The 121,951-nt window shown below is 40.5% G+C and overlaps 3 protein-coding genes across 4 annotated transcripts in view; 1 reads left to right on the plus strand and 2 right to left on the minus strand.

The window, feature by feature from the left end:
- The window catches only part of QRSL1 (glutaminyl-tRNA amidotransferase subunit QRSL1), a 21,400-nt gene extending 12,279 nt beyond the window's left edge, over window positions 1-9,121 (minus strand). The window contains exons 1-5 of one of the 2 annotated variants that reach the window (XM_024208953.3): window positions 9,020-9,121; window positions 7,185-7,344; window positions 6,242-6,340; window positions 3,983-4,079; window positions 2,869-3,045 (exon numbers count right to left, since the gene is read on the minus strand). In XM_024208953.3, coding sequence (XP_024064721.2) covers window positions 2,869-3,045; window positions 3,983-4,079; window positions 6,242-6,340; window positions 7,185-7,344; window positions 9,020-9,043 — 557 coding nt within the window. In that variant the 5' untranslated portion in view covers window positions 9,044-9,121. The remainder of the gene's footprint in view (window positions 1-2,868; window positions 3,046-3,982; window positions 4,080-6,241; window positions 6,341-7,184; window positions 7,345-9,019) is intronic. The other variant, XM_024208955.3, reaches the window with a different exon arrangement.
- Window positions 9,122-9,408: 287 nt separating this feature from the next.
- Window positions 9,409-36,078, plus strand: RTN4IP1 (reticulon 4 interacting protein 1). The gene is made up of 9 exons (XM_024208951.3): window positions 9,409-10,111; window positions 12,252-12,403; window positions 13,209-13,277; window positions 15,591-15,715; window positions 18,670-18,718; window positions 21,778-21,914; window positions 24,216-24,399; window positions 26,450-26,542; window positions 35,306-36,078. Exons 1-9 carry the CDS (start codon window positions 9,811-9,813, stop codon window positions 35,420-35,422), a joined length of 1,227 nt encoding a protein of 408 aa, XP_024064719.1. The 5' UTR covers window positions 9,409-9,810; the 3' UTR covers window positions 35,423-36,078.
- A 6,087-nt stretch (window positions 36,079-42,165) lies between these two features.
- On the minus strand, window positions 42,166-102,527 carry CRYBG1 (crystallin beta-gamma domain containing 1). The gene is made up of 21 exons (XM_024208952.2): window positions 101,749-102,527; window positions 93,470-94,847; window positions 93,195-93,371; window positions 90,551-90,598; window positions 90,334-90,452; window positions 86,698-86,860; window positions 85,572-85,711; window positions 81,767-81,893; window positions 81,438-81,473; window positions 80,872-81,029; window positions 79,984-80,110; window positions 79,751-79,896; window positions 71,594-71,720; window positions 71,389-71,421; window positions 69,074-69,186; window positions 68,599-68,728; window positions 65,422-65,561; window positions 54,433-54,556; window positions 53,225-53,383; window positions 50,316-50,478; window positions 42,166-42,913 (listed from the first exon to the last, which is right to left on the minus strand). Exons 1-21 carry the CDS (start codon window positions 102,510-102,512, stop codon window positions 42,825-42,827), a joined length of 4,461 nt encoding a protein of 1,486 aa, XP_024064720.2. The 5' UTR covers window positions 102,513-102,527; the 3' UTR covers window positions 42,166-42,824.
- Between the last annotated feature and the right edge of the window lie 19,424 nt (window positions 102,528-121,951).

The raw sequence follows: 121,951 nt of genomic DNA on the forward strand, positions 1-121,951 counted from the left end.
CCAACCCCATGCCCTGAGCCCCCTCCTGCACTCCGCACCCCCTCCTGCACCCCAACCCCATGCCCTGAGCCCCCTACCACACCCCTCCTGCACCCCTTGACCTGAGCCCCTTCCTGCTCACCGCACCCCCTCCCACACCTCAACCCCCTGCCCCAGCCCTACATTCATGGCCCTGCATACAATTTCCCCACCCAGATGTGGTCCTTGGGTCAAAAAGTTTGCCTACCCTGTGCTATACTCAACGTTTTTAGTAGAGCTGGTTACAATTTTGACTGAAATTTGTCAGGAAAAAAAAATGCAGTTGTTGAAATCAAAATGCTTTGTGAAAACTTATTTCAATGAAATTTGATTTTTCAATAAAACTAGAAATGAAACATTTTCATTTTGAATTGAAATTTATTTTCTTTTCCAGTTTTTAAAAAGTCAATTCAATGTCAGTTCAAAATGAAATAAAATGCTCCTTTTCTTTTTTTAATATATCAGAAATTCGAAAATGGACTGACAAATTTGAATGAAGTTGCTCTGTTCAAAATTTTTAAGTTATAAAATTGAATTTTTGACCAGTTATAATTTTTCATAGTATGTGGCATTTTTTGTTTCATAGGAGTCAATTTCTTAACATGGTTGAACCAATTTAATACTGACATTAATGAGTGGAACTGTCTCAGCCAGTCAAAGTGTGAGGATGCTGTGTACAGTTACATCTCAATTCAAAGAAAGAAATACAGGCAGCACTCTGTTTCTTTTCCAGTTTCAAAGAGAAGCTGAAAAAAAATGGATGAACAGGTGACAAAATGGCTGGAAAAGGCACCTGACCTGGCAAGTGCTGAGCAGCCACACCCCCATCAGAAGTGAGCAGACTTCAATGGCAATTGAGGATACTACTGGGGGAATTCTGTGCCACTGCGCAATGCAGAATTTTGCAGAAATTAACACACTGTGCACGCAGAATTTCCTTTCCCCCACAGAAATGGGCTGCAGTGCTGCTGGCCACCATTAGGGCCCGCTGGACCTGGCAGAGCCCAGCTTGCACATAGAAGACACTGCTGGGGGGAGCGGGAGGGAACTAGAGGATTCCTGGCAGCTGCAGTTCCCAGCATGCCCTGAGGGAAGGAGATGGCAGTGCACAGGAAACTTCATGCAAGCCTGGGACCAAGGATCAGACTGTTTCTCCCTCTGGATCCCTGGGCTCTGAGGGGGAAAGAGGGTGGGCTGGGGGGGGGGGGGGGGGGCCAGCTGGGGCCTGAGGGGGGAGTATCTGGGCTCTGGACGGAAGAGGATGCAGGTATCTGGATGGGTTGGGGGGGGGGAGGGGTTTTGGGTGTATTGGCTGGGTGTGGAGCACTGTGGTTGGGCTCAGGGGTGGGGGGTTGTGGGTGTCTGGTCTCCCAGCTGGGCTCAGGGGGGGAAAAGAGGGGCACAGAGAAACAGGAACTGGGTTGTCATAAGTTTTTCTTTTTTTAAACTCTTTACTCCTGAGGGAATTGCTGTGTGTGTCTGTATTGTTACAGACATACTTGCTGACAGGTATTTTGAAATAAATTACCAAAATAATTGAAACTGGTGTGATTAAGTAGTGTTATTTTGACAAATAAATTTGGCAGAATTTTTAATTTTTTGGTGCAGAATGCCACCACGAGTAGGAGACCCAGCAATGTCTGAGAAAGCATCAGCACCTTGCTGGATCAGATCCTTTGAGCCCAGTCCAACTTCCACCGAAGTCAATGGGAGTCTTTTTGCTGACTTCAGTGGAAGTCCAGTTCTGCTGACTTCAGTGGATTCCATTTACAGCAGGTGTCAGTGAGATAACCCCAGTTTTTGCATGTAAGGGTGTAAGTGAGAAAAAAAAAAAGAATATAAAGCAAGCTAGGAAAGAAACAAGCCAATTTTAAAGAAAACACCTCCTGGGTACAACAAAATAAACAATTTTACTTCTTATAGGCAAACAAAACCATTAGCTAATGAGTATTCTTAAATACTGTAAATACAGCTGAAATCTTCTATACAGTGAGCAGACATTGCTACATAACTCTAAAAATCTTGCACAAATTACTGTTTTTATCCTCTTCCCATGCAAAAACTAAGAGAAATCTGATGTTTTGAAACTGCACACGCTTTGTAGATTCAATCTTACAACTAATAGTTCAATACTTCATGTAGTTAATAAATTATATCTATCTATATTTTCACACAAATGGGCTCCAACATGTCATAACAAACCAACATCGGCTTATACAAAAAAATCCCTCTTTTCAAATTTACATTTAAAAAAAAGATATTTTAAGTGTCTGTGTAACTTGGTTGTTTACAGTAAATCTGGATTCTGAAGGTTATTAGTCCCCAAATCCCACGTTTGAATTATTAGGTAACACTGACACTTAAATGAAGTATACGGGAGGAAGGAATATTACACTTTGAGAGTTGAGTTTTTTAGATAGAATCTTGATTCAATGTTTTCTCCTTTTTAGGGGAGAAAGTGGGGTGATAACTGAGGTGGTGGACATATAACGGATCCCATGATATTTTTAGCGAGAGTAGGTGCGAATGAGAACATTCTCTCTTTGTTACTGACACCATACATTTCAAGCAATGCAAAATGTTCATGTCAGCAAGCTGAACAATGCTCAGAATGAAATAATTTAAGCTTACTTACATGTAGTCACTTTTAACTTGTGTTATGCATTTCAGTATCTCTGTGTTCTTAATAGTATAACTAACTAATTCTTCAACACCAATGCAAATTATCCTACAGTTTCAAACAAAAACATTATCTTCCTTTCCCCAGGCACTACACTGTAAACTAGTCTTGAGGAAAAGTGCACACAACGTTATGAAGCATTTAATTAACAGTTCTAAAAAAGCTCTTACGCAAAGCATGTGAAAGAAGACACTGCAGCCGCGCTACCTCCTGAGCTTCCTCCTGTTACCAACCAATTGGAGTCTTCATTCTCAGTATGGGAGTTCTGCACAGATTTTTCTCTGTACTGCCTTGAATAACTCCAGGGGTTTCTAACTGGTCCAAATATTCCATCTGTGCTCCCAGATCTGGTGTGAGAAATTCAGATAGGATAAACACAGACAACTGTATTTCAGTTATAGACTTTTCATAACATAAATACAATGTTTTTCTTCCAATTCCACCTTTTACTCCTGGCCCTTCAGGCAAATCTGATTGTGATATGGAAAGGCTGGTATAGATTTACTTGTGAAGCTGACCCCAATACGGTTTTATATAGTTGCAGGAAATCATAAAAACCTATAGTTATAACTTCACTCCTTCCTTCCTTCTGCAGAGCAGACTGAGGACTAAATTCTCCTCTGACTCACCCTAATGTAAATTAAGTATAACTCCACTGAAGCCAGGGGACTCACACCATGTAAGCATCAGGCAAATCAAGTCATGAGTCTACTTCAAAACTAAGGTCTTGAAGCATGAGATACCCAAGTTTGGTAGTTTACTGTATAAGAAAACCACACAAGATGATCTCTTGAAGTAGCAGGTCATAAAAAAGAGTCACACAATGATGGCAATGTAGACTGTTCTGTAGAAAGCATAGTTCTTCCTGGAACATAAGAGGGTTTCCAAGACGAAGCAGATTGTGTGCAGAGGCAATGTGATAATACTCATGCTTAAGTCATGGATCAGAGTATAATTCAGTTACCAAGAAAAAAGCAACCTTGAAAAAAAAAATACTACTCAGTTAATCCCCTCAATACCATCCAGCCATGCACAGCTGCTACAGTGTCTGGCCCTCTTTTCTTTAAATCACACCACAATGGATATACACCATAATAGGATAAATATTCAGTGAGAAGTTCACAGACATAGCCATCATGTTCCATTAGACACCCCTGGAGAGTAAATATTTACCACCATATAACAAACATGCATAAACTCAGCAGTTAAGGATTAGAGATGGATCATAGTAGACACTGTAGTTATATTACTATGCAATGATATTAAATATTTAATATAACTTACCCCATTGCAAATTCATCTAGGTTTGTTTTTCCTAGAAGCACAGCCCCCTGATCCAATAACTTCTGAACTACGGTAGCACTGTAAGGTGGAATATAACCTAAAAAAAAAAAATCAGATTGGTTAAGAAATTATCTGATACCATCTGGAGGACTTTCAATAACTCCTCCTCCAAATGTTTCAAAGTAATCATCTCTGCATGGCAACTGTCACTGTGCAGTGCTACCAAGTTTCTTTGTGACAGTAGTAGTGATAATCAAAATTCACTGATAACAAACAAGGAATAAGTATTAACCAGCACATTTATTATTTCCTAGAGTCTTTCTCCTGAGACTGAACGAATTGTACAGTTAACTCAGACCTTGTTCATATGTGGATGAGAACAAGGCCAGTTACAAGAGCAATTAAACAGGGTGATTGCAGCCAGAGTTCTAACAGTTTCTCTGACCAATACTGATGCAGATATCTTTTTCTGAGAAAGATGTTAGAGCAGTGGTGGGCAACCTGCAGCCTGTCAGGGTAATCTGCTGGTGGGCCGCCAGACCGTTTGTTTACATTTGCACGGCCACCTTCAGCTCCCAGTGGCTGGGAACGGCGAAAGGCGGCCACTGGGAGCTGCGGTCTGGCGGCCTGCCAGTGGCTTCCCCTGACAGGCCGCGTGAGGCCCGCAGGTTGCCCACCACTGTGTTAGAGCCTATATTAGAGTTTCACCCTCAAGACTCTCACCCACGCTATCCCTGTCAATCACAACTGCTTTGCTGGCATGCAGAGGAAAAGGTAATTTGAGATAAATTGACCTTTGCTGTTCAACACGTATAGTCAATTTTTTCCCTTTCATTGTTACAAGTAACACAATAACAAATTGAAATAAATTAGTAGGATTTCCCCCCAATTTTTTCAGTTTGTTTACTTTGGTATTTGTCAGCACTTTTTTGTATCATCAATTTCGCTCTTTACCCTCATTAGTTAATGTTCCCTGTTTGTGGTGGTCTATTACACAGCAACATGAGTGAATTTTTTTCAAATAGGAAAATAATAGTGCTTTTATTAATAAAACAATGCTATGGACGTATAATGGAACTGCTAAGTGAAACAATGAACTATGGGTATTCAAAAGAAAAAAATAATCTTTTTATAAAACAAAAATCCAGAGAGCAGAATTGGAACTGATGACTCACATCGATATGAAAGACAACTGTTGAACTCAAGAACTAGGACCAAGTCTCTACGAACACAACAGAAACTGTGTTTGCATTTTGCTATATAGAAAGATGATTTAACAAACAGAAATAAAAAAAACACTGGTTTCAAAGTAGCAGCCGTGTTAGTCTGTATCCGCAAAAAGAACAGGAGTACTTGTGGCACCTTAGAGACTAACAAATTTATTTCAGCATAAGCTTTCGTGGGCTACAGCTCACATCTTCAGATGCATAGAGTGGAACACACAGACAGAAGATATTTATACATACAGAGAACATGAAAAGATGGAAGTACGCATACCAATTGTAAGAGGCCAATCAATTGAGATGAGCTATCAGTAGCAGCAGAAGAAAAAACTTTGAAGTGTAATCCAGATGACCCATAGAAGGTGTGAGGAGAACTTAACATGGGGGGAGGGGGGGAAAATTCAATTAGTGTAATGACCCAACCATTCCCAGTCTCTGTTTAGACCTAAGTTAATTGTGTCTAATTTGCATATTAATTCGAGTTCAGCAGTCTCTCTTTGGAGTCTGTTTTTGAAGTTTTGTGTCAGTTTTGCAACAAAAAAAATGGTTGGGTCATTACACTAATTGAATTTTTTCATGTTCTCTGTATGTATAAATATCTTCTGTCTGTGTGTTCCACTCTAGGCATCTGAAGAAGTGAGCTGTAGCCCACGAAAGCTTATGCTGAAATAAATTTGTTAGTCTCTAAGGTGCCACAAGTACTCCTGTTCTTTTTGCAAAAAAACCAACACTGACTACTCTCCAGTAACAGAGCAAAATGTAACCTGTTGATAGAATAGTTACATTTTAATGTATTGATTATAATTAATATTGCATTGTCTCATTTATTTACATTGTTACAATATTAATAGTTTTTAAATATATGACTGCAAAAGCCACAAAAATTTGGCAGATGGTGGCAAAGGAAGTGTAGTGCCTGAAAGTACTTTAATTCATTTTTTGAAAATGACTAGGTTTTAAGTAGGCTGTGCTGCTTTAGAGAAAAGGACCAGAGCTTCAAAATGGTGTTTGTTTTGCCTACAACGCACTACTTTACCTTTCAGCATGTTTGATGCACATGTTGTTTCAATACCAGCTGTGTTGAAGTTGTCTTTTACTGCAACAGGAATTCCATCTAAATCCCCCAGTATCTGACCTGTGTTAGGAATTGGTACAAGGACAACAGAGTAAAATTTAAGTATTAAAACAGACTGTCTACGTTGCTTAGCAATGACATTTTATTTTACTCTTCAGCTTCACTCTAACTTGGAAGTAGGAGTTGTACTCAAATGCTTTTAAGTTATATTTTCCAGGGCTTTGGAGCTGTGCTCTGGCTCCGCTCCAGCTCTGGGCTCCGCTCCAAAGCCCTGATATTTTCACAAAAGGTCTTTTGTTTTCAACTCTAACATTAAGGACTTTGTTCAGGCCAGATTTCCTCCCATACTGCATAGTCTCTGCAACTAAGGAAGTGGCTTCCAAACTAGGTAAATTATTCCAAAAGATGCTTACCACCTCAGTTGTGGCCATGTAATGCTTATTTCATCCTTAGACAGCTACTTAAATCTACTCCATTCCCAAGCCAGGAGTCATAGATTCTGCCTTGGACAAAGTCTTTCATAGCTGACTATTAGTTATCCAGAGAAGAATCTCAAAGGGAATAAATGCCTTGAAGCTGAATTATCCTAACTGGCATTTTGCTTAAGCAACGCGATGTTAGTTAGACAGAAGAGCAGATCTACCAGGTTGAAATTCTTCTCCTGCCCCCCACCCGCTCATTCCCCATCTTTTGTAAATGGTGATTACCTTGAGTGCAATCAGTATATGTCCACAGAGCCTTTAGTCTCAATAGGTCCTATTGTTGTTCCATACAAGCAAATCAAATGAACAGTAGACTTCACTTTCTTTTTTTAAAGTTACTGAGTCTAACAAAGGTTCCATCCACTACAGTCAAAAAAATTTATGGAAGAACAGCTATTAACTACAAATCTAGGGTTACTTACCTCTCCTATATCTCTCCTCTGATTCTTCAGCCTGTTTTAATGCTGTGTCTTCTGCTATAGTAATGTAAGCATTGAGAAATTTTGTAGCTTTGATAAAGGAGAGACATCTTTGACAAAGCTCTGTTGGACTCACTCGGCCTTCTTTCAGTGCTGCAGAGATCTGAAAGGACAGTTTCCATTTTTAAATCGCAAGTCCCTAGTTACAAATATTGGTATGACTTGCAAGAATTGTTTCAGTCAAGTTTCTAAAACTAATTCCTTCCCTCCCTCCACCCTTAATTTTGGGGATAAATTTGATACATGTAGTATTTTTATGATGGAATAAAAGCATTAGCTAAGAAAGCACTCTGTCAACTTTCACATACAACACTTTCAAAGCATTTCAGCCTCAACCAGCAATGCCAGTGCTATTCTGGTCATGTCCTAAGCAATTTCTAAATACAGTGGGAACATGGAACCCAGTCCTTCAAACTTTTATGCAGATGAGGAGTCTCAATGACATCCATCATGTGTACCACTGTTTACAGGATCAGGCCCATCATTTGTAACTGGTTATTGTGTATGCAAATACAAGTTTCGCAGCATAATTATGATTAAAGGTGGTTTTAAACACAGCTACAAAGCCCTACTGTGCGTAGGGCCTTAGTTAACTTGGTTTTGGCTGGTGAGAAAACTCACCAGCCAAAGCCTTGTTCCCAATAGCACCATCTCCCTCTTAATCAGTTAAACCGGGGTGGGCAAACAACAGCCCTCAGCCTGTGAGCCGTTTTAAACTGGCTTGTGAGCTCCAGCCAGGGCACTGGGTTGGGGGCCGCACCATGCGGCTCCACCCCGCTCCGGCGCTCCAGCTGGGGGCCACACCACACAGCTCCTGGAAGCTGTGGTCGCACCATGCCACTGCTTCCAGGAGCCGCTCAAGGTAAGCACTGCTCAGAGCCTGCACCCCTGAACCTCTCCCCATGCCACAGCCCTGATCCCCCTCCCTCTCTCCAAACCCCTCAATCCCAGCACAGAGTACCCTCCTGCACCCCAAACCTCTCATCCCCAGCTCCACCCCAGAGCCCACACCCCCAACTCGAGCCCTCACCCCCTCCCACACCCCAACCCCAATTTGGTGAGCATTCATGGCCCTCAATAGAGTTTCTATTCCCCGATGTGGCCCTCAGGCCAAAAAGTTTGCCCACCCCTGAGTTAAACACACACAAATAATAATCCAAAAAGGATTAGGATTTTAACCAGGCTGTATTCAGTTAAGGTGACCAGACGACCCGATATTAGGGGCTCTGTTTTATATGGGACCCTATAACCCACCCTCCACCCGTCCAGATTTTTCACAATTGCTGTATGGTCACTAGCTCATGGGTAATGCGCTGCAGTCTAGACAACCCTTGGAGAGGAGGTTTTTATTAAGAGCGCTGCTTGCTATGTGTCCTGTCAACGCCTCCCCCCGCTCCCAGCTGGGCCGCAGTGCCAGACGCAGGGCTGAGCGTGCACGGTGCTGCGCGAGTGCCAAAGCGCGTCTCCTTCTCGCTGCCGGCTGCACCACTTCTTGCTCTTGCAGGGTTAACACACTCCGCCGCCCTCCTGGCCTTTGCGCCGCCGCCAACAGGGGTTGGGGGGCGAAGGGCGGGAGCCTCGCGTGGGCAAAGCCGGGTCGGGCGCGGGGTGGGAAGTTACACCGCGCACACCGGGGACCCCGATACCACGGCGCGGGCTGGGAACGGGCCGGGCTCCAGGCAGCTGGTGCACGCATAGTTTGGGGTTCCGCTTCCACCCCGTCCCCATAGGCGGGAGCCCCCGAGCAACACCGGGGGGCGGAGGGGAAGGCCGCTCACTTCTCTGAGGGAGACGCGCAACATCCTCTCCGCGGCATCACTCGCCCCGGCCGGGGATCCCGCACGGTCACAGCCAGAGCGTCAGTCGCGGCTCGGCCGGGCATGGGCGCGGCCATCTTGGGCTGCACCGCTCAACATGGAGCGGCTCCATTGGCTCGAGTCTTCGTAGACTGGCATGATGCCGGGTCGCTATTGGCTGAGGTGGGATGAGTGAGCGTGGCCTGGCGGAGAGTGACCCTCAGCCAGTGCGCGCTGAGCGGAGGAGATTCAGGCCAGACGGGGACTCACTGAGGGGGGACGCGCTGGCCCTGGGGGCAAGGGCAAGGAAGGGGGAGAGCGAGGCGGGGGCTGTCTCACTTTGAGGGGGGGGCGGGGTCTTGTGGGTGGAGGCTGAGCTGATTGGGGAGGGGGCACTGGGATTTGGTGAGTTATAACGCGTTTGGGGGATCCCCCCTCCACGCTTTCAAACTAGGGATTCTCTGGGGGCTGTGATGCTCGTGGGGAAAAGCCAGTTTGTTTAGTTCCCCTCGTTCACACCCCAAAACCTGTGAGTCTTGTAGTTAAAAGTTGAATGTAGACACGCCCCTCCCCTATATGGTTGTAAAAGAAGAATTAGAGTAATAGGAAAAGATTTTAAAAAATTGAAGTTGGCAAACATACATGGGTTTGATTGGCTAAAAAATTATCTCTGTGCAGATGGGAAGCATTAGTGTGGCCAGCATGTAATTATTTTTACACATCTAGAATAGTAGCTAGAGTCATTAAAGATCCCACCTTATGCGTTGGCAATAATGTATTTAAAGATGCATCTGCTTAGTAGGAGAGCATACAGTGGCTTGCTTTTCAGTCAAGGTTCCATGGCAACTTGCCTTAGAAGAGGCAAAAGTTTAATCAAGCCCCGTCTATGTAGAAATATCAGCCTCTCCTGTCAGAGATATACAGTTATGGCATCGTGGATAATAGATAGATATGGGCGAAATGATGTGCTACGATTTACAAATAACATGACGTTCCCTGTAATACATTTTCCAAATGAAGTCATTATTAAAGTCCATGCTGCAAGTTTAAACCCTATAGATGTTAATATGAGAAGTAAGTGATTTATTTTGAGTAGGAATTATTATATTTTTGTGTATTTTAGTGTTGATTAAGTTCTTAACATAACATGGTTCATACTGTAAATATAATTTTATTATACCTGTATTATTCTTATTAAATTGTTGTTGTAAATAATAGTCCAAAATGTGCCTGTGGCTCCAATAGTTTTTAAACAGGGCGGTTTGGAAAGATATTCCATGATTATTGTGGGAAAATACTCTTGCAAAACTTTTTTTCTGTTAAATTGTCAGGGGAGAGTGGTGAATTTTAGACTATAGTTCTGCATCTACCAAAGCAAAACTAGGCTGGGTTGTAGCCCAAGTAATACAAGCAGCTGGTTGCTGCCCTTCACAGACTTAAAACTCATGATCAGAATGAGAATCAACTTGCAACCCAATTTTAAAGTGTTTTTCTTCTTCTGTTAGTTTGGTTCCTATTGTGCAAGGGCCCAGGCCTGCACTGAGCTTCCTCAACTCCCATGACAGTTGGCTCATAGAATTAATTCCCAAAAATGTTTATTTCTCATCTTTGTCCTAACTTCCTGTTGCATAGGTGCCTCAGTGGCTACTTTTATTGGACCAACTTCTGTTTGTGAGAGAGACAAGCTTTTGACCTTACACGGCTCTTTTTCAGGTCTGCTGTCCACTGAATTCAAGGCTTTGGCCAATCAGTACATTTAACTGATTGATCATTGCCATTTGATGTTTTTCTAGTCAGACAATTTTTCTCAATAGCAGGCTCAGAAATCTTAACAAAAACTTAAAATAACAGAAAATCTTATATTTCACTGTTTATTCACAGCAAGATGCGATCTTGCATTTCAAATTTTGATATTGGCCTTAGATGAAAATTGAAAGAACTTTCTATTTTTTTAAACAACTGAGCTTAAAATTTCAATGATAAAGCAATTACCGTATATACTCGTTTATTAGCACGTTCGTTTATAAGCTGACCCCCCCCAAAAAAGGATAAGTAAAAATAGCAAAAACTGTATGACGCTTTCATAGGCCGACCCTATATTTCAGGGGTTGGAAAACTTTGGCTCCCGGCTCGTCAGGGTAAGCCGCTGGCGGGTTGGGACGTTTTGTTTACTTGGAGCGTCTGCAGGCGTGAAGCCCCTCAGCTCCCTGTGGCCGTGGTTCGCGGTTCCCAGCCAATGGGAGCTGCGGGTAGTGGCGCGCCACTTCCCGCAGCTCCCATTGGCTGGGAATGGCGAGCCGTGGCCACAGGGAGCCAAGGGACTCCATGCCTGCAGACGCTCCAGGTAAACAAAACGACAATGTATTAGATATTCAATTCAATGATTCCATAGAGTTTAAAATCATCAAATTTTGGTGTAGACCCGTTTATAAGCCGACCCCTGCTCTTTGATGCGTCACATTTTTACCAAAAATATGTGGCTTATGAATGAGTATATATGGTACTTGCAATTTAATGCTCTTAAAAAGCCCTGATCCTGCAATGAGCTCCATCTTAGCAGACTCCTGAGCCTACACAGAATTCTGGATGGATCAGGGATCTGCCTGCACGAAGCTCCTTGTGAGACTGAGGCCTTAGTTTGTATTCTGGGGCCAAAACTACTCAAAACATTGCAGGTTGTTTGTTATAGGATTGTTTGTCCAATCATGCAACCCATACTCATCTGAGGAGGCCTACTGAAGCCAGTGGGATCATTTGTGGGATTAATGATTGCAGAATTGGCCCTGTCAATGCTCATGTACCTATCAAAAATAAATTAGACATCTTTGAGATAGTTGTCACACATGAAATGATTAATTGTTCTTATCGTGAAATAAATGTCTGTCAGTGTGATGTCTAATATCATGTTATAAGTAGCTAGCTGGTTTTATGATATTTAATATTTTTTATATGTATTGTGCACCAAACGGGACATAAGAAGAAATATTGCAAGACTTGTTGATACTTAGTTGTATAAGCTTTTTTAAAACATAAAATAATGTTCTGCTTGGTTCTAGTTCTTTAGAGATAACATTTTCAGAACTATAAAAAATCAAATTTCAGGGGTGTAAAGTTGCATTATGCACAGACTATAAACCTTGCTCACTGTCCAATTTGTGCAGTTCTATAAAAATAATCATTGATATTTCCTACTCTGTTAAACCATGTTTTATAGATGGTTATGGAGTAGCTGCTTTAAATATGAAACGTGATCCACTGAAATTGAAAAGCACCGGGAGTGAATTTCCTCTAACACTTGGTCGAGATGTATCTGGTGTAATTATGGAATGTGGGCTAAATGTGTCCTATTTCAAACCTGGAGATGAGGTGATGTAACTTGTCTCATTTTTCTAACTTTATGTATGTTGAAAATGTAATATGAAGTCAATTTTTTTCTTTGTCTTTGCAAATAACTATTTTTTCTTGCCTACCTGCAGCCTACATAAAAACTGGGTTGCAGTAACTTTTTTTGAACTTTTACTTGTTTTTTCCTGCAAAATATTCATATGGGCTAGTTACCCCCATTCGTTTATATTTAGGGTCCATTGAATTTGCATATGTTAAAATCCTGAGGTGGGGGTTTCTTATATTAAAAAAACAAAACACCTGAAGCTGCTTCATCTTGATTGAAACTAGAATTTTAACAGGAAATTTCTCTTGAGTAAACCTTTATTACCTTATAATACCAAAAACTATGACATAGTTGAAGAGCCAGCAAATTTCTGAGCCCCATACAAATCCTTATAAGACTTGCTTTTAACTTTTTTCAGTTTTACTGGAGGAATGTTTTTCTCTCTCAGGTATTGTACCAGCTCATGGCCTTCCAGTAAGATATGAACTGTTTAATGTAATCTGCTTTCTCCAAAAGTTTATATTATACACAGTACAATCCATCTTAGTTATATGGCCCATCCATGCTTCTATTAATCATTCTTCTGTAGTTTGTTTTAAGAGAGTAAATGAAATCTTTTTATAGTGAATTTAGATCTAGTGAAACTGATATTCTGTATAATTAATCTCTACTTATGCTACACTGAAGTTGTTCTGGAGGTTGGAAAATGACTTTTCTATGATATAGATACAATATTAAGAAAATAATAAAAGTTGAAATGTGTTTTCCCTTTGGTTTTAGGTATGGGCAGCAATTCCTCCCTGGAAACAAGGCACTATATCAGAGTTTGTTGTAGCTAGTGGAAATGAGGTAACCATACCAAAATTTCAATATAAAAACAAAAATTTCAGCAGACTCTGTTTCTTCCAAAATCTATGTAAATTGCTTTTTCACAGTTTTTAAATTTTATAGATTTTTTTAAAAAAAATATTTTTCTACTTATGTAGTCAAGATATTTTGAAACATGGAAAATTCAACAGCTGAGGTTTAGTATAGCTTGTTTAATTTGAAGCCTTGTGTAGTCCACTTGGTGGGTTGAGTTAAATCAGTGATTTAATTGTAATTTAAATTAGCAGGCAGGAAACCTTGATGTAAATAATAATTGATTTTAATCTTGTTTTATATTTATCTTTTTTAGTTATTTTCCTAAAGGAAGGTTGATTCTCACTGATTGGTAACCATTAAAACTTGTGGATTCACAACTAAACATAGACTTTATAGTAAATGTGGTTGTGACGGGTTCCCTCCGGGGTGCCACCTGGAGCTGGGGTACCACTGAGCCCCCCCCCGACCCACCAGCCTGGGCTTCCTTTAGACAGTATTGCTGTGACAAGCTCTCTCCAGTGAAAAACCAAGATGATGTCACTCCCCTACCTTATATAGCTTTTGAATATGGCGGGAACCCTTTGTTTCAAAGCTTGGTTCCCACGCCAGTCAGTGGAAAAATACTGATATACCAAGATGGAGTCCAGCAGCAGGTGACCTGGTCACATGTCCCAGTAGTGTCACAGCAGCCTTGACTCTGAGGCTGTCTGCAGTGTCCTCAGGAATGCCCCCAAGTGGGAGATAAGCTTCTTCTAAGGCCTATTGTTTTCTCTAATGGCCCTTCCCCACCCAGCTTTTCAGAATGAAAGCATCTTGTCTAGTGAGCATTCGCCAGGTGTAAACACATTTGTAATACAGATACATAGTCAATATTCCTAACCTCAGATACAAAAGTGATACATACATAAAAATAGGATAATCATATCAGGAAATCATAATCTTTTCAATGATATCTCACATGACTTATCTTGCATAAAAATACATCATAATTATGCCATAATCATATCATATATATATCATAATAGCTCTATGAAGAATATGGGGTGCAGTGTCAGTGGTACTATTTTTTGTTACACATTAGGAGAATAAACTATACACATGTATGTTATGCTATATATTTGTTTAAATTGTATTCAGATTCTAAATTTGTTACATTTTATTTTAGCAAATGTGAATCATACATTTCTTATTTAGTACATGATTCATCTTTTACTTATGATTTGTGTCAAGCTCTATTTGCATGGAAACTAGAGTCTAGTGAAAAATGCACAAAATCAGCATTAATTTTTTTAGTAGTTAAATAAAACTACCTTATATATGCTGAATACATAAGAAAAAAAGTTAATTTCAAATGCAGAACATGTTTTAATAAACTGATTTATTAAACAAAGTTGTTAGTGAATTGAATGGATTGTTTCTGGTCACCATGTCCTTCAAGATTCTAGAACTAGAAGATCTCATCCACTCACACTTAGTTTTTATTCATAGATTGGAAGAGGAAAACAAGCTTTCCCACTGTTTTCAGCTGCCAGCTGTTTTCTTAACTTTGAATGAATTAGCCATTGTACTGAACTAGTTCAGTAAACTGAAATTAAGAAAATATTCTCTCAGCACCTGCAGTCAATGCTCTTGCTGTCAAAAGCTGGGTTAGTAGCTTAGCAAACTCTAGTTCAGCGGTTCTCAAACTGTGGGTTGGGACCCCAAAGTGGGTCGTGACCCCGTTTTAATGGCATTGCCAGGGCTGGTGTTAGACTTGCTGGGGCCCGGGGCCAAAGCCAAAACCCGAGCCCCACTGCCCGGGGCCAAAGCTGAAGCCTGAGGGTGTGAGCCCTGGGTGGCAGGGCTCAGGTTACAGGCCCCAGCCTGGTGCTGAAGCCCTTGGGCTTTGGTTTTGGCCCCCCCACCTGGGGTGGGAGGCCTCAGGCTTTAGTCCCCGCTCCTGGTGTTGGGTAGTAATTTTTTTTTGTCAGAAGGGGGTCGTGGTGCAATAAAGTTTGAGAACCCCTGCTCTAGTTCCAGGTTCTTAGCCAGTGACTTCCTCCAGTTCAGTAGTATGACTCTCTTTAAAAGTTTTGCAGCAAACATTTACTGCTTAATATTATTTTTTATTTAATTTAAGTGATTTTAATAGATTATAGAGGTGGTTTATTTTTTTTAAATGAAAAATGTATTTAACTTAAATCAAATATGATTTTTTTAAAATTGAAATCAATATTAAAAACTTTATTTTTATCAACCCTGGTAGTCCACAAATATATTATTCATTGTGATTTAGACATGACTGATCTTCTACTTTAGATCTCTCACAAGCCCAAGTGTCTCAGTCACATGGAAGCTGCCTCCTTACCATATGTCGGTCTAACAGCATGGTCTGCAATGAACCAAATTGGGGGACTGAACCAAGATAATTGCAGTGGGAAACGGTAAGTAACTGGTCCTGGTGCTAATATGTTTGCATTAACTTTTGTGTGTTTATTTTTTGTATAGAGAGCTAACTGAATTTAATTTTTTAAGATAGGTAAAATAAAAAAATGAATGTGCAGAGTCATTCCTATATGCACAAAATGGTAAAGCCTTTGAATTTGCACTAGTATGGTAAAGATACAGAGATGACATAATGGCTGAAAGTTTACTTTCTTAATTCAGGGCCTGAACTGCTAACTTTTATTCTGACAAATAGTCCTATTAATTTCAGTGGGGCTATTTGCTTAAGTAAAGCTTGTAGAATCAGACCCTCAATTATTTTGATGGGGTCAGAGGTCTTCTCACCTCAGCTTCCTTCTAAACAGAAGGAAAATCCAACTTGGTCCTGATCTTATAAACACTTACACATGTTCTTAACTGCTTATGTGAGTAGTTCATTAAAGTCAATGGGACTACTCACATGAATAAAATTAAGAATGTGCATAAATGTTTGCAAGATCTTGACCTTATATTTTCTGACCTCCTGTAAAGGACATTGGATTTAATGAAAATCTTTCATCTACATCTTTGGGAGATACTGAAGTAACTGGCTGTTGTGTGCCATGGTAAATTTCATTATGAAAATATCAGGAAAATGTTTGTTCTAAAGGTCAACTATATTCTGAGAAAATAAATTATTCTGCTCTTAAAACTATTGGTATTACCCTGTAGTAAACAGTAGAACTTTACACTTATCTCCCTCTTTATTTTTTAAATATTTTAGATCATTTTTCGTTTTGGTTAATTTGTTGCATGTAAATGGGATTAATATCATTTAATGAGGTGCTTTTGGGTTAAAAAAAAATTTAAAATGCCCTACCTAGGTTACAAAACTTACCTAAAAGTGAAAGCGCTTTTTAAAAAACTTTTATTTATACTGTTTCTTTACTTTTTGCATTTGCTTCAGCTTAAACAATGAAAAAAAACTAGTGAGTTTTACTTTCACATTCTCAGTCACTATTTACATGTTCTGTTGTTGCTAATAATTACCCATATGCGCTTATAGATTGCTTTATAAATAGTGTAAATAGTTTCCAGTGTATAACATTTGGGTTGCAAACAGGCTGTGTGGTCAGCCTTTGGGTTGGGGGAATGAAAAAGTTTTTTGACTGCTTGTTTTGTTTCTGGAAATTTACTTAGTGCTCTTTGCTTCAGATGTGCAACTCTTGTACCATGCACAAAGAAGACCCATGTATCCTGGAGGCTTTTAGAATAAAAAGATAACCCTCACCAAAGCTGTTCCAAACTTCCACTGAAATATTTTACTTAGGTCACTCTTCAAAAGATGAATTTTCACCTCTTTAGCTATAGCTTTCTCCAAAAAGTTAGTGAGAAAATCGCAAATTTTAAGTTACGAAGAAAATTGGCAAGGTGTTTGGCAAAAGTATGTGCCTTTTTTTTTTTTTTTTTTAAACCAAAATGTTGAATCCAACATCCAGACAGTATACTTCGATCTTGAATTGCAAAAGCAATTTCCTTCATCCCCAGCATAGTGAGAGGATTTAAATCAGAAACATCCTTTGCTTGAAGATACTGAAACTTCAATGAAACCACCACGGGGTATCAGATATCTCAGAACTTCAGTCTTTTGAACAAAATAGTCACTAAAATTCTGACTTGAATATTCCTGCACTGGTCAGCAGATGGTTTAAAATTTACAATTCCATTTATAGGCTTCAAGTAACACTTTCTTATAAGTCTATGTATTAAAGATTTAATAGAAAGTATCTAGATGAAGTTTGTAAAACACCACGATTAGAGTGCTGTACTGAGGTCTCGTATCACTAAGACTAGATTATTTTAACAAAATATTCTGCAGTGTGTTTAGTAATATACTATGAGGTATTTATTACACGCAAGTAAAGTGAATGTACACTTGTCAAAATAAATGCAAAACGTGTTTTATGATGCAGTAGCTCTGATCTTTATCTTATTTGCTCATTCTCAACATTTGGTATTCTGTAATCTCTTCCAATTATAAATGAAAATTAGCAGAGTTCTGCTCAATTTACAGTAGAATTTCTAGAAAAGAAATGTATTTTGGTTTAGTTCAGCCTCAAAATTACTTTTGCCTAGTCTACTTCATGACATGTTTTTTTCTGTTAGCTATAGAGTTTAATAATGTGACTTACATTCCATGAGTTCTAAAATGTCCCAATACTGTAAATACCACCACTTTAAACAAATATTTTCTCTTAGGTTTACATTCACAATTGATTTTTCTGTTAAGGAAATATCGCAACACAAAACCAATGAAAATTTGGTGCATAAAGTATGGGTCTAAGCTTATGAAGTGCGAACCTTATTCAGTTCTTTTGGGGAGAAAGGGTGGAAATAGTGCTTCCTTTAAGTTGTCTTTTGATGAAAATATTATTGGCCTACAGTTCCACTTCTGGATTAGTGGAAAACTCAAATGAACAAGGCAAAGAGCTGCCTTGCTGTACTGGAAGATAGTGTTATTGTCATAGAAGCGTAAGTTGACAGCGTTACCTCACATTTTTAGTCATCTGAAAGGTTAACTGTCCAAAGGACCAATTTTGAAAGAGAAACAGAGCTGTTAATTTCACATAGCCTGGTATCTGAGACTGTAAGAGACATTGAAGTAGAATGTTATTAAAATTTTGCACTTTTTTTAAAGCTGACATGTTGGCACCTCCTCTAAAATATAACCCTAGGTATTTGTTATGATTGCTGCAATGCTATATTCATCAGACCTTTGTCTTAGCTGCCGCTTCTCTCCTACATTCATGTTCATCTCCCTGTTGTAATACTCCCCCTCATGTAAATAGGATCACCAAGGAATCTTTGTGTATATTGGGTATTTCATTAGTTTAATTCACGTGGATTCTTACATGGTGGAATTGTCTTGCTATGCAGTTAAGTTTTATCAATTGGAATTGCTCTTGTTTTACAGAATATTAATTTTCGGCGCTTCAGGTGGAGTTGGTACCTTTGCTATCCAGGTGATGTATTACAATAAGCCCAGTGTGAGTCTTTTATGAAAGTACTCTATGATCAAGGTTTAAGGGAAAGGAGGTGGGGGCTGTTGGTGGTGAATTAGCAAGCTACTGAATGATCTCAATGCAAGCCCAAAGGTAAGAGAGTTTAAAAATAGTTTGAGATTTATCATTTCCATCTACTTTGTTATTATCTTAGCCTAAGTTAGGAAGGAGTAGGCTTTAGGGGAAGAGAGGTTATGGGTGTAGGAAGTGAATGATTACACTTCAAGGCTTTAGTTACTGGGAAGAAGACTCCAATTTCCATGTGACTTGAAATCTGTTATATGTTTTGATTAGATTTCCTGCCTCCCTCACCCCCAAGTGGAATAAACTGGTATAAATTGATAATGATTTCAACAAACTGCTTTGTTTTCTGATGTAAATTCTCCTTAATGTGTTAATGTTTTTATGTGCATCAAATATAGTGTAGTGGCTTAGAATGCAATTTTCCCTCCCCACTTTTTTAATCTCAATTAAAAGGAGGAGGTGTTTTTTAATGAGCTATTCATCATGAAACTTGTTCTTAGTACATTTGCATTAAATTTGGGGCTTTTGATTGAAAGCAATGTCCCATTACACTCAAGCATCTTTGTCTTCAGAGTATAAACAAATACATTTTAGATGATTGCACCACTAAGTGGGCTTTTTTCAGATTTCAAAGTTGTAAATAAATGGAGATATACCTATCTCATAGAACTGGAAGGGACCTCGAAAGGTCATTGAGTCGAGTCCAGTTCAGTCCCCTGCCTTCACCAAGTACCAATTTTGCCCCAGATCCCTAAATGGCCCCCTCAAGGATTGAACTCACAACCCTGGGTTTAGCAGGCCAATGCTCAAACCACTGAGCTATTCCTCCCCGCATGTAATAGCCTTTAGAAGAGCATGGGAGAGTTTTCAGTGGTATGCTATCTGCCTGAGCCTTGATAAAGCAGGTTGCTAAATGAGTTCAGTAAGAAAGGTTGAGCCTGCCACTGAGTAGTTGTGATCGCTACCTGTCATCATGCAGAATAATTCATTCCTTTGTTAGGTTTATGGTTGGCAAATATCAAAGAAGATATTGCAGTGAAGAGTGAGAATAATGTATACAATAGAGGGTAAATTAAATAATTAGCAAAATTCCTTTCTGTTTGAGCAGCTTTGCAGACTATAAACTAACCAGCCACCCTCCCTATGATAAATTAGTGATAGTTTTGCTCTTTGAAGTTTGCAGATAGCCAGATTATTGTTTCTAGTGAGCTGATTTACAACCAAATAGTGTCTTTACACTAGATTTGATACATCTTTTTTATACCTAGGGTACACTATAACCATATATATCTATTTACGCATATTTATGTATAGATTATATAGCTTAGTACTTTCAGATTCTTATTAATTGTACATTCTTAGTATGTTAGAAAATGGTGAATGATATATTGCTTATTTACTAGATAATTAACTTTTTGCTCATGACTTGTGACAAGCTGCATTAGGATGGTAACTGGAATTTAATTAAACACACAAAATAGCATACAAATCTTATTTTTATTAATGAAACAAGTATTGAATAGAGTTTATGACCTTTTCTGATATATATTTACATAGCTTGAGCTCAAAAGTTAGATGTTTTTTCCCCTGATGCTTTTTTTTATCTAGAAAAAGAGCCTTTAACTTAGTTTTTGATAGAGGCTAAAGGATTTGGCATAGTTGTTTTTTTATTTAAATGTTTTAAGAGATCATAATTTTACATAACATAAACATAACATAACGTATTTTGTATTAAATTCAGATTTCATTTTAAACAGGTTTATTTTTAAAAAGAAAAATGTATTATAATTTAAATAAGAAAATAAAATTCTATTTGAATTAAAAAATCTGATTAAAAAATCATTATTTTTTATCTACCTTGATGGAAGGTGGTTTGCACTTTGTATATTAGCAGCCAAGTGCATACTTAGGTAGTCAGCAGCATCTGAAGAATTAACTGTCCAAATGGCCAACTTTGAAAGGCACACAGCATTTTACTTAAGGTAGCCTGGTATCTGAGATCTGTAAGAGGCATCAAAGTAGAAAATTATTATAACTGCGTGTCCTAAACACTGTTTATGGCAGGGATGGGCAAACTACGGCCCATGGGCCGCATCCGGCCCTCCAGATGTTTTAATCCGGACCTCGAGCTCTCGCTGGGGCGTGGGGTCTGGGGCTTGCCCCACTCTGGCACTCCAGCCAGTGAGTGGGGTAGGAGGCTTGCCCCACTCCATGCCGCTCCCAGAAGCGGTGGCATGTTCCCGCTCTGGCTCCTACGAGTAGAGGCAGCCGGGGGCTCCACACGCTGCCCCCACCCCCAGCGCTGCCGCAGCTCCCATTGCCCGGGAACTGTGGCCAGTGGGAGCTGCAGGGGCAGCGCCTGCAGACAGGGCAGCCCACAGAGCTGCTTGGCCGCGCCTCTGCGTAGGAGCCGGAGTGGGGACATGCCACTGCTCCTGGGAGCTGCTTAAGGTAAGTACCGCCCAGAGCCTGCACCCCTGATGCACTGTGCCCCGGCCCCAGCCCTGAACCCCCTCCTGCCCTCCGAACTCCTTGGTCCCAGCCCAGAGCACCCTCCTGCACCCCAAACCCCTCAGCCCCACCCCAGAGACCACCCTCAGCCAGAGCCCCAACCCTATGCCCCAGCCCGGAGCCCCCTCCTGCACCCTGAACTCTTCATTTCTGCCTCCTCCGAGCACGCACCCCCAGCTGGAGCCATCACCTCCTCCTGCACCCCAATCCCCAATTTCATGAGCATTCATGGCCCATCATACAATTTCCATACGCAGATGTGGCGCTCAGGCCAAAAAGTTTGCCCATCCCTGTTTTATGGAGTTGTGTGTTAAAGAGTTGCCCTACACAGTAACACAGTGCACCTGCTATGCTCCCTCTCTATTGCAGATGTTTATTTGGATTCTGTTGATAATGAGATGTTGGTCTTCTGAGGTATTTTCACTATTTAAATAATTTTTAAACCTTAGAATTTTTTATGTTTTTTTTTTTTTTTTTAAATATAGCTAATGAAAGCTTGGGGTGGTCATGTGACAGCAGTTTGTTCTCAGGATGCCAGTACCCTGGTGAAAAAGCTTGGAGCAGATGATGTGATTGATTACAAATCTGGAGATGTAGCAGAGCAACTGAAAATGTTACCATTGTATGTACTAAAGCAGTTAAATATTTATATAGTACAGTAGGGGCATAGGCAGCAAGCAGACTCCCTTGCATATACCTTTTGGGTTGCTCGAATCCAAAATTAGTCTGGCAGACTCCCTGCCTCTGGGGTTTTGAGCCTTCCTGTTTGCAAAGCCTTACTTTCTAAAGCAAGCTCTCTGCCTCCCCCCCTTTGAATGTGGCTGTGAAATGAGTATCATAAATACAGACTGCTCTGCAGTATTAAGTCAGAAAAAATAGGTTAAGTCAATGGGGAAGAGTTCACTCATTAAACACATTTCTATAATGATAATGATTTCCCTCCAAGGATCTCAAAACGCTTACAAACATTAATGAAAGACAAGGTGGATGAGGTAATATTTTTTACTGGACCAACTTCTGTTGGTGAGAGAGACGAGCTTTCAAGCTACACAGAGCTCTGCTTCAGACTTAACTGCTTCGTGCCTCAGTTTCCCTTTCTGTAAAATGAACTGTTGGTGTTGGCATACCTCACACAGGATTTGCAAAGCTTAATTCGGTAATGTTTGCAGTGCTGCTGAAGCAGGCCTGAAGAAGAGCTCTAGGCTCGAAAGCTTGTCTTTCTCACCAACCAAAGTTGCTCCAATAAAAGATATTACCTCACCCACTTTGTCTCTCTAATATCTTGAGACCAACACAGCTATAACAACATTGGAAACATTAATGAATTAAGCTTTACAAGTTTGTGTGAGGTAAGTAAGCACTAATAGTTCATTTTACAGAAAGGGAAACTGAGGCATGGAGCAGTTATGTGTTAAAGTCTGATAGCAAGTGTGCAGCAGAGCTGGGAATAGATTGAGCTTTTCTGGAAGCCTAGTCCAGCTGTCTCAGATAAATAACAAATGTTTCAAGATAAATACATTTATGTTTAAAATGTATTGTTTAGAGTTTTCCTTGAAATTAGTTGTTTGTTAGGAATTCCCACCTTAAGGATTTTTTGCTTGTTTTTTCTTAAAGAATTATTCAAATATAAATTGTGATAATTATATTTGAATCTAAATAGTTTGAATTTCAAACTTTCAAGCAAATATTGCTTGGGAGAAGAATGTGAAGCTCTAGAATATCTTGAAACTATCGTAAGGTGGGTCTACACTTGCAGCAGTATGTAAAGTACAGACACAGCAGGCCCAGCTAGCACGGGTATAAATAGCATAGGTGAGTAGAGTGTCCTACACATCTGAACCCTACATGCACAAGCAGTCTTTCCCCGTCTACACTGCTATTTTTAGCACTGTAGTGTCCTGCTGTCTCCCCATTGTGGGAGGCTTTTCCCGCAGTGAAACGCTCCAGCAGCTCCCCTGCCTCTCCCCTGACAAAGCCTTTTCCTCACTGCAGTGAAAGGCCCCAGCGGAGGGGAGCACTGGAGCCTTTCCCTGCTGCCTCCCTGCTGTCAGAGCCTTTGAGGACTACATATAGCTGCACACACCAGTGAGTGTGGACACAGCTTGCCTTTCACATACCCTATATGCTGCTGCATGTGTAGGCCAATGTAACAAAGTCATAGTGACTCTAAACAATTAGGGTGGTGTTCAGTTTAGCTACAGTGAGATTGTTAGTTGGCCCTGAGATGGTTGTATCCTGTCTTTAGTGAATGACCAGTAACATATAGGTACAATCTCTGTGTACAGTGGGGCTGGGTTATAATTGTCAAAGTCAGACTCAGGACTCACAATTTGTCAGACCACTCTGTTTATTAGCAAAAGCGCTCTGCTAATACACCCAGATAATGTGAGTGCCATGCAAGGCCCAAACTATCTTATTTATTCAGATAAAAAGGGCCCGAACTTAACAAGATGACAGAGGGAGCAGAACTGATAAGTTTACCTGGGGCTAGACACACACATTTTATTTCCTTATTAACTCTTACCGATCTCCTGTTAATGTCTCACCATCAGCTTAAGTGGACCCATTGTTCAATACCTTAATGTTTCTCTTCCTGTCAACTTTAGCTCAACATTCCTCATTCCTGCTTAAAGGAACATACAGCATTTCTTTAATCCATTCTGCTTTTACAATATAATTCATTCTACTTTCACATAGTGAACTAGGATTTAGTTGAAAGTCTGGGTCTTCCATGCTACATTCCTGTGCACAGATTGTTTCAATGCCTTGCATCTGTAAATGGACATTTCAGCTATAGTCAATCTCTGCTTAGAATCACCTTTTCTCTCAAATAAACAAGTTAATTACAAGACTGTTGGCCTGTTTCTGTATTTTTTTCAGTGCAACACCGTGCTTTCCAAACACATTTTTTCCCTGTTTCCAGGTTTGATTTCATCCTAGATAATGTTGGTGGACCCACTGAAAAATGGTCTCTAGATTTCCTCAAGAAATGGTCAGGAGCCACATATGTTACTTTGGTAACACCCTTTCTACTGAATGTGGACAGGCTTGGAGTAGCTGATGGCATGCTACAAACAGGAGTCACGATTGGAACCAAAGCTGTAAAGGTACAGTAACAAAATGGATGCTTTAACTCTATGTAATAAGGAGTTTGGATGCAGTTAGTCTCCTGGTACATGTTTTGGGTTTTTTTGCCTCATTCCTGTGTGCTTAGTTAGGCATGCTCATACTCTCCCAACTGTTTTTTTCCCTTTCCTCCACATACAGGGTTGGTGATAGTTGAGTGAGAACTGATATCTGTCTGGCTGATGTGGGAGTGTTTTGGGTGCCTCTGAGTTAAGATTTTTCATTCTACTTTTTTCATAGTAAGTCCTGTTGGTATGTCTACAGTAAATGCAACAGATGAAATCCTGGCCCCATTGCAGTCAGTGGGAGTTTTGCTATTGACTTCATTGGGGTCAGGATTTCACCCAACACATTGTTTGCTCCAGTGATGTGCCATCTTCATCCCTAAAGGAGAGAATTCCCACAGGACAGCTAAGAAACACTTTTTCTTTTCCTTTTTCCTCTCTTCCGACTCGTGTTTCTGGGTGGTGATATTGTTACCCTAATTTTTCTGTCTTCACTTTTTAAATAATTTCTTTCTGTCTGAAACAGACAGGTGAACTCTTTATTTTTTTTAAAGGCTTGTTTTTTCCCTGAACAGGCAATTCTTGCTCTCCAAAGGAGTGCTGTTTCAGCAGTTGCTGTGGCTGCATATTCGAATGAGACCCCAAGTCTAATACTGACACTTCAAAAGGGAGGCCTCCTGTACATAATGAAGTGAAGTACGAGCCTGGAAAGAAGGCTGTACTCATTGCTCAGTGCAGCTTTCTGCATGTTTACGTGAGAGGCATTTTGTGTTATGTATCACGTTTCAATTGGATTTGAAAAATCCAGGCCCTGATTCTGTTCTCAAACCAGATTTCCATCATTGGAGTTACTCCTGACTTGTATGACTTGAATGTGAGATCTTCCTGAAATTTTAATCAAAATCCCCTTTTTGATTCACCTCTTTCTCCTAGCAAAATTGGTAGGAGTAGGCCCCTGTTTGTCAGTGTCAGCCTTTAAAATGCAGCTATCTTCTGAAAAGCTACCTTGTACAAATGACACCATCTTTTTCAGCAGAACCTTTAGTTCGGTCTCTGCATGATGTATCCAAGAGTAAAAGCTGGCCTGCAGAATCTATATTACTGGCAATGAAGTTGAGCTAGAAAAAGCTGACTTTACTGTCAGAGCCCAGGTTGACCTTGTAGGGCTGCCTATATTTGTGTGTGTGTATAATATAGTTTCCTTTTTATATATATTTAACATAATTTATATATTTTAATGTATAATTTACTATACTTACTATACTATATAATATAATATAATTGAACAGCAGTGAATGACATTGGACTGACAGCTTCAAAGATGGAAGGTGGCTGGCTCTTCAAGGAGTGTGATGCGTAGCAGCGACGTTAGCTTTTTTCACATTGCTCCCCTAATGTGAATCAACCCTGCCTCTATGAGTGAGAGAGGGTACAAATAGCTCATTCTCTCTAGGTCTACTCAGTTCTTAGCCACTGATGCAACCACCAAGTGATAGTATGAGTATGCCTGTCTGCTGAGAGCTGGACTGAGACAAACAGCCCACTTCAAATAGGCCACCAACCAGTCATCAGGCAGAAATGATTTTCTGCCATCGCCACCCTGGGCTGGATTTGAACTGATTACATACAGGTGAAAGGCTCTGAATCCCCAGCAGAATTCATTCTCTCTGTGTGTGTGTGTGTGTGTATATATATATATATAAAATATATATAAAAAAAAAAAGTGTGACTTTGCACAGTTTACATCTTGTATAAGAAACAGTCCTGCTTGTCTGGCTGTGAAGATAAGGCTTTTATCACAACTAGCCAACTCATGCAGTTGGACTCTGATCTTATTGTGACGGCGCAACATCCATGTGCATACATCTAGTCCATGTGCTTCTGTGACATTTAGACGCCAGAAAATATTTCCCACATTTTTCTTAAGATACCTTTCTAGACTCTGACTCTCGTTTAAATGTACAGTTCACATTTTGAGTTTCTTTTGTAACTCTTTATGTGTGTTTGTGTGATCTGTCCATTTCAGCACCTCTGTAAAGGAATCCATTATCGATGGGCATTTTTCACACCGAGCGGCCAATCTTTGGATGAGATAGCAAAACTGGTTGAATCAGGAAAGGTATGTTAGAATCCGTAATTTAACCCACTGTATTATTGCTGAAATAAATGCTGCTTTGCCTTAAAAAGTGTATAATTCACAGTTAAGGAATAAAACAGGGGTTGGCAACCTACGGCACATGTGCCAAACACGGCACTCAAGCCGATTTTAAGTGGCACACTGCCGAGGTCCCAGCCCCACTCAGCCCCCCCGCCCACCGCTCTCCCGTGCGGGGGCAGGAGGCAGAAGCTTGGTCCTGTGGCAGCCAAGCTTCCCCCCTCCCCCCCCCCGCTTCTTCCCCCAGTGTGGTGTTTTCCTGCCCCTCCTCCTCCCGCTCCCTCTCCCTGCGCCGATCAGCTGATCGCCCTTGTGAGGGGGAGGGGGACGAGTGGCAGCGTGCTCCATGCTCCGTAGAGGAGGCAGAGAAGAGGTAGGGACGGGACCGTGGGCCCCGCTCAGCCCGCTGCCAGGCTAGGTGAACAGAACCCCAGGCTGGAAGCGGGCTGAGCAGGCTGGCGGTGTAAGATCAGCATTTTAATTTAATTTTAAATGAAGCTTCTTAAACATTTTGAAAACCTTGTTTACTTTACATACAACAATAGTTTAGTTATATAATATAGACTTAGAGAGAAACTTTCTAAAAAACGTTAAAATGTATTATTGGCACACGAAACCTTAAATTAAAGTGAATAAATGAAGACTCGGCACACCACTTCTGAAAGGTTGCCTACCCTTGGAATAAAACATTACAAACTGTTCAGTGAGAGGGTTAATTGTTGCTTTTCAACTTTTCCTTCTCACTTAGTTCTCGCCCAGTGTACAGAATGTAGACATTGGTGTTTCCTACTTTGTTAATAATAGGATTCTCCCCTCTTTTCAGACATAAAATGTATTGGGCTATAGGCAAAACGGGCTACTTTTGGCACTGGAAGTGATGGTTTAGCCTGAACTCTGACAATGAAAATGAAAAAAGGGTGCTGGGGTAGTAGGGACACTTGGTTGGTTCTTCAGTCAAAATGAACTTGACTGCTTCTTCTATCCATGTACCCAACCACCCCCAGACATGTACTAGAATATTTAGGGTATTACCAGTCACAGCTGACATGCATTGACAGAGTGGTGTGGGGAATCTTGTATGTAATTATTTCTCTCTTTAGGAGTATAAAATTCAGTGATACTTTAACATAATTTCATCAAGCTCCATTGTCTTTTAAATTGTCAATTGTCATGAAGTTTTCCACAGTGGAATCAGAAAAGGGTCATGATGAGGAAGGTGTACTATTACTTTCCTAATTTTCCCAAGTTTAAGAGCTTGTTACAAGTTGTCCCCAAGAGAGGATGGGGAGGCTCCTCCTGACAGTGTAATTCATCTCCCCTCAATCCACACATGCTGGGAGATGAGGTGCTGTAAGAACTGGCCTTGCGTCTCAGCACCTTTTGGGGACTCCCCCGCAGTGGGGAAATCTCCAGCAGAGATGCTATGAACAGTTTCCTACTGCCTTTGTGCTGTTGAAGCAGAACAAGGAAGAGAACCTGCCCCTGTGCTCTGTTGATTCTAGAACATGAATCTCCAGGCCATTTCACACTCCTGGGTCTAAAAGATGGGTCCTTTTCTAGAAGTGTGTAGGTAATCAAATTATGTCCCCATTTGGATTTCCTTTCTCTCCACTATATATTTCCCCCTCCTCTTCCAGAAACTGGTATTTTTAGTTTTGTCCTTCTTTTTTCCCAATTCCTGAATGATCTTTGGGCCACTTCATTGCTGCTATTCACCTTTTTAGTGCTGTTCAGGCCCACAGTGCACTTCCTATTCTGCCCATATACCCAATATGCCACCTCTGAAGTACTGACCAGCCAGTGGAAAGTCCCAGGATTTGTCTTCACTTTAGAATTAACTGAGGTGATTGTCACCCGGATATGAACACCCTGGTTAGCGTAGGCAGGCTCTGAGCAGCTGCCCTGCAAAGCGACATTTGAGTTGCTATGTCCACATTGCTGCTGCGCTCATCTGTGTATGTTCTAGGGCTTCTGGGGACATATCCCATGGTTCTCTGTGCTGCAATATGCTGAGCCACTATGATTCTTTCCTAGTGAATTATGGGAGTATTTGTCTGTCCTTCTTGGCGCATGGGGAATTGTGGGAAGGCATTGGAGGACTATCAGCCCGATTTGGGCTTTAGCCTACATCCCTAGATTGTTCAGTTAGCTTTGGATGAAGCAACCACTAAACTAAGGTCAGAGATTTTTGCGTGTGGAAGAAAGGGGGATTTCAGACAATACTTGGATAAGAGTCCATGTCGACTCTGCAGTGAAGAAGTATCTGCAGAGTCCATCCCTCTCCAGGCCAAGATCAGTTGGAAAGCTTGCCCGCACCCTGCCTAGCTTTGTATGTTTAGATGCTCTGTGTGGATATGCCTTGACTTTAATTAGCTTTTTGTGCTGGTTGGCTGGAAACCAGAGGTATTGATTTTTGAGAGATGTTGCAAAGACTTTCTGTTAAATAACCCATCTTTGTAGGGTTTTTTGTTTTGTTTTAAGAGAGAAAGAACTCTAGAGCTGCATTTAGCTGTGGCTGTGAATTCTGTTTTATTAAAACCCATCTGCTCCTCTCTTCTCAGATAGTATAGCTTGCTCACTATGTTTATGAAAATACTCAGTGCTTACATTAATACAATTTCCATGAGCAAAGCTAACACAAAATGTACACTCTTTACACAGGTGTTGGACTTTATTTGAATATTCAGATTCACATAAATCAGGATTAGACCTGGAACCGTGTAAGCAGATACCAGACACTTACTCAAATGTGTTGCTCTCTCTCTTGGTTAGTCTGATGCAGCTGTGTATTCTGTGGTTAATCAGCACTGACTTTCAGGGATCTTGTCTTCTGGGGCGGGAAAATACATCTAGATTTACCAAAAATAGCTACAGTAGAATGGGTAAAGGTGGTGAACAAAACAGCTTCTGAACATGGCGTGGAGTTTTGTTTTCTCAGCCCTTGCCCCTAGGAGTGTGCAAACCACGGGGAGGGCAGAGTTCTCTAGTAAGGGGAGAACCTTGACAAAAGCAAACTCAGGTAGAGGGGAAGTATAAATAGGAGCTGCAGCTGCACAAACAGTTCTCCCTTCTTGTTTGTGTGGGATTTATAACACCAGTCAAATTAAACTAACAATACAAGTGAGTAACACTGAAGAGCGTGTGACACAATATAGAACAGCTTCCACTGCCTGCGACTAGACGAGAGAGTTCTACAAGAGAAGCTGTCCATTAGAGCCTTTCTCTGCATAGTCCAGTGTGTTTAACGTGGGGTAAATTAGCTGAATCCAGCCACTCTAACTTGTATTGAGGCGAGCCTGGCCTGGCAAACACAATACGCTTGGGCTGGCTCCAGTCTCTTCTTCCTCCTCATTGTGCTGGAAACGGCTCCAGCTGCTCCAGTTAGTGATGCACAGGCTGTATTTGGTCATTAAACCCCCAAACATAACTGGATTCACTTGGACTTCGCTGTCAGAATTTTATTAATCACATGTGTTACTCTGTCATAACTGCAATTAGACAGGAGCAGTATATTGTTTTAAGACACATAATATGTCTGTTTTAATTCTTTAAAAGATACCAGAAGAGCAGCTAGTGTATATGACGCAAAGACACCCTGTGAATTAGGTATTGTTACCATTTGACAGATGGAGAAACTAAGGCAGAGAGAGAGGTTTGTGACTTATCTAGGGTCTCATAAGAAGTCCTTGGTAAAGCTTTAAATAGAATCCAGAACTTCTCCCTCCCATTCCTGGGTCTTTACCACCAGAGCATGTGTGTTCATATTTGATCATTTTTCATTAGGCATTTCTGACGTTCCACTTACTTTAAAATCAAGGCGAGAGAAGTCAGACTCTTCGATATATTTTTGTGTACATAATACTCATATTTTCTGGAGATTCTAAGCTTTCATTAAGAAGAAAAACCCTGTTTCTAGCCTTTGGGTTCCAAAGCTACCCTTGAATATGTGACACGAGTAATCACAGCAACTTCAAACAGTGCCTCCAAGATGTGTGAACTTTCCTCCCCCATTAATCTCACTATGTTGTTAAATCTAGAGCCTATTGATGACACTTCTAATGTCAGCATTAACTATTTCATTGCATATCATTTCAGTGGTGAAATGGAGAAGGGGGTGGGAGAGAAGGCCATGGAAGGTGGGACTTGAGAGATGCAGCAGGGAAAGAAATGCAGATATAAGAAAAGAGAGAAACAAAGGCATGGAAGAGGGAGAGAAACAGAAAGGTGATGGGGAAGGAAGAGAAACAAAAGGCAGAAATAGCGGTGTTCCTAAAGGTGAGCCTATTTTCTACTTAGTGACAATAAAGTACCAAACAAAAATGAAATTTTTAGTTGCAACATCAAAGCCAATTCAACTAATGATCTTTGTGCAAACTTCTCATTGACATCAGGGGAGATTCACTGTGGATGCAGGGAGGGGAGTATTGAGTCCTACATTTATACCTTGGCTCATGAACCATAGTTACAAATGGAATTTGGCCCTTTCCACAGAACGAGTGCCCCTGATCTAGGTGGTACTATGCTTTCATGTCTCAAAATCACAGTGTGTTCTTCATTTCAACCCAAAATACATATTGTGTAAAGTTTGTGGATAAATATGCATATTTATATGCAGTGCATTGTTAGTAGTAAACATTTATATTCATGTCCAAAGGCCCTACTCAGGATCAGTGTGCTGGGTGCGGTAGAAACACAGAAAAGAACCAGTGCAATATCATTGCTTTTGAGTTATGGGGTTTGATTCTTCAGTTCTTGCTCCTAGGGAGTTTTACCTGAGTAAGGACTGCAGGATTTAGGCTCGTCTGTTCACTTCAGAACTGAAAGGGCCAGTGCATCTCTCTTATCAGAGAAATACAGACTGGCAAGGAAGGATTCCGATTGGCCAAAAGTTTGAAAATTATTACTACTGAGTGGACTCCTAATGCTGCGTTTCAGTCATAGCCTGTTGAGTTCAGAGCTGGGTTTGGTACATTTCAGACTCTTAACTAACATTAGCAAATAGGTTTCCTCTCTCTCTCTCCTCCCCCTTTTAAAACATGTAAGGAGCTCAGTGAAGAGCCCAGGGATCCATATCTATAATGTTCTGCGCATTGTTAAGAACGGAGAGCAAGAGAATATTCAAACTCAATCTGTTTTTTCAGATAAACAATTCTGTAGTGGTGGGTGTAATCCCTTCTCTCCCCACCCTTTAGTATTTAATCCTGTTTCCCTGAACAAGTAAGTGTCCACTGGCAGGGGGCTGATGTGTGGCTGTAAAAAGACAGTGTTTGCATTATCCAGTTAATCTCCACTTATTATCATGTATTCAGCAAGCAGGGACGCTCCCCCCAGCCCGCCTGCCTGTTCACAGGAAGAGATTTTATCTGAGTCAGTTGATTATAGTAAAGGCCAAATGACTCATTGTGCAGTGATATGGTCAGCCCTTTCAGGGGTATCCAGACAATGGACTAATCAGCAGGCCAGAGAAATTTTTTAATGCTTTAGATTGCCAGGATCATCAATTTAGTATTCATGTCTCTAGAGGGGTCAGTGTTTAACTCAGACCAGAGGTTTCTAACAATGGAGCATATGAGCTGTGAGCATTTGGTGGCAGTGATATACGCAGTGTTTTGCATTCTATCAGGTTGGGCTAGGGATTCCTCTGAATCCCCTAGAGCACTATTTTTAAAATGTGCTGTGAACTTTATGTAATATATTGAGAACCTAAGACATAGTGTTATAACCTGATACAAGTGATCACAAGTAGTTCAAAATGTATGTTGGGTCTATGGAGGGTAATAGTCATTTTTGTTCTGAAATCTTTATATAACCAGTGTTGGTGTCTGGAATTATCCTTATTGTGCCTTTCCTTGTAAATGGCTCTTCTGTGCTTCCACCTGGGGATCATATCTGAGCTCCAACCTTTCCTGATCACTATTCTGATAGCCTCACCCTGCCACAGGCCACGCTCACCCTGGGCTAATCAGTGGTTTTCTCCTGTGTACTGTGCGTTTCTGAACAGTCTACCTCTCTTTGTTTTAAACTGAAGTGAAGCTCAGCAAATAGATCTTGTTATTTTAATAACTTTTATAGGTCGTTCAGGTTCCTCAAGTCACGCTCTGTACAAACAAGTTAGTGAATTTTCCCTGCTCTTTCCCCCCCGCTGCTGCTGCTGTAGCAATGGAGGACAGTCAGTGCTGTTGATGCTACATTTCCCTTGCAAATAGTCACAGCATTTGCTTGATCCACCCCAACAGTATAGCCAAAGACACTATTGCTTTACCTCCCTGTCCCTGATCAGTAGGGCAGCACTGATTTTGACCAGCGTAGCAAAACCAAGTCAGAATTGCTCCAATTTTGGGTAGTATGAGTGCTATGCAGCATCTGACTGCCCCCTCCATCACACTGCAAAGAAAACATAGATTGTGTTGCTCCCCTTGTTCAGCCAGGTAAAACTTACACTCCAGAGTGTGGTATACAGTGTTGTAGCTGTGTCAGTCCCAGGATATTAGAGAGACAAGGAGCGTGAGGTAATATTTTCTATTGGACCAACTGGTGGTGAGACAGACAAGCTTTCGAGTTATACAGAGCCCAGACCTGAAGTAGCTCAAAAGCTTGTCTCTCACCAACAGAAGATATTACCTCACCCACCATGTCACTCCAGAGTGTGCATGCTTGATGCAGCTGGCGAATATATATTAGCAGAATGGCTTTAGGGGAGAATCAAATATACTAATTCTGATCCTTTCGTCCAAGTTTTCTTTTGTGTGGGAGCTTACATCTCAGTCATGCATGATCTTCCACTTAGCACTGCTGATTTGACTTCTGAGTCAAAAATCATTGTGACTTCTTGAAGAGAGCAGGTGACTACTGTGGCATAATAGGTTGTTTTGATTACTAATGTCCTGGCTTTTTGTAGTCATACAAATCAAATAATAGAATATCAGGGTTAGAAGGGACCTCAGGAGGTCATCTAGTCCAACCTCCTGCTCAAAGCAGGACCAATCCTGGACAGATTTTTATCCCAGTTCCCTAAATGGCCCCCTCAAGGATTGAGCTCACAACCATGGGTTTAGCAGGCCAAAGCTCAAACCACGGAGCTATCCCTCCCCCATTCTTTATTGCAGCATTTGGGCTTTGCTGTAGGGTGTTTAATATCAATAATATGAACTGAAAATATGCAGAGGAATGAGTGAAGGACCCTATAGGAGGACTTTCAGCTACTATAGTGGGGTTGTGCAGCTGTTGGGGGAATATATTATGTGGCGAGTTTTCAAAACCTTGCTTGGGAAGTGCATATATGGAACCCTTCACTGGTAGATGTGCTATGCACTCATTTCCTGGGGTGTGTTTCTGAAAATGAACCTTTGCAGTTTGGTAAAATTGGGGGTGAGAGAGGGGGGCTGTTTGCTTAGAAGCTTGAAAAAGAGCCACTGCTTCTGAAATTTGCAAGCTGCTTGTCTTGTTGCATTATGCCTTTGGCATTGAGATATTTGAATAGTATGGTAACGTGAGAGAATAATTATGAATTTTTAAAGTTTTGGGCTACAGGGGGGGGGGGGGGGGGAGAAAATGAAGAGCAGCTTCTCCCCGAGGAGAGTTGTCATTATCAACAGGGTGTTATAAATGACAAGCATCTTTCTAGTATAATGTTTAGGGCTTTATTTAAATGCTGATCACTGCAACAGTTAGATGCAAGAACCAGCTAATGTTAATCTTTCTTTCCATAAAGATGATAGAGGCCAGCCCAGTGCTGCAGGAATATTGCATCAAGGTGTGAGATCATCCTCGGGATAGTGTTCTTGTAGAGCTTGTTATCTTGGCCTCTGGGAAGAGGGCTCAATATGTGACACCTTTTCTAGCACTCTTTTTGGCTGTCAATGAGATATGTTTTCAGAAGAAGCTAATATTCCCCCTCCCTGGGTACAGATGGAATGTGACCATTAGCAAAAGCCAGGGGAGGAATATGTATAAATAAGAGTGAAGCAGTGCTGATTTCCACACTGTGATGGGGACAGCAAGTGTGGTTGCTTCACCTTATTTGGAGATGATATGAAAACCGTGCATAGGATTACTTTGCAAAATTAATACGTCAAGATAGCTGTTAGATCAAGAAACAACTTGTACCATATAAATTATACATCGATTTTTAAAGGTATGGATTTAAAGGGTGGGATTTTTAAAGGTATCTAGATGCCTAACTCCACTGGTTTAAAGGGGAATTAGGTACACCTTTTAAAAACTAGCGCAAAGTGGCTTATGAGAACAAGTATGGGGCTTGTACTCTTAAGGCATTTTTAAAGGTGGGGGCTTAGTAAGATTTTCAAAAGCACCTAAGTCCCACTGACCCCAGTGGGAGTTAAGCACATAGATGCTTTCAAATATCCCCAAAGGTGCCTAAATACCTTTTAAAAATCTGGCCCTGTGGAACTTAGAACCTGGTGCGTGTGAGTTGAACATGAAATAAATAATAAATGTCAACAATGAAGAAAAGTGTGTAAAACACTTCTCTTCCTCCAAATATTAATGTATGGAACATAAGATAGAATCAGTGTATCCATCTGCTTTCTCTGGGTCCTGCAGATGAGAGCTTTGAACAGTAGATGACTATATTAGTGTTCAAGGTTAGATGTCACTGTATTTTAGTTACTTATTACATATAACTTTGAAGTGCAGTAGGGGAGAAGCTGTTAGGATCATGCTCAGTCATTTGATCCCTGCCAAGTGATCTCTGTTTTTGTTTCATAGATCCATCCAGTTGTTGACCAAGTCTTCTCTTTTTCTGAAGTTCCAAAGGCCTTTCTGAAGCTAGAAGGAGGACATGCACGTGGGAAAACAGTGATCAATGTAATTAATAAAAAATAACATCTACAGCCATTCTGTTTTGCTTGCAGTTTGTGCTCGCTGATGGATGGCATTTGAACATAGACTTGAAGGCGTAGTTCACTACCATTTCCTTGCAAGTTTCTCACAAATGGTGTCCTAAGGTTAAAATGCTTCTAAAAGTTTTATAGGCCATGAACCTCTAGGTACTAAAAGTTTAGTTTTTAAAAAGTTATTGAATATAAAATTCCTAATATAAAAAATTGGTTGAGTCCTTTCTACACCAGTTTTGTGGTTTGTTAAATTTATGAAACAGAGGAAACGCTAATGCCTTTTCTAGGTTGGCTAGATTATAGCCATGTGTGAAGAGGATTTGTAATTCTTCATGTGGACAGTAATACCTATCATCCTGATGCCACTAGCTAAGTTGACAGCTCCATGGAGCAGTTTGTGCTGTATGCATGTTTTAAATAAGTATCAAAATGCCTTGTGAATGATGACTTTGCCCCAAAGGAAGCACTGGCTGTCCTTAGTTGCAAACAAGTGTTGAATTTCAATCTACTGTTTCTTGATCATCTGTATAGTAACAGCAACAGAAGTCATTAGTACAGACACAATTCTTCAGGGATCTTGTCTTTGTATGTGTTTACACAGCACCTAGCACAAAGCTGCTTAATGCTACTGCAATATAAAATAATTAGGGCTGTCAAGCAATTACAAAAATTAATCATGCTGTTAAATAGAATACCATTTATTTAAATATTTTTGCATGTTTTCTATATTTTCAAATACATTGTATTGTGTTGTAATTGAAATCAAAATGATCACTTTATATTTTGATTATAAATAGGTGAACTGAAATACTTTTTTTTACAGTGCAAATAAGTACTGTAGTGTAATCTCATCATGAAAGTTGAACTTACAAATGTAGAATTATGTACAAAAAATAACTTATTTTTGAATGCAATGTAAAACTTTAAAGCCTACAACTCCCCTCAGTCCTACTTTTTGTTCAACCAATCACTCAGACAACAAGTTTGTTTACATTTGCAGGAGATAATGGTGCCTGTTTCTTGTTTACAGTGGCACCTGAAAGTGAGAACAGGTGTTCGCATGGCACTGTTGTAGCTGGCGTCGCAAGATATTTACGTGCCAGATGCGCTAAAGATTCATATGCCCCTTCCTGCTTCAACACCATTCCAGGGGACATGCGTCCATGCTGATGACAGGTTCTGCTCAATAACGATCCAAAGTAGTGCGGACCGACGCATGTTCATTTTCATCGTCAGAAAGTTGATTTTCTTTGGTGGTTCGGGTTCTGTAGTGTTTGCATCAAAGTGGTGCTCTTTTTAAGATTTCTGAAAGCGTGTTCCACACCTTGTGCCTCTCAGATTTTGGAAGGCACTTCAGATTCTTAAACTTTGGGTGGAGTGCTGTAGCTATCTTTAGAAATCTCACATTGGTACCTTCTTTCCATTTTGTCAAATCTGCAGTAAAAGTGTTCTTAAAATGAACATGTGATCATCTGAGACTGCTATAACATGCAATGTATGGCAGAATGCAGGTAAAGCCATGGAGCTGGAGACATACAATTTCCCCCCAAGGAGTTCAGTAACAAATTTAAGTAACGCATTATTTTTTTTTAACGAGCGTCATCAGCATGGAAGCATGTCCTCTGGCATGGTGGTTGAAGCAGGAAGGGGCATATGAATGGCACATAAATATCTTGCAATGCCAGCTACAAAAGTGCCATGTGAACATCTGTTTTCACTTTCGAGTGACATTGTAAATAAGAAGAGGGCAGCATTATCTCCCATAAATGTAAACAAATTTGTTTGTCTTAGCGATTGGCTGAACAAGAAGTAGGACGGAGTGGACTTATAGGCTCTACAGCAGGGGTAGGCAACCTATGGGACGCGTGCCAAAGGTGGCACACGAGCTGATTTTTCAGTGGCACTCTCACTGCCCGGGTCCTGGCCACCAGTCCGGGGGACTCTGCATTTTAATTTAATTTTAAATGAAGCTTCTTAAACATTTTAAAAACATTATTTACTTTACATATAACAATAGTTTAGTTATATATTATAGACTTATAGAAAGAGACCTTCTAAAAATGTATTATTGGCACGTGAAACCTTAAATTAGAGTGAATAAATGAAGACTTGGCACACCACTTCTGAAAGGTTGCCGACCCCTGCTCTACAGTTTTACATAACTGCACTCAAACAAAACAATGTAACAAAACAAAACAAAAAATCTACATACAAGTCATACCTATCTCATAGAGCTGGAAGGGACCCTGAAAGGTGATCAAGTCAAGTCCAGCCCCCTGCTTTCACTAGCAGGCCCAAGTACTGATTTTGCCCCAGATCCCTAAGTGGCCCCCTCAAGGATTGAACTCTCAACCCTGGGTTTAGCAGGCCAATGCTCAAACCACTGAGCTATCCCTCCCCTCAGTACTTGTATGAGGTAAATTGAAATACTATTTTGTTTATAATTTTTATAGTGCAAATCAAAAATATGAAGTGATCACTGTACACTGTATTGTGCTGTAATTGAAATCACTATTTGAAAATGTAGAAAAAATCCAAAAATATTTAATAAACAACAGAATATCAGTTGAAGTTTAACAGTGCGATTATAACTGATTAATCGTGATTAATTTTTTTTGAGTTAATGGCAATTAATCACCAGCCCTAAAAAAAATCCACAAAAGAAATAGCATTTTTTGGTATTTCACCTCATACAAGTACCGTAGTGCAGTCTTTATTGTGAAAATGCAACTTACAAATGTAAAATTTTTTTATGTAACTGCACTCAAAAACAAAACGTAAAACTTTAGAGACTACAAATCCACTCAGTTCTACTTCTTGTTCAGCCAATCACTCAGACAAACAAGTTTGTTTACATTTATGAGAGATAATGCTATTGTTGTTTATCAAAAAATATAAAGTGAACAGCGTACACTTTATATTCTATGTTGTAATTGAAATCAATATATTTGAAAAGTAGAAAACATCCAAAAATATTTAAATAAATAGCATTCTATTCTTGTTTAACAGTGTGATTAAAGCTGTGATTTTTTTAATGTCACGACTAACCAGGATTATTTTTTTAAATCCTTTGACAGCCCTAGTTAAGACATACCATCTAGTTATGTTTGTTTATAATAACGAATGGGGCAGATAATGGTCTAGAAACTAGTGAAAAACGGGTAGTGTGTTAAGTTTAATACCTGCATTTTCCTCAATTCAAAACCTACATCAAGTTCTTCATATTACTTGAAACCTTTGCTTAAGATGCTGCTGTATCAATTTATAACACACACATTGGCCCTTATTCCATTCTTTTGCCAGACGCTATAATCAAAGAAACACTTAAATATTTAATTACAGTTTCCATTCCCTGGGATTTTTTTAAAAACATCATCTTGCCCATAAATTTTCATTCCAGTAGGTTTCTCTTAAGCCTCCACTATCAATTATCATCATATGCATATTCACCATCTTATGGTACTTGTATTTCACCTTTAATTGCCCCCTAACACTGAAGTCTTGGGTTTAGGCACTTAAGTCCCAATTTTAGGCTCCACAGTGGTCCATAAAACTCCCCGTGAATCATAAGGATATGCCTGCACTGTGATAAAAGACCCGCAGCACAGCCATAGCTCTCAGAGTTCAGGCCTGAACATCCACTTTGGAATATTTTAGCCCTGCACCCTAGTCAGCTGTTCCAGTCTCTGAGACTTGGTGCTGCAGGTTTTTGTTTTGTTTTTTAAATCAGTGTACCCAGAGGAGCCTTTAGCAGCACCTAAGCTTCTGCCTCACCTGGGTGTTTGGGTCTCCAACCTGAGCCCACAAGTGATCCCTGACCTGGGGGGAAGATAGGTATTTGCCTGCCTATTGTGTGCACAGAATCTGATCGGGTAGTGTTCTCACAGGCTGCCTACAGGATCAGGTCCCATTCAAAATATGGTCACTGAAGAGGGAGGCCCTTCAAACTGGAAAAGGAAGGGGGTGATGGGAGCACCTACCTCATAACTTTAGCCCAGTGGCCACTCACCTGGGATGGGAGAGACCCAGGTTCAATTTGTCCTTCCCCCCCCCCTCGCCCCCCGAGGGGGAGAAAGGATTTGAAGAAGTTACTCCCACACCCCTGCACATAGGCAGCAGGGGAACCCCTGCTTTGGGGAGGTTAGCCTACTGGCTCCACCCAAGGCCCTGCCCCCTCCCCAAACAGGAGAAACCCTGAGGGGCTCCAATCCACCAGCCCCCCTACCCCTGAAGGCCCTCCCCAGGCCGTCGCTGACCCCCGCAGCCCTAGCACCCAGCCGAGCCTCCTCACTCCCCCACCCGCCGCTGGCTCTCCGCATCCCTCCTCACTCCCACATCCCCCAGGAGCAGGGCCAGCTCCAGGGTTTTGGCCACCCCAAGCAGCCCAAAAAAAAAAAAAAAAGCCGCGATCGCAATCTGTGGCGCCAATTCAGCGGGAGGTCCTTTGCTCCAAGGCGGAGTGAGGGACCGTCCGCCGAATTGCCGCCGAATACCTGGACGTGCCGCCCCTCTCCGGAGCAGCCGCCCCAAGAACCTGCTTGACAAGCTGGTGCCTGGAGCCGGCCCTGCCCAGGAGGTAGGACGCAGCAAGCAGCAGGGACCTCCGCGAGGGGTGGGGGTGGAGGAGACATGGCAGGCAGGCAGCAGCAGGGGCCTCAGGGAAGGGGTGGGGCCACCACAGCCCAGGCCAAGCCTTCCCTGGCCCATTATACCCACCACCCATACCCCTGCAGGAGAGTGCTTTAACCACTGGGCTAGTGAATATTCCAAGGTAGGGCTCCCACAGTCTCTGCTGTTTAAGCTGTCCCACTGTGGATGAACAGTGAAGGAGTGATTGGGGGGAAGGAGGATGACTGCTACTTTATAACGATAAAGGAATCAGTTCCCACTCACTTATAGGTATTGGGCCAGAGTGTGTGAAAGCGGGCACCACCAAGTCCCCCTCTGTGATTTTGCAAGGCAAGCACCTAACTTAATTCCTGCATGAAACTACTTAAGAGTCTAAGCCATCTGACTCCAGGCAAGTAGTTCCCATCCGTGGATTGCTAAACAGGGAGAGGTGCTCCCTGCAGCCTGGACTTAGTGCCTACCTGCATGAGAGGAAAGGTTTAGGACACACACCTATCATAAGCATCTCCTCTGGTCCTGCCTCCGGGGCTGACTTTATGGATTGCAGTCTTAAGGCGCTCATTTCTCCCCATTCATTGTATAGGGAGCCTAGCTGATTTACTCAATGTTGTTCCTGTGAGGCGCTTTAGACCACAAGTCCTTTTGTAGATTCAGGGCTCAATGCATAGGTTATTGGTTTGACCTGAAACAAATCAATAGTACTTGAGAGATAAAACAAGAACTTAATACCCTGTGTAGAAGTGATCTTAGTGCATTTCTTGTGTCACAGAAGCAGCAACTACCTCCACCACTTTTACATACCTTGTAGGCAATCCATGGTAGAAAAACTAAGGACAGAAGACGACAGAGCCTGGGTGATCTCTTCACAACAGACTTAAAGCACAATGCGTGAGAAGCAGGCAGCACTGCACCTGTACAAAGGAGCTTCACTATAGACATGTAAACAGGGAACTTTGCAGATAGTTTCACTAAATCAGATTTACCTGAAGAAAATTTATTTGTGAAGTACATGTAACATACTGTGATACAATAAAAAGGTACAGAAAAATTTGCCAGAATTACCACCTTGGAACCAGAAGTAACACTCTTTAGAAAGGAATAAAAGCAGATTACAACTGTACAATTTTTAAAGAGTAAGATGTATTTGAATGTTGATTGTTGCAGTTGTCTGTACAGCAAGTGAAAAAACAACACCACACACTTAAAATTAGATTGAAGGCACTGACTTTCCCACAGGTAATGATAAAAAATAAAGCACCAGTATCCTGCGAGGCAACAAACAGTAAAGAAGAAAGTTACATTCTAATAGACGTCTAACAAGTGCCCCCCGAGGCTACTAGGAGTGGTTTGTAATAACACTGGTCTAGGCAAGAATGAAATACAGCAGCATGGTACAAAAGTTTACATTCACTGTTCTGCCAGTGACATAAAATAAAACCACAATTTTAACATTGGGCCAAGGGAGACAGTAAACCATTAATGCACAAGAACAACCTGCTACAAGTTATTTCATATGCCTCTCTTGAAACAAGCTCTTTGCTAAGGTGTGGTTCCTATCCTAAAGTATGCATGGAACTTCAAACTTGCTTGACAGGTAATGTATCTAAGTTCTTATATGGCACTTATCATTGTGGTATGAATGTCTCAAAGTTTTCTTCCCTACCTCAATGAGCTTTTATCCTAGACTCCAATGCATTGCTGTGACAGCCTACCACCATTGACCTTGCCCTCCTCAACTTCACCTGAGATGTTTGGAGCATACCAAGATCGTAGTGGGTTAGAACGTAATTAACTATGGCTGGTGGCAGACAGTAGCTGGGACAATGTCTGGAGAGATTTGGAACTACTGTGACTAGTGATGCTTTTTTAAAATAAAGGAGAGAAGTATTTTAAATTAAATTCTGAGAGCAGTAATGAATGCACTTAATGGAGCTACCTCTAGGTTTGACGTATTTGCCCCAAGCAGAGAAGTAGATAATACTTTTTACAAATTAAAAGTAAGGCAGCTTTTTAAAGTAGAAGCAGATAGAAAATGGGCAAATTCTTCACAGCTGACACACCCTTCTTGCTGCCCAATACTTTTGCTAACAAACATCTATAGATTTATACGCTCTGTCTTTCTAATAGAAAAACTAGAAAATAGACTGCTTATTAAAATACATCTGCACATATCCTGTAGTCATTTTTTGGTAAAAATTCTCCTAAACAAGTTTCAATAGACTGAAGTTCTTTTTTGTACTAATGCATTATTTACATGTTAATTTTCAGGAGATGAATACTCCAATATACTACTATAAAGCTCAATCTATTTTGCATACCCCCCGCCATATGTTGCACTTCAATCTTTTGTGGGATAAGTTTATCTAATTATCTCTCAGCATAATAGTTTATACTATTTTCCTGATAAAAACATCTGTAGAAATAATTTAAAATTACACTCTAATATATTCTGGATTAGCAATTAATCACTGACATGAAATTGCTGCTTGGGAGGGGGACTTTAACATTTAAAAAAATTAATAAAAACAAACAGTAGGGAGCAGTTACAAAAATTGGTCAACATAGTTGTAGTGAGTTAACATCCAGTAAAACACACAAACTTATGGAATTAGTGTTTAGAGCTGAATCTAGTCTGTCATTTGTGCTTACGATTATTGTGAAGGCAGGATAGAGATCATCTCTCTTCTTCAAAGACGGCCACGTTAGTTGGATTGTCCAGAATGTTGTTATAATTTCTCTCCAATTGACAGAACTGTCTGGATTTACAGAACTAATGCTTCCCAACACTGGGCTGGCTTCTGTTCATTGACCGTGTTAACAACAACGTGATTTTGATCATATTGTGTGCCCCCTAAGAAGAAATTTAAAAAGAAAATGAAATGTGAAAAATCACTGAAACTGTTGGATTGAGACTGCTGCATCAGTATTGTAAATGTTTCAGAGCCATTTCGATGATACATGCCGAAGACACATAAATCACATGCACCTTTTTAAACAGAGGTCAAGTAGAGGAGTATATTCTCATCTTCAGGACTTCCGCCATTCCTACACTGCCTCCTCACTCCCTTAGGAACTGCAGAAGAACAAGCCTATCTGCCTCCCCACTTGGTGCCTCAGTCGTGCACCTCCTGCTCCTGTTGTGTGTGAAGGAGAGAGTAGGACAAGGATGTCAGGTGAGAGTGACTGGATCAGGACTCTCACCTTCCAATAATCAAATGCTGCCCCACAATTCCCATGTGCTAGCCATCCAATGATTAACTGGCCTCCAAAGGCTAGCTAAGGAGTACTCAGTATAAAAGAAATGCTGTTGGCCAGCAGAACACACAGCAATTTCAGCATAGACCACTATAGCCTTTATGTTGTCAGTATTCATAAATAACCACAGGTAATTTGCCCTCAGCTGGTGCACTCATACTATAATGCATTTAAACACATAAGAATGGCCATCCTGGGTCAGACCAAAGGTCCATCTAGCCCAGTATCCTGTCTTTCGACAGTGGCCAATGCCAGGTGCCCCAGAGGGAATGAACAGAACAGGTAATCATCAAGTGATTCAACGCTATTCATATGAGTGTATATATTTAATGTCTCCACCTCCACTACTCCCAGTCTAACTGCGAATTGCATCACAAACCATGCCCCTACAGTTGCACTATTTCAATGACACCGGACATTATTTTCTCTCTCCTGAAGTCAGTAAATGGACAGATGTAGTTGTCTATTACATAAGTGGTCACTAATACAGATTATCAGTCTAGAGCTCCCACTGCTGGGAAGCCTCAGCCTCTAGGGCAAGGAAATTTCTCATCCAAAAAATGAAATCGGTCAGTGACTAACACAGCACCCAAGCATTTATTTCTTCATGCTGTATTCATATAATGCCACAGATCTGTCATTAGTGGGTATTTGAGTGGACTGTTAGCCAAAGAAGAAAATGTTCATTCATTCACTCAAGAAAAGTCTATTCTTCCTATTCACAAAGATGCATTCTTCTAGTGAAACAAACGCCTTCAGGCAGTTGCATGTCAATTTCTATCTCCTTAGCAAGCGCCACATATTCATGGCCCTATGCTTTCCACAGCAGTGCAATGTGGAGAGAAGCCCAAGCTGGTGGAAAGAGCTGGAGCAAAGAGCAGGTACACAAAAGTATCCTATGCCACGGAATGCTCTCTCCCCTCAGCAATCACTTTGTGGTAGCTGAATTCTGTGTGACAGGGCTGTCATCCACTGCTCACTGTGGCATGTTGCCTTCTTAGAGAAGCAGAACTTACGATAGGAGAAGAACAAGTTTCTGCCTTCTGGAGCAGCAGCAATTTCCCCCCACCCCAGCTAGGGTGGATGGCATGGGACCAGCCAAAGGTAGCACAGCAGATATAAGACTTGTACTGCCAGTGCCAAGGGAGACAGTGGAGAAGTGTGGTCAGGTTGAGATCAGTGAAAGGACTCTGTTACTGCTATGTTATTTCTGTTGAGACATAGGACGATCTACCCAAAAAAAAAAAAAAAAAAAAATCAATCTTGGCCATAGAAAATAACTAAGAAGAATTAACTAAGAAGTGCTTCTAAAGTACAGTTCATAAGGAATCATCATGGCAAAATATTCTTAAATTTATGCATGCTGGAATGTAACTGTGTATGAGACAGTACCTGAAATAGAAGGAAAGCCAGATATTTAAAAGTATAAGTGTGTGGTTATTAGGGGCAAATATCACTGCCATGCACTATTTCATTACACCCACAAGATGGCACCATTATCACACACTTTGAACAAGTACCGTATATACTCAGTCATAAGCCGAATATTTTTGGTAAAAAAGTGACGCATCAAAGAGCAGGGGTCGGCTTATAAACGGGTCTACACCAAAATTTGATGATTTTAAACTCTATGGAATCATTGAATTGAATATCTAATACATTGTCGTTTTGTTTACCTGGAGCGTCTGCAGGCATGGAGCCCCTCGGCTCCCTGGGGCTGCGGTTCGCCGTTTCCAGCCAACGGGAGCTGCGGGAAGTGGCGCGCCACTACCCACCACTCCCATTGGCTGGGAACTGCGGGAAGTGGCGCACCACTACCCGCCGCTCCCATTGGCTGGGAACCGCGAACCACGGCCACAGGGAGCTGAGAGGCTTCATGCCTGCAGACGCTCCAAGTAAACAAAACGTCCAGGCCCACTAGCAGCTTACCGTAATGGCCAGGAGCCAAAGTTTGCCAACCCCTGAAATATGAGGTCAGCTTATGAAAGGGTCATACAGTTTTTGATATTTTTACGTAACCATTTTGGGGGGTCGGCTTATAAATGAATGGGCTAATGAACGAGTATATACGGTAAGTTTATTTGCTAAAGAATGTGTTAGGGCTGAAAAATAGATGGTTGATTATTTGGCTTTAATGGTGGTTCAGCAATGTGGAAGGACTAGAGACAGTTTTTATTAAATTGCCTGGACCAGCTACACTAAACCTATTCATTTTTCAGATACAGTATACATAAAATAGGTCCTTCCACAAAGCACATGTACATCATGTAACAACAAATACTTGGGGAGGAGACAAGGTGGGTGAGCTTGTCTTTCTCACCAACAGAAGTTGGTCCAAGAAAACATATTACACCCCATCCACCTTGTCTCTCTAATATCCGGGACTGACACAGCTACAACAACAATGCATATAACAAATACTTGTAACTTCACCTTTTGTAGGTAGAAAGGGAAAGATGACTCCATTATAAACAACATTCCACAGTCTACATACCACCTCCTTGGGCAAATTGTCTGAGAAAAGAGAGACAGGCTTTGCACTGTGCCCTGCAGACCAGTATAATCTGTCTCTGTCTAGACCCTGGATGGAAGCAATTCCCAGAGTAGATGACCCCCACCCCAGAACTCCCTGCCACTGGAGACTGAGCTCAAGCACCTCAGCCAACTTCACTTGCTCCAGCAGACCATCATGATAAATTTCTGTGTCTTTGGACCAATTCCAATTCAGTGTAATTCCACTGCAGTTTCTCCTGATTTAAACCAGCATGGGAGGCTACTTTACCCAGGTTACATTTTATTACTACACCTCTACCCCGATATAACATGACACGATATAACATGAATTCTCATATAACGCGGTAAAGCAGCGCTCTGGGGAAATGCTCGAGGCCAAAGCAAGTTTGATATAACACGGTTTCACCTATAACGCGGTAAGATTTTTTGGCTCCTGAGGACAGCGTTATATCGGGGTAGAGGTGTATTTACAATTGTCAGAGTTGCATAAACAAACTAAAAAGCTGAGTATTCCTCCTCACATTTCATCTTAGAACTTTAAAAAAAAAATGTTTAGGATCTCTGCCCTTCTACTCTTGAGCTTGGAAGTTTAAATCCGAAAGAGAACAAACAGATAGATATTGTATTTTCTAATGCGAGCTAGCCGGTTAGATCTCTGTCTCGCTAGATCTACATTTTCCCTTTCGGAGCTATTCAGTATGGTATTCTGCAATTAGGCAGTTTTCAAGTATTCACTCAAAGTACATTACATGCTTTTTAAGATATTTAGTTGAAGATGAGTGAGTATACTAATATCTTTTGTCTTTGTCTAGTGGCTCAATTAAAATTCAAAAAATTCTGCACTGTGTAGTTATTAAATAAAGACACTTCCTGATAAACTTGTAATTAATAATCCCACTTTTCCTTGTGGGGAACAAAAATTCCTCCTTCTGGCTGTAGGAGGATTAGGGATTACACAGTTAAAATTGTGAGTTAATTTTAGTACTCGTGGAGGAAAAAACTGATCACTGCTCTACAGCCAAAATGCTTCTGAAATAAATGTAGTCAAACTTTACTAATTCTGGGTCACTGAGAATGAAAATGATGCTTAAAATGTTGATTGGCTCTAGTTTTCAAGATATGCTATTGGGTCAGTATATACGACCCTTGACTTGGGAATGGCGGAGGATAAGTGAGTTATAAAGGGAAGGGATCTCAATTTAAACCAGAAATGACTAAAATACATCTTTGACTGGATCTATGAATAAATCTATGACTGGGTTTGGACAGTACTTGCTTTTTAGGCAAAACAATGAATGATGCACTCTGAAGCTGGTATTGCATCATACATGATATGAATTGCATCATGTTATTCCTAGAAGTCATGGATAATGCAATCATAAGGAAGCTTACATCACTCTGCTGAACAAATTGCCCTATATCAGCTCTAGAAATCATACAGTGTTGTGCTCTCTTATTTGTCAGTGTTTGATTTTACAAAGGGACACATTTCTGTTTAGCCAAAGTGAGCAGAGATGCCTCGTACTTGTGTGAACAGTGCAGATAACTTCTGCTATGTTTGTGGTGAAGTGACTTTTGCATCACAAAAGCGCAGTATAACCACTATGGTTCAGAAAGCCTATCACCTTTATTTTGGCTGCAAAATTGGAGATCAGGACAAGAGGTGGGCCCCACACATATGCTGCAACACTTGTGCAACAAATCTTCGCCAGTGGTTGAACAGGAAAAGGAAATCTATGCCTTTTGCAGTGCCAATGATTTGGAGAGAGCCAACAGATCATACCAGCAATTGTTACTTCTTCATGGTGCCTCCAGTTGGAAAATGTGTGTCAAAGAAGAAAAAGTGGACTGTGCATTATCCAAACATTCCATCAGCTATACGCCCAGTACCCCACGGAGAAGGACTTTCGGTTCCTGATGCACCAGAATCATTCTCACTTGAGTCAAACGAGGAAGAGGATGAAACTTCTGGTCCTGAACCATCAATGTCACAGGACCCACATTTTCTCCCATCCTCCTCCTCTGAAGCACACCTCATAACACAGGGTGAACTGAATGACCTTGTCAGGTATTTGGAACTACCCAAGAGTAAGGCAGAGCTGTTGGGCTCCAGACTACAGCAGTGGAATCTCCTGGCAGGTGATGTTAGGGTTTCCATGTTCCATGACCGTCAAAAGGATCTTGTCCCATTCTTCTTCATGGAAGGTGATCTTGTAGCCTGCAACAACATCGATGGTGTGATGGCAGCCCTCAACATCGTTCACGATCCAGATGAGTGGAGACTGTTCATTGATTCACCGAAGACGAGTCTTAAAGCTGTTTTACTGCATAATGGCAATGTTTTGCCATCAATTCCAGTTGGTCATGCAGTCCATATGAAGGAAACCTATGACAACATGAAACAACTTTTGAGGTGCATAAACTATGACCAACATCAGTGGCAGCTTTGTGGCGATTTGAAGGTTGTTGCTCTCTTGCTTGGTCTGCAGACTGGATACACAAAGTACTGCTGTTTTCTCTGCGAATGGGATAGTCGTGCAAGAGATTCCCACTACATCAAGAAAGATTGGCCCACTCCGACAGTCATTGGAGCCTGGGAGGAAAAGTGTTCAGCATCCACCACTTGTTGAATCAAGGAAGATTTTGTTACCACCCTTACACATCAAGCTGGGTCTGATGAAGAACTTTGTCAAGGCCATTGACAAAACACAAGCAGCTTTCAAGTACCTCCGTGGAAAATGTCCAAGGTTAAGTGAAGCTAAGATAAAGGAAGGTGTCTTTGTTGGTCCTCAGATTCGTGAACTTCTTCGAGATGATGCATTTGACCATGCACTGCGTGGCAAGGAAAAGACGGCATGGAAAGCCTTCCAGTTAGTGGCAATAAATTTTCTCGGAAACAACAAGGCAGACAACTACAGGTTGTTGGTGGAAAACCTCCTCAAGGCATACAAAAGCCTTGGTTGCAACATGTCATTAAAGATACATTTTTTGCACTCTCATCTAGATTTTTTTCCACTGAACTGCGGAGCAGTGAGCGACGAGCACGGCCGGCGATTTCACCAGGACATTGCAACAATGGAGAAACGCTATCTAGGACAAATGGAGCCCATCAATGCTTGCAGACTATTGCTGGACAGTGACAAGAGATGCTCCATTTAATGAATACAAGAGACAAGCCAAGAAGCGCCAAGTAGACACTGAATAGGACTAAACTATGTACATAATAGTTTTTTGCCTTTTGTTTCATAATAAATTTTATTTATATAACCCTTTTGCTGATTTTTAAAGTGTTACATAAACAGGACAGGTGAAATATTATCATGTAAAGCAACCATAAACACATGAAAAGACCTAGGTTTACAATTTATGATTAAAACTCTACTATCTACACAATATACATAGACATAAAATGTAAAAACTTAAATATCTTAGAAACAGTAGCCAATCAGTTGTTTTAATTGTCATATTTGAATTCAGCACATCAAAATACATAATAAATAGCACATTTTATCTCTGAAGCAGACGACTTCTCAAAAATTGTAGACCAGTGTAGTGCTCGTCTGCGACAGGAACTATATAGGCAAACATTGCATAACCCTGTTGTCACATTTCTGCCAACACTTTCCATGTTTGTCTCAATAAAGCACTAATAGTTTACTCAGGTCATTTTGTATTTGTAACGGCTCTTCCGATTAATATCACAGCACTATTTCAAAATTGGTTTTAAATGAGTAAAGTTAATGAGTGGTGTTTTGGGGAGATAGTATTTGTTTTAAAAGAGAAGTAATGTGAGTAAACTCGAGAAAACTAGTTATACTGGATGAGAAAACACAACAATGGTGAGCTGTTAGTTCTGCTGCTTATCATACCTGTGGGTTTACTATGCAGCCTATGAAATCACAAGGACAGAGCAAGGATAACATCTAAATGAAACAATCTTAAAATGGTATAACAAAAGCAGCTGCAAAATATATAATAAGGGATACAGATCTTAGGTTGGTCTAATATTAATCATGTTTTAGCTTTAAAGGAATAGCTATTTTTAAATTATTTGTCCTTTTGTATTGCAAGTCTGCATGTGTTAGAAAATTCACTCCATACAAATGAAAACTAAAGAAAAACGTGCTGAAGAAAAGAAATCACAATTTTATATTGAAGAAGTGTTTTATGTATATCACTAAGTTAAATTAGTAAGAACAATGAGGGGTTTCTGCATACTTACACATGCACGTAGGGGCCATGAAGAAACACAAGACAGATAAAATCCTGTTGGCTATTGAGCTAGATATCTGAATAACTGGGTGACATCCTATATTCTTTGTAATGCATGAGTTCAGACTAGATGATCAGAACAATCCCTACAGATCCCAGATTAAAATCTATGAACTATAAAGCCATCTTTAATCTATAGGAACACTTTCAGCACATAGTTCACCATAAACGTTGTGTAATTAAAATCATACCGAAAAGCAACGGGTTCTTACCTTTGATATCTAAAACTAATGTTGGTTTCATTTTGCTATGGATCCTGCCATCAGGATTAACACACCAATATTGCTTGTCTTCATTCTCCTCGAGGGATAGGCCTAGTTTAGAGCCAGGAGTTATAAGGTTTCCTACAATTGTCAAGCAGCAATCCTCAGCCATCTGTATAATTGAAGAGACAATAGCAGTTATTCAAGGGGCCTTGTTTCTACATCTACACTAATATCTGTACCCCAGGTTTTCTGGTCATGGATGGAGGGCATAGGCAGGAGATTGTGGTTCTTGTCATCACTCTCCCTCTGTTGGTAATGGAAAAGGTTTCACCTACATTCGACTCTAGGCTACTTATTTTCCCAATGATCCTCTTTCTGATGACAACCTCCATTGTGATCCTTTTCTTTTTACTATAGAGGACTAGCAAAACAGATTCATTTGAGAGAAACGTTGAAGCTGTTTTAGACTAAGCAAAGAGATTTTTGAAAATGGGCTACCACAATTCTTTTTGGGGTGTGACCTCTAAAGTTCTCCATTTTTACCAGCATCTGGGTACAGCAGCACTCTTGCAATATTCCTTTCCTTCCCCACCCACTACATCACCAGCATTTGCATTACTGGCCACAAGTCAATACTAGGCAATAACAATGCCGAATACGATACGTTATTTTGTATAAACAATGATTTCCAATGTTGAAGATTACCATAAAACTCCTGTAGATAGCAAATTACTTAACATGTGGTCCTGACAACATGGATTATAAACTACTTTACTTTCAGAAGCTAAGAATAAATTGCAGGTCTTGGAATATATTTACTTCATTCTGTACCTCTGAACTTCTCACCTGTACTCTAATCTACTAATTTCTCCCTGCTAGGCCAGCAAAGATTCAACACTCACACAGAAGTTGCACTAAACCACCATTTCCTTCTTTCTACTCTGCCAGCCAGGGAGTGACTCCGTAAAATACTCCCCTGCTCCCTCCAGCTACCACAGAATGAGTCTTACAGCAACTCACCAGTTGTCACTTAGCTAGCTAGGAAAGTCCTGAGCTGCTTCCTGGATGCCTAGGGCATGGCTCGTTATTGTGACTCAGGGTATAAGGCAACCTGGCTTTACAGGAACTCCCAAACAGTCCTAATAAAGTCTTTTTTTATCCTCCTTTGTTTTTCAACATATACAATGTGTCAGAGCACACTGGCAGTATGGTATAGAGCTTTTGCACTTCTAAAGAGCAATGGCATTATTGCAAGTAATGTAGCCATCCTAAGCTTTTGCTAGTTAAACTACATGACTGTAGTACAGCACAAGCTGCATCCCCATGAATTCTCTATGCACCATAAGTTTTATTTAGAATAAATCAAATGCGTTGATTATGTTGAAATGAGAGGACTGAGAACACCCATCCATAGCCATATTGCAACACTGCCCAAGTAGTAATATCTTCAGTTTGAGACAGAACTACCATCATGAGGAAAATATTTTGCACGTGATGTTGTTAAAACTGTTTGCTCACTTGGCCTCATTTTTACAGTCTACATAATTCCTTTTTACGAGAGCGTCTATTCTGTGCATGTCCAAACAGTACCTCTGTTAATTGAAAAGAGGAAGATTTGTCCCTCAAGCATAATTGACACAGTTATGGAGAGAAATTGCTCCCTTTACAAAATGGCTCTATTGAATTTATACAACCTTATGAAATAGGTCACATGATTCTTTGCACTCAAGCAGATTCACCCTATTAAATTAATTTGATTCACTTTAGACCCCAATTCCTGCACAGACTAATGCACATGTTTTACTTTATGCACTATCAGTAATGCCACTGACCTCAATGGCACTACTTATAGTGCACAAAGTTAAGCACATGCTTAAGTCTGCAGAGGGATCAAGGCCTTAGTCAGAAGCTAAAATCTATAGTAATAATTTGCATCAGCAAGAAGCTTTTTAGGGCTTTGCCATTTCATCTTGCTGGAATGCCAAATACCTTAACCCCTGAGTATAACCTTCAACACAATACTGTCCAAATACTAACTTCTGCAAACAATTTTAATAAGGGTGTAGTTCAGAGGGTCTCACTTTTTTACTGGTGACCCCATTCACATTGCAAGCCTCTGAGTGCGACCCCCCCCCAATAAATTAAACACACTTTTTAATATATTTAACACCATTATAAATGCTGGAGGCAAGCGGGGTTTAGGGTGGAGGTTGACAGCTCGCAACCCCCAGTTTGAGAACCCTGGTGTAGTTGAAAAGGGAAATTATCAGGAAGGTCCATATTTTAAAAGCTTTCCCTGTTTTGATATTTTAATTCACATTTTTATGGAGGGAGAAAGAGGACACAGATGGAGGGAAAACAATGCATAAAGACATGATGTTATGGACTCAATTGTATGTATAACCCGAATGTTCTTCAACAAGCAGAAACACCCAAATCAAACATGCTGGACTCAAATATCTAGTGTGTTTTAACTCAGTTAAAGAAAAATGGAATATACTCTTATTTGTGACCATCAGCTGATACACTGTTTGTTGTAAGATGTTTATATCACCCAAAAAAAGGATGAGTTTGAGGAAAAGAAATAAAAAATATGTTTCAGCTGAACTGGAGAAGAGTGAGACATGGCAAACAAAGAAGAAAGGAAGACAGCAGAAATTAATTTTGGAAAGTCAAAAGTACATGGTGTGTTTAACTAACTAAACTAAACTACACTACACTAAACTAATGTTCATTGGGAACTTTTTACTATTGAAGTACACAAAATATTTTTAAATGAAACAAAGATTCTATGTTTCTGTCAAGCCTGAAAAAGATTCTGATTCACAAAATCTTATCAGATGTAATGATTATCTTCAAGAAACATCAGTCTGGATGCTTAAAAACAACATCAATCAACTAAGTTTAAACCTCACCCTGCATTTGATGAATCCGTCTTGATAAACCCAGATCTGGTCATCTGATCTACTATCTTCTGTAACTCGTATTCTGAGAAGACTCAAATCATCCACATTTCCATCAGCTGACATGAACTTCCCAGTTTCCTTGTTTCGAAGCCTGAAGTATACACGTTTCTATGAAAACAACACAGCTCTTTAGCTACACTCTCGAATGCAGGAACACACAGTGCTTCTGGTTAACCTCAGAGTAACCACTACTCAGTGGTGCAGTTGGGGCCTTTGTCCCTTAGACTCTGGATTTCCTCTGAGGGCATTTAAAAAAAAAAAAAAAAACACATTTCTAAGGAAAACCAGATTCTGAAAGTTCTCTATCTGCGTCAGTACCTTAGAGCAATCAAAATGCACTTATCCTCACTCTGCATAATGCTAAGCAGTTCAGAAGCAGGCCTGAACAAGGACAGTTCTAGGAGAGGGAGCCAATACATTCATTATAGGTACAGGGTACGTCTTTAATTTCTAGCCCAGTTCTAATAATTCAAAACATAAGTGATTCATGAACTACAGAAAGTTATTTCTCAATAAAAACTGGTTCAATATGGACCACTGATGTTAGCACATGACAGGATAGTCTAAGCAGTTCTGGTACTTGCCCTCAAATTAGCGAATACTTCCAAAAAAACATGACAGTACTCTATACTATAAATCAATTTGCGCATTTAAGAGTTTATAATATAAACAGAGAATGGATTTGGTTTTTTTTGTTTTTTAATATCAACACAGATGAAAGTGCCTCTGGCTGAAGTATCCAAAAAACTAACAGTGTCATTTCCCAAATTTCTGAGACTAGCACGACAGTACAGATATCAGAATGCTTGTGACCAGTGGGAAGTTAATCTTGACTGGTTGTTGTAATTCAGTCAAAGTAAGTTGCTCAAAAATAACATATTTAGTTTAATGTGTGCATAGTAGACAATTCAGACTTTGGGAGGTAGTATTGTGAAGCCAAATGGCACAACCAGCATCAGCATTACTGAAGATAAAATTTTGAAGAGAACCTCCTTCCATGTTTGCTATTTCTGCTGTTTAATGTTACCTTTGACTGTGCAGTACCAGAAACAATTACTGACTATGAGATAAACTTGGCAATAAAAAAATACAGAAAGTCTATAAAGAGGATTTCATGCAAACTCTCAGGCCCCAAAGTAGACCACAGCCTCTCTCACCTGTAATAAAGGTCGTAGAGAACCTATCTGGTGACAGCCACTTAATTTACGCCAGTCTGGGATTTCATTTGGTGACAACAACATCTGACGCCCTCTGTAATTACTGTATTCATAGATTATCCACCTGAAAAAACAAAATATACTTTCATGTTTATTAACTGTCAAGCATCATCTGTATTAATGTCAACTAAATACTGCTTCTGAAATTGTAAGAAGTGATATTTTAGATATAAATTTGTGTCACGAAAAAGTATTGCTTAAATTGGTAGTGCTAACAACCAGGACCATATTTTTTTTAAGTGGTCTCCAAAATAATAAAATTATCTCCTGATTTTGAGCATTAGTAGATTTGTGCTCAAATTTTAAAATATTTTCATTTACAAATCACACACCAAAAAGAAATAAAGCATTTTCATAGGTTAGAGAGAGCACGAAGTATAATATTTTTATGTATAATGGCGCCATTTCAGGAAACACAGAGTGTGGCCAACCAAAATGGGTGTGTAAATATGCTGCAAAAGCAGTCGTGTTGTGTATCTTTTTACTGGCTTGCAGGAACTCACTATCCACAACACATGCAGGTGAGAACTGCTAGCAGAGGGCTTTGGGTTAAATAGGGACAACTGCACTCCGGGGGAGTTGTAAGCACGAACACACACGCCTGTCACCTATGTCCTATCTTAGGATGTCCCTCTCCAGGATTTTTATTTTTTATTGGCAGGGGAAAGGTGGAAAGTAGGAGAGTGCCAGGACTGGGATGGAAAAGTTCTGCCTGGTGCTCTACAGAATGTGCACAGATTTTCTGGCAGCCTTATATTTGCAGTATCCTGCCAGAATTTGCCCCTGTGGCTGCAAAAATACTGTATCAGACAAAACAGGAGGTGTGAATGTGTTCATTATTTTGTATTACTCTGAAATGGGCCAGAGTGCAGGGCAGTTGTCTAGTTCCCTTTTATGTACACAATTCCCTGCACTCTGATTAGCTGGGAGCATGAGATAAGCATACATTTTCACTAACCTTACAGTGATTATGTAGATTTCTCTGTACCGTCTGCCTGAAAATCTCTCCCTCGTGACTGGCTCCTCAGTAGTCCCCCATGACATGCCTACAATACATGTGGTCGCTGCCTTAATTTCTAAGCTCCTCCCCAGCCCATCACTCATCTACCCCTAGATCATTTAATTTTAAAATGAACCACTCTGATGCCTGGTCTACACTAGGAGTTTACATCGGTATAGCTACGTCTCTGAGGGTGTGAAAAATACGCAGCCCTGAGAGAGGTAGCTATGCCGACCTAACTCCTGGTGTAGATGGCGCTAAGTCAATGGAAGAATTCTTCTGTCCACCTAGCTGCCGTCTCTCAGGGAGATGGATTACCTATGCCAGGAGGAGAACCCTCCCATGGGCATAGGTAGTGTCTGCACGGAAGCACTACAGCAGCTGTAACATTTCCAGCGTAGACATACCCTTTCCTGGGGAAAAGGAAGGCTAAGCCTCTGTTCAAGGGGCAAGAAGGAGCAGGGGGAGGGAGATATTGAGAAACCTGGCGTTGGTGGGAAGTGGGGGATCAGCAGCTGACACAGCCATTTATACAATGTATGGCACCTGGACAGGAAACACAGAGGGCTGTGAACATGCAGAACAAAGGGACTTAAGTAACAGATTAGGAAGCACACATATAATTGAGGGTATACTTCCACTAACTGAACAACCACCACATTCTTAGTCAAGAAACAAATTTGGCGTCAGACTATGTCTTGTAAACAGAAAATGAGAAAAAGCAAATCGATCCATTCTGATTGGCTAATTCCATTCCTCAATCAATCAAAGTGCAAGTATTTGAATATTTTTACAAAGAAATGACCGTCAAGTTGTTATGGAAATCTGACCCCTCACCTAGCCATAATTAAGGGAGTTGCATAACAGACATAAGTGTCAAGTTATGGGTCTGTAATTATACAGTATCCATTGGCTCTGAGTGACTGAGACAATTCCTTTTCACTATAATAATGAGGTACCTTCAAGTGATCTTTTAAACAAACAGAACACCTGCTCCTGTCCTTAGGACTTGTCTACACACAGAAGTTGTACTACTTTAACTATCCTGGTACAATTATGAATAGAGGCAGTAGGCTGGACGTGCTTCCCAAGCTATCTACTGCCTGAGACTACTTCCAGTCTTTTTCATAAAATGAGGTAGTGCTGGACCAAGATGTTTCCCTTGTCAGCCTTAAAGGCCCAGTGCATCATATTACAGTTACAGTGTAGTCCAGAGTCAGACACCATTTAATGATCTGTGGATACACAGAGATGCCACAATCTGCCAGCTAGATGGAGGTAAAGACTTGCAGCGAGAGCTGGTTGGAAAAGCTTTGATGGAACTACTCTCCAGAGAATGCAGTTCCAAAGTTGTAACACGTCACAACATTGTGTCAATTTTATACATTATATCAGAAAATATAAAATAAGGCAAAAGAGAAACAAAAAACATTTCAATAGACCTGAAATGAATTCCCTCCCCCCAAAGAAATGTACAGATTTCGTTTCTAAAACAAAAACAAATGTCAAAATCCTTTGTTACATGGAATTCCTATCCCCTGTACAGCTCTACTTATGACCTTTAATTTCAAACCTCTACCCAGTGAGCTAAAGAAAAATCCCTACTAGCTCAGTCAGATGAGGGTGATTGAAGAAGATCTGACTTAACCCATCTAGTTGAGGGCAGTGATGAGCAAACCACAAGCTGGGCTACCAGAGTTTGCGATTTTAGCTTAAAAAAACCAACTATTTAAATGCAAGAGATCCACATTTTGGAAAAAGTGATTCACTAAATCAAAAAAATTAAAAACTAATTATATGTTTTAGGCGAGTAATTTGGAGGTGGCATTAACATTAGGACAGGCACTAGACGAGTAGTCTTTAATTGTAGTGATCACTTACAAACATCAAAGGATGGCTTTTCAAACCACCTCAAGCCACCTTCTAATTTTGTGTGCATGCAAATTTTGCACAACCAATTATCTGCATATGTTAAATTAGAGAACTCAATTTTTTTAAAATGACCTAAGTGTTTTACCTTAAACTGACTAAAGAAATGAAATTCATAACTAAAGAGCTGATCCTACTACTGCTCAAATCAATGGGCGTTTTGCCACCAAGTTCAGTAGAAGCAGGCTAATAATAAAAGTTGTCATTTGTCCTTACCTTATCCATAATGCCTAGATAATACAGTAAATACAGGAGACTTACTGAAACCATTCCCTGTGCACCGAGATAAGAATAGTACATCCCATTCATAAAAGCTATGAACAATATACTGTGCAGTGGAAGCCTTAACTCAGATTTGGTTTAATCTGATGGATTTGTTAGACTGCTATGTAAGATCCTCTTCCTGCAAGCTGACGTTGATGGGGCTTCACATATCAGCTTCCAGGATCAGGGACTATTTTAAAAACAGATTATAGTAGTTTGGGACCCAATGACAAATGACATCATGGTATCCTCTTGCACTGAGGATACCTCTTTAGGTGAGGGGACCCCTGTTATTAGAGACAGATAATAGTAACGACGGATTCAATTATTAGGAATACAAATACAGTGGAACCCTGTTATAACACGATCATTGGGGTCCAAAAAATTCAATCGCGGTAAATGCGGGGTCGTGTTATAGCGGGGTTCCACTGTACTTGTGTCCAGTTTCTGCGCCCTGGCTAGGGGGAGGGAGGGAGAGAGAGAAGGGGGGCAACCAGGGCTTCCTTCAGCTGGGGCGCTGCAGCTGGGGTCGTGGGGCTGCGGGGCTGGCTGCGCTCCGGCCGGAGGTCCCGCCGGGGTCGCGGGGCTGGCCGCGCTCCGGCCGGGAGAGCGGGGCCGTGGGGCTGCTGCGCTGCAGCCGGGGTTGCGGGGATGCTGCGCTCCGGCCGGAGGTCCCGCCGGGAGAGCGGGGCTGGCCACGCTCCTGCCGGGAGAGCGGGGCTGCCGTGCTGCAGCCAGGGTTGCAGGCTGCGGGGCTGCCGCGCTCCGGCCGGAGGGAGAGCGGGGCTGCGGGGCCACCGGGCTGCCGCGCTGCGGCTGGAGCTCCAGCCGGCAGAGCAGGGCCGTGGGGCTAGCCGCGCTCTGGCCAGCGCTCTGGCCAGGGGATCGGGACCCCCGAAGACGACCGCCGCCGGCCTGCTGCGCCGACTGCCAGGAGGGCTCCGCGCCACTCTGCAGCCCGCTCCCAGCAGGGCGCTCCCCTCCTCTGCGCTGCCGCCCCCTACATCGGTCGGCGGGGAGGGAAGGACGCGGGCTGGAGCCGGCCCTGCCGGGGACAGAGGCGCGCCGGGGCTGCAGGGAGAGTCGCTCCTGCTGCAGCCGCTGGGGTGTGGACCCCAAACGCCCCGCGCCTGCCAGACTCGCCCCGCGCCTGCTGCAGCCGCCGGGGCCAGACTCGCCCCGCGTTATAAACGAATTCGTGTTATCGCTGGGCGCGTTATAGCGGGGTTCCAGTGTAGTAGGGTTTGTGATGACTGGGAGAACCGCATGCTGAATTGCCTGCTGGGCACAAAGGTTGCAGACCTCTCGAGACATCTAGACAGGCTTATGTGCAGTGCTGGGGAGAAGCCAGTGGTTGTCGTATATGTAGGTACCAATAACCTAGGAAAAGGTAGGAGAGAGACCCTGGAGGACAAATTTAAGCTGCTAGGAAAGAGTCCAGGACCTCCATGGCAGCATTCTCCGAAATATTTTCAGTTCCACATGCAGGGCCAGTTCGACAGGCAGAACTGCCGGGTCCCAATGCGTGGATGAGATGGTGGCATTTGGAGGAGGGATATAGGTTTATTAGGAATTGGGGAACCTTTTGGGAAAAAGAGGAATCTATATAGAAAGGATGGGCTCCACCTAAACCAAAACAGAACCAGATTGTTGGCATGTAAAATTTAAAAAGTCATAGAGGAGTTAATTTTTAAGCTAAGGGCTGGGGGGAAGTCGATAGATATGGAGGAACATGTAGTTCAGACAGACACATCCCTTAGGGGAAGATTAATTAAAGGGAATACTCTATATCCTAGTAAAGAGGAGAGAATAGATGTTGAGAAACTACAAGTAGGAACTGAAGACAAACAGTCAAACGAAAAAAAGTCCCATTCAATTATATCACATGAAGGTAGACAACTGAATATTGACTAATTTTATAAATGCTTATATACAAATGATAAAAGTCTCAATACTTAGATGCAGGAACTGGAATGCCTTGTATTAAATGAGGATATTGATAGAATAGGCAAAACTTGGTGGAATGATGACAATCAATGGGACATGGTAATACAAGGATACAAAATATACAGGAATGACAGAGTAGGTCATGCTGCTGGAGTGGCACTATATGCGAAAGAAAGCACAGAGTCAAATATAGTAAAAATCTTAAATGACTCAAACTGTACTATAAAATCTCTATGGATAGAAATCGTAAGAACATAGAAGTAGAATATACTATTGACCACTTGACCAGGGTGGTGATGGTGACTGTGAAATACTCAGGGAGATGAGAGGCTACAAAAATAGAAAAACCAGCAATAAAGGGGAATTTCAATGACTGAGAACACATCTCCTCAGAGATAAAATTTCTAGACACGATTAATGACTCTTTCTTAGAGCAGCTGGTCCTGGAACCCACAAGGGGGCAGGCAATTCTTGATTTAGTCGTAAGTGGCGCAAAGAATCTTGTCCAAGAGGTGAATATTGCTGAACCACTCAGTAATAGCAATCAAAATGGAATTAAATTTAACATCCTTGTAGGGGGAAAAATACCAGAGAAACCCACCACAGTAACATTTATCTTCAAAAAGAAGAACTGCACAAAAATGAGGCGCCTCGTTAAATAGAAATGAAAAGGAGCAGTCACAACAGTGAAAAGTCTGCAGATCCATGGAAACTTTAAAAACACCATAATCAATGCTCAAACTATCTGTATACCCCAAATAAAAAATACAAAATAGAAAGAGGACCAAAAACATGCCACCAGGGCTAAACAACAGAGTAAAAGAGGTAGTTAAGAGACAAAAAGACATCTTTTAAAATTTAGAAGTCAAATCCTACTGAAGAAAATAGAAAGGAACGAACTCTGGCAAGTCAAGTGTACAAGTATAATTAGGCAGGCCAAAAAAGAATTTGAAGAACAACTAGCATAAGACATTAAAATAAAACTTTGCTGTTAGTTTTCAAGTACATCAGAAGCAGGAAGCCTGCTAAACAATCAGTGGGAACACTGGACAATTGAGGTGCGAAAGAAGCACTTAAGGAGGACATGGTCGAGTTGTGGAGAATCTAAATTAATTCTTTGCATTAGTCGTCGCTAACTGGTATATAACCTATCGCTTAAATCAGCCTCTGTACCAGATGACTGAAGAGTAGTTAATGCAATGCCAATTAAAAAAAAATGTTCCAGAGGTGATCCTGGCAATGACAGGTCGGTAAGGCTAACTTCTGTACCAGGCAAATTGTGGTGCGGGGTTTGCAGTAAATGCGGGTGATCAGGGTGCTCATTGTGGAGAACCAGTCTGCTGGACGGAAAGCTCGTGCAGAGACAGAGTCCAGTCTTGCCCCATAAAGTTTTTTGTCTCCCACAGAGACGATACTGACTTGTCTTTGTTTACACAGACCCATAAAGAGGCGAGGAGGCATCAAAGAGACTGGATCACAAAGAAAACTTCTTGCCATGATTGCCCCACTAGTAGCCAGTCGTGCAGGTAAGGGAATGCCAAATATCCCTCATGTCTCATCTGGGCTGCTATGACCGTGAACACCTTCATAAAAATCCCTGGTGCTGTCGCTATGCCGAAGGGAAGAATGTGAAACTGGTTGTGTTGGTCCCCCACCTTGAAGCGGAGGAACTTCCTGAGAGACGGATGGATGTCCTCATGGAAGTATGCATCTTTCATGTCTAGAGCCACAAACCACGCTTCTCCTGGAGGGAGGGAATTATTGATGCCAAAATAATCATCCAGAACTTCAGCTTTCTGATTAATATATTTAGCTGACCAAGATCCAGGATGGACCTCCACAGGGAGGAGGAAATAAGGGGAGGCTGGACGCCCTCTATCGCACCCTTGAGGAGCAAGGAGTCTGCTTCCTGCTGAAGAATCAATTGGTGGGTTGGGTAGGAGGGCGATAAGAAGGGGGAGGGGGATAGCTCAGTGGTTTGAGCATTGGACTACTAAACCCAGGGTTGTGAGTTCAATCCTTGAAGGGGCCACTTAGGGATCTGGGGCAAATATCAGTACTTGGTCCTGCTAGTGAAGGCAGGGGGCTGGACTCGATGACCTTTCAAGGTCCCTTCCAGTTCTAGGAGATAGGATATCTCCATTAATTCAAATTCAAGCTCTATGGAGTATCCATGATGGATGATCTCCAGTACCCAACTGTCTGTGGTGGTCTTCTCCCAACTGTGGGCAAAGAGGGCAAGGCAGTCGGCAAAGATGACGGGCAGCAAGATAGGTGGCATTGAAGGTGGCTCATGGGTGTTGACCCACATGTGAAAAGTGATCCTTGGCCTGCAGGTGGGAGAGGATCACAAAGGTGTCACTGGCCAGAGCTGAGAAGCGGGCCCTCTGGGACCTCCATCGTTTATGGGGGAGAGAGGGGAGTTCTGGTGGCTGTTGACAGTAGGGTGGGTAGGCGGCTGTTGTCTAAAGGGCTGCCTCTGGTGCTTGCTACTGGGAGCTGGGGTGTAGATACCCAGGGACTGCAGAATGGATTGGCAATCTTTCAAGGAATGCAGAGACTCACCCGTCTGGCCATTAAAAAGACTGACTTCGTCAAAAGGGAGGTCCTCGATGGTGTTTTAGGTCTCCCTCAGGAAACCGGAAGACTGGAGCCAAAAGTCTCTGCGCATAATGTCATGGAACAGGATGCAGTGTCAGCTGCATCCTCCACAGCCTGGAGGGCCACCTGAGCCACCAATTTCCCTTCATCTACCAAGGCCTGGAACTTGGCCGGGTTGTCCACAGGGAGCTTGTCCTTAAACTCTACCAGCATGCTTTACGTGTTGAAGTCGAACTTAGCCAGCAGTGCCTGGGAGTTAGCTATGTGGAACTGTCGTCCCGACAAGGAAAAGACCTTCCTGTCCAGAAGGTCCAACCTTTTTGACCCCTTGTTTGGTACTTCTGCAGCTATTGATGAGCCTGCTTGAACAGCCAGTGAATTAGGGGCTGGGTGCATAAACAGAATATTGGTCCCTTTGGCTGGCACAAAATAGCATCTCTCAGCTCTTTTTGAGGTGTTAGCACATGTAGCCGGTGTGTGCCGAACCAGCCTGGGCAGTCTAGAACCAGAGTAGCCTTGTTTATAGGAAGGGCCACCCTGTGGCTCAAGGATCTCCAGGAGACGATGTTGGGGATCCTGGACTTCCTCCAACGGAATTTGCAGGTATTGGTAGCCACCCTCTGTAGAAGGTCTTGGTACCGCTGGTGATCATCCAGCAGAGAGAGCATTAAAGCATAACCGCCTCATTCAGTGACAAGGAGGCTCCAGCTGGAACCGGTGGTACAGATTCCAAGTCTTTCTCCTCATACACTGACAGAGGCTGGCTGGCGCATGGGGGAGGAATGATAAGACTGGCAACGGTGCCGGATGTCTGTGGTACGGATCCCAAGGGCTCCAATAGGGCCAAAATCTAGACCAATGGACCCCCAAGGAAAGCAGTACCAGGCCTCCCTGAGGGGGTCATGGCCGGGCAGATAAGGGTGCCTCGGCTCTCTGTCTGGGCTCCTGCAAGGCAGTGGAGATGTTGGTAGAACTATGTCCTGGGACACCTCTGAGTCAGATGACGGCTCTGTCAGAAACGGCAGGACCGTCGGTAATGGAGGGCCCCAATCTGATGGATGGGGAGAGGGCCTCTCCTGTAACAGCAGTTCATCCTCAAGTGTAGCAACGTCCTGCAGAATGGATGGGCTTGAGAGGAGAGGAGACTGCGAGTAAGGCAAGATCACTTCCTCCGGCGTCAGGAATGTCTCTGTACGTCCTGGAGTCCACAGGATGCCCATGGAGACTCTGGAGGGACCAGGTTTAGTCATCGGAGCTGGCCAATGGGATATGCAAAGCCACACCCATAGACAAGCGCTCCATGCATCCGGGTACTGAGGTCACCAGTGGGACAAATGGATCCTACTTCTTTGCCTTACCCTCCAGGCAAAGTGGGAGGTCCCTTTCGGCGCAGGTTCCAGGGGATCCACACGCAACATCGCACACGACCTGGTATGCCTAAGGAAGGGAATGCATCTCTTATGAGCAGTCCTCTGCAGGGATGTGCTCTTATGCTCTCTAGGGTGTTTCTTACTGTCCTGGTAGGGCTTGTCCTTGGGCTTCGGTACTGGCGGCTCTGCACCATGTCTCATGTTTGGGAGGCAATACCAGTTAGAGGAGGCCGCTGTATGCGGGGGTCTCCCTGGCCAGGATCAGAGTGAATCTGGGGCCTCCTAGTCTCCTCCATCAGGAACTTGCAGATTCGGCGCTCCTGGGCCTCTATAGTTCTGGGTTAGAAGGACTTACAGATGCCGCACTTTGCCCAGATGTACATCTCACCCAGACAGTAGAGGCAATGTTGATGCTCGACACTGATGGAAAAGGAACAAGGGCAGGAGACACAGTTCTTGAAGCCTGGGACTGTGTGCATAGTCCCAGGTTAGAGAGGGGTTGTGTCCCCCGACCGGGGAGGTTCTGTACTAACTAGACTACACTACACTATACTAAACTATCTTAACTAATCTATAAAACTATGGAAACACTATTTACACAAGTATACCACAACTCTCTGATCGAGATAAGAGCGAAGGAGGAATTGGGGTTCCTACTCAGGTCATGTGGCAGTAAGAGGGAACTGGAGTGACATCGACGCACACTGCCCCTAATACCCTCTCTTTGGGGCACAAGAGGACATGCTGCGCATGTGTGGGTCAACAGAAGTTGGGAGAAAACTTCCGGACTCAGGTTCATGGCGCGCATGCGCACCCTCATGTGAAATACACATAGGGACCATCACTCGAAGAAGAAGAAGGGACAGATAATAAGAAAATATCATAATGTCACCATATAAATCCATGATACACCCACAGCTTGAATACTGCAAGCAGTTCTGGTTGCCCCATCTCAAAAAAGATATTAGAATTGGAAAAGGTACAGAGAAGGGCAACAAACGTTATTAGGGGGATGGAACAGCTTTCATACAAGGAGAGAATAATAAAGACTGGGACCGGTCATCTTAGAAAAGAGACAAGAAAAGGGGGGATATTATAGAGGTCTATAAAATCATGAATGGTGTGGACAAAGTGCATAAGGCAGCGTTATTTACCCCCTTAACATAACACACGAACCAGGGGTCACCCAATGAAAGCAATAGGTTGTAGGTTTAAACGAACATAAGGAAGTACTTCTTCATACAACATACAGTCAACCAGTGGAATTCAATGCCGGGGAATGTTGTAAAGGCCAAAAGTATAACTGGGTTCAAAAAAGAATTAGATACATTCATGGAGAATAGGTCCATCAATAGCTATTTGCCAAGATGGTCAGGGTCGCAACCCTATGTTCTGGGTGTCCCTAAACCTCTGACTGCCAGAAGCCGGGACTGGAAAAAGGGGATGGATCACTTGACAAATTGCCCTGTTCTGTTCATTCCCTTTGGATATTCTGACACTGGCCACTGTCAGAAGACAGGATACTGGACTAGATGGACCATTGGTCTGACCCAGTATGGCCATTTTTGTTTTCTTATATCAATATTTTATATGAACTTAAAGCCTGCTTCCTATAAGGGGCAGAGCACCAGTCCAACATAGTCTTCTTGTAGTAAGTAGGCCCCGAGACTCTCTCGGCTCAGTAAATAGAAATGAGGATTACAATGTATTGCAGAGCAATACTCCAATGGGATATCACTTATCTTCTATTATAAGTATTTTTTGCATTATTTAATGTTTAATTAATTTCCAGAGAAGCAAAAAGTAAATGTAACTTACATGCCACCAAAAACTTGAACAGAGGCTATTCGAGGATTGTATCCTAGAAACTGGAGATTTAAGACTTCTGTAGTAAACTCCATTTTCTTCCCCTTGAAACCTTTCTTTTCAAAGAGGGCTATGCTTGGCTCAGAAAGCTCCTATATTAAAAGAAAGGGTCCTATTTAATACATGTACATCACTCCAGAACATTAAGCCACAAAGACTCTTTGCACTCTTTTGCTTCAAGATTTGAAGATCAGAAATTCCACAACCATTCTTTCTGACCGGCAGCAGCTTACTAAAAAAAAACCCAACCCCCACATCACCCATGCACACAGTTTTTGCATGCAATAGACAAGTCTATCCTTGTGACAATGCATATGCACAAATGTGTATGTTGCTATGCACACATCAGAATTATGCTTTCAAACAAATTTTAATTAAACTTATTGGATCGATCAGTTGAAAATCACTGGGGAATTCTGATTTTCAAACCCACAAGAAAAAGCAGCTTTAAACTGATCTTGAAGGCCTAAAATGTTGATAGAATCCCCAGCTCTCCCCATGATGCACTGTCTCTCTCTCTCTCTCTCTCTCTCTCTCTCACACACACACACACACACACACACCTACCTGTCTTGTTTTTAATTCCTCTCATAGGACATGATGCTTTTAATCATTCACTGGACTAAATCCTCAAGATTAATGTTTCTGGGGTCAAATTCATGGCATTCACCCCTTTCCACAGAGTTGTGCTCCAGAAACTAAACTTTGGGGAAGGAGTTGTTTTAGTTATTATATATCTAGCTCTTTTGATTGCAGGGAAAACTTCAAAAATACAAATAGAGTGTAAACCACAACAGTGAGAACTGCCTGTGTCTGCAGAGAGCTGAAACAATAGCTTTGAGAGCTGTGCATTGCCCCATTCATTTCAAACAGTGCCCTGTGAACTCCATGTTTCCGTGGTTTTTCATGACTCAGGAGCAGCCACAATTGCACATACCCCCTATGAGTATAAGAGCAAGCAAGTCAGCTGGAAGTTTTTAAATCTAACACTCTTACTTTATTGTGCTGTACAAAATCAGCACCCAAATCCATGATAGTTTACACATGTACACATACATCTAGATATGTCACCGAGTTACTAATTAAAAATTATCTGACAGCACCCAATTGTGTTTACACACTTCACAGTGGAAGAAAGAGGACATGGTCCCTTGCCCTAAAGAGCTTACAAGGTCAGAGATGACACCGGAAGGGCATCAGAAGATGGCTAGGATTTACTAATCAACAATGCATTATTCAGAAGATGCTAATGCACAGCATGATGGAGCAAAGATTTTTTTGGATAAATAACTTTACTGACCTACAGGGAAATTTTCAAGAATAGCTATAGGATTTAAGAACACAGGGCTCAGTGGCTTTCAAAGAGGATTGTGCTCCAAAATCCCTTAGATGCTTTTGAAAATTGGCCCCTTATTTCTTGTATGTGTCTCATTAGAAGGCATTTGAATGAGGCAAAGGTAGTGGCCTGATGCATTAGGTGCTACGTGTGTAGAAGTTGCATGTGAAAAAATGTAGAGACGGTTATGGGAGAAGAAGGCAAATGGGGTATTGAGATGAACTGGGATCACTGGAAGCGTGGCAAAAAATATGACCAGAAAAATAAATACCTGATATAGAAATCTTAAAGCTTTGCAGAATTATGAAAACAAGCTTTACACAAACACACATTTTTGTCTGTTGCTTTTTACTCTGTATATTGGTTTGCAATAACACAGATACTATCAAGTAGAAAACTGATTGCCTTGCCCAGCTCATCATCCCATCAATGAGCTAACCTCTATGGAGAAGTAAGCAGCAGCGTACGGAAGCAAATTATAAAGCATGGAATTGCTTTATACTTATCTGCTAAGCCTCACATGACCTTTGGTAGCACAAACCTTAGTGGTGTTTATGAACTTTAACAATCAATGGCTACCATTTGTTTGTTCTGTCAACAGAACACCACTGTTCTTCACAAAGTACAAATTTCCAAGACTGAGTTTAACCTTCTACGGTCGAAACAGGCATATAAAATACAACGATAGCTTACACTGCCATGTATAAAAGCTCTCTACAGACTAGACTATTTTAATTAAAGGTTGAGAACAACCATTATGCATGTCCAGGACCACTCTTTCTTTATTTTTAACAGTATCTGCATCAGCAGCATGGCAATGGAGTGCAGAAAGTATGGCACATCTGGGGGAGGCTCTTTTCCTGAGTTTATATTGTACCTCAAAAGGCACCATAGGGACTAGTAACGACAACTAATACTGGTTCTCTTTAGAGCAATAACAATATTGTCAAAGAGTTACGTGAGTATAATAATAGCCAAACCCAATGAAAAGGAGCAACAGTTTACTTTTTCTCTTCTAAAAATAGTACAAACAGCTGGTAGCAGTAGTTCTAGCCTATCATTGGATTCTTGACTACATTTTGTTTAAATTTATGTTAGCTTTAAAACGTATTCACATGATTCTGCAAATGATCTATTGTAATGATCTATCATAGGACTGAGTAAATTCATAATTGACCCATTAAAGGGTAATGAATGCAAATTAAAATGACATTTGATTTCTCATTTGCTATTAAAATGTTATTTCCTATTTGCTGGCACCAGAATAATAATAATTAAAAAAAGCTTATAAATTCCATATTGCCATAGAGATATAGAATTCTGATTTTTGAATACATGAGGTGCTGAATCTTCTTTGGAAGAATGAACCATTGAGTGAGTGAACAGGAATGGAATTTTCATGATTATGACAACTGCATTTTATAAATTAATTTAGTTCTGAAGTTGCATGGTTGAATTCCACTTTTTATGCACATACAGCATGGACAGCAGCAGGGAAGCTTCTCCACATTGCCCCACCAACATGCTTGAAACCTAACTTGGAGATGAACAGCAGCAAAAAGTAGCAATTCAGTTGCTCTGCCTATGGCATTCTTGACTCCTTTACTACGACTGCTATCAATAATGATGGCAGTTTTTGGTTCATGCTCTGAGACCCATAAACTCATTACGCATAGCTACTGAATAGTAACAACTTGTCCCTGTGCCATTTGTACTTCACTATCCTTTATATGGTTGCAAAAATGAGAAGTTAAATACTCCTACTATGTGTGTATTTATTCAGTTATCCTTACAATGTTTATAACATGTAGAGATTTAAGTCTTGTTTGGGGTGGACATCCCATTGCAGACAGATTAGAATAGGTTCCTTCTTCTAACACATACTGATTACCAGAGAAATCTTCTTTATCATATGCAATCCAACTGCAGGAAGAGAAGGAAAAATCTGATAACTAAATATTCCACTCATAACCAAAGTTCTGTCAATGCTTCCCAATATTCCTTAGCATGTAAACAATCATTTTAATCACTCTTTGAAATATTTTAGCAGAAGTAAGCTACTGAGAGAAACATGACAAACTTCAGACGTACTGGAGAGTTAAAAATTCACATGATGAATTTCAAAACTTTTTTCCTTCCATTTAACTCCACAGTTGGTATGTGAAACTGGATCCTTCACCCATTTCCAATTTCAGAAAGTTGTAATATTTTTATTTTAAAAATTTTACCATTTCAGTGATTTTGCAATAATCATAATTCCATGCTTACCTGCCGCCCAAAACTTTTGAAGACTTTGTAGCAAATGAATCGTCAATATAATTGGTATTCTTCTCAAATATTTGGCTGTTACCTTTGAATTCTGGCTCTGAAAATAGCTGGACCTTTAAAATTATAATGTATATATTAAAAGGATATTGTATAATAATGCATTCAGCACCCTTTAATTAGATAAGTCAAACATTATTTCCATCCATGGTTATATTCAAATGAATTAAAAAACCCAGAATCCTTCAGTTTTGCAATATTAACATATTTTATTATCCACAAGTTACTTTTCTGAAAGACTGCCAGGTAACCAGATTGAAAAATTACTTTCTGCAGTAAATCATTCAGCAACATACAAAACAGTTCAACAATTACTAGTAAACAGAGATAGACTGTTTAAATATCTGCCAGAGTAGATTTTTAAAACTTCCTTGTAAAGCAAGATGGTAAATGGTCTATCAAACTTATCTGTCCTGGTTCTTTAACCAATTTAATCTTAGAAATACATATTCCCTTCCTCATCCATATCATACGACCTGATTTCTCAGAATATAAAAGTGTTGTATAAACTTTGTAAGGCACTCAGATACCTCGATGATGGGTGTGGTATAAATTCCCAGATTAGACAGATAGTATTTGTACTGCTAGGGCTATAGTTGTCTCACCACATATATTACAAACCCCTTTATCTTGTTTAAAATTTCACCCTAGGCTGAAAGCCACACACACATTTGTTGGGGGTTCTTTCATATTCATTACTGTAGGAGGATAGTTGATCCAATAATTAAACCTGATCACACAGAAATAATCCTTATAATAATAATTATGCCAAATTTATTCACACTTAAAATAGGTACATGTCCAGGTATGTAGAGATTTTCCACAACAGGAATATCACGTACAACAGAATATATCCCCAAACAACACATAGGTTCAGTGTTTCTTTTTTCACTTAAGAATCTGTTTAGATATATATAATATGCAGGTGTAGACAATTTTTCAAAAATATGCATGGGGCTGGGCAATAAACAGCCTTGAGGTATTTCTTTCCCCAAAAGCTACAGACAGCTATACTCAGCAAGGCTTTGGCAAGGCACAATATCAGTTAAGGATGCAAATCATATTAAACAAGGCTTTTTTCCCCACAGGCTCATAACTTTGTGCTATATTTACCAATTTAGGCTGAACTTTTTCAAGTTTCATCTGTGCATGATTTTTTTTTTTTTATTAAAGGAAGGATGAAAACACACTTCCAACTGTAAAAAAAAAATCTAAAATCTGTAATCTCACTAAACAGCTAAGTATCTTCTGCATATTCAGAGTCATATCTCCTTGCATCAGTGACAAAAAGTAAGATTTTAGTACTCTTCAAACCATGATAGCCCTATAGATCTATGAGAGAGAGTGACCTAGATTCTCTTGTAGCTTGCATACCATCAACAGAGCTGTTAACTAAATTCTAATTGCAGGGCTATTTCTAACCTCATTACCCTCAGATTATGGTCTGCTACATCTGTATAACTCCACTGAGGACATAATTTGAGAGCAATAATTTGGAGGTTGCAAAATTGTGAATGAGGGTACTAATCCATCACGCTATTTTCAATGCATACTTTCAGGATGCTGAAAAAAGTTGAAACACACAAGTAGCAAAGGAAGAGTTAAGACTGATCAGGCATATTACCTACTGCCAAAGGCAAGTTTCTTCTATGTTCAACAAGCAATATTAGCTAACACTATACTTTATTTATGGATAGAAGGGGTTTCTATTTAATCTCCACTTTTTCATTCACTTCTAATATTTTTCTTTTGAAGTTTTAACTTGGTGGGCGCTGAATCCATGAGATGAAACGGTGTTAATTTCTGAATATTAACACTGCATTAAGTCCACAGAAATCAGGAAATGCTGTATTAACGCTGCATTTCCTGATTCCTTTGCTTAATTTTTAAACATTTGATATTGCAACAATAACCCCTTGGCTCCTGAAGTTTTTAAATGCTTGAGGGTCAGGAAATTGGGTAAACAGCAGCAGGGTGGATGAGCGGACGGGGAAAGCTAAAGCAGAGATCGGGAGCTGAAGATAATGGAGTCACAGAACATCAACTACTCCCATAAAAAGGAACACACTGACACAAAACTATTAGTATTTATTGAACATTACAGGTTTTCTTGAATTTGACAGGATGTAGTAAACACCACTCCATTCAATTATTTTGGCATCTTAGGCATTTGCTCAAGAATGACCGCTTTTTAAAAACGTATATACATTATACACACTAGAATATATTTGTTTTACAAATTTAGAGAAGGGCCTTACCTTGAATTTCCCCATTTGGCTATTGATGGTATCCTAAAAAGTTTGGAGAAAAAAAAATTAAGAGTGATGAAATAATGCAAAAGCATTCAAAACCTTACAGCTTTAAGAACCTAAGCAAATCTAAATTTCATTAGAAAACAGGAGAAATAGCTACAATCATTTGGCAGAAATGTATGAAATGTAATAACACAAAAAGTTTCCTTACCACAACTATGGGCTGAACTGAAGAGATCTTACTATTCTTGCCTCCCCAGGCCTCAATGCTGGGATACAGTCCTTTATCAAGGATGTACTGTTCTCCTGTAAAGTCAGGATTCTCATAGACTACCCACCTGAATAAACAGATATCAAAAACTTTTTCAAAACACTGGTGAATATTCATTATTGTCTTAATGTAAGTTTTAAGAACATAAGAACGGCCATACTGGGTCAGACCAAAGGTCCATCTGGCCCAGTATCCTGTCTTCTGACAGTGGCCAATGCCAGGTGCTTCAGAGAAATGAACAGAACAGGCCATCATCAAGTGATCCAAGAAACAGTTAATGTTACTGATATTTCCAAAGAGCAAATGTATGCCTAGCACACTGTTAAAAAACAAAATTAAAGAAATAGTACATTGCATCAACAATTTTAGCCCCCCAGTACCATTAGGTGCTCAGCCCCTCCTGCTACCACAGGTTTCGCTGAGAGCGGTGGGTGTTCAGCACTTTGCAAGCAGCACTCGGAAACGTACAATATGGGGGCCTGATTTTGCAACAGGCAACTCAAAAGAGCCATATATGGTTTGCACTTCAAAAATCTATAGTCATAACAGTCATGCTTTCGCACCATGGATATACTGTTCATGTATCAAGATTTTGGGGAAAACAAAAAACAGAAGAAATTTCAACACTCTCTTCAAATTAGCTACCACAAGCCACATGAGGTTCTATGTATTTTATCTGGCAAGATGCTCATTTGTTTTGTCCCTGATCAGAGAGAATATTTTGAGGTGTTTCAAATCTAAAGCTTTTATTATGTTACTACGTCTATAATTTTTATTTATTAGCTTAGCTTATTTATTTCTTAGCTCTTCTCTTGTAAAATGTGAGGATGTTTGGAAACAAATTTTTGCATGATGAACAAAGCATTAAGGATACTCTGCTACGATAACATATTATGCATTTCATAAAAATGAACCTGATTGAAGAGGATTTTTTTTACATGACATCACACCTAAACAAAAACATTTGGCTCATTTGCAAAAGTCTGCTAAGGTAAAGTGTCCTTCCTGCTAGGAAATATGCCACCAAAGGGAAGGACTTTTTCCCCACAAAACTAAATGCTAAAACGAAGTGAAATATCTTAACAGATTCAAAGGTTTTAAGGTTGCATGGGATCATGATGAGTCCAACCATATGCATAGAAAAGACCATAGAATTTCTACATCAAGCCCCTAACTTCTAGTTCAGCTAGAACATATGTTCTAGAAAGACATCCAAACTTGATTTAAAGAATTCAAGTGATGGGGAATCTACCATATCCCCAAGCAAGTTGTTCTGGTGGTTAATTACTCTCACTGATAAAAATGTGTAACTTATTTGTTATCTGAATATATTTAGCTTCATTTAATCTTGTTATGCATTTGCCTGCAACATAAGGAGCCTCTACTATTAGATGTCTCCCCACGATCTAAGTACTTTCCGCTCTTAATCTTCTCTTTGCTATAAGCTAGATAGATGGAATTTCTATAGTCTCTCTCTGTAAGGCAGGTTTTGCAGACGTCAAATAATTTTTTAACTTTTTCCTGAACCTTTTCCCATTTGTCAATATTGTTTCTAAAGTGCAGAGACCAGAACTGGACACAATATTTGAGTAACAGTCCCACTAAAACTGTATGCATGGATAACAACATTGCCCTACTTCTATCAATATTCTCCCTTGCTTATACATCCCAAAATTGCATTTGCTCTCTTAGCCATCTCATCACACTGAGTTCATGCACTGAAACCTACTTATAGGTAAGACTCTCCTCCCCAAGAATTTCACCATTTCACAATGTCCAGAACAGCAATTTTCATACCATAATGCGTTAAAATAATATGGAATTTTCATTTTACTTCACTGTAAATCAACTTTCACTATATACAAGAAGTTCACCATAAGAGGACATCCCTGGACTGAAGAACAGATTCTATTGACAAGGTTATTATTCAAAGCACAAGGAGCCTGATTCTCAGCAGCTGTAAAGTGGGACAGCTCCACTAACTTCAATGAAACTTCAATGATTTATGCCAGCTGAGGATCTGACATGAGGAGTACAAAATTCATTAAAATACATAAAACTGGTACTCAAGCTTTGTATGATTTGTCCACTGTGAACACATTCTTATAATCCTTCATGTTACCTCTCCTTCTGAGTCATGTATAAATGAGTCTTTTAACATGTTATTCACTAATAATTTAAGGCATATTCCAGAACACACACCCAAGTCATTTTAAAACTACTTAATCAAAATGACATAGGTATGTATGGTAAACTAACCACAAAGTTAAAAATGTTTGACGTGTGCATACTATACCTGTAGGTCACACATGCCAGAAGCTTTGAAAATGAAACTCTTTCAATTATACAAACATCTGGATATCACTAAACTTCATGAATAATCCTACCAATTTTTTTTAAAATGACCTCAAATTATATTTCAATTATTTCAAACTATATTTACTACCATGAAAATAAATATTTGTGATATTAAATTTAAGTGAGAGTGTTAATACATGCCAGATCCCCCTTGAGCATCTCTCTCCATACTATGCAACACCACTCTATCTCCATCCTCCACCTGCTTAAAGAGGGCTGTATGCTTCAGCACATCAGCGGGTAGCACTACCATGGTATCACATGAAGTATCCAAGAACCATAGTCCTAATTCAAGAAAGCATCCCTATTCAAAGCAGCATTTTATCATATGCATAAAGTTAAGCACATACTTAAGTCCCAATGAAGTCACTGGGACTTGAGCAAATAGATGCTGTCCTTAACAGGAGAGGACTTATGCATGTGCTTAAGTGGTTTTCTGAATCAGGGCTCATTTGTGGCTTTACAGATCAAAACCAACAATTTTAAGATCACTCAGAAACCAGCTGGAAGCCAGTGCAAACAACTGCATGGGAGTAACATGATAATAATTGGAAGTACTTCTACAACCATATTCTGTACAAGCTGAAGCTTGACTGGTCTTCAAGTATATCATTCTGTAAAGTGCATCACAGTAATCCAGACTCAAAATAACAAAGACCTGCATAACTGGGACAAGGTCTGTGTGCAGAAGAAAATGTCACAACCTTGTTTCCAAGCACAGCATGAAAGAAAGTACACTGCAGCTACTGTATTTGGATAGCCAGAAGTAGCTGGGGATACAACATGAACCTCAGGTTGCAAACCTGAATGAAAAAATGAAGGTACATACTCTCTCAACTGGAGGAGCTAAAAATCTCTACCAGTTCTGGTTGCTTTCTCCACTCCATAAGCTGTCTTTATTTAGGCTGAGCCTCTGCCAGGCAGCTTTCATTCCAGCCCCAATCTTAGCTAGACACTGGATATGTCAAATGGCACCATCCAAATCAGATGAAACAGAGACCCAGGGAGGGGTATCATCTGCGTACTAATGCTATTGCAGCAGGCAATACCCCATATCCCTAACAGCCTCTTACACACACAGTAGGAAGTGTGACAAAACAAAATCCTGTGGAACCCCAAAAGAGACCACTTGGGACAGATGAGCCACTGAAATGCAACTCCATCTACTCTTGCTAGTGTCTGCAGTCATGTCAACAATACTTTTGGGGCCAACAGATGATCTAAAAGAACCATAATGGATAAATGAATGAGAATTGTGGATACCTGGGACAGCTCAGGATTAGGTCCTATATCCCTACAACAGTCTGTAATAAAAACCGCTTCTCAGTAGAACTAACCACTTCTTAAGCCTTCTTGCAAGTTCATTTTATTCGGTAAAGAAGGTCAGATCCACACTGTACAGTACATTAATTACTTGAAAATTAGGAAAAAGTAGTCAAATTAAAGGAGCACAGCATAGTTAACAAATGTTTATGGGAACTGGGACTGGGGGAGTTTTTGTCTAAATTAAACAAAGGACCAGAACCAAATTTACTCTTGGTCAAAGACCCAAGGTCAAGTTTAATGCAATTAACGTTTGTATTTTGCAAAATAAGTTAATTTGATTATTTCTTAAAACAAATAGTGATTGAGCTTGACAAGTAAAAACTAAGCAGGAAATCAGAAACACTGTACACTCACAAGAAGCTTCTTTTAGTATTTGTTTAAACTTGTTTTATGGGTGTTACCTTTTGCCACTAAATGCTTCCATTTTCTGACAATTGAAAAGATGCCAACATGGAAGTAGATATCAATGCTGACTTAAGAAAGCAAAGTGGCTCTTTTCGTTTACAAAGATTTTCCTTTTTTCAAATGACAAAATAATTTCCTGGATTTTCTAACAAACTATGCTGGGATGGTTTCTGGAAAATTTCTGAAGAATGAAACTAGTAATGATTTGTTGTAAAAGTATGCAGTAAATGGTGATGTTTTATTCCAATTTGTTTACAATACAATATATGCAAAAGTGAAAGTAATCCTTAGAAACAAGCATGTAGTGTTTGAAAATAGTATAGCTAAAAACACATTATGTAATTCTTGAAAAAAAGTCACTGAATTGTTCACATCTTTGTTAAAAATTTACATTTTAATCTAAAAAGATATCAGATGAGCTACGTAAAAATTTAATAAACTTAAAAATTTACTGCATCTATGGCATACCAGCCTATTTAATGGTATTTTGCAATCTAAATTGTTCAGAGAATTGCTAGTTGATAATGACTGCATCTTTAAATGGGGGTAGAGGGGCACTGTCTGGCTTGCTGGTGAAGAGCCAATAGCTCTTTACGGCCAGGAGCAGGAGCAAGGAACAGAAGCTGCTGCAAAAGGGGGAGTGGGTCAGTGTGGCGACGCTGACTCATCCCCAAGGAGCGGAAGGGCTGGGAAGTTCAAAAGGGGCAAGTCTGGCAGGAGAAGCCCCTTTTCCTCAGACCAGGGGAGCAGCACCCACTCTGCCTCCCCTTGAGGGGGGCAAAATACCAGGTTTGGTCAGGACCTGCTGTGGGCATCGAGCTAGCCACTCCTTTCTAAGGGAGCTGGGAAGGAATTTTTCCCTCACCACCAGATTGGCCTAGGTGTAGTAGGGGGGTTTCCACCATCCCCACAGCCGGTTCCAGGGGGGCTTTGTCAGGGTGAGTAGGGAAGTTAGGCTGTGATGTTGCAACTCATTATACAAGTGTGGGGAAGATGTCTAGTGCAGATGCAGACAGGGAAGGGACAGAGTGACCAGATAAATGGCTTGGTAAAGGACTTAAAAAGGAGGTGTTTGTTAAAGGAGTGGAATGGGGAGGTGACTTAAGGGCTCCCACATCTGGTATGGCAGGGAGCCAATCCCTTCTCTTATAGTGCACCTTAACCCTTGTTTGGGGGAGAAATGGTAAGGTCCCAGCAATGGGTTGGCTGAAGGACAAGGATGGAAAAAGATGGGGGCTGGCAGAAGCCCCCAAGGTAGATAGTGAATGAACATGGAGCTACCTGAACTGTACCCTTTTATCTGCCGGGTAGTCCCAGACATCGAATAATAGAGTTGCGGCCTGATTAAAATCGTATCAAGTGTTTCCTGACATTCTCTCGGTATAGCTGGACAATGGGGTCTTTGGTTACAGATTCAAATTTGGAAGGGGTTCTTGACTGAAAGCTGTTACTATTTACTGTCTGTTCAGTGGCCTGTGTGAAATGAAATGGTAGCTGTGCATTCTTAGTGGGCAAATGTCCTTATCTTTGCAAATGACACCTTAGTCTGCTGTCTCAACAAATATATTAAGGATTCAATGGGCCTGGAGACTGAACAGCACACTCTTCAATTAAATGGTGTGGTTCTTCCAGGTTTTCAGATCTCAGGCAAATGAGTAAAAGTGTGTGGCGCTTGTACTGCTGCTGCCCAGCTGTAAACAGTTCTGCGGGGTAGGACAAGTTGACTTTCCAAAGCAAATAAATTCAGCAGCTTTCATGGACCCCGTATTTCAGCACCTTACACACCACCACCATAAAACAACTGATTTTTTTGGGCAAGGGAAGAATTACAATTTGTGCTCCCAAATACATACCTAACACTTTACAGAACAAATATTCATTACAAATATGGTTTGGTTTACTGAATGTTATTTTTTATAAAAATTTCTGCAATGTCCTTTTGTAATATTAATACTTTAGCAGTTTAAAGAATCCTGTGGACACCATATATCCCATATGAAAAAATATGAAACACTACAAAAATAAAATGGTAGTCCTTTGGTAAGAGCCCATGCTACCTGAATTAACTGTTCATTAGTAGGAAGCATTTATTTAAAAGAACGGAACATGCAGGGGAGAGATTGCAGGAGGAGGTGGCAGCAACTAGACACGATAAAAAAAATTAACTTATAGCTACCCCTGCCAAACCATAATTCTTCCCTTAAAGTCTTCACATCTGAGGTCAACAATATTATTTTTTCCCCAAGAAAAATGAGTAACAAAAATGGTCAGAAGCTAAATATCCGGAGTCCCTGCTTTACTGTAACAGAGATCAGACTTGCTGTCCCAATGGTTGGGGAGAGGCTGTGATAGGAGGTCTTCTCCCTGTCTTCAGCCAGGTTACGGTGGGAGGAGACTGCCTCCCATCTTACTCCCCTATGTACCCAAGAGTACAAAAGGGGCTCAGTGGATGCAAAGACTGCCATGTAAAAAGGGCTGCCTTAGGAACAATGTTTGCAGCTAAGTCAGTGAGTGTGAACCTGCAGCCCTTACTCTTGCAAAACTTGCACTGAAATATCAATAGGAGTTCTGCCTTCATAAAGACAGTGCAGGGTGAGGTTTAGGGTGGGGTCCTTCAATGAGAGTTAGCTATATGTTGTGGAGGGAGAATCAAGCACCAAAGTGTCTGAAATTCCTTCAGTGCTATCACTCACATTAATTCTGTGTATCTTGGAACATGCTGCCTAACACTTGTCTGTCTTTCCAAAACAAACTGCTGTAGAAAATACCAGTCCTAGCAAGGGTTTAGCCTGAAGGTCTCATCACAGAGCAATTATATCTTCAGAGGAAACTTTGGTTCAAAGTATCATTCTGTACTAGCAAAAAAGAAAAAGCACATCAGAGTGAAAATAAATCCTAATGTAATTTTTATTTTATTCTCACTTAGCAACTAAAATCAAAATATTTTACTTAAGCTACCAAAATGGCTCTGAGCCTCCCTACAGTTACATGTGATCAGTCTGAGTAGGAGGATGTTTAGAATTTGTCATGCTACTTGTTGGGCTCAGAAGCCTCATGAGGAAAATCCTCCCTGTAGCAAGCCCCAGTGAAAAATATCTGGAAAAGATGAGGAAAAGTAGCAACTCAGTAAAGGAAGCTAGAGTCAGGCTTTTACACATGCCATTGGAAGTACCACATGCTTTCTGAATCTTCAAGCATGCATTCACTAACAGATGATTTAGCTACTAGTCTCATTTTAGTGACAATATAATATTAACTCATTATGTAGCACCACAAAATTAAACTGAGTCCTCTAAGCACTATATGAATATGTTTGATAAGGATTCATAATAATCTGAATTGCAAGTAGATAAATTTACCTTACGCATACCATAAAGAAAAACAAAAATCCAAACTGAACAGGATATTTCCCAACAAAAATAAAATATTTATTATGAAAAAGTATCCTGTTCCAAAGATGTGCTAAAAAACACAAATCTATTATGGCCCATATCACAACATCACACAAATGCCTTCCAAGTATTTATCCTCACAACACACCTGTGAACTTGGTAAATATTATCCCCCATTTTACAGATAGGGAACTGAGGGACAAAGTGATTACATAATTTGCCTCAGGTAAAACACATGAAATTTTGGTCAGAATAGCAAATTAGTCCCAGAGCAATTCTGCTGTAGAACAGCTTAAAAAATTCTACAATGGCATCCTATTATGTATCCTCTGATGAACAGATAATTTACACACATTCATCATTTGCAAATCAATAGGCCAGTGTTTCCTAAGAACATTCGGTCTTGTTATAGGAAGAAAATAAATTTCATAGTACATTTATTTACAAACAGCCACATTCTTCTTTGTCCTGTGTAATCACAGATAGGGAATTATATTCGCATAAGGATTTCTTCACAGATATTAAAAGCAGAGAGCAGTAAAACATTAAATTATTTGCTAATTTATTCTAAAAAGAATCACTAACAAGGAAAAATGTAATTAAGAATATCACTTACACTCCACTTAAAACATGTATGGATTGTGTCCTCAGTCCATATCCAGTGTCTCTCAAATTGGAAATAATTCCTAATACATTAATACTGGAACCTTTAGTCCCAAAGTCTTTTTCACTGTACATTATCATGTGGGGGTTTGTGAAATCCTGTTGAAGCAAACAAAAATAAAGGAAAATGTAATAAAACGTTTCACTGCACTCAAGTAGCAAATATTAGATCTTCTTGGAACTTACACCTAGAATAGGTCGCAGGGACTGAAGCTCTTCACTGTAACCACCCCAATCTTTCCATTCCTGGTACGCGCCTTCTTCCAGCAAATACTGATGACCTGCAAATCCTGGTTTCTCGTAAGCAACCCAACTAAATATTGGGTGGGGGAAAAAAGCACATGAGAATGGAACCTTGCCACTAAACACAGAGCTGAATTTATCCCATAATCCTTCAAAACAACAACAATACTGAGCTAAGACAGGTGAATTATTTTTAGAAATATAAGGAACTCCTGAACTTTGGCCCTGTTGAAAGGAAGCTGTCTTTTTAATCAACCCAGACGGAAAAGGGTAAGTGAGATAAAATCTGAATAAAATAAAACCTTTTCCTAGGATAGATGAAATGAGGAGCCTTAGGTTCAAAGTTCACCACAGGGTGACTATTTGCTTGGCACACCAGAGAGGGAGGATCCCTTGTTCTCAGGGTGTACATGTACAGTACCTAGTGTAGGTTAGAGAAGCCTGTGGTGCTGCTCTAACCTACACCGACTGGGGGAGTGCGTGCTCTAGCAACTACCTCCTTTTTACTTATGGTGGAAATGGGGTAAGGTGGCAGCACAGGTGCTGGGGGCACCAGCCCTGCACAGCCAAGAGCTCCCCATACCAGGGGAAATCTCAGCTAGCCAGATCTGGCTGCTTTGTGATGACAGAGCGCTCCTAGAGGTCTAGAATGCACCACAGAATCTAGTTATTTGCATTGATCTAATCCAATGAAAGAGATATGAGGACAAAGACAGCAACTGTACATTGCATCTTATCTGGTGCAATTTCCAACACTGTGGTGTTATTATTTGCACCAGCCTTTCCTTCATTCTGCAATTAGAACTGTTTGTGGCATTTTCCTCTACTTACACTCCTTCCAACACTTTTATGGACCCCACTGATATAAGTGGCAGTGTCTTATTTCCTCCAGATTCTTCTTTTTGCTTTTCTTCCTCAATAAGAGTGAGTATTTCTGATTCCAGTTTCATGTGTTTCCCTTCGAAGAAAGGCTTCTCATAAATTATTACCTTTAGCAAAGATGAGATAAAGTGGCAGTTACTGAAAAAGTGCATTAGTTACAAGTTTTGACAGCAGATTGACTTTAGGTGCAAAGCACAAAATGAACGAAGGATCAGACTATGAAACTAATCGGTGGGTCTCTATACTGGCTCAGGGGTCTGCCCTAATATTTATTATCCAGTCACTGTATAAGTGAGTGCTGTGCCATCATACACGTAATTAGTGACTGGTAATCAGATATGACAAAAGTTGCAGTATCACTGTGTTTCAGCACCATGCATACACAGCCCAGCCACCATAGCAGTACTCATGACATCACTACGGTAAATTAGTTTGTGTGTGTTTGGTTGCCATGTTTAAAAGAGCTGGTCTCATAGTGATTAAATTAAATGTAATATATCAACTGTTTTTTTTACCTTTGGCTCTTCAATGGATTCAACTTTGCGGCCACCCTAAAAAAAATTACAAAAATAAAAACTTGTTTGTAATAAATATACATATGTATAACTATTTTACAAAAAACAGTCTTCTTTAAGATGACTTTTTTCAAAGTCCACAATATCAAAGTCAAGAAAATTAAACACTGATGGGTGCAATTAAGGATAAGAGTCCAAAGACCTTTAAACAGCACTGTATACTACTTTGAAAGTCATTAAATATGATGTTTTATAGTTTATTTTTGTGAATCTTGCAGAGTCTTGTGACACTAATGTTATTGTTAACATACTAGCTCTAATTATTTTACCATTTTCAAGGGTTTCAAGGACCTAATGTATGCTTCCTTCTTCTCCCAAAATGATAAGTTAGAATATTCACCAGGCTCCAACATTAAAGGGATTCCCTGGAAACCAGGTTCTTCAAAAATTAGCCATCTAGATTAAGACCAAAAAAAGTTAAATAGTTCAGTGTTTCTGAATTACAACAAACATCAATGTAATGCTCATACAGTATCTTACAACAGAGGCCATTACCCATTAAAAGAATGTAAATACAGGACCACATTTATCATCATGCCACCAGCCTGAAAACAGATATGTTACCACACACTTCTATGACTGTGCAGAGTCCAGTCTGGTCTGCTCTGGTCTTCTCCTGTCGACATAGCTACCACCTGTCGGGGAGGTGGATTAACTATGCTAACAGGAGAGCTCTCTCCCATCAGTGTAGAAGCGTCTTCACGTAAATGCTACAGGGGTGCAGCTGTACCAGTGCAACTGTACTGATGCAGCGTTTTAAGTGTAGACCTGCCCTCCCAATGGTTCTGCGCTTGTTTGCAGGATTAGGGCCTAAGGAATTTTCACAATAGTTAACATATGTTTGGGGATTTGACCCTGTGTTGTGTAACAGGAGTTTCAGGCAATGTCTGAAGTCTGGAGAGTCAAGCCTGTATTATTGTCTATTTATTGGAGACATATTTTTGTATTTAAAAATAGATTATATGGGTACAGAATTGATTTTTTTTTAGTGGGTTAAAGAAGATCCTCACCAACCTAGAGCCAGATTCAATGCAAATGCTATCCAGCTTTCATGACATCAGACAACTGCAGATTTTGTTTGTTTGTTTGTTTTGGTTGGTTTTATTTTCCCAACTATTCATTAAGAAGTTCAAATAGCTCAGAAACAAGAACCAAGTATTTTCACAATCAGCAGTTTCTTGGTTCCAAGCACAAAGTAGCTTTCCTGAATTTTGCCACACAGGACAAGTGACACGGATTAGTGAATGTTTTGTGGCACAGAGGAGTTCTTTACCAGTAAATGCAATCTCAGGTCTAACTGCAGATAACTGAGAAATTTTGGCTATTTGGCTCTTTACGTCTTTCCCAAAGTAGAGTATCTATACTGTTAGATTTGTCTCTGCTTTATTGCATCCTCTTCAACACTTGGCATAGAAAGAATACAGCATAGATTGACCACCTTCTTGTCCATTATTTGCATTTTTATAAAACCATTAATCATCACTCTCAGACAGTCTAAATGCAAGGCTTACAAGGATGCTTCCCCAAATTAGGTGGCGCATACTAACTTTGATATTTTAATACAGTTGCTGAAATATGATTGAAACTCTGGTCTTGATATGCTGCTGAAAGATCAAAACCATTATATGTCATTATTTAGTGGCATGTTTAGGGCACAGCTGGTTCGAAAATGATCCCTCCCCCCAGGAAAATTTCAACTGTTCAAGGTTTACACGGTTTTATTTTTGTGAACACCAACAACTTTTGGCTAAAAACCATTATGGGAACTGTAGTCCAGTTGGTGAAGCCAGCCTTTACAGCAGAATTCAGGCGTGAGGCACAACAATGGCATTTCCAAATAAAAACTTTTCGTTTGGGTTTTTTTTTTTTAATTTTTTGATGAAAAGTCAAAATTTTGCACAGAAAATTAATTATTTTTGAGAAAATGCTCATTTAGTTGAAAACCGGATTTTCCACCCAAAACAGTTTTGAGGGGAAATTTTTGAGCAGTCATAGTTTAACCCATAAAATCATGACCCATAAGTGTTAAAGATAATGAATAAATATCTTTAGTTTAGTGTCAACTTCATTTTAGAAATTCCAGTACATTTGTCCACAAAAGGTATAACATGGGCAGCATTACTATAAATGTGTGACCACACTTCCCTACCAATGTGTTTCAGTCCTAAAGTCAGAGTTCAGAAACTCAATCCTCGCCTTCTCACTGGGTTTACAGAAGAAGCTGAACTTATTGGCAGAAATCTCTCCATATAGGCCTGTCTTTCTTATGTGAAGTTGATACTAATTAACATGGGGACCATAGCAGGAAATTGGACTCTTCCATGACACACAAGAAATGACATGAAGATTGGGCACAGAATGAGGAAAAATATGACCCAAGCTCAATTTAATAAGGAATGCCAGCTCATAAATTTAAAAATGTAGGAAAATATAGAAGGAAAATGCAATACACAGCTTTAAGCTTTGTGATGCTTCCTAATATTCCTAACCCTTGAAATATCTTTAGTCATTGAGCTTCTCCAATGCATGTAGCCTGAATGTGTGTTAAATGGGAATTTTTGCACAGGAGCAAGCTTACAGGAGATTTTACTGACAGAATGTTCTTGGCCAATATTCTTCTGTTTTCCTTGGCTTGTATATATTTTAATAAAAGAGTTAGCACTGTCTATTTGCTCCTCCTGCTTGATCATGCAGTAAAGCTGAAGTCATGTTCAGAATATTATAATTTACCGCTATTGAAAGATCTTGACCCAACAGGTTACTCCACTGTAGGATCAAAACAATTTCCTACATATATGTATTGGGCCAAATTCTACCCTCAGATTGCATCTATGCACAGCCCCGTTTGGTTCAAGTTGGAGAGAATTAATAGTTTTCTTCATAAATTAAATCTAATGAATAGCATTCTTTAGTAAACGCTTTAAATAACTGAAGTGGAGTGAAATAGGTCCCCCTCAACACCAACACCACGCTACAGCAACTATTGCTCGTCTCACACGATTTTTCTGTTGGTCTTGCTTTCCAAGCTTTCCTACTTAGCCAGAAGACTCACTCTTGGGAATTAACTTTGCAGTTTGTCGTTGAGCCACACTGGACTGATACCTTCAGGACTCCGATCATAAGGATCCTATCAAGGAGTTGACTGGTATGCAGTACCTGGCTTGTACTGAAGTTTCCTTCAAAGTACCACAGCAGTCAGCGATAGTCATATAGCGCCAAACCAACATAGTCACACATTCCTATCAAGGACAACTGTACTATGTTCAATAATCTAAGACTAATAAATGTAGTCTTATTCATGTTCTTAAGGTATAAAATTAATGGTATGTTACAGAGATGCACTGACTTCAATAACGCAGTTAATCCCAATACTACAATGATTAATATAGTGTGTATATAGAGAGATACACACACGTTTGATTGCTTAGTACACGGGTTCTCAAACTTCATTGCACCGTGACCCCCTTCTGACAACAAAAATTACTACATGACCCCAGAAGTGGGGAATGAAGCCTGAGACTGCCCTGGGTGTGGGGAGGGAAGGCAAAGCCAAAGCCCAAGGGCTTCAGACCCGGGCAGAGAGCCTGTAGCCTGAGCCCCACCACCTGAGGCTGAAGCCCTGGGGCTTGGGCTTTGGCCCTGGGCCCCGGGCTTTGGCCCTGGGCCCCAGCAAGTCTAATGCCAGCACTGGTGACCCTATTAAAACACGGCTGCGACCCACTTTGGGGTCCTGACCAACAGTTTGAGAACAGCTGGCTTAGTATTTATATGTAGGATAGCCTTTCAAACAGATAACCTTTTAGTGCAGTGGTTTTCAACACTTTTTCATTTGTGGACTCCTAAGAAAATGTCAAATGGAGGTACGGACCCTTTTGGAAATCTTCGGCATAATCTGCAGACCCACAGGGGTTCACAGACCACAGATTGAAAACAAATGTTTTAGTGAGTGACCACATCACACCACGTGACCAGAAGTAAAACTGTATGTTTGCATGTCTGACTGCTATAACCAACAATTTTAAAATAAATTCCTTTTATATCAGTATATATACACACATAAAACTGTATACTTACATGCCCCAATGTACTTTTATAGAACAAGTCTTCTGTGTTGTGCCAAATATACCGGTTTCCTCAGTGTCATCAAAAAATGAAGTTACAATTCCCAGCCCTTCTGGTCCTGTATACAGGTCTATTTGGCAAACCCTGTAATCCTGGAAAAATGGTAATTCTGTAATTGTAGCATCATTTTTTATTGTTCTCATATAATTTATTGTAACTAAATCAGTTTTTAAAATATTTCTGCTGTTCATAAGCCATTTACCCTATTCTATCTCACTTACAGCTGTATGGATGCCTGTAAGTGAAATGTGGTGTAGTTGGTGGTTTTTCCTCTCTCCGTATGTTGAAATCTCTCCCAATGATTCTCAAATCTAACTTTGCATTCCCGACTTTTCTGACACCTGTGCAGGCATGCATCTCCCTTGGTCTCTTCTATATTTTGTCTAATTAAATACGAGGATAACACTAAAGAGAAAATTCTTTAACAGAACCCTAATTTTTTAAAAAGCCTATTTACAAATCAAGCATGCCTCCTTTTCCCTTTCTAACATTGTTACAGCTTATAGCCTATTTTGGCAACCTTCAAATGGCAAGACTTCTGAATGATATGTTAAAACACACATAAGAAGTTGTGTATGCTAATACCGTGTACATGAAAACCCACAATTTGTGTGGCTATAGATATTTGTTAATGCAAATCTGGGTTTGTGGGTGTGCACTAGAATGTGTGTAAATTGGGTGCACACACAAAAAATGTACGTTAGATACTATGTACTTACTGAACTTTGGAGATTTTATTTTTAATCAATTTGCAAGGCTTATACTGCATTTTAAATTTCTACTATGTTTTGAGGGATTAAGTAATGATAAATATCAAGAAGTAGGGTCTCCTTTCTCCCCCACCCTACTAGTGCACACTATCAGAGTTGCTACTGCAATACACCACCAATTATTTTAGTAACAACCCACAGAATCATTGCATAAGCTCAAATGTGTCTCAAACACCCATACTTTAAGTAATGATATGCTTGGTGTGTTAATAAATCAGTTTCTTGACATCAGAATTATTTATGCCAATAGAGGAAACAAACTCTGAAAAATATTTAAGAATTGAACAAGAATAGATTATAGTACTTGCCTTTACTACATGTTTAATTGAACCAATCACTGCGGGCTTAGCTGAGTTATATTCATCTTTCTCTTCAGAAGTATTTTCACCCCAAATATTAGCGAGTTCCAGTTCTCCTTCCTCCAGAGGAAAAGAGGGTCCTTCAAAATTTGGTTTCTCATATAGAATCCAGCTAAAGAACAGAAAATTTTCCCTTTCATACTTTTCATGATGACATTTTAACTAATCATGATTTTCTAAAAGATATGCTCTAGTTCAACAACAGCTATTGGACTTGAAGGAAGAATTAATTCAGAGAAGTCATATGTCCTGGGTTATGCAGGAGATCAGACTAGATTATTCCTTCTGGCCTGATAACCTATGATATATTCTCATTAGTATAGAGATTTATATACAATGCTGCCCACACTTTTTACGTCCAAATGTTGTTTATGTACAAAAAGCTTTCCCCCCAAAATATAAAACATTGCCCATGAAAAAGTCATTTAGTAAACATAAAGCAGCCATGAAACCAGGGTGAATAAAAATCAATGATTTTTTTTTTATTTAAATCGGATTTTTAAGGAAAAATCCTATCTAAAGATAGTTTTAAATTAAGATACATTATAGCTCAAAGATATCTCATCATGGAATAGGGATTATAAATTCTAATTCTATAGTATGAGACAATATATTCATGTAACGTTTAAGAAAAGTTTTGTAAATGAGTTCCAATAGTTCATGGATTAGGGACCCAATTTTATGGGGTTCCAGGGGCTTCTGTATAGATTATTTAGGTTCATCTTTCTATCTACCCAATGGGACTCAGCGCTAAGTCTAGAAGATACCATCAGAGATGCTTAGTTTTGCAGTTCTCAAACTGTGGATTTGTATCTCCAGTGATAACATGCTTGTTAACAGCAAAAATGTTTTTAAATAAACAGTATAATATATAGAGGTGAGAAATAACAGACCTCAACCCTATTGTCCCTCTGCAAATTTGTGTACACAGAGTCAATCCCTTACCTCTCTCTAAAAGTGCAAAGTTTCAAAAAGTTCAATGAATAGATGATTGTGGGGGGCACAATAGATCTGGACAAGGAGAAGAAGTCTGGAGATAAATATGAGAAGGGAGGGACAGGCAGTAGAAACAAAAGTGAAACTGTTTGAGCAGCATATTCCAGAAGTCTTGAGGTCTTTCTGAGTGTAGCCTTCATTGATTTGAGATCTACCATACCATTCTCTCACTAGAAGGGAAAACCTATAATGGCAGCAGGCCGTTTGGTTTATCTCATCTGTCTCTGAGTTGTGAATATGTATTAAGTTTATAACAACCAACAAGAATGCACTTTTATGTAGAAATCCATGATTAAATCGAGTCTTCCTGATTAGTGATTTAAATCAATTTGATTTAAATCAAATCCACCCTGCATGAAACACGAGTTTTCTATCATGCTGGGCTGCATTTACCAATTCTCCACTTAATAAAAGCTTCTAATAAAGCATCTGATCTAAGGGTACGTCCAGACTACCCGCCGTATCGGCGGGTAGCGATCGATTTAACTGGAATCGATATATCGCGTCTCATTAAGACGCGATATTTCGATCCTCGAACGCGCTCCCCGTCGATTCCAGAACTCCACCGGAGCGAGCGGCGGTAGCGGAGTCAACGGGGGAGCCGCGGCCGTCGATCCTATGCCGTGAGGACGGGAGGTAAGTCGGAATAAGATATGTCGACTTCAGCTATGGTATTCCCGTAGCTGAAGTTGCATATCTTACATCGACACCCCCCCCAGTGTAGACCAGGCCTTAGAGACTGAAATCTGGAGTAGAAACTGTTTATACTTCTCTACCTCTACAATACCATACCCTTAAGCATCAGCTTCCCATTGCAGTCTTGCTTTACTAAGCTATGATATGTGCTATCCTAACATTTACAGTTAAAAACCACGGTGCTTTCTATAATTAGCTGTTTAATAAAATGTTAATGCAATCTTCAGTCTGTCTTAAATAATCAAATGCAAAGAAATGCACATCATACTATTATGCCTAGGCAAAGCTGAGGCATGAAAACAATGGTGATCTTAAATAAATATACTAAATACCAAGACATAACAAGAGTAATAGTTAAGAAAGGACAGAAGCATTAACTCTGAAATTCTTTCCCAAATCAACTGATCAACTGGAGACAGTAAATACACCAAAAATTGCTGACATGCAAGTTACTGTCCTGTGTTCGTTTTTAATGTTTAATGTTCTTTTAAAAATACAAATACCTATTGGTGGCATTGCAATTTCATTAGAAAGTGCTTGACACTTTTATATTGGTGCAATCTGGGATGGTAAGAATACTTGCTTTAACACAACACTTTCTAGGTTCACACCTATGCCAGAACTTGTCTGAACCTCTAACTATGTGAAAAGATGCATTTTATTGTCTAAACTCCTCACAACATCAATTTGGTAATAAAATATAATGAAGCAATAGGATCTGATGGGATATGAAGCTTCTGTCTAATAATGCCACACTTACCATAAGGCGTGTTGTGAGGCATGAGGACAAAGATTGAGTGTCTTCTGTCATTGTGTGTGATGATATAGACAGAATGGTCATTTACTGAAGTTATTGCAAAAGGATTTGGTTAAGAGAAAATTATTTTGTAGAGGAAATTCTAAGTGCTTTCTAAGTGGTTTCCAGGACTCCACATCATGGCTACACTATATCACTGTGGTGTAGGGGTTTTTTTTATGAACAATGAGATAACTACTTTTGCATATGCTATGTAGAAAGGGATATTAAAACGAAAAAAGGAGGACTGCATGAATTTTATAGCAGAGTTAAACTGCCCAAAGGCTTTTATATTTGGTAATTAGTCCAATGTGTAAACTAAAGTATGCAAATTAGATTGCTTTTAAACACGGATTAGTGGTGTAGAAGTTGGCAAAAAAAATACGTAACTTGTGAATTACATATGTGTGACATCAAAAACAGCTAAAACTATTAAAGAAGAATTTGTTAATGAAAAAATATTGCATCTTGGCTGTTAGTGTGCCAAGTGTCCGTCTGGGAAACTTTAAGCAGACTGAGTTTTAACCTCTCACCTACAGTACTCCCCCCTTGAGGAAACAAAGATTTAAGAGCAATGCACACAGATTTTTAGCTGAAATGATGTCACGCTTTACTATGATAACCCCCCTCCCCCAGCTCTCAATACTGCAATTCACTCCAGTCAGACAGACCCTTGCACACTCCTGGAACCCCAGCTGCCTGCAGTTAATTCCATGCTACATATCATTGGCCTCAACCAATGGTGGGTGCAGAGGTCTGCCTTCAGGGACATGTAAAGACCCCGTCTACTCTGGATCAGCAATCATGTTTGCTAAAACAGTTGCATATATGGTATAAAACCAGCTCAGGCTAACCCAGTTGGCTGGACAATGGGCACAGTTTAGAGTTTAGAAGCCATGTACTAGCTTAGGAAGGGTCTAACATTAGAACACTGTTTCTTGACATGGTTTGGCCAAAATATAATGGACAATCAAAATATGGTTAAATTGACAGAGCTGAAATAGTACTGCAATGGAGTTACAAATTGGTTCTGCTCCCTTTGTTCCTAGCCTCATGGATATGGGGCAAAATCACATGGAGAAAAATTCCCATCTTACCATCCTCGGATGACTTTAACTAAAATCACTGATGACAGCACCCAAGAGCTGCAATCCAAAACATCATTAAAAACTTCTATACCATTCTTGTGAGAGTTTGATTCACTATATATCACCATCTGTATTAAAAACAAAAAAAAAACACCACAGGAGCATTATATGTCACCATTTTCAATCTAATAGGAAATAGTAGAAAAACAGAAAATATAAACCTTACCTTGCCAGGTCTGGGATTGATTTTATTTTGGCTGTTTCCTGAAAATGCCTGATAGACAGGGGAGAAAAAAATATATGAATAGATATTTCATACAGTGTATAATTTTTCCATTACAAAACAATAAAATAATTGTGTTCTCATTTGGTATTATTTAAATTGATTTTAATTTTGTTTCAAATTTCTCCTACTGTAGACCACTCTGTCACATGTACACAAATGTCATACTAGTTAAAGTGTTGCCTGTGGACCAGGTACCCTTGAAAATCCATCTGGCCAGCTTTCCAGATTTTCCAAAGGTGTTCCCACAGACCACTTAGAAAATTGGGGTTGTACTGGAATTACAGAAGTATATGCTCTACAATTAAAATGTTTATTCAATAAAATGTAAAATGTTTTTTGTATAGAGATACTATGGAAAAAATGCAACAAAAACTATTTTTTAAAAAGTATATACAAATATTGGAAAGATTAGATATGCTGACATAAAAATATACATTTAAAATAATCAGCACAATCAATTTTCTTATGGACATCTTTTAGTTATAAATGTGGATTTATAAAATTACAAGAATATGTGATAACACGAGTAGACTAAACAAAATATGCCAGACAAAACAGTCAAACTACACTGAGTTAGAAAACATACAATTTTAAAAGCAAACATTTTAAACCAATGTTGAACTAAGTGATAGAGAATATGCAATAAAGCTGTGGTTATATATTGTGTTTCTAAAAAACAGAAGAAAATGTTAAATATTTTTATTTATTTATATTGCACTAGTACCCATGGACCAAGACCCCATCATCTTCAGCAGTGGACAAGCAAAGAACAAAACGACACTCCCTGCCCCAAGGAGTTTACAATCTAAGTAAAAGACAGCACACTACAGATGGATACCGACAGACTGCGAATGCAAGGAAACAATGGGACAATGCTGGTGAGCATGACAGGCATTGGTCTCAAAACACCAGCTGCCTAACGATTGCTCATTTTTATAGGCATCATCGTAATGAGTTGAGACTGCTACTGCAGGACTGGTTTTCTAGCTTCTGATTAAATTCCAGTCAGCACTTGCCCAGTTTTTTAAGGTCATTGTTTGTTGCTGTCCTTATATTCCTTTCCTTTACGATGCTTATTAACTTTACTATCAAGCTTAGTCAAGAAAACATGTATAATAGGTCCACTTCATACAAATAAAACAATTTTCTCTTCCTCTCCTAGGGAAGATAAAGTAAAAAAGGCCCCAGTCTTTCAAAGGGAGAAGTATGGAGTCCTATGAAATCCATGGGAGTAAGTTTCATTTTTTTGCAGGATCAGGACCCTATGCTTGTCAAAAACATTTCATTTAACCCACGGGCAGCAGAATAAACACGGATGGGTAAGTAACCATTGAAATATCTTTAATCATTGAGCTTCACAATTTATTTTTGAAATCATCCCATTAGAAAAGATCAGAGCAAGAGCCCCTTCTCCTCACAATGTAAATCCAAACTATTGCTACACTCAAACTAATCTGCAGTCTTGAAACATTTGACAAAAGTCTCAACTCTGGTGGGAAGAACATGCAACCTTAATAGTGCAGGACAGTGCTTTCTGTTTCCTTGGGAGAGGAGAAAGAAAAACAGCCTTCCAAATGTCCCAACCTACTATTTTTTTAAAAAAAGATTAAGAACTGTGGTGGATACACCAAAGGGAGCAGAAAAATTATTCAGTTTTGAGAAGTACTTCCTGGTTTTCTGTATTCTCCCTCAATTCTATACACCATTTTGAGGGGATTATTAAATTTGGGAGCTCACAACTCCGCTACTCTCCTTCTTTCCTACCACCTACTGAATGTACTTTGCTTTTTTGATATTGGTGGGGAATATTTTTGAATATTAGAGGTCTGTAGCAATAGAAATAGTTGTACATTTATTCATAGTTCAGACAGCAGTAATGTGAGTTGATCCTAACATATAGTGCAACAGAACGTTAGTCAGGGAACAAGCAGGTCTGCCCTTAAATTAACTTTAAAAATCAAGTTAATATTCTGTGTGAATGCTTCCCATGAACACCCACCTGTGAACAGACAAAAGGACTTCAATATCCAGGGTTATTAATCAAGCATCTTTCACCATCACTACCAGACCATTTTTAAAGTCTCCTTAAAAATTATGACTACTGCCCTAAATATGAGGAGTAAGGAGGAAAAGTTAAGGAAGCCTGACCCATTATCTCGGCAGCAGTGAAATGGCCCTGAGTCTTTGGGGAGGGAAGCAGTGAATATCAAAAGGAAGTGTATGTCTTCAAAAGTCTACAGAATTGGGCAAGAAAACAGGAAGTGTTCTACTTATTTACAGATGTAAATCAGAACAAGCTTTATTTAAAAAAAGGGAAAGTGAGGATTCAGAACAGAATGTCTAGTGTTTGATTATTATTTATTAAGATTCCTAGGATAAGGATACATTGTAGAAACATCAATAAGGGCCACACACACACACACACACACACACACACACACTTCCACATTTACCCACTCTTCTAAACTCACAATTTATGTACTTCGCTACGTGGAAGGAAAAACAAGTCAAATTGTGTGTACTGAAGATAACATGAAAGCTGAATAACTTTTCAAACCAGTTAGAAGAATTGCAACATACTCACCTCTCCATCTAGAAAGCCAGAACGGATATTTGGTTCATATGAGCTAGACTTTAACAAGCTTGAAAAATTTTTGTCAGTGCTTCCATAGTTTGGCATTTGTGAATTTAATTCTTCTTTTGCATCTCCTGTTTGCAAATATTTTTCCATGTAATTTGGAACTTTTAAACCTGAAAGAGACTGAATTGCAAAATCAAAATGAAAGAGTTTGTTTTGTTTTTTAGCAGCCAAGCAGGGTTTCATAAGGTTTAATTTTCTGAATTATTTAGTTTTATTACCTCAGAGTTTTGAGGCATGTCAAATGGTCTGGCTGCATCAAGTTGTAAAGCAGGCATCCTTGAGGAGTCAGTTGCAAAAGTTGTTGTGATAGTATTTACTGAGGTTACAGAAGGAGTAAACACCTTTCCTTTAGCTGTAGATGACAGCAAGCTTGAGAAGACAGCGCTTTTTTCCAGACGGGACCTCTTAATTTCACCATCCGTACTATCCCTGTTCTGCATTTTAAGTTGTAGGGCTGGTGCTAGATCTTGTGTTTTTCCTCTCTTTATTCCCAAACCGAATGTAAATACACTGGGATCAAATACTTTCTCTAAGTTGTCTTCATGAATTGGAGGCATTGCAAAATGGGGTGCAGGGGAATTTGGAAGCTTTGGCCTTTTCTTCTTCTGGGGTATGCAAACTGAGCTGTCTAGGTTTTTGATAGTTTCAGTAAACTTTTTCATGTCAGAAGGGGAATCAGAAATACCCTCATCTTTACCAGGAGAAATATTACCAGTGTTACTTGGGCTTTGCTGCGTATTGGTAATATTTTGCTCTAATGTTTGTATGTTTTCTAAATTGCCTTTGTTACACTGCATGTTTGTAGAGATTGGCTCTACTGTTTCTGTCTTTTTGCCTTCATTTTGTATCTGAAAAAGCACATTCTGCCCTAATTCTGATTCTTTGGAAACATCAGATTTTAGGGGACATTTATCATCTTTACAAGGAGATGAGATTTCTATGTTTGATAACAGTATTTTTTCGTCACTTTGGTGGGATTTTGAGCTTGCATTCATTGCTCTATTAGCATTATCTTTTAAGATTTCATTTTTGTTGAAGTCTTGTAAAGAAGTCATAGGTAACAAACTGTCTTTATTAATAGTGGTAGGTTCTACATCTGCTTGTCTTAAAGAGCAACCATTAGCATCTGCTTTGCTTGTTTGGTTAAACAGCGATCCTGCAACTTTTCCTTTCTTAAGTTCTGCTGCCTTTTCAACCTCCTCATTACCTAACGTTCCTACTTGAGAGCCTTCTTCAGGTTTGGCCTTTATTTCTGCTGAGCCTTCTTTCACCCGTGACACATTTTCAGGTAACTTCTGGTGATTGTTTTGCTTATTAATTATTTTATCAGTTTGTTCATATTCCTGGGGTTGTTTTCCAAATTTCAGCTTTGCTCTACCAACAAATGTATTTGATACGGTGTTATCTTTCAAAGCAGGGACATCAGAGGGTTGCTGGCGCTGATTAGCACGTTTATTTTCAAACAAGGAAATTTTGTTGGCAATGCTGCTGTTAATTTTATTAACTGGCTTTTCAAGAGAATTGTGTTCATTTTCTAGGTCTTCAAGACTTTTAGGAGCTTTAAAATTCAGTTCTACATTCTTGGGTTTGGCAGGACTGCAAGAAGCACAATGAAAGTTATTTTGCAATGTATTCTTAAGTAGAATCATTGTACTAATTTAAAAATAAGAAATAAAACACAGTTTCATAACAATATATTTTTCCAGAATCAATATTCAGTTTAAGTTACAATATTCCAAAAGCATTTCATAAAAAGAAAGGAATAATAAGTGTGCTACAACAGTAACCCAAAGTCAGGAACAATGTATTTCACAATGTCAAACATAGGGTTGGGCTGGTCCAAAAATAGCTGACTAGTCAAATATTAGTCAAACATTGTCAAATAACATCAAATATGGTCATATATTTGAAAGCACGGATTTATTATAATATTAACAAAAAAGAGTAAGACTTTATGATCTTTAATAGGCTTAGCTTTAGATAGGTACTTATGCCTAATTACGAAAAACAAGTTATTTAACAGAGTTAATTTAATTCGGGGAAAAATGAGAAACGCAATGAAATGAAGTTCTGAAAAATGCAAGAATGGCATTATGATGCAATGAAAAAGGTAGGCCGACACTTACATCAGGGCATTCTTGCTGGAATATTGGACGATATTTGACCATGGTCAAGTAATAGTCAACTGATATTATTTGACTAGCTTACCAAACTTAGAAACACCCCCCCCACACACACACAAAGTTCCTAACAATATTTCGTAGATAAACAAAACAGTGTATCAGATAGCCAAACACTGCAGAGGATTTCAACTATTTACATATCTCAAAAGTCAAAGTTTAACAGTGGAGACAATTAATTGAATTCTTTTTTATAAGTCAGATACATTTTTAGTGTAAACCGAGGTGGGCTGTTGAAGAATTAATTTATTTTACTATTTTCCTTTTTAAACTTGGAATACATTGAAAGAGTCATTTCACCCAACCTTTTTTAAAATTTGAAATCAACCAAAATTATTACTTGATACCCAAAAATCATATTTTCTGATTTATTTCTCCCGTAAATATACCTGTTAAACTGGGTAGTAAGAAACATTTTCGCCCAATTATGAATTTTGTTTGGTAATTTACAGTGATGTCTGAAAAGTTTTGTTAACTTCTGTTTCTAAACGCAAGATGACAAATTTGCAAGGCCAGATTCTGAGGTGTGCTTCTTAGGAGGTGCAGCCTGGGCAGTCGAGAGCAACGGCTTTACATCACCTTTCTGACTCCCAAATTCTTGGTTGGTCCAAGGCCCCTTGATTATGTTGAACTTTCTCTGGGGCTGGTCTAATTCATGGAAGCTTCACTCAGCTGTCTATGGGCCATCCTGCAGCCCAGAACAGCCAGAGCCGAGTGCTCTGGTCCCACTCCATCCAGTGCACTCTACGTAAGGGACTGCAAAGGAGATGGCATAGGGCTGTTATGCTGGCAAGGAACCTCTTCGCAAAATAGAGGAGGGTGGGGAGAGAAGGAATTCCTGGCAGGGCAGGGGGAAATAAGTCTGTTTTCAGGCCCTTTTATGCTGCAGGAGCAATGTAAAGAGGTCAGAACACAGCAAAGAATTAGGGCATAAATCTTCAAAACTTGTCAGAGTGGTATATTAAAGTGTTAACTGACCCATTCTCCCCTCAATGATTGTGATCTGTTCCCTAAACATTACAGGGAGTTACACGTATGCACTGATGAGAGAACACACAGTGTGTGTAAATGCACTACATGAAGTCTGGCGATTGTGGGAGACCACCGATCAGCTCCCAGCAGGCTCTTAAAAAAAGACAGGTGAGGTCTATAGATGATAGGTTGGCATACACTCATGCTTATCTGTTGGGATAGAATACTATTCACTAAATTGAATAGGAATTGACAGAGGTGGGAGTATAAATGAGTTTATGTGGACAGCCTATATAGCACAGCAAATGTCATCTCTTTTGTAAGAAGTCCCTCTACCAACACAGGCATACTGATGACAGAAACTTGTTCAAATATGATCACAACTAGAAGGTACATAAGTTTCATCACTGTAGACTCAGACTTTAAGGCCAGAAGGGACCATCATGATAATCTAATCTGACCTCCTGCACATTGCAGGCCACAGAACCTCACTCACCCACTCCTTTAATAGACCCCTAACCTCTGGCTGAGTTACTGAGTCCTCAAATCATGATTTAAAGACTTCAAGTTACAGAGAATCTGCCATTTACACTTGTTTTAAACCTGCAAGTCACCAATGTCCCATGCTGTGCAGGAAGGTAAAAACCCCACAGGGTCCCTGCCAATCTGACCCAGGGGAAAATTCCTTCCTGACCCGAAATATGGCAATCAGTTAGACCCTGAGCACGTGGGCAAGACCCACCAGCAAGATACCTGGGTTAGAATTCTCTGTAGTAACTCAGAGCCCTCCCCATCTAGTGTCCCATCACCGGCTGGTGGAAATATTTGCTACTAGCAGTTGATGGTTGCCTACATGCCATTGTAGGCAGCCTCATCATAGGGATCATGAGAGGGAGAGATAGCTCAGTGGTTTGAGCATCGGCCTGCTAAACCCAGGGTTGTGAGTTTAATTCTTGAGGGGGCAATCTGGGGATTTAGTTGGGGATTGGCCCTGCTTTGAGCAGGGGGTTGGACTAGATTACCTCCTGAAGTCCCTTCCAACCCTAATAATCTAGGATTCCCCTCCATAAATTTATCAAGCTCAGTCTTGACGCCAGTTAGGTGTTTTGCCCCCACTGCTCCCCTTGGAAGGCTGTTCCAGAACTTCACTCCTCTGATGGTTAGAAACCTTCATCTAATTTCAAGCCTAAACTTGTTGATGGCCAGTTTATATCTATTTATTCTTATGTCCACACTGGCACTTAACTTAAATAACTCCTCTTCCTCGCTATTTATCCCTTTGATGTATTTATAGAGAGCAATCATATCTCTCCTCAGCCTTCTTTTGGTTAGGCTACACAAGCCAAGCTCTTTGAGTCTCCTTTCATAAGGTTTTCCATTCTTCGTATAATCCTAGTAGCCCTAATAGAACATTTGGCAAGCAGAGAAAAGAAATGGTTAAAACTTAGGGACCATTCTAACTGCCCCCTAGGCAGGCCGTATTTCAGCAAGAACAAACTGAAACCATGAAAACCACTTGGGGCTTGTCTATGGTTACAGCACTGCAGTGGTGGCGCCGCTGTAGCGTTTAGTGGAGATGCCACCTACGTTGACAGGAGAGGTTCTCCCACCAGCGTAGGGAGTCCACCTCTGAGAGGAGACAGCTATGTCAACAGGAGAAGCCCTCATACAGCTTTATAAGCAAGATTCTCCAGATATTTAAAGCTTGTCTACACTGCAAATTAAAAACCTGCCGCTGGCTCGGTCTGTGGGGCTGTTTAACTGCGGTGTAGACTTCTGGGCTCAGGGTGTAGCTCAAGCTCTAGGACCCGCCTATCTCGCTGGATCCTAGAGCCTGGGCTTGGACACGGCAATTAAAAAGCCCCACAGCCCAAGTCAGCTGTCACGGGCCAGCCGTGGGTGTCTAATTGCAATATAGACATACTGTTAGACACAGTTTTTTGCTTGCCTATAGCTAGTGTTTCTTAAATGTTTGAAAGCTGAGTTCCCCTTCAGGAAAAGGAAACCAATAGTGCCCTCACCTCCTGCAATTGTTGGAAGACTAATTTTAATGTATACATCTTCCATGTCCCCCTCCCCTGGCCAGTGCTTCATTCTCACACCCTACACTTTGGGCACTTCTGGTGTAGTTTTCATAATATGATCCTTCCTTTCCTTTCTTACATGCTTTGATCAGCACTCAATTTTGACATTTAAAGTATTATTGAGCACATCTGAGTTAGAACCCATTGAAATAAACAAGGCAGTTAACTCCTCACAGGTATAACTGCAGGCTCACTGCAATTCAGGCAAATACCTCTGCCTCAGTTAACTTTCAAAATGTGAAGCATGTGTTTCTTCGCAGCAACAGGTAGAAACCTCTCTTTTAAAAAATGAAAACAGACTCTGCAAATAATTAAGAGGTCTGTCTGTGCACCCCACATCTGAACTTTTGAGAACCCATTCCCCCAAAGAGGAACGTTCTGTACTTTGGGAAATGCTGCCTTAAAACATGAGGCACCAGTTAAGGTATACTTTGTATTAAAATGGGACAAACAATGCCATACGTAGCAAAGGTAAAAAAACCAAAACACCTGGCTCATTGTTGGTGTGCTTGAAATATATCCTTATGTGGGGAAGAGTGGAAGATAGATTATCCACTCTATCATGTAAACCTGCCTCCTACACTCATTCAAGTCTGGCTAATTCATACAATTCACTAAGCAGTGCAACGCAGCCTGGAATTCACTAAACCTGCAAACTGTCTGCTTGCCAAGTGTGAGCAGGTATAATGCCTGGTCTACACTAGGAAATTAAGTTGGTATAATTATGTTGCTCAAGGGTGTGAAAAATCCACACCCCTGAGTGATGCAGTTAAACTGACCTAAACCCCCATGTAAACAGCACTAGGCTGATGGGAGAATTATCCTGTCAACCTAGCTACTGCCTCTTGGGAAAGTGGACTACCTACCCTGACAGGAGAAGCCCTCCCATCGGCGTAGGCAGCGTCTTCTTTGAAGTACTACAGCAGAGCCACTACAGCGTTTTAAGTGTAGACAAGCCCTAAGATGAATACCGGTGGATTCCCCTTTAAAGATGACATACTGTCTACAACAGAGCAGTCAGCCTGAAGCAAGCAGTTAGACCTCCCCCAATTTAGCCATATAAGGAAGGTGACTCAAATAGGCAACATACGGCAAACATGACAAGCTTCACAAATTACACTGATGCCAGAACATCAGAGACTGACACAAGCAAAACAAAATTGTGTGACCACAGACCTGGCTAATTTAACAAATGGACACAAATGCAGGCAGCTACAAACCAATGTTTGAACATCACCTATGAGAACTGAGGCCAAGACTTGCATTAAGAATATCAAATAATTGCAAGCCTCAGGTCTTATGCTCTGATAGTGATGTAGTATCATCCTAAATTTAGCTCTAACTTCATTAATGGTAGACTCAGGTCACTTGGGCCTCAAATTATAGCACCTTTTAAAAGGTGCTATAATAGAATAAGGAAAGTATCCTAGATTTTAAATATCCATATTTTGTAATGTGTGGAGATGGGGGGTGGGGGGGAGGGAGGTTAGCTACCCTTGTTTGCCAAAACAATTTAAAAGACAAAAAATACTATCACTACTTGTATGGAACTGTCAAATAAAAAAAACCAAACACACAAATGTTTTTGCTATCTGTAATGCTTCTATAGCAGCATTTAACTATTCCCAAATCTTTGCAGACTTTGAGCATAACGGTGTAAAAGCAAGCATGTTTTGGCATTATAAAATACAACTATATTGCTAAGGTTTAGTTTCATTTGATAGGTCAGGGGAAGGTGAATGTGTGAAAATAACTGCGGTTAGTCAAATAGAAAGGGATAAAAAGTAAACATTTAAAAAAAATACTTCATGTCTTATTAACTTTTAAAACTAAAAACACAGCCCTCTGAGCTATGCAAGGTAAGTTTCTTCTTCTGTCTAATGTAATGTGTGGGAAAAAAGTCTCTTTGTAATGAGATTGCCAATCTTTTTTTCCATTACACATCAGTTTGATACACGCCTAGTTTTACAATTTGCATGTTCTGATTGGAACATTTTCAAATTATGACCTGATGAATCTCATCTGGTATCTTAACTATCTCAGCTGAAGTCAGCTGCCTATATAAAGTGTAACATTCACTTGACAGATGCTGTTACAGTAATGTATAACTAACAGCAGTAGTCAACAATCTCACTATAAGGCCATGTCTATACTATCACTTATGTCACTCAGGGGTGTGAAAAAACACACCCTCCTGAGCGACATATGCCAGTGGTAGTGTGCACAGTGCTATGTCGGTGGGAGAGCTTCTCCTGCCAACACAGCTACCGTCGCTCGTTGGGGGTGATTTTATTATGTCGACGGGAGATCTCTCTCCTGTCAGCATAGAGCAGCTACACGAGAGATCTTACAGTGGCACAGCTGCATCGATACAACTATGCCACTTTAAACTCTCTAGTGTAGACACAGCTTAAGAAGCACAAGAGACTTGATCTTGCAGGCTATTGAGCATGTCCTACAAGACACTGAGCACCTTTGATGTCAGTAGAAGTTAATGAGAGTGGCAGGTGTACCATACATCACAAAAATTAGGCCTTAGGTGAGATAGCTCAGGTTATTCATTCAGCAAACCTGAATATTTATCGATTAGAAAGCACACTCATCCCCATCACCAAGTTCCAATCAACAATAACCAAGACAAGGTGTTTTGTTACCCTGCTTTTTAATGTCAGGGTCAAATTCTGACAGTAAGCATTGTAGGAGATATTTTACTTTTCAACACCTTGAATTCAAATTAAGCATCCATCTAACTGTAGATTTTGCTTTTCTATTGCTCTGATACAAGAGTGACTGTCACTTCATAATATAATATGGGACACTGTCAACTTGACTTTTACTTTTAATACTGACACTTTTAAAAATTCCACTTTTTGACAGTACAATTTTTAAACAGTATTGTTTTTTCACCTCTCCAGCTGATGTTTATAAGGGTCTTTCACACAAAGGAGAAATTAAATGACTATACAGTAGCATGCAGTGAAATGGACTACACACAAAGTTGTCAAAAGCACAAAGAAAAACTGAAAAAATACCATTTTTAATAATTGTTTTAAATTAAAGTAATCCGTAAGTGTTACTTGTTACTACGGTCCATACAAAATTTGATAGAAATGCATGATTTTCAAATTCTCAGTGTCATTTTTAACTGAGAATAATCTAGATATTTAGATAGATATTTAATAAGTGCTATATGAAAATGTATTGATTTTGTCAAGGTAAAAGCTACAATGAGCAGTCAAATTAAAGTATAAAATTACTTACAGGCTAATTTTTGTTGTAACTGTAGATCTGGAAACATCCAAACATAAATTTCTCAGCTTTGTGCTGTCTAAATCAGAATTTGCTTGGTTTTCGGTGGATTTGCCTAGTTCTCCATTCTGAATCCCTTCAGTACGCAAGAGCGCTCTTCCCTCAGAGCTATTTACACGTTTTGCTGCCTTGGATTCAGTTTTCCTTTCAGAAAGTAAAGAAATAGTGTTCTCTGTGTCATTGGGAGAGGAAACTTTGGAGGTCTCTGCTTTGTTTTCACTAGTAGGTGCAGATACCGCTCCCTTTTCCACTGAAGTACTTTTTGTTGTTGGGTTACCTTCTGTTGCTGCCACAGGTTGTATAAACTGCTTTTTCGGTAAAGAATCTTTTACCGGACTCTTCAAACTAGTGGGAGAAATAGGGACTGCATCAGACTGGTTCTTTTTAAATGATCTTCTCCTGAAAGGGGATGAAGTTGGGAGATGCTGTTTGCTTTTCTCAGATTCGGTTTTAGGCAGTCCCTTGTGGTTAGATCCGATTTTTAAGTCCTGGTTACTCAAGGTAGAAGAGTTCCGTTCAGAAGTCTGTTGAGGAGATTTAATTTTTCTTTCTGAGTTGGTTAGCTTTTCTGAAACCACATCAGAAGGAACATCACCAAAAGCAGAATCTTCTTTTGCAGTATTCTCAGTCTGATTTCTCTCTCCATTTAGAGTCTCACTAGATGACTGAGATTTTCTCCTCTGTCTGGATCGCCTAGTAACAGATTTTTTATCCATTGTGTCTGTGTCACCCCAAACTTCTCCCGACAGAAAAGTCACAGATTCATTAAAAGGTGTTTCTTCTGTTTTACTAAGATAGATATCTAATGTTAGAACTCTAGCAGGATGTACGTGCTCAGCTGATTTGGATTTCAAACTGTGTGGCAATTCCTTTGACGCTGCATACTCAGGTTGTGCAGATCCTTGCACATTCACTAGTGGTTTATGATTTAATATGTTCTTTTCTAAGTCTTCACTAGATAAATTATTCAAACTTCTGATGAAATCCGGTGTTGTGGAATTAGTAATGTCTACAACAGGCTCTTCTTCTAGTTCCAATGTCTCCACTGTAAGGTCACTTTCAGAGAATGTGTTTTTTATTGTTTCGGTGCTACTGTTCCAATCAGGTGACCACTCAATATCGGAAAAGACTTCCTTGCCGCTCCATGCTGTAATAATATCGTGACTCAAAGGTGTTACTTTCTCACAATATTCTTGTGTCTCTGCAAGATCATTCCAACTTCTTTCCTCCTGCACTTGGGGAATTGTACATTCTTCTTTCTTTAGGTCTTCACTATCTATTGATTTCAGTGAAGCTGTATCCTTATAAGGAGAAACTGATTTCCCACTTTTAATATTTGGACTTGTAGAGGGTTCTAGTGAATTTTTGGCATTTTTTCTCCTCCCTGTACTAAACAAATTTCCAAGCTTTCCCAATACCGGTTTTTTTTTGGTCTCTTCTTTGGAAGACTCCGGAGACTGTGTTTTGGACTAAACAAAATCAGAAAGAAAAAAAAAGTTTGATAATGTGAAGGTATTTCTTCAAACATATTATTAATAATCATTTATATGTTCCAAGAGATAGCAAAGAGGAACTAAACTGTTTATTAAACAGTAGGTCTTCTTAGAAAAGAAATGCTTTACTTTTGTTTTATATATTGTTATACAATTCTTTTCTAATTGCACACATCTTGCTTTAATTTTATTGGTAATATAAGTCTTAAATCTTCAAACACTTGTGCACACACTTTCAGTTTGTTCATCAATGTGAAGATAGGTTCATAGATTTTTATGTCTGAAGTGATTTATTTCCATAGCAATTTTGCAAAGGAAGTTTAAGTTATTACACAGGAAAAATATTACTAGCTGTGTTATACTGTGGTCCAAAATGTACCCTCTATTAAAATAGTGCCAGACCATTGAGTTCAATGCATATTAGTATAAGTGACCGAGGGCAGATTTTAACCCTATGAGTTAAATTTTACCCTATACGTTCAAATTAATTTATTTCCTGTTTGACAGGTTATCTAGAGAATTCCAGTATATTTACAATATCTGTCAGTAAGTTACAAAGAATATAAACACTTTAAAAAGCAGGCATAATGCACTGGAAAAATTTCAGCAATCAAAATATAACAAACATTTTAAATAATATTTCCTGTCTAAACTGATTAGTGCTACACAAATCAATTTTGTTTGCTGAAAAATTAGAACAAAATAAACAAAGACCCTTTCACAATATTAACATAATCTAAATCTTTTCACAGTAAACTGTGTATATTTTATTTTTAAATAGACTAATATTTTCTTTATAGCTAGCATTGGAAGGATTAGATTTTTATCATTTAATGTTGATAAACATTTATTTCACCATACACAAACAAGCTGATGAAAATATTTCCATCGATAATCAAAGTTTACAGATAGGCAAAATAAGAAAAAATGCTGCTTGAGAACTTAGAGTTTGATTTAAGGCTATTTACCTTATATATTTTACAATTTATGTTTTAATTGTTATAAAGTTTTAACTTTTTGAATCTCAGCATCTACTGCCAGTAAATAATTGTCTGACCTCCCCCCATGATTTCCCATAACTGAAAAATATGGATTAAAATAAAAACAATTTTTAGCACATGATTCTGTGCAACTGTGAAAATTTAAATCAATAAACATTGAAAAAAATCTTAACAGCAGCATCTGTCAAAATTAAACAAAAAATATAATTCTGACAAGCCTATTCATAGCTAAGTAAAGTATACATACACTCAGTGAAAAATGAGGTTGCTCTGTGGCTATGCAAAGTGAGATGTCAAGCATTGTGAATCACTGTCCCTAAGGGAAACACCTGAAGCGTACAGCTCATGTTATTTCTCCCTCCCCTCAACATAATGTTGAAGCCATGGGAGCGGTACACAACTGGGGGGATGTAGATCGAAGCAGGGCTGGAAGCTCACCCACGTGTCCCCAAAGGCGAAGCAAGCTGCACAATGCTCCCCTTCCTTACCGACACGCGACCACTGGAGAGAAGGGGCAGCACGAGGTTTTCAATGCACAAAACGCCCGGCGTGCCCGGGTCTGCGCCCCACGCGGACTTTAGCCCCGACTGCTGAGTTTACACGGCACAGGGTCCGTCCTCTGGCATCCCTGCTCGCAGCCAGGTGTGGGTGGAGCGCACACTCATCCCTCAACTATGCCCAGCTCCTTCCTGCCGCTGATAAGGGCAGGGAAAGCCAGGAGACAGCCGCCTCGCCGGCAGAAATTTGTCTATCAGCCCCTTACCCCGCCACCTCTTAGCCCGGCGGCCCGGCCCGGGGACCGGGCAAGCTACTCACAGCGAGAGCTAGGCGGCCCCCAGCGCCTCCTTCCTCCGGCAGCCCCAAGCCCGGTGCACCGCGAGGAAGCGCAGCCGCTCCTGTCTCACCCGCCGGGAAAGCGGCGCTCCGCTAGTTCCAGCGGCAGAGGCGCCAGCAGTCTGAGCGCTCCCGCCAGCCTCCAGCAGCAGCAGCTCCGCCTCCTGCTGCCACTCCCGCCCCACAGGTCGGGGGCCCCGGGAGCTGCGGCAGGGCCCCAGGGCAATGCGGGCGGGGCGTGCCCATGAAGTGGGAGCGCTCAGCGCGCCGAGGAGCGGCTGCAAAGGCGCCTTGGTGCGGAGGCGTGGGCGGGTGGCAAAGGGCGCGGTACCAGGGCGCACGGGCGGGGAGGGGGTGCAAGGGACGCACAGCGGGTGAGACTTGGTGGCCCAGGGCACCAGGGAAAGGGCAGGGCAGGGCAGGGGGGTTTGAAGAACCGGAAGGCAGAGAGGCGGCGGCGGCTCAGAAGGGAGAGAGACAGGGGAGCAGAACGGGAGACGAGGCATAGAAGGAGCCAACAAGCCGCAGTGCACAAAGAGGGGGAGTTGGCGCTACCAGCGCGTGTCTGAACAACTTGAGCGGCTGCTAGAGCAGAGCCGATTCCCAGCTATCCAGGGCAAAAATCCGCCCCGAGCAAAACCGACAAACTTTGATGCTGAGGGAAAAAAGTCTAGAAATTAAAGTATCCAGTCACGCCCTCTACCTCCAAAAACAGCTGTAGGAAGCTGCTCTCGTTATAAAACAGGGCTTAAAGACGTCAAAGTGGTTTTGTACAAAGCAAATGCCCAGGATTAGTAGGGGGCGGGGAGGAAAGTAGATGCACTAAGCAGAATGGTGTTTGGTTAATTATCATAATGGTTGTTTGACGATCAGCTATTTTACTTTACTAGCTGCAGGCACACTAGGTGGAAAGATCATGTACAGATTCCAGCTCGTTAGGGGACGGAATACGTAGGAGATTAGTGTTCTGTCCAGTAGTTTTTTTTTTTAATGAACATACAATATGGAACGATTCTGCACTGGTAAAGAGGTGGACTGAATAAGCTACTTGGCCTTCAACAATTCTAACTTTTCAAAATATATTTACTAGCCTGTGTACTAAAACTTGTTTTAGTTAAAATCCTGTTACAAAGCATATTACTTAATTGCAGGCATAGAAACTTGGGCAGTGAAGAAGCCACAAGGCTACCTAGCAAGAACTTCAAGCCAAAAGAGGAGAAATGAATTTGCAGAAGTGAATTCAGTTCTAGACAAAAAAAAAGTATACAAATTTTCCTTATAAAGATTGTGGCATTGAGGAGTGGGGAGGCTTTGGATAGTCTGAATAAAGCAGAAGACTAGGGAATAGAAAAGTCTTGATAAGACTACATAAATTAAATAAAACAAAACAAAAAACCCTCATCAAGACAACTCAAGTATAAAGTTAGGTCAGTACATACATGTTTTCAGGATTGCAACCCAAGTCATTAGGGCTATAGGTATGACCTGTGTGCAAAAGTGAAAACCTCACTCTTAAACACTCTAATTCAAACACATAAACAAAATATTGTGCAATAAAGTTTGCTCAAGTACAACCACCCCCAACCCAGACATGAAAAATGAAGAAATCCACATTTATATCAACCAATCCACAATTTTATAGAAAGCCCTGGCTTCAATAAATGTGTCAGCCATCCAACTCAGAAGAAAACACCCCACCAAATAAACCTTAACTTTGCCCTGCGGTCACCTTGGCCCACATCCTCAAAGGTATTTAAGTATCTAATACTTTTGAAGATCTGGGCCCTCAATTTACAATCCTCAATTAAGGATTTTTAGATCATGTCTCTGGTGGTTGGTATACAGATCTGCCAGTGAGAAGTTTTGAGATGTACCGTCCTCACTTCACCGACCAACAGAACTGAAGCATTTAAATGAATTGGAGAGAATGGTGGTGATTAGTTGAGTAGCTTCTAACATCACAATAATAATAAATAATACCTAGATCGTATATAGAGCTTTTCATCATGATATTCCCTAATGACCTGGGCTATTGATTTAGCCCCACTAAATATAGCTGTCAGATACAATAATAAATAAAGTGGGTAATTATGACCTAATTTCTCCAAATATAGACTATATATGTGTTTTCAATGAGTTATAACTACATGCAAAGAGTGAAGGGCTAGTAATAAACCAGTTTTTAGCTATAGGGAGATAAAAAGGCGAGACACTGAAAATCAGGCCCATTTTAAATTAATTCAGTTTACAAGCAGTTTTACTTGTTAATTCTCTAAAAATTAATTCTGTACTTAACAAGTAAATGCTGTAAATTTGGAGATGATACATACAGTTGGGATTATGTTTTCCAATGTGTATTACTTTGCATTTATCAACATTGAATTTCATCTGCCCCGTCACCCAGTTTTGTGAGGTCCATTTGTAACTCTTCGCAGTCTGCTTTGGACTTAACTATCTTGAGTAGTTTTGTATCATCTGCAAATTTTTCCACCTCACTGTTTACCCCTTTTTCCAGATCATTTATGAAGATGTTGAACAGTACTGGTCCCAGCACAGACTCCTGGGGGATCCCACTATGCACCTCTCTCCATTCTGAAAACTGACTATTTATTCCTACCTGTTGTTTCCTATCTTTTAACCAGTTACTGATCCATGAGAGGACCTTCCCTCCTATCCCATGATGGTTTAATTTAAGAACCTTTGGTGAGGGATCTTGTCAAAGGCTTTCTGAAAATCTAAATACATTATATCCACTGGATCACCCTTGTCCATATGATTGTTGATGCCCTCCAAGAATTCTAACAGATTGGTGAGGCATGATTTCCCTTTATAAAAACCATATTGACTCTTCCTCAACAAATCGTGTTCATCTATGTGTCTGATAATTCTGTTCTTTATTATACTTTCAACAAATTTGCCCGGTAATGAAGTTAAGTTTACCGGTCTGTAATTGCTGGGATCGCCTCTGGAGCCTTTTAAAAAAATTGGCATCACATTAGCTATCCTGCAGTCATCTGGTACAGAAGCTGATTTAAATGATAGGTTACATACCACAGTTAGTAGGTCTGCAATTTCACATTTGAATTCCTTCAGAACTCTTGGGTGAATACTGTACCATCTGGTCCTGGTGACTTATTACTGTTTAATTTATCAATTTGTTCCACAACCTCCTCTAATTACACCTCAATCTGGGACAGTTCCTCAGATATGTCACCTAAAAAGAATGGCTCAGGTTAGGGAATCTCTCTCACATCCTCAGCCATGAAGACAAATGCAAATAATTAATTTAGTTTCTCAGCAATGGCCTTATCCCACTTGAGTGCTCCTTTAGCATCTTGATCATCCAGTGGCCCCACATTAGAAGGCTTCCTGCTTCTGATGTACTTAAAAAATTTTTTGCTGTTACTTTTGAGTCTTTGGCTAGCTGTTCTTCAAATTCATTTTTGGCCTTGCTAATTATATTTTTACACTTCACTTGCCAGAGTTTATGCTCCTTTCTCTATTCCTCAGTAGGATTTAACTTCCACTTTTTAAAGGATGCCTTTTTGCCTCTAAGTGCTTCTTTTATTTTGTTGTTTAGTCACAGTGGCACTTTTCTGGTCCTCTTACTATGTGTTTTAATTGGGGGCTATATGTTTAATTTGAACTTCTATTATAGTATCTTTAAAAAGTTTCCATGCAGCTTGCAGGGATTTCACTTTTGGCATTATGCCTTTTAATTTCTGTTTAACTAAATTCCGCTTTTTTGTGTAGTTCCCCTTTCTGAAATTAAATGGTACTGTGGTGGGCTGCTGTGGCGTCCTCTCTACCCCTCCCCCAACGGGATGTAAAATTTTATTATGTTATGGTCACTGTTACCAAGTGGTTCAGTTATATTTACCTCTTGGACCAGATCCTGTGCTCCACTTAGAACTAAATCAAGAATTGCCTCTCCTCTTGTGGGTTCTAGGCCTAGGTGCTCCAAGAAGGTGTCAAGAAACTTTGTCTCTGCTGTTACCACTCAAGAAAGAGATCTTGGAGTCACTGTGGATAGTTCTCTGAAAATATTCACTCAATGTGCAGCAGCAGACAAAAAGTGAACAGAATGTTGGGAATCATTACGAAAGGGATAGATAATAAGACAGAAAATATCATATTGCCTCTATATAAATCCATGGCATGCTCACATTTTGAATACTGCATGCAGATCTGGTCGACCGATCTCAAAAAAGTTAGATTGTGGAATTGGAAAAGGGTCAGAAAAGGGCAACAAAAATGATTAGGGGTATGGAACGGCTTCCATGTGAGGAGAGATTAGTAAGACTGAGACTTTTCAGGTTGGAAGAGATGACTAAGGGGGGATAAGATAGAGGTCTATAAAATGACCGGTGTGGAGAAAGGAAATAGGGAAGTGTTATTTACTCCTCATAACACAAGAAGGAGGGGGCAGCAGGTTTAAAATAAACAAAAGGAAGTATTTCTTCACACAATACACACTCAACCTGTGGAACTCTTTGTCAGAGGATGTTGTGAAGGCCAAGACTATACCAGGATTAAAAAAAGAACTAGTTCATAAGACAAGTTCATGGAGGATAGGTCCATCAATGACTATTAGCCAGGATGGGCAGGGATGGTGTCCCTAGCCTCAGTTTGCCCGAAGCTGGGAATGGGTGACAGGGGATGGAACACTTGATGATTACCTGTTCTGTTCATTCCCTCTGAAGCATCTGGCATTGGCCACTGTTGGAAGACAGGATACTGGGCTAGATGGACCTTTGGTCTGATCCAGTATGCCGTTCTTATGTTCTTATATGCTATATTATTCATACATTAAAAAGAGCTAAATTCAACCTTAACTATTGAGTCATGATAGCACTTCCATAATGTATTTGCATGAATAAAGATTTCTGAGTTATTGAAAAGCACTCTGGGTAGGGTTGCCAACTTTCTACTTGCACAAAAGCGAACACCCTTGCCCCACCCCCTGTCCAACCCCTTCTCCGAGGCCCCCCGTTCTCTCAGGCCCCACCCCCGCTCACTCCATCCCCCCTCCCTCTGTCTCTCGCTCTCCCCACCCTCACTCACTCGCTCATTTTCACCAGGCTGGCTCAGGGGGTTGGGGTGCAGAAGGGAGTGAGAGCTCCGGCTGGGGGGGCAGGCTCTGGGGTGGAGCTGGGGATGAGGGGTTTAGGGTGCAGGAGGGTGCTCTGGGCTGGGATTGAGGGGTTCAGAGGGCAGGAGGGGCTAAGGGTTGGGGCACGGGAGGGGGTGAGGGTTGCAGGCTCCGGGCGGCGCTTACCTCAGGCAGCTCCCAGAAGCAACGGCATGTCCCCCCTCCGGCTCCAATACAGAGGCGCGGCCAAGTGGCTCTACACGCTGCCCGGTCCACAGACAATGTCCCTGCAGCTCCTATTGGCCGCGGTTCCCAGTTAATGGGAGCTGCGGAGCTGGCATTCGGGGCGGGGGCAGCACGCAGAGCCCCCTGGCTGTCCCTACACCCAGGAGCCAGAAGGGGGGCATGCCACTGCTTCCAGGAGTCTGTATGAGGTAAGCACTGCCCGCAGCCTGCACCCCTCGCCACCTCCCACGCCCCAACCCCCTGCCCCCAGGAGCCTGCCTTAGCCCCACTGCACCGCCAACTGGACTTTTAACAGCCCAGTCAGTGGCACTGACCGAGCCGCCAGGATCCCTTTTCAACCGGGCGTTCCGGTCAAAAACCGGACACCTGGCAACCCTAACTCTGGGTTACATTTTCAAATAGTACATGTTAAGCATAGTTGAGTTTGATTTGCAAGACTACATGTATAAAAACTTAGTTAGTAGTAGGCAAATCAATTGCACCTCTGAAAAAAAATTGCTATGTGCAATTATCTTGCTTAAGTTCTTAATTATACGTTTGACATGCAGTATTTGAAAATCTAGCTTTAATCTCTTACTGAAGTTTGAATTTGTTTTATGTCTAGATAAATAGATGCACACACACAAGAAAACTGTTGCTTGATTCTGAAATACATGCCCTGTGTAAATTATACTGAAGTAACAGAGCACCACAATTACACACAGCACTTTCAAAACGCATTAAGGCCAGGTTCTTGCCCTGAAGAGCTCATATTTTAACTCACACAAATATAATATGAGGGACAACAGTGTAAATGCAAGAAGACATAAAAGGCCAAGATTTTCAGAAGTGGCTAGTGATTTTGGGTGAATAACTTGAGACACCATAGAGGAGGCTAATTTACAGAAACTACTGAGTACCCATCCTCTGAAAATCAGGCCCCGTTAAGGTGCCTCAGTGCATCCAAAAATCGAGGCACCCAAAATAGTCATTTTTTAAAACCTGGGTCAACTACAGCATTAGTGGCAAGAAAACCACAGGAAATCTGATGTGTTTTTAGGATGCATTTGAGGGTGGGTTGACGATCACACTGCATAAGGAGTGGGAGGCTGTTCCAAGTGTATTGCAAGCATCTTTAAGGTGATGTTCAACTATGAAGACTATATAAAATTGCCACCTTCTTAATCAACAGATCTGCACTTTGTGCATATTCAGTCATATCTGTTTATATTAATGACAAAAATACTCCTGTTAGCAATGCAGAGCCAATACAGCCAAGACCCCAATTCTGCAGAGCACTTGCATGTGCTTATCTTGATTTTAGTGGGACTTAAGCACATGCTAAAGTGCTTTGCTGAATCCAGGACTATGGGATCAAAGGGATGTTCAACTGAGTTAACTTAATATGATTGACAAACCCTCTTATAGCATGTCCACGCTTGGGAAAAAAGGTGTGTTTTTACCAGGTATTAGCTAATGTGGTAGCTAACATGGTAAAATCCAAGTGTGGACAAGACATTTATAGTTTTAACACACTAGCTGGTTGAGGTAAACCCTAGGCTCTACCCTAAAAGTAAACAAATGGAATAAATTGCAAACACTAAATTTGACTTTCACAATTCTTTAAAATTCAATTATTTATGGCTTTATCAGTAACAGGAAAATTTAGGTTTATGATGTCCCTTTAACTCTATCTTCAACAATTCTAATTATTTAGCAGGAAGCATTTTTAGTTCAGGACAGGATGTTTGGGGTTTTTTGGATACCTTTACCTTTAAATTACAAGTCACAATGCTAACAGCATGTGGGAAACAGAAAGCATCAGAATGGAGTTCCAGAAGCCACTGATGGAGTCACAGAAGTGGCATTAGATAAATTATAGTAGAATGAGTTGTAACTGCTGTTCTCTGCTCCATTTGTTATAGTGATTGAGATTCAGCTGTTCAGAGGCAGTAGTGCTAGGGTTTGTCAGGACTAAGCAACTACTTTAGCAGGGTGGAGCCTCTACTGGAGAGTGGAAAAATTGACACAGGAGGGATTCAAAAAGAAAAAAGATCTAAGAGAGCGCAATATAAATAAAATAAGAAATAAAAATAGCCAGTATAATGAGGAAAGAATACTAAAAGGAGGAAAAGTGGATAAAGTACAATGCAGAGAGAGGCAATGCAGAGTGACAATGTTTGTAGGGTGTGGAGAAAACATGGAAACGCTAATTTAAAACTAAATAAAAAAACAGAAAAGTGGGAAATATAAAAGACAACAAGAACTAGAAACCTGTACTGAACAATTTTTTTAAACCAACTACTGCACAAGCAACATTTATAAATGAAAATGAGAGCAATTTTTTCCAGGTTTGGTTTATTCTGTGCATTTGGCACCTTAATTTTGCGGATTCATTATGGACAGTTTTCCTGGTGGTTTGTGCAGTGGTTTGCCTTTCACAAAGCAACCAGTGAGAAATAATATGTTGGAGAACTGGAAGGTGTGGTTATAAAAAACAAAAAAACAAAAATAGCAGGGGAACTTGGGGACAGGGGTTGTATACAGTATTTTTAATGAATTATTTTAAATAGACTAGATTTCAGGTTGGCAGCATCTCTTTAAGATATGTAGAAGAAAAAAGCTCTAACTCCAACAATTCCATTACTAGACTCCCTTGTAGGTCCTCTTCTCCTTCCTTGCCACCCTCCACTTTGAGATTACACCAATCACCGTAAGATCTAGGCACCACTATATAGTGCACTAATTACTGAAATAGTAATTTCTCTGAACCCTGAAGACAGGCAATGCACTTATAGTACATTGGGATCTTGTTAACAAAATCGTTATTTTTCTGACCTACACTTTTAAAAATACATTCTGACAACATTTTTTACTGAAAGAGTGAAGTGGATAAACTAGAAGTGTTTTCCCAATTTTCATGTTTTTTATGCTCACTGACTTGTAAGTTTTTCAGTTTCTGTTTCCAGTACTTCAGGATGTTTTAGGCAAGAAACTCACATCTCCAACACACCAAAACCTTTCCATTTCCCCATAAAATATTTTACCAGAACAATGATTTTTTTAGCTTATGGAAAAGAGTTATAAAATGTGCGTTGTAGAATGATATTTGTTGCAACACCACACAGAAGAATATAGGGCCTATGGACCACTGAAATTAGATGTAAATCCCACAGCATACATGTTTGATTGATTTTTGGAGGGAAACAGCAAATCTCAAGAAATCCAAATATGGGTCCAATTTCTACATTCTGTCCTAAGTGCCAGGCATAAAGTTCTACAGCTTGGAACACACCAAAAAAGTAGCAAGGAAGAAGGGAACATGCAAAGTCAAAGAAATAGGACTCGGGGAATTTTTAAACTTCACTGAGCTGAGAATGATTAAGTATTTCTACAAAGCAAAAAGTTTATTACACATGAAGAAGTATGGACAAAAATTAAATAGATTCCCTCCTGTCCCATATAAGTGTTTAGGAAAGGCTGTTGGACACAAAACAGCAAGCACAGCAGAAAAAACATGCCTGTTCTCATCCCCAAAGTAAAGCATTTCCCCATACTGAAATCTTTATCCCCCATCTTGCCAACAACAGCTTTTGATTTTTTAAGGCAGACTTCCTGAATCAAATGGAGTGTTAAGCTTCAAACTGACAATGAATTTGAAAAAAATAAATAAATTAACCATATCTTAACCCAAAGGAAGTTTAAAAAAGAGAGAAAAGAAAGTATTGTTTGCCTTACCATGATGATGATAATCCTTTTTGTTTTTTTACAAAAGAACAAACAGACTATGAGATGTGAGATGCAGTCGCGTGTGTGTTAACAAAAAAAACCCTACTCCTCTGTGATCCTGTCACACCTTAGGCCCCCCTCCCCTGTTTTTCCCCCTTTCTCCTCGGAGTATCCAATTTAAAAAAGAAAGTAATATCTGAACCAAGCTCTTCTGACTGATAGGTCAAGTCATCTGGCAGGCAGAAAATAACATCTACGTGAGGAGTTCAATTACAGTTGTGACACTTGGGTTTCTAAGGGTTAATTAAGGAGGTGAGTCCTTTGGTAGGTGTAACATCAAAAAGGGAAGAACCTGCTGTAAAAAATTAAGGCGGCAGAGTTTGGCAGATGCCTAAATGCATTAATTAGCCTACACGATACAAGAATGCAGACATGCAATGCAAGGGAAAAAACCCACACATCTTTGTTCCCATAAACTTGATTCAAGTTTACTGATCTCCATTTAAGGTACGTATGCCTTTGTTCAGCAAGAGATTGGTCCAAACTGACATCCATATTTATTTAGCTCCTGAATAAATACATCATAGATACATATTTTTCCATGGTCTAATGGAAAACACCACTAAGTATTAGAATTTAAAAAGAAAAATACAGGAAGCAAAGTCCAGTGAAGTTTAAGATTTCCAGAGATAATATTTTACTAGAAAAATAACAGTTAAATAATTATTGAATTTAGTAGCTCCTATGTTAAACAGTAAAAAAAAAATTAATATTAACTGTCCACATCTGTCTCTCAGATTATCTAGCATTGCTTTAGGCGAGACAAATATACATATAGTCTAATCCTACTAAAGACTGCAGTAAATATCAGAACCTCTTGATCCTATAAGGGAAAAAAGAATCTCACTCTGTGTACTTTGTCTAACTACTTAAACATCCACCTTGCCAAACAGGACAGGGCAGGATTAACAAAAACATTTTGTTGAATGTTCTTGATTGAAATCACAGGTCTCATACACCTTAAAAAAGAACCATTAAATACAATCCATCTCCCTCATAATTCTGGATGCAAATCAGGGAGTGATGAAGGATCTAATACACATATGTGTTCTATATTACTGTCTGCAGGTCTCTCATTCCTCTGCATTTTGTGAGATTACATTATCTTGTCTCAAGCTCTTATCTCTAATTAAATAGCAATATCATGTTAGTAAGTCTAGAATTACAGTAGGAAGTCTAATTTAGTCCCTTTAAAAAAAAAAAGGCATTTCCTAATACTCTTTAAAGAAAACCACTTGTATAATTTTTGCAGGTGGGAAGGAAGGAAAATAGGCATCTCTTAGAGCTGTAAAGCAGAAGTGTCTGTACTAAAGAGTAATTTGTAACTCAGTGGAAACTAACTCTTTCAGAGGACCCTATCAAATGCTGCTGTTGACTCATCCCCTCCCTTTCCTTTTTAAGTCTTGCTGTCAATGCAGCTCTGTAGTTGTCCTGAAAATATATGACATTTGAGCAGATCTTATGGCATTTCAGAAGATTTGCAAGAAACATGCAGAGCCACCAGTTTATTGCCAAAGCACCCAGTAATCAATTTATTATGACAAAGACAAAGGAATGCAAGCAGAGTTGTCATTATTGTGAATAAATGTGAACAAAAAACCAATAAAAAGCCATTAAAATTGGAGTAGGTCAGTTAAAAAAATGTATACATGAGTAAAACTGGCCAGTAAATATTTTTTCAATACAGCCAGTTAGACTCTGCCCCTCCTTACCTAAGTCCCATGCACTTCTGACATCCACAGCGGCACAATACACACACCAAACTCATAACGTTTGCACCAGAACACAAAACCTTACACTGACCTCAGCCATGTGAAAGTCTTACTGGCTAATTGTATCTAATAATTTTTGTTGCCCTTTTCTGAACCTTTTCCAATTCCAATCTATCTTTTTTGAGATGGGGGCAACTAGATCTGAACGCAGTATTCAAGATGTGGGTGTACTATGGATTTATACAGAGGCAATATGATATCATTGCAAGATGTACGTATGGATGATATTTAAGGAGTTACATATCTATACTGAGAACTGTTCTGAAAATATGGTGTCCCTAGCCTCTGTTTGCCAGAAGTTGGGAATGGGCAACAGGGGATGGATCACTTGATGATTACCTCTGAAGCACCTGGCATTGGCTACTGTTGGAAGACAGGATACTGGGCTGGGTGGACCTTTGGTTTGACCCATTTTTATGTTTTTATGTAATGATTAGGATAACCAGTGTGTTAGTGGCTGTTGGTAGAGACCTTACATTTCACCCTTTGATGCACTATTACGTAAACCCAGGGGATCCCTATAAATCCTTGTGCTCCCCTTATGCCCTCTGCCAGTTGACATCACGGGGTCCCTAGGACACATCTCACCACAAAGAGACTTAGGCATTCTGCTGCTCAGCATTTCAACATCTAACTTTTAGTTGCCTAGGAACAAATCCCTGGAACAACACAGAGCCACACACTGCCTGTTAAGTGCCTAGGCTCCCTACACAATGCACAGGGAGAGATAGGCACCTTAGAATCAGATCCACAAAAGCCAGCATCCTAAGCAGTGTGCTGCCTAAGCTAGCCAATGGGAAATGCTGAGGAGAAGGATGTGTCATAAGCCCCTCCCCTCTCATGAAGATAGGCATCTAAGTCTGGGCTATAGGGAGGAGCCTATCTTTGCTAGCGAGCCACAGCCGGGAAAATCTCTCCTTAAGTCATATGGCTTAGGTGCCTAGCCATTTCTGGTGAGAATGAATCAGGCACTTCCTCACTCCACACCAAATGGCTGGAGGAGGAGGAGTGGGTAGTGGTGCCTACCTTATAAGTCCTAGGCCAGGGGTTACAGCACTGACCCAGGATGCAAGAAACTCAGGTTCAATTTCCCCTCTCCCCCCCCCCCCACAATTGTCTAATGGGGAGAAAATATTTGAACAAGTGTCTCCTACTCTTCTCAGGTGGGTGCTCTTAACCACTGAGCAATGGGCTATTCTGATGTGGGGAGTCTCTCTCACGCTCATTGAAGCTGTTCCATTTTGTATAAATATTTAGTTATTAGGCCAGAGAGAACATATGAGAATGACTCTGTAACCCAGTGGTTAGGGCACACATCTGGGAAGTGAGAGACCCAAGGTTCAGTCCCCCTGCTCCAAAGACACTCTAATTATTTCTCGAAAGTGGAATAGGGAGCCTCACATCTGAATAGCCCATATAGACCATGCTTGGGGAACTCTCCTGAGAGGAATGGGGGGCCCCTTTTCAAATCTATTCTTCCTAGCAGACAGAGGGGGAAACTGAATCTGGGACTCCCACATCCCAGATGAGTGCTCTAACCATGTGGTTAAAAGTGGGTAGTGACACCACCACCACCATGACAATTTTTAATAGAACCTGATCTGGTAGGTGGCCTCTGAGTCTCTATCAGCCCCGGCTGATGAGATAGACGAAGCAATGTTTATCTTCCCCCAGTTTGTGGTTCACACTGGAGCTTAGGTGGGAAATAGGTGTGTCACAGATCTTAGCAAGCACTGCTTTTTGGCCCACTTAGCACAGCTGTGAGGGGAATCCAATCCTCTCTGCTCTGGATCACGGAGGTTCTTCAAGCTCCTAGAGCCTCAGCAGGCTGCAGCACTGGTTCCTCCCCTGGGGCTCTCTGGCACATTTCCTGGGCACTGACTGTCTATTACTCTTCTTGGAAATGGGGTCCTCAGCCCACCTGCCCTAGGAGCAGTGCCGACTCCCCAAGATACCGCAGTTATTAAATAACACCCCTCTCCCAGACCTCCACCCCAAAGATGTGAAGCCACTGGTTTACAGTCTAACACACTCAGCATCACTCAGTAGAAGCAGTAAACACCTACATAGCCTGCACAGTCTAACACCTTTATGCTCTTCCATACTTGATCATGTAAAGTACAGGAAATACAGATCCATACAAAACAATAAACATTAAATGCATGTCCCTGCCTCAGTTTTTACATTTTACATTTGAATTTCTGAATAGGATTTAGTTTAGGTAGAGCGCAACATAACCTATTGTTGAATCAGCATTTATTTCTGTGGTTTACAACATTACAAAGTTAGTTTTTAAGTTAATCCTTAGCATCAACATGATTGAGTAAATATTGCTCTAACGACTGCAGCTCTATTGCATAGTTTAAAATATTTTCTAGACTCCTATTCAAGAGAACCTGATAAGCTGAGGGGGAGCAAGGCCCAAGGAAGGGCAACACTCTAGTACAGTGGTTCTCAAAGCCGGGCCGCCGCTTGTTCAGGGAAAGCCCCTGGCGGGCCAGGCCGGTTTGTTTACCTGCTGCGTCTGCAGGTTCAGCCGATCGCGGCTCCCACTGGTCGCGGTTTGCCGCTCCAGGCCAATGGGGGCTGTGGGAAGCGGCACGGGCCGAGAGATGTGCTGGCCGCTCTTCCCACCGCCAGGGGCTTTCCCTGAACAAGCGGTGGACCGGCTTTGAGAACCACTGCTCTAGTAAACCCAAAGACAATTCCCCTCTCCCTCAGCTGCTGAGAAGGGGGAGGATGCTAGGATTCTTACTGAAGTCCAGTAGGCATCTAATTCATTTGAAATCCTCCCTTTCTCTGACTGCTAGAAAGAGAAAGTGTATGTACTGTCTGACTTCTACATTACTATCTCCCTCCTAAGCCTCTTGACTGCTGTGAGAAGAGGGGTCTCTACTACTGTATACCATAACTAGACTTGAAAGAATTAGATTTTTATCAGTAAATGTCAATAAACATCAATTTCACACACCAACATAAATATTTCCATCGATAATCAAAATTTAGATGGGCAAAGAAAGAAAAACGCTTCTTGAGAACTTGGAGTGGATATTTGCTGGTATATTGTGACACAATGTTAACAATTTGTGTTTTAACAATTATAAAGTTTTAACATATTGAATCTTAGCATCTACCGTCATTAAATAATTATTGCCTGACCACCCCATAATTTTGCACAACTGTAAACTTTTAAATAAGTAAAAATCTAAAAAAAACCTTAAATAATCATTATCCATCAAAATTATAAAATAATAAAAACTGAAACCTGCCAAGCCTAGCTGTAGGCCTCAGAGCCAGGAGGGAGGGGGCACCCGGGACTGCCCTTCCATTATGACAGGGGGTGGCTAGGCAAAATCTGAGTGAGTGGTGTTGCAATCTGCCCTGTGGGGTGGCAGCGCCACTCAGGTTTGGCCTAGCAGCCCCTCTATCCTGACAGGTGTGTGGATGAGACCAGGTCAAATTTGAGTGAGTGATGTTGCAAGCTGGCATATGGGGTCGCAGTACCACTCACTCAGATATGGAGGGAGTGGTTGCAGGGTTTCATGGGCCAGGCTGCTGGGGGGAGCGGGACAGGCCTGAGAGGAGAAGTGGAAGGTCAGGTGGTGGTGGGGAAAATCTCTGGCCCTCCAACTTCAAATGGTACTCTGCAACCCCTCCTCAACACTACATCTCCAGCTACCATCTAAAAAAAATTATTTCCCCTGTGAATAGCTTCAGTGCCTGCCTCTGCTGCTGCTCTCAGCTTTCCCAAGCCCCAGAATAATGAAACTGAAATGTTTTGTCAGTTTCACAGCTGTCCACAAGGCTCTCAGTAGCATCAGTGACAAGGCTGGTTAATTTCAATTTCACTGTGCTGCTGCTTGGAAAAGCCCATTCAGGATACCTCAGCACTAGAGCTGGAAGTGTAACTTACCCCCTCAGAGACACCACACTGCATTGATTGACTTTCTCCTCCTGACTGGAAGGCTATCTTTGCAACTGCAAGGGCTAGAAACTTCACTCTTAAAAATTAAATCTTAAAGGCTGAAGAAAAAAAATCAAAACAAACACAAACTCCCCAAAATGAAACAGAAATAAAAAACAAACAAACCACAGTCTCTCCTCAAAGAGAAGTTTCAGTATTGCCAATTCAAAAACCATGAGTCAGGCCCTCAAAAGTAATGACTGGCTTAAAGGTATGACTTTTTAAAAAATAAATAAATATAGGGCAATTCTTTTAACTTGCATTCTGGTTTCTGGGCCTTTAGGGTACATTCTGTTCATTTTCATGCTTTTCTCCATAAGAATGGGGACTAGAAACTTACTTTTTAAAAAAAATGAAAGCTGAGATTCTCTCACGTGATCCCGTCACTTCAGGACCTAAGTCTTTAAGAAAAACACCAAATATCCCAAGACTCACTATAAAATAAGCAAGAGTTGACAACACTATTGTTTAAAGGTATTAAGAAATGGTGATTCTAAATCATTTTCACTATAGCCATTATGTTGTGCATTTACATGGGTAAACCAAGAATAACATTTAAGAATAACTGGGCATTAATATGCACGGAAATCTAATACCCAAATCACAGATGCCAGCTAGGAACAATGTGCCTTAGCAATCGGGACAGCCACCTACTAGAAAATGGACTGAGACTACCCCCACACTAAGCAGCTATGAGACAGTCGTTTTCTGTCATTACCACTCAGGAGGAGAGGTAACTGTGTGTGTGTGTGTGTGTGTGTATGTGTGTTTTGGGTCTAACTGGTAACATAAGGGGGAAAGTCTGCATCCCATTACCAAATCTCCCAAATCATCCAATAGCAAACCAAATATCTGTAAACTTAAAGTAAACATTTAGTCTGAAATTATAAAAGCATAAGATGGTGGGGGGAGGGATAGGTCAGTGGTTTGAGCATTGGCCTGCTAAACCCAGGGTTGTGAGTTCAACCCTTGAGGGGGCCATTTAGGGATCTGGGGCAAAAATCTGTCTGGGGATTGGACCTACTTTGAGCAGGGGGTTGGACTACATGACCTCCTGAGGTCCCTTCCAACTTTGATATTCTATGTATTACCCAGTTGCCTGCCTGAGCCAATTTTAGAGCCATTTGGTAAAGAATAGCATTTCCACATATGGGAACGCTTTCCTCTACTGGACTTTTTTCCACAGTTTGTTCACAGCATTACATATAACTGCACATTTGCAAACCCTAGTCCCAGATAATTTTTGGTGCTCTTATTCACTGAGGATGAAATTCAACCCTGTGCATCGGGCCAGCACAAAGGCTATGCAGTACTTAAGCCAAAATTAGATGGCATGGGCCTTGTGGTGGTTTCTCTGTACCAGGAGTGAACTTCACCTTCAGTGTACAATTTTTTTTGAGCTACTTGGAAGGACAGGGTCCAGAGTGAAACCTGCCTTAAGCAGCCAGCCATGGGTCAGTAAATATGGGTTGGTTTTTAGCCAAAGGTTAAAAAGCTCTACTGGAAGCCTTGGGAATACTTTAAAGAGGTCACTCAGAATAGCGGTTGATTTAGGGTTACCATTCGTCCAGATTCTCCCGGACATGTCCGGCTTTTTGAGTTAAAAATAGCGTCCGGGGGGAATTTGTAAATGTCTAAAAATGTTCGGGATTTCCCCCCCATGCAGAGCGGGGCATAGCTGACAGGGCAGCCGGCTGGATCCTGCCACTCACATGGGGCTCTGGCAGCCAGAGCCCTTCCTCCGCTCCCCCTCCAGCCGGGCTCTAGAGCTCCTCCCCTCCCCTCCTCTCTCTCCCTCCCTCCCCCCTTCTCAGATCGCCGCCTGCCGGGGCCGTTCACATCGGCCTCCGGCAGCTCTCGAGCTCCTCCCTCCTCCTCCTCCCCTGCTGCCCAGCGCGCCGCACGGTACGGTAGGGGGCCAGGGAGTGGAGAAGGGGCAGGGGGGTTCTGGAGGGGGCAGTCAGGGGACAGGGAGTAAGGGGGGG

Source organism: Terrapene carolina, unplaced genomic scaffold (genome assembly GCF_002925995.2).
Source record: "Terrapene carolina triunguis isolate 2854851 unplaced genomic scaffold, T_m_triunguis-2.0 Scaffold42, whole genome shotgun sequence".
Taxonomy (NCBI): Eukaryota; Metazoa; Chordata; order Testudines; family Emydidae; genus Terrapene; species Terrapene triunguis.

Excerpts from the sequence above, each read along its gene's own strand:
- CRYBG1 (XM_024208952.2), bottom strand. The coding sequence starts at position 102,512 with ATGGATAAAAAATCTGTTACTAGGCGATCCAGACAGAGGAGAAAATCT. Across the intron at positions 85,712-86,697 it reads CAATTAAACATGTAGTAAAG|GATTACAGGGTTTGCCAAAT; the intron begins GCAAGTACTATA and ends CCATTTTTCCAG. Across the intron at positions 65,562-68,598 it reads CTCTACATGTTATAAACATT|GAGCTTTCTGAGCCAAGCAT; the intron begins GTAAGGATAACT and ends CTTTTAATATAG.
- RTN4IP1 (XM_024208951.3), top strand. The coding sequence starts at position 9,811 with ATGTATTTAAAGATGCATCTGCTTAGTAGGAGAGCATACAGTGGCTTG. Across the intron at positions 18,719-21,777 it reads TTGGTACCTTTGCTATCCAG|CTAATGAAAGCTTGGGGTGG; the intron begins GTGATGTATTAC and ends TTTTAAATATAG. Across the intron at positions 21,915-24,215 it reads CAACTGAAAATGTTACCATT|GTTTGATTTCATCCTAGATA; the intron begins GTATGTACTAAA and ends CCCTGTTTCCAG.